Source organism: Semicossyphus pulcher, unplaced genomic scaffold (assembly GCF_022749685.1).
Source record: "Semicossyphus pulcher isolate SPU_LCO1_2020_fin unplaced genomic scaffold, fSemPul1.0.p SCAF_5, whole genome shotgun sequence".
Classification (NCBI taxonomy): domain Eukaryota; kingdom Metazoa; phylum Chordata; class Actinopteri; order Labriformes; family Labridae; genus Semicossyphus; species Semicossyphus pulcher.
This window is the reverse complement of record NW_027211726.1, coordinates 26,297,438-26,419,333: the sequence shown is the minus strand read 5'-3', so window position 1 is coordinate 26,419,333 and position 121,896 is coordinate 26,297,438. Positions and strand designations below refer to the sequence as shown.

Below are 121,896 nucleotides of genomic sequence, written 5' to 3'. Positions count from 1 at the left end.
GGTTAATGGCTATCTGAAGAGGGCAATTATGTTTATGTTTTTACAGGTTACGGAAGTTGACAGACACATTCTCGCCAATTCCGCCTTTAGAACTTGTGGACAAAACTCAGCCCTGAAAACCTAAATGTTTAGTAAAAGCACTGAATAAATGTTACATGTCTTTTTTTTTATCGTCCTGCAGAGACGTCCTGTGTTGCTGAATGGGTGACAAGCTCCCAGTCACCTCACATACTCTGTGAAGCTCCCTTCCATCGCATCGTGCAGGACAGGGTCCCCCAGCATAGTAGCAGGAATGTACCAGGAAGTGGCATTCCTGGCTGGCAACACTGAGCATCAGTTCACCCCATATCGCTTCAAACGTGTGGAGAACCCACAAGAGGTCAGCTCCAAGAAGGGTTTGTTCTACAAGCGGGCCCAGCTTCTTCTTCAGCCACAACCTCGCCAACAGGATGGAGATGAGATTGGCCTGGCTGATGGGGCGGCCATTATCAACGTGGGGGGGATCAAGTACCGCATCCCCTGGTCCACACTGGAGGAGTTCCCCCTGACCCGTCTGGGTAAGCTGCGCAGCTGCAGCAATGAGGCTGAGATCATGGATCTGTGCGACGACTACGACGGCAGCCGCAATGAGTATTTCTTTGACCGAAGCCCGTCTGCTTTCCGCACCATCGTCAGTTTCTTAGCAGCCGGGAAGCTGAGGCTGCTGAGGGAGATGTGTGCACTGTCCTTCCAAGAAGAGCTGCTGTACTGGGGAGTGGAGGAGAACAACCTGGACTGGTGCTGCCTCAGGAAGCTACGGCTGAGGCAGGAGGAGTACAAGGAGCAGCAGAGGCTGGAGGAGGAGGAGGCCGAGCTCACCTCTCCACAGTCCTGTGATGAGAGCCAGCAGCTTCCTGGAGTGTTGGCGCCGGAGGAGACCCGTACGGGGGGCTGCATGCGAAGACTGAGGGACATGGTGGAGAACCCCCACTCAGGCCTGCCAGGGAAGATCTTCGCCTGTTTGTCAGTGATATTTGTAGCAATCACAGCTGTGACGCTGTGTGTCAGCACCATGCCAGACCTCAGAGAGGAGGAGGAGAGGGTGAGTTCACTCCGTCTCTTCTCTAATCACTTTCAGTGATAACTTGTCCCTTTGCCCCATTAACAGACTCAATCAGACACAATGTCCAAACTCATCTGGTTCCGTAATTCAGTTTGAAGAAGTACCTTCTTACGGTTACAGCACATGTTTTATTCAGCAAAAGAAGCAGCATTCAGCTTTAGAATCATTTATCAACCATTGTCATTCACACAAAGGCTTCAGAACAAAACATCTTGGAATATTGTAGGTAAGACTGGAACAAATTACAAGTTTTATTTAAGTTGAAAAAGACACTAATGTAATATCTAATATTATGGCTCCTGTGGGCAAGAATGCCCTTCTGAACTGCACAACAAAGTTAAGGAACAGACTTCATGATCATGATAGGAACAGATTTTGAAGATAACCATTCCTGTTATACAACACACATACCTATAAACTGGAGGCACCCCGGTCTCAGGATTCCTTTTCTTCCCCACAGCAGCCTCGGGGATGTGAATGCTTTACAGCTGCTACAGTAGAATTCAGATTATGTTGATGCAGCAGCCCACATACAGAGTCTTCCTGGGCTTTATTGTAAATCATCGTGACAGAGGCGAAGGCTCAGGGACATCGAGGCTTCCTCTCCATTCACCTGAATGCCACATTATTATGTTGCTCCCCTCACTGTTTCTGCAGCATAAAGTCCTTCATGGCAACATGAAATCCGTGTTCTCTCAAATGTCTGCGGTAATTGACAGTGCACACACAACACCAAGATGAGAAAAAAGCCTGTTTATTTACACATGAATAATCTTTTCTGGGTTTGGGCTTCGGTTCTGTATAATCCCACAGATATTCTCCCCATGCAGTAGATTTTTCTTGACCTGCTTCCAATAATGAATATGAAAAAGGCTTGGATGAATATGAAATCATTGCTCTCATTATTGTTATATAACGATGCAATGATTATGCAAATTGTATCCATGGAGCCTCAATCCGTACAGTATGTGGCTTCTTTACCAAAACCGTATCTAGACCAGCTGACCTGTAAACAAATTGGGAGCTGCAAATGGAAAATACATTGATCCTTATTGTGTTTCTTGTTCACAGTGACGCTCCATTTAAACAGACTAATTTTAACTGCGGTACATGGCATTTTAAAATGCAGCTTTGATGTGCAATCCAAAGATTATAGTGCACACACCAACATTTCTACATAAAAACAAGACAAAACAAAAGGTATTACGCCTGAAGGGGAAGCTGTGAATAGTTCATACCAAAAAATGTGTACATTCTCATTCTTTCTGAGAGTTAGATGAGAAGATCAATGGCAATCTGATGACGGTGTGATATTGGAGCTGGGGAAGAACAGCTAGACTGGCTCTGTCTAGACTGAAAGTAAGATACCTAGCAGCAACACTAGAAAAAAAGAAAGAAAACAGTTAGCCACTGGACTAGTTTCAATCCAAAGTAGCTCTAACCTGCAGAAAGAGAAATTTCGTTATTGACCGAGTCCAACCATGTTTTTTGCATCAGTTTAAATATGTCTTTCCTTTTTCTAGTAACACTTACATTGATGAAGACACTTGCAATGTTTTATAAAAGATTTAGTATTACTGATAGGTTGTTTAAAACTCTGATATACACATTCTCAGCTCTTTCATTTTTCTGATGGCTTCTTTAGGAGCAGCCTGTATCTGCCCAAAGCGTTGTTATTTATCCTGGGCTCTCTTTTTCAAGAAAAGTTGACAAAATGGTCTTACAGTCACCCAATGGCAAGAAAATGTCTTAGTTCGCACCATCCGTCAGAATTCATGTTGTCTTTTCATCATGGTGAGGTTTTCCAGCTCTGGTACTGTTGTGCCTACAGGAAACAAAAGTAATACCTAACCTCACCTCACTGCTCTATTGGCAGGGGTGGACAGTAATGAAGTACTATACTGTACATTTTTTGAGTATCTGTACTTAAGTATTATTTTTTGGGGAAATGTTCTCATTTCTTGCTACTTTTGCTCTGAAGTCAGCTGAGGAATTTTCTTTTCTAAAATCCAAAAGACAATAAACTGTGTTCTTGTAGTTCTGCGTGTGGTTTGTCTAAGTGGTGTTAGTGTACCCATACCTATACCTTGCACGTCTCCATGGTTGAATGCAGTAGTGTGACCAAGTCTCAAGTCATTTGGTCTGAGTCTCAAGCAAGTCTCAAGTCATTTTTTCTTGGGCAAGTCAAGTCAAGTCAAGTCACAGGTTATGTCAAGTCAAGTCAAGTCGAGTCCTTAGTTAAGGCAAGTCAAGTCCCAAGTCAAGTCACTTTTTTTCCACCCAAGATGCAGCACTCTTACCTGTAGTATCGTTCTTTTTAAAGAGAAAAGACAAGGTATTAGCCCATCTAACTATGATATTATTGGGCAAATTTATATAACCTGTTCAAAAGGTATGACAATGAATTGTATCTGTATTATCTTGACACAGACGCAGCTATGATGATGGTCTGCTCTGAGACCGTATTGAGAAGTAATGAGAACGACTGATTAGGCTTCTCTTTGGGGAATAACATCAGGTAGCGGGGGGCTTTGGTGTTGTGTGTTGCCATAACGAGGAGTTTAATTGACAGCCAGCCATCCAATCATGACAATCACATACTCTGAAACTTTGTGAGTCGTCCAATCATGATTCCCAGTTTGCGCTGCTTACATACTTGATACAGAAACTTGACAACTGAATTTTATCATTTCATATTGAACAGCTAACATTCAAACTTATAAACACACTCAAGTCATCCTAGTCATCAAGCCTCAATTCAAGTCAAGTCTCAAGTCATTAACTTGCAAGTCCAAGTCAAGTCCCAAGTTATTTATTTTTTGTCAAGTCAAGTCGCAAGTCATCAAAACAGTGACTCGAGTCGATTTGAGTCCAAGTCACCAAGTCTCAAGTCCACATCTCTGGTAAAATCGTAGAGCAAACGCAGAGCAAAAGGATAGCGATTCTGACATTTTCCCTGGTCATCAGGTATTTTTGGTTGTTCCTGTTATTGTTCCTATTATTTTGGAGCTGCAAATCTGGAATCTGTAGCATTTGAGTTTCAGAATGTACACCAATGTTTTGTTGACTGCACTCATGTGTTGTGAAAACACAACCATGTTTTGAGATTTTTTTAAAAAGTAGTTTATTTTTAAAAGCAAGTACTCCAGTACTTTAACTCAAGTAATAATTTGACTGAGGAACTTTCACTGGTATTGGAGTAATATTTGACCAGGAGTATCTATACTTAGAATCAGGTAATGAAGTTGTGTACTTTCTAATAAACACCACTGTTTATTAGCAATTAGAAAAATACATTCAGGGTCTACTGTTACATTTAAAGCTAAGTTCAGTTAAATTAGCTTTTTGTAAATATCTGACAACATACCAAAGCTGCAATATTTAGGTAGAAAAAAAGATGATGCTTATACCATCAGTCTCTGGTCTCTAATTAGGGCTGAAAGTGAGAGCAGATCCCATCCACTTGTTGCTGCATTAAGCTTTCATCTTGCACCAGAGAAATATTTCTACCTCCGGCTTTTGTTCCCACTAACTACACATGTTGTCACAGGCTGTGACAAGCGGAGCAAAAAAAGCATATTAAAGCTGACGATGTCATCCTCCCGAGTCTATTCATGTCCTTCTTCGCCTTGGAGATGTTAGAAGGCCTCAGAGATCTGGCTCCATAGTGTCTTTGTGTTGCACTAATTCACCTCCTGAATGACTTCAGCAGACCAGAGTATGATTAAAGAAGAACCCTGCAGCTTCCTCTGTCAGAGATATGTCTTCATCAGCGGGGGGGAGGGGGTTGTTAGCAAAAAGTGCTTCAAAGGGAAAATCAATGAGGACAACAAAGCGAGTGAAAGCTCAAAGCAGACCAGCTGAAATATGATCTCATTTTTATCTTTAATTAAGTGTCATATGTCATTAGACGCCTGTATGACTCTGTAGCTTTGATTATTTAATTATTCAAAGAGTAACAGGTGTGATAAGGGACACGCTGTGTTTTATACTCTAGATGACAAAAACAATGTCATTTTGGCACCAATTAACCACCACACACTCCTCATAAAAGTGACTTTCTCTCCTCCTCTCCTGGAGAACTCTGGTGTGCTTCATTAGCAGTGAGAAAAAAAACAGAACCTGATGGTTACACTCAAGCACAAGGGTTAATGGGTATAATAAGGTAGCTGTGTCACTCTTGGAAATCTACATAACAAAGGGAGACAAACCACAATCTGCCACTTTTTCACACAATCTTAACTGACAAACGCTGGAGACTGAAATTAAAAGAAAGTGTCCACCACAGAAGCCAAAGTCAGTTAGTTTGAGAAGAAACATCTGTAACAAAAACTTTGCTTTGTACAAAAACTATTTGTAAGTACACTCACCGCCTCAGGCTGTCTGGAAATTGTTGCATGTGTTCTATCTCATAAAACAAATAAAGCATAAATTAGACACAAAGAAATCTCGGACACCGGTGAACGTGCCGGGCGGTAAGCAATAAACGACTTCCCGTGAAGACTTCCTTTTCCACGTGCTGCATTGTTACAGAAAGAGAAACCGTTTTCTTGTGATTTACTTGTTATTAACGGGTCTTAACTTTGCCGATATTTCAACATCATGATGCAGATTTGTAAGAAGTAAAAATTCAAGCTTTGTCAGGTCTGTCCTCAAGAGGAGAAGAAAACTTTTAAAAAACGCTTGTTTGTTGAACGGAGGTCGGATCGATCTGATGCATTCAAGGAAGTTGGGAAATCTGAATGCTAAACGGCTTTCGTGAGACAGGGTCCGGGGAATTCATCTCAAGTTAAATTTTAGATATAGAATGGATTGTTAGCTGAACTTACATGCAGATGTCTGTTTATAGAGATTAATAAGAAGCTAAATTGTCAGATCACGCTGATGGGAGCCGGGATGGCATTACGGCGGATTATGTTCCGCCTGCTTTTGCTCTCCTCACGGACAGTTTTTTTTGGATATGCTGATACGTGATTGGTCAATATTACTCGGACTACAAGCGTAGTTCAAATGGGAACCAGAACACTTGCCTTCCCGGAAATCCACGTCCCTGCGTACAGATTCTCCTATGTAGACTATTCTATTATGTGGAATCTGTAAATAGAGATCAGACACACAGTAAACTTCCTCACGATGGCTCGATAAGAAAAAGACAGGTGTGATAGTGCCTCATGATCCCCTACTGTTTCCATGCAGCAGTCATGGTATGTTCCATAGTGTCAAACAGGAATTGACTGTGGAGCGTCTCCTCTCCTTCTTACCATGTTAGGAGACGAGTTTGTCCGAGCTGATGTATGCCCTCCGTGAGCGAGCCTTGCTTCTTGTATTGTCCTTATCCGCTTATGTCAAGCACAGCATTTAAGAAGCTGAACACTTTCATGAATCCAGCTCAACTTGGTGAATTGCTGGTGCTAATTAACACATCCCTTTCACTGGAGTCCGCCCACTCATCCCCCTCTGTTACACAGCTTCCTAATATCCATTAGCTTTGATAGCCAGTCATTTACATCTGCTCAGATCTCCCTATGCTTATGAAGCTAATGAAATCAACATTTCCTTGGATACCCGTTTATATATTGTAATATATTGTTTATGTTATTATCTAAAATGTTTTGGCTTCAGTTTTGGCTCCAGTGTAGACAGTATGAATGCAGCTGCACTTCATGTTAGATAAACATAAACCCACTTGACTTCCTAGCTTTTAATTGTAACTGCGACATTTGCAATTAAAAAGCTTCTGATTTGAATTATTAAACATTGTTTATAAAATTATTTTTTTGCTTGTTTGTTTTGCAAAGAATTGGATATTTAAACATCATGCAGTGAATAATTGGTATTAGTAGTTACTTGTAGTCCCTTCCCTGCTGTTTGGATAAGTTCCATTTTCACTCTGCTTGTAACTCTAGTTTTGGTGTCCAACAACTCCTAAAAGAAAATATGGTTCTTAAGCTGCTAAATACTTTCATATTATCATAGGCTCATTGCTTACTTTTCCCATCTGCTGTTTGGTAATGTGCAGGTGTAGAGTGGCTTTCGGTGCTTTTCATTGGAGGCAGCTGCCTGCTGTCCGGGTGAAATAATACTTTGAGTTTAATGAGAGTTAATTTCCTAACTCCCAAGGGACAATATGTGTTTTTAGCTGCTAGATGCTACAACATGTTCACTAGATAGTAACTGACTTCGTCTCCCTGCTGTTTAGTGATGGGCAGGTCGCGTACCGTTGGTTACAGCTGCCTGCTGTGGGTGAAAACCATGCTTTGTTGGCTGTTAGTGAACCAAAACAATGTAGTTAGGGAACACTTTTTAGAGCTGAAGAGAACAGTAATGTCAAGTGAGTATTCTCTGTTGGTCTGTCAGCAACAGAGACCTCTTTCACATACCAAGCCATGCAAGCTGTGGGCATGTGGATTCCAACCTCAGTGAAATTGTTGTGAAACAGGAGGGCAATGCAACATAAATCCAGGATGCGGACAGCTTTATGCACTCGGTCTTTTGAGCTGGAGAAGAGTTCGGGCACAAACCAGAAGTTTTTAAAAAGCTGCCTTGAATGGAAAGCACTTAGCCTGGCTGTCTAATCTAATGTGGCTCTTAGTAAGGCATTCAGTGGCTGGGAACCCTCCCTCTTTCCACCATTTCTCTCACACACACAAGGAAAAAAACAGAAGCTATAATGCATTTCATGGCCCCTCTTCCACACTCTCTGAATGAATAGAGGATTCAACATATCAAGTGTTTTGTCGATTTCTTTCCTCAGAATTGCTGTTCCATAAGCATCTTTGAAAACTGCGTTCTTGTCCCATTTATCACCAGCACGAGCTCTGGCTATGGATCTAACCTTTCAGTGACTCTACTTGTGCCTCAGAGCTCTATACACTCCATTCTTATGTAAATCCTTGCCACTTTAAAGTACACTCCTACCCCAGTTATATATCAAGAAGAATGATAGAGCCCAGTGTGTGGATGGCTAGAAGACAAATATGTGCAAAAGCGGAATGAAAATACAGAGAATTTTTACTATGGTGAACATATGAGGTGAACATCACTCATTCCTTCTGTCTGTGTGTAAGAATACTGCTGTTCAGGAGCAAACTAATGCGCAATCCATCATGGTGCTGATGATTTATGTTTGCTGAATAATTTCTGGTGAGTCGAGGAGTGATTTATTTCTAAGTACAAATTGTAAATCACTATAGGAATATTTGCATTTATGCTAGAACTTCAAAAAACCCTGTCTGCTGTCAGTATTAATGTACAGGAATAGGAAGATTGGACAAGTACTACTATGTGGAGTGGTTCTTCAAGCCCAGCTGCAAAAACTACTATGCTTTACAAAAAAGCAGGCAATGTCAATTTTTTTGTAATATCATATTTTTTTCAACATTTATATTAAATCATATTACTTCAGATATTGTCAAAGGGAAAAGCCCTCCAAGACTCAATATCAAATCCTGCAGCTCTGCTTTTCACTGAAGTTGATTCCAGTAGCTCTAACCTTGCCTGTATAACACTGTAGCAAGCTTAGACTAAGTGAAAGTGAATATATACCATTTGGGCCAGCACCAAAAGCCGTCAAGTATCTGAGTAATTTTTTGGGGATTTTATAATTTATATTATTATAATTTTTTTATTTTACAAAAGAAAATGTTACAATTAATTATTTTAATATGCTTGCTTGAAAATCAGGCTTGATGTCTTTTGACCAAAGTAATTTAATGCAGCAACTTTATGTACATTTGTTTTTTTCTCATAATCCTTGATTTTACTTTTGAGCAGTTGTACAGTTGAATCATACTCATAAACAATCATTATCAAGTTTTGTCCTTTGCTGTAGAGACTTTTACTCAACAGTTGTGTGAGGCACTTTTGCACGCAGGACTTGTATCTGCATTTGTTTCAGACTCTTTCTGTCCCTTGTGATCATGTAATTATTGATAAAGGTGACTTGGTAGAAAAAAGTGACAAAAGTTTCTAAGTGTCTGACTACAAGAGCAAATACCAGCTTTTCTATTTTAAAAGTTTAGAAATGTAAACCACCAATAGATTGTGGAACATGACTTTACTGCTACGGCTACATTCAAGCTTTTACATCCACAGGTTTTTTTTTCACTTTCCTTCATTTGTTTCAGCAAGCTGGTGCATGACCATTATTAACCTAAGAGCCTAAAAAACAGAAAGTTAAAGAGGTTAAATAATTATTTCTTCAGCCCTTTGGTTACTTACCTTTAACAGAGAATGCTTCAGTTGAGCTCGCTCTAATTGCTCCTCTGGGCAGAGCTGCAAGCACACCCAGCTGAACAGCCTCTCAACACATGAGGAGGAACGCCATTGACTTTAAGTATTAGAAAATCCCTCTCCTGTTACCATAGAAGCATTTGCATTAGTAAACATGGCAGCAGGAGTAGTCTGTTTGTCATTAAATTAAACAATGTCCTGTAAAGCCAAATAAATCCTAAATACCTTTTCCAGTGTTGCCACAAAATACACACTTTACTGTATGAATAAGATCGTCGATAGATGTGCACAGTGGTGCTGAAATCTAATGAAAACCTTCCCTTCCTAGAACTTAATGTGAATAAAACTCTGCCTTTAATGGGTTTAAAACCATTTACTCGTTGCATAATCACAATAAACCAAAATTCAGCTCTTTCCCCTGCTGTCCGTCAGTTACAGTGTTGTATTAACACATAGGGATTTATAAGTGAGAGTATATACTGTACTTGTCAGACATCAGCCATCAATATCAGTGATACTCAGGATTAGGTTAGATCAGATGAAACTATAATGGCCCCCATGGGGAATTTGTGCTGTCAAAGCAGCAGAGAACATGATATAAATAACAGTGCATGGGCATACATTGTGAAGACACATTGGTCCTATTATTGCAGACTGAAGTGGATGGCCGGTATTCATCTAAACCATTATGGGGTGTACAGATGTGCAATGCATTAATGTGTCCAGTGCAAATGCATAGTGCAAACTAATAGCAGAGCAGTAGATGTAGGCGACATGCATGCATTAAGGTGTGTAGTTTTATGTGTGTGGTGTGTAGGTATGTAGGTTTGTATTCTAAAAGCTGCTTAACATTGCAGAATGCAGGTTGAGAGGGGATAAAATACAGGGGCCAGGGAAGAACAGAGAGCATAGGTCATAAAGCTCCTCTGCACTCCCCAAAGAAGTGACTGTAATAAATACATATTGACAAGCAACAAAACTGCTTGGGTCGGTGCCAATGTGCTGTGAGTGAGTTATACCAGTGTTTGCAGGCCATTGAAAAATAAATAAATTTTCATAATGATGAAAAAATGTGATCACTCTCTGTGGCGGCGATGGGACCTTCTCATCAAGACAATCTTTATTAAAATCTTAAGAAGTTGCAGTTATTTAATTATATAGCTGAGTTATTTGCCTGCTAAACAAGATTCTGCATCCTAATCACACATGCAAACCCCCAGAGACACCGAGGAAATTCACTGAACCTTGTGCTAACTTCACCTGGTTTATAGGGACAAAGTTTAGGAATTACTAATAAGATATTGATTGGTCATTTTTCGAAATGATTACATAGAGAGTAGGTCACTAAGCTATTAACTTAGTGGGTACATAAGTCTTATGTGTCATAATTTGTGTTAAATTACTAAAGCAAGCTCCAATTCCTCCCTGAGGCAGCTTTCTGCAGCTTTTCCTGCCCTTCAGATTTTCTGTCTTCACTTTCCCAGGCATCCTGTTTTTTTCCGATACTCTCAAACCCAACATTCAGTGTCAGAGATTTCATGTTGAATTAAAATAATTTTTAGGTCATGGGAGAAGAATGAAGATGAGGATAGGAAAGTATACTTGACTGACAGTGTATTTACTGACAGTAGATCTGCAGTGGACAGGCATGAGTCCCGGTGCTGACAGTGAAATGTAGCAGGTTAAATAAGCACTAATAGTTATTGAATCCATCGTTAACTGTTGGGGGCAGAAGCCAGTCCCAGCATGCACTGGGTGAGTGGCAGGGTACCCTGGACAGGTCGTCGGTCTTTTACAGGGGTATAAATAGACACAAATGTATTACCTCTATGGGCTGTGTAGTTTCCAATCACAGTAACTGCAACCGGAAGGGACCAGATTTCTTCCTGTGGAAATGAAACCTTGTTAGTATTTGTGTGTTTGAAAAACCATCTGTCTTTTAACTACATTTTTAGCTGTGCATATTGCCTTGCATACTGCTGTTATACAGAAAGAGAAAAAGGCACAAGCATAGCAATTTATTCCCTGGTTTTCGGCTGGTTCACCACTTTGAAATTATATTATGAACAGACAGCAAAAGTCCCTATTAGATGGCTTGTGATAACCTTTGTAATCTGTAAATACAGCTTCATCATTATGATAACATATCAGTTTGTGAGATATCAAATAAACATTTGGTGTACTTTGTGTCCAGGGCTAATTAGGAAATGCCAACATGCTAAATTAAGATGTTGATAATGGTAAACATTATCTGTCAAGCAGCTGTGCTACCTTCTGAGACGCTTCATCTCATTGCCTGCCCTTCTCTTTCACTCCTGGCTCACAGGCTAACCAGATTTAGCAAGCCCAGAAGACTTTAAGCTCTCCTCCGTCAAGAAACTTCTCAAAAAGCTTTGCTATGTAACCCGCTGATGCCACAGCTCACCCTGCCCTGCGTATGTCCTTTTTGCCGGCATGGCAGGCAGGTTGGTCTATTCCAGTCCCAGAGCTCGTTTCAAGCTAACGATAATCGGCCCACACAAACAGTTGCTCAAACAGTGTTGTTAATTTGTCCTATACTCCTCTTGGGGCTCAGAGTAAGAGTGGGCTGCTCTCCAATAGGAAGGTCGGCGGTTCAATCCCAGGCTCCTTCTCCAGTCCCAAATTGCCTCCGGAAGCATAGCCTGTGGTGTTTAAATGAAGTTTATCAGTTGCCTTGGATGGCACTAAATAACGTTTGAATGTGAGTATGAAAAGGTGAATGTGACATGTAGTGTAAAGCGCCTTGACTGGTCAAAAGACTAGAAAGGCGCTATATAAGTGCAGTCCATTTACCATTTACTCTTCTTCCCCTCACTAATGTGATTATTGGTAACTCCATAGTCCCAAACATCCGTTTCACAACTGCATGTGCTGTTACTCAGAAACTCTACCGTTAAAGTAACTGTAAAATATTATCTGTCTTTTTAATCTTCTTAACACTTAAAAAGATTTTAGTGCTTTATGGCAATACAAATGCAAATGTCTGTTTTAAAATTTACTTTATGGATGTAAAAAAGATAAATACACCTTTCCTATTAGCAGTGCCACTTCATGAAAAAGAAAATACGGATATTGCTCAATTCTTAATGACTTAACAACCATATCTAAAACCATTTATTCCCTCCTAGGCTCCTGCCATTCATTACTTACCTAAACAGTGCAGCAGTTGCCCGTCTACAGTGGTTGCAGACACAGTGCAGCAGTAAGACTTCTCACTAAGACTCCATGTAGCAAACGCATCACTCCAGTCCAGGCCGAATTACACTTACTACATATTTGTTACAGAGTTATATTTAAGCTATTGATTACTTGGTCTGGCTTTGCTTTACATTCTAGAAGTTATAACTGTTCTTCTCAGATCAGAGAATCTAATGCTGTCAAAAGTTCCATAAACCAGGCTAAAAACAAAAGGGATCATGCTATTACTCTTTTAACTGCAACGCTGTGGATCAAACTCCCACTCAATATCAGATCAGCTGAGTCAGTGCCCCAGTTTGGGAAGCCTTTAAAAACTCAGCTGCGTAGACAAGCATGCCACTATACTTTGTCTCTTCTCTGTACATGATATTCTTGGAGATATTTTTTATTGTTATTTTTATTTGGTTATATTTCTCTCAGTTTGCTTTTTTGGCTTTGTTGTAGTGATGTATTATATTCTGTAAAAGACCTTATAACTGGGTTTTGAAAGGCGCTTTAAAAATAAACTTCATAATTATTATTTAGTCCTATCTCTTTACCGTCTTTGTGGAAGATAGTATGCCGTCTGCGGTGAGAATTCCACTGAAAAAGGTGTGCAGCTTTTTTATGAGAGATGGGAAAGTTAGTCGGAGTAAGCTTGTCCTTACAGTCTTAAATATTTTTTTATATAGCGCCAAATCAAAACCAAGTTTACAAAAAGAGGTTTAGACCATACTCTATTTGTATTGTTTAGATAGAGACCCAACACGAATCCACCATGAGCAGTGCTTAGCAACATTTGGCAACAGTGGCAGAAAAACTTCCTTTTAACAGGCAGAAACCTCGAGTAGACCCAGGCTCATGTTGAACAACCTTCTGCCTCTCCTGGATGAATCCAGTCGAGGATCCTTGAAGCCTTCTCTCTTGTAAAACCACAACACACTGTCTGAAAAATTAAATGGCAACTACGCGCTCAAATTCTGCTTGGATCTTTTTCAAAACCAGCTTATTTTAAAAAGACGACAGAAGAGTGAAAGTTGTGTCCTCGTTGTGTGTGATGCTGTAGGCCACCAGACATGAGAGAGACCACAGCTCAATGAAGTATGCACAGCCATGTCTCCCAGGCACATTTTCAGTTTAACAACTGAAAAGGCTTCATTCATGTTTGCTAACCAGTTTGTTCGACACATGTGTTGACAAATGTGTTTTTCTTCTGGCACTAGGGCTATGATTTAATGTGGACAGTGCTAAGGTTAGTGGCCAGGAAGAACTACAGGCTCAGCTTGGATTTCTAGTCTCAGCAGAAGTATTTAGCAGAAGAAAGTCAGCTGAGAGAGGCTAAAGCTTTGTCTGGATAAACACTGGATAGTTTATCGTTTCAACTGACTACAATTACCACCAACACTGATTGGACATCTATGTAATATAATTCCTTCTACTTATTTATCTCCATTTAAGTCCAGTGTAGTGGCGCTCCTCCAAGCTTTCCTACAGAAAGAACAGGCTGTAGACATATAGTCAAAAACAAAGTTGTATTTATGTCTAAAACTGTAAAAACACCTCAGTGTATAGCAGTAAATAACTGTTTGCTTTATGTTTAGCTTGTTGGTGATACAGCTCTTTTCATCCTGACTGTAACTGGTTTCAATCTATTTAAATATTTATGACTGAACACACTTGCCTGGCAGCTGATCGTTTCATGTGTGAGAACATCCAATTACATCAGCTAGAGAATAAATCATAATTTCTTTAACTGTTTTTGCATCAGTATTGCATCCAAACATTCCAAACACTGGCAATGCAACCTGATGAATACAATCATAAAACAATCATCTGTTCCCATCGATGGAAAAAGCACTCGCTTGACCGTGAAATCAGGAGGATTCATGCACAATCAGGTTATTGTTCTGTAATAAGATTGTTGCATTTGAGAAGCATTTTGAGATGGTGTCTGGAAGAGAGGGAAAAGTGTTGAAACTCAATCAGGCTGGCAGAACAAACACACACACATTCAGTACACACAGCAGAGCCCAGTGAGGTGGATAAATGAGAGCAGTAAATAAATCCATTAAAAGCATGGGTGTGCCGAAGACACAACCAGCGAGGCACTTGAAGTCCGCCTGTTTATGAATCACACCCACTCCAACTTGTCTGTGGAGATCAGAGGTGAGCCGTTGCTTCCTGCATTGTTTGGTTTACATGCTTGTCTTGTAGCCGTGAAAGGGGTCAGAGTCCCCTGATCGCTGAAACGGATAATTGTGTGCTTTTAATTTGATCCTCTGCACACACATGAGATGCTTTTCAGTGAGAGGGGGTTGGGGGGGAGTGGAAAGTGCAGTCAGCCAGAAACAAAGGCAAGGGATGATATCAGTTGCAATGTGTCACAAGCGAAACAGACTCCACTGTGGACGCTGAAGAGCAGAATGACAGTGAAACATTCTGTTAAACGTGTCACTGAGTGAGCTCCTCAAGGATTTGGACAGTAGCGCTTTATGTTTTGGCTTCAGACTCATATTACTTTGGATCTGACAGGATAGCATGAGGTTGGAGGGTGGATGTCAGATCAATTTGAAATAGTGCTGCAGCAGCAGAGCTTCGAGAAGGCTGTGTTTACTCCTTCACATTTTAGGAAAACTGGTCAAAAGAAACATACTGGGGTAGTTCCCCAAAGGGTCTGCCCCAGGAGCCGAAGACTTAAAGGATTATGGATAACTAAGATGTGAAGAGTGTAATGTGTTAGAATGAGAAATAAAAAAATATTATACTGATAATCGTAGATGTAGCAGAAATATATTGCACTCCAAACTGAATAGAGAGGTAGTTTTAGCAAATCTAATTATACTGAGAAAAACAGTTGCCTCTATAATCTATCCAAATGTTTTTGGCATCAGAAATGGGGGAATTTGAACAGAAAGTGTTTTTGTTTTGAAATGTCTGGTCTAATTTGGCTTAAAATCCCCTAAACATTAAGCTGTGCTCTTAACCTCACAGGTATTTTATCATTTCAAATTTCATAATAAAAGTACAAAGGCTTGTTAGCAGCTGGCCAGGGACTGGAGCTGTGCTGAGGCAGAGCACTGAATCCCTACTGTTCATTTTAATTTAACTATGGAACTCATCCAATGGAGACTTTCTGATGTGATGCTGACTAATAGAAAATATTATTCCTCATCCCCATGCTCTGTCTTACTCTTCTGACGCAGGTTGTGTTTAATTGAGGTATTTTTTATAGAGATTGTTTCCTGTGTGGATGATGGGTTTTATCACTTTTTAATAACCATAACCATTTAATAAAATCGTGACAAAGAATTGTACTTTTTACACTTTTTGCTTTTTCTAAGACATACATCAGACCATTTTGTAAATGGTAAATACACTGTACTTCTATAGCACTTTTCTATGTCCCGACCACTCAAAACGCTTTTATACTACATGTCACATTCACCCATTCACACACTCATGGCAAGTGCCAATGTCCACTTCGACATGTGACTGTAGCAGTCAGGGATCGAACCCCCAACCTTCCAATTGACCGAGACCGACTCTACCACTGACCCACAGCCGCCTCTGTAGAATCTGTTGTGTAGTCTGAGAAATTCAATTATAATAAGATTTCAGTTTAACTAGGGTACAGCCATTCATGCTAGAAGCTATACTACTTACATCAGCATCCTAATAAGCCAACAGTTAAAATACTGGCATGCTTATTTCCTGATATCCATTAGCTATCATCCATTAGAGGAGATTATTTCCTAACGTGATCATCTGAACCATCTCTGCCTCTTTTGTCAGGGGATCAAAGAGGTTTAGTTTGACTCTGCCACCGCAGTAATGATGTAACTAATGAGCATAACACATAAAGCAGCAAATAGAGCTGTACCACTTTGATCTTGAAGATTTTATATACTCAATGTTATAACTTTTTTCTCTTACTTTGCTGTTTATCATTTGAGCCTGACTTAAGCATTGAAGCATCGCTGCTGCTTCAGTGCAAAAACTGCAACTCCAGCGCTGCAGATCAGTGATACAAGGTCCTTAATGGGTTTAGTGGTTTGATGTCTCAAGGGCAAAAAAAACTGGATATATGCAAAGCTAAATGTATTCTCTGAAAAATGCATGAGGTTCAATCTGAGAGGATTTTTTTTTTCTGGTGCGGGAACTTAATGACGTCTCTATGGAGCAAATCTGTTGACTGAGCAAATGCTAAGGGAAATGGTTTGTTATCTATTCACACTTCTGCACATTTACACCTGGAGATTGCACAGCATATGTGGATCTGTCTTTGAAATGTCATGTAATACTTTGGAAAAGCCGTTGTAATCTTTTCACAATCCCCCAGACTTGTTTGTTGTGTGTTGTGGCTCGGGTATTCATGACAAGGCTTCAGAGATTGCGTCCTTAAACATGACGACAGTAGCGAGGCCATTATGGTGATAATGGCTAAAAGATTTTAAAGTTTAAAAAGTGTGATGAAAGTTTTCACCATTGCTTGATAGTATCCATGTATTTACACATTTGAATACATCCACACATAATTAGGTGACACTAATAAAGCAAAGATTATGTTTTGTTCATTAATATAACACTTTAAGTAACTGCAGAAAAATGATCTCACACTTTCTTTTTTTCTGTTTCCCCCAGGGGCGACTTTGACCCAATAACCAAGTAATTATATTTTCAAATATTTATGAACGCTATTCCAGCAGTCTAGAAAAAAATGATTAGGGGAGAATATTTCAGCTGCGGGACTTTTACAAATCCACGTTATGACTGAATCAAAAAGTTAATTCCTTACGTTCAGTTACCCGTTAGTCTGCACCTCTTACAGCTCTCTCCTCTTCATTACTCAGTTGTGATGTTTAAGTCAGAAAGGTTTACTCGATAAGATAATCAAAGCCTTAGTTTTACACTTCATGAATCTTTTAGCAGTTTTTCTGTTATGTTTTGTTCTTTCAAAGAACAGAACACCCTGTTTGTTGTGAGATCAAATGCATCAACCTTTTCTGTCAATGACAAACCAACGCGTCAGGACGCTGGCTTTGAAATAGATTCTTAATTACTGAGTTTCATCCTGCGTTCACGTCAACCTTTATCTGAAGCACTTTCAAAGTGTTGCACACTGAATGGTGTTATTGAGGGTGTGTAATGTAACACAACTCTTAATGTCTGTTTTTATGTGCTTTTTTCTCTGCAGGGCGAGTGCTCCCAGAGGTGCTATAACATCTTTGTGCTGGAGACAGTGTGTGTTGCCTGGTTCTCGTTGGAGTTCCTGCTGCGTTTCATTCAGACGCAGAGCAAGTGTATGTTTCTGCGCACACCTCTTAATGTCATTGATGTGGTGGCCATCCTTCCCTATTACATCACCCTCATCGTGGACTCCCTGTCAGTGGGAGGGAAACCTTCAGGCTCCGGGAACAACTACCTAGAGAAGGTTGGGTTAGTTCTCCGAGTCCTGCGAGCTCTACGGATCTTTTATGTGATGAGGTTGGCTCGTCATTCTTTAGGCCTGCAGACACTTGGTCTGACAGTAAGGAGGTGTACGCGTGAGTTCGGCCTGTTGCTGCTGTTCCTCTGTGTGGCCATGGCTCTTTTCTCCCCACTGGTGTTTTTAGCTGAGAGCGAGATGGGCGCTAAGCAGGAGTTTACTAGTATCCCTGGTAGCTACTGGTGGGCCGTTATCTCCATGACGACAGTTGGATACGGAGACATGGTGCCCAGGAGCATCCCAGGCCAGGTGGTGGCGCTCAGCAGCATCCTGAGCGGCATCCTCCTCATGGCCTTTCCCGTCACCTCCATCTTTCATACCTTTTCCCGCTCGTACTTGGAGCTGAAGGAGGAACAGAACCGAGCACTGAGGCAGAAGCCGGACTCGCAGGACAGCACCAAGTCCCAAAACAGCGAAGACTCTCAGGAGACAGACAGCTATCATGGTATCACGGAGGCCACAGCCTCGACCCTGCTGCGGAGGAAGGCCATGGCTGCTCAGAGGGCAGCTGAAATGAGAGCATCCATGCGAACGTAGCTGATCTGTGTGGCAGCCTGGGAGGCTGTGACACTGAGCCAGGACTTCAAAGTTGACAAGCTGCAGGATTGTGAGCAGGGAGGAGATTTTCCTCTCCGGAGCTTGAGGTCTCTGCTTTGATCGTGTGCACCAGAGTGTATCTGAATTTGTTAAGTTTCACAGAGGACTTGCAGGAGTCTTTCTTTCTCCACAAATTTGACTTCAAAACATGGGTGACTGTACAACTTTCACGATGAAAAAACTGAATCAAATTAGGTTTAAAAAGTCACTGAGACAGTATTCTCACTGACTGCGATTCAGACTTGAGATGTCTGTGCAAAAGGAAAATCGAATTCTAAAAAATCACACTGTTATCGAGACCTCAGACTAATAGTTAATGTTCCCTATGTAGCTGCATTTGAGCGAATTGTTTGAAACAAAAGTGTTTGCTGAAATGCCAGACGTAGTTTATTATAGACGCAAATGCAACATCATCTGCATTCGAACCTAAGGCAACGGAATATAAGTAGTATAGATAAACTGACTGCTTGCTTTTTTACCAAAAGAAGAGCAACTTTTAAAAATATTTTTTGTCTTTTTGCCTAACACAATGGGTCTCATGCATGAATGTTTATTTATTTTTGTCTCATATTTGTTCTTGCACAAAGCAATAAGAATAAATAAAAAAATAAAAAATAAATAATGTCATGGGGGATTCATGAAACATGCGCTGACAGCCAAGTCTGTTCTTACCCACCCGAGACGGGTTGATGAATAACGTTTGATCTTTAATTGGTTGCGCATGCCAGGCAATTTGCATAGGGAATACCCCCTAATATAACCATTTTAGGGCAGCAGACTCAATTGCTATGTGCAAACCACAAAGCAGCAAGCCAATTACATTAGGCAGTCAACATTTGACTCAGACGTTGGCCTGCCAGTGAACAGATTCCACCACTAAGTGGTTATAGGACACCTCCTGATGGGTCTTAAGACGCGGTTTTATAAGCCATGGTAGCATGTTGAAACATACAAATGCAAACTTCTTTAATTTTAACACTAACCAATGAGTCACCCATGCCCAGCAGCATTTTAGTAAAAAACTAGTGATTCTGGGCACCACATTATTATTGAATGAAATATTTCTCCATTGAAGAAGGGAATACAATTTGGAGATGGTGCCTTGACGAACACAAGTACAGTCGATTGCTCAGTTAGTATAGGTAGTCCAGTAATGGCATTAAATCCCTTTTTATCTGGGTCTGCTGAGCAGCAGAGGAAATTGAATGTAGAGTTGTATTAACTGGAAGATACCCTGGAGAACTTAGAGTGGACTGGGTATTGCCAAAGCAGGAAAGCATGAGCCAGGAGTAATTGCAGTGAGGTGAGATGGAGTGGATAACGTAATTTTGTTAAGCTCCAGAAAGTGACCATCTTTAAAAAGAGTCAAAAAGTTTTATTTTATAAATTAAAAAATGATTTCTAACGTTGTCTTCTGTGATTTTATAAAGTACATTTCTTCTTCATCATCATAATTTATATTTCACAGTGCAAAACACAAGTTTGCTTTATTTTCTAATGTGTGGTCCAGGGCACTAAAGTTTTTGATTTTTTGTTTTTGAGGAAGTACTGCATGAGGCCCATTGTATTGTATGTATGTTTAGTATAACCCCTTACTACTAATAATAATATCCTCACTTTTTGAATCTGTAATTACTTAGCCTCCTTGATACTAAAGAAGATTGTGCAGTAGTGAGAGCTACTGTAAGAGAAATGGAGATGATGGTGCGAATTCATATACATCATACACATCCACCTCCTGTCAATAAAACAACAGACCTTATAATACTTCAGAAATTGCAAATCAATTTTAGTCTCACAGGATTTCCTCATGCTATTGCACACACAGCACCTTTTTTTCTTTGACTTGAGTGCCTTGTACTTTGAAGTAACACATGAAAAAAACATTTCCTCAGATTGTTGTCAAGTCTGAAGCCATCAAAGCAGTAAGTGCTTCAGAGTGCAAACAAGGTTCAGATATTTTTAATATGCCAACAGTTATTGTTTAGCCTGTCAGCTCTGAATCGCAGTCACTGGATTAACTGAATCATTAAGCATGGAAACATAACACAGAATACTTAAAACTATTATATCCACAATACTTAGATTTAAGGATGAGGAGTAAATGGGACAATGAGACATCATTTGAATAAAAACACTACTTTAATGGATTTGTGCTGAGCATCATGAATCCATGGAATAAAGATGATAATGAACACACCTCAATGTGAAGAGGCTTTCATTTAACAACCTACAAGGACGCTCTCAAATTTGAAGACACTGTGTGCTGCACTTAGAACATCCTAAATTGGTTTGTGCGGCTTGGTTCATGTTTTCCTCCACATCTGTTATCAATAATAAATGAATTCTGTTTCCAGAAGTGATGTTGGCTCGATGCACCGTAAGTATCATAGATAGTGACAGCTTCCATGAAGTGTTCAACTCAAAGGAGGCTGATCACTGAACTCTTCTGTTCACACAGTTAGTGCTGCGAGGCCAAGCTAAAGATCATGCTGCAATATGAGAAATATAGACCCTGGAGCTTCATCTCATGGCCATGAGCTCAAGCAGTTTGTTGATGACAATGACACTTCAGAGTACTTCTTCAAAACCATGTGTGAATAACAAGTCAGTGAGAGCAAATTTTGAAGGTTTTATAGACACAGACGAGACGACAGGTTCTAGTTTGAAGGCTATTCTCCAAAGATACTGGGCTTAGCATTGATGTATAAGCCGATAAACGGTTTCTTACACATCCAGCAGAAATGGAACGTTTTTACTTAGAGAGGAATTATCTGCCAAGGTCTCCCCCTTTCTAAAACAATGGACCTGGTAAACAAAATCAGTAAAAACACTGTACAAGCAGTTTCATGATAGAAATCAGTGTCTCTTTAACACTGTCAAGCTGCCAGCTAAGCTGCTGCTCACTGTAGCTCATTACTGACTACAATCATTTGTCCCTATAAATGCTTTTGTTAAAACTGACAGTGACATGATTTAAATACTAAAAGTATATAGTCAGTTGTAAATGTCCCACCGTGTCCCACCTGGCGTACAGCCAGCTTGAATAGTAAAGGTAAGACACTAGACTAATGTTGGTTGATACAGGAGTTTGGTGTGGTGCTAGCTGGGAAAAAAAAGGAATGATGGTCAAATATATATAGATATATATTCTGTATATTTAGCAGCCAATTCTGATTAACCTGGATCCGGTAAATCCCTCATAAAGAGATAGGACTGTGCCTTCTTTTACCATTTTTAAAACCAATAAGACATGAGTAAAAATGTAAGAAATAAAGCTTACTACCAGCAAGCTTATTATTGTGCTGGGTTACTGGACTAGAAAAAGAGCCACAGCTGGTATATCTACACTTTAGTATTCCTTCACTGTGCAGGATCATGTGCTGAATGCTTCTACTGTCTATCAGGGATTACTACGACATTAGCAGCCCTATTGTTTATTAAATTGGATTTGGGAAAGTTTTTCTTTAGCAACTACAGTTGCTACAATGACTCATATTCCCCAGGTACTGAGCAAGGTCCAGAACTCAATTTAGAGGGTTGTGTTAGTGAATCCCTGACCTTAAGTTTGAGTTAGAATTTAAGTTTAAATTCATTTCAGTCAGTGAAATCCAGTGTGGATACTGTCTGGTCTTTAAACTGCATATTTTGCCATTATTAATTGTGATTTCTAGAAATATCTTACAATTATGAAAAACCAATTTGTAAATGTCGTAAAAAAACATCTTTTATCTGTGGACTGTCTCCTCTTTGTACCAGTGGAGAGCTTGATGTGAAAGCCCAGCACATTACAATTTCTATGCTTATTATTTAGATATGCTCAAAGCCCAAAGAAGGACCACGGCTGGTGGGCTCATTCTTCCTTTGACAATTGATGTCTGCCAGAGATGCACTGCTGATGGGAGCAACGGTGGATGTCTGCAACGCATCTCCATCAAACAAAACATGACGCATGAGTTTCTCCGTGTCCTCTTTATTGGGAGATGGTGCCACATCATATTCTCAACAATACTTTTAAGTTTAAACAGTCTCAAGTGTTGATAGATGTCATATGTTGAGGTGGACAATTGGCAGTTTAACAGAAAAATGAAATACAAGCTAACTGATGTGACAAAAGGAAAATACACGAAATAATGTTTTTGGTTCATTACCAAACCAGGTGTGGGTCTCAGGGATAAGAAAAACGAAAACTTGGCAGTTTCTATGAAAAATATTTTGACATGATAAAATGCAATGACTAAATAATACAAAACACAAACTAAAAAAAGTAAAATTTAGAAACATGGAATGTAACTCTGAGGTCATTTTGATCCAATTGAGCAAAACAAGAAACTGTCAGGTATCTCACATTATCCATATAACACATTCACCCTCACCGCTGATTAAATAACAGACAGACACTTTTTTACACTGGCATTTTAAGATTATAAAAAATGAGAAAACAAACAGGGTGACTAAGCAGGTGTAAACACAGAAAATGCACATACATCGCTAAGAAACCAATGAGTCAGTCCGTCATATCTTTTTTTGTATATTTCAGAACAAGGAAAGAAATACTCATTGGCAACTTCTGCCACGTCCCACTGGAAAAAAAGCGACGTTTCTGTTTCTTGAGGCTTAAAAAGAGAAGGACAGAATCAGGTCTGCTGTGGTACACAGTTCAGTGAAGGGCTGACAGTCGTACACCTCATGGTTTGGCATTTCTTCCCTCCTCAGAGGAAAATTACAAAAACAACAACAATAAAAAATCTTCCCTGTGTCGTGCGGCTGCTTCTCTCTCTGAACAGGAAATTAATTTTCTTATGACCAAATGGTGATGAGTTCAACCTGCAGGATGCAGCACGACTCAGTGATGTCGACTCATGAGTATGGATATCAGGGGATATTATTGGATTTGCAATATAAATAATAAACTGGTCAGTCAGTGTAACCAACGGTCAATATGATGGCAAGTGAAGATGGGTTTTACTGAGCATCAGTGTGTAAAACCTAAAGTGAACCTCTCGAATAATAATTCTGGTTCATCATGACTTGGCTGTCATGTTGTAGCTTTGGCTGTAATTTCTATTGGTAAAAATAACTACTCTACTGACAATAATCACCTTTGAGATCAGCTGACCTTTCTTTATTAGCTGCCATCCTTAACCATCGCCATTGCTTGGTACATGTTATGTCACTATTGGTCATAGGAAATGAAATTGAAAAATAATGCCGCATCAATTTCATATTTTAAGGCCAAATTAAGAGATGCCATTCAGGAAAAAAAGTTCCCGTGAAATTACTGGTTGTAGTTCGGTCTCAGAGGTATAATGATAGCAATGACATCAGCTTCCCACTGAAGTCAACAATTTGAATCATCAGTCGAGAAGACCATGAGTCAACTCGCAGTTTGTCAGTCAAAATCTCTGCACTTTTGTTTAGCTGCCTCGATGTAAACAGAGCAATGCAGAAGCAACAGCAGAGCAGACAGTAAACTTTACAACCGATTGTCCAAATGACCCTTCAGTGTTCACCGTTCACATGACGCCCTAAAACATGGAGGACATCCTGGCGGAGGAAGGGGTGCAATGCACCTGCCCCTAGCTTATTTCTAGGTCCCCAGCTTTTTTAAGGTTAGGATTTCTTCAGTGTTTCTTGTTTACAAGGTTGTTCAAGTTCTTCTTCTTTCTATAACAAACTGACGTTGCCATAAATAAATCAGTGTTTCTCTGATACTCTTCTACTAGGGGGATCTGGCAGCAAAGCTGCAATTGACTTAAGCTCGGCTTGTTTTTCTGATAAGTTAAGGTCCACAAGTCCAGTTAAATCATATGGTAAAAAAATGCTGTGACTTTCAAGTAGTCAGCTGGAACTGTCTATAGCCGACATGTGCCATTGGTGTGGCACTTTACTGGGAAAAAAAAGGGACCAAAAGTTGACAAGCTGGTGGCAAAATGGCTGCAGAACCATCACAGCCGCCAAATGCATCTTAATAAAAGCCAATATCAAGACAGCCAACCATAAAAGTAGCAAATTTTTTTAAATGCTCGGGCCACACGACTATTGATTGGTAACCAACCTAAAATCCTCCAATCCCAGGTTACAAAATAGTAGGTTTTTCTGTTCTTCCAGTACTGCCAACATTGCCCCGAAAGAAACATCAAGATGTAGCAAAGCGAAAAGATATTTTAAGGAGCTGCTAGCCATGCTAATTTTAAAGCGATGATATTCTTTTTTGCATCCTAAAGCTGTGCTCAGAGGGAATGTCGGACATTTTTTGCAGGGGACTATTTTTGCAGCTGCAGCTAGCTAGCTAGAAATGTATGCACCGACTGAGTCTATGCAGAGTGTGTCAAACCTCTGACTCATCTCAGAATGCAGCAGGAACTCCATTTCTTTCTCTTATTTACTCAACTCCCTCTTCGTATTTCTATGGTAACGTAACCTGTATGAAGTTGTGCCACGTCTGAAATATGTTTTGTGTTCAGCCTAAATGGACCTTGGAGTAACACCTGACTCCTGTGTGGTTGGGTGTCTGTGGAATGAAAGTGATCAAAATTATATACACACTGTCATTAACAGCTTCAGTACAAAAATCTCTTCAACAACCCCTACAGCCTGAACATGATCATTTATGTTTAAGACAAATGCCAATGCATTGCATCTGCAAGCCTTTGGGATTTTTCTTCGTTTAGTAAAGACTGATTGCCCCGAGTTTCCTTCAGCTCGATTCCTCTGTTTTCCCAAAGACAAGCCTGTGTGTCACAGCACATAGCAACCATCTGTCCAACAAGCGGCAGACTGACCAGCATTTCTTCACTGTTTTTGGGAAAACAACAAAACTAATAACAAATGCCATTTTGTACATTCATGTTCAATTTTGTACAATAAGATTTTTTGATTGATTCATACATTTATATTGCTGTTAATGCAGCAAGCTATGTTTGAATGTGTGTGTTTTAAGGCAAAGGGTCCATGCTACAATCATCAGCTAACGTGGACCACAGAAGCTGGTCCACATTTCCTTGAGCGCAGATTTCAGTGCATTCATCTGCAGTGTATATACTGTATATATCATGTATGTGCATAATATTCTCCACATGCACAGGTTGATTGACGGAGATATTCTTTGAGGAGTCTGCATTCCAAGACACAAGCATACTGTTGCATTGAGAAGAAATCAGTAGGATAAATAAAACAAAAAGGGTTGTTTGTAACAAAGTCCTCCAGGTATCGCTGTAGACACCAGCACTACAAAGTGTCTGTGTATGTTCATGCCTTATTTATGGGTGTGCGTGTGTCTTTTTGTATACTTGGAGGTGTGGGTGAGCAGCCTGCATCATATCAAGGTGCTTTGGTACTCATGTATGTTTATACATGTCCACAGCGCCTCTGAAAGTGCTTCCACACTGGTGTTTGACATGTCCTTTAGGAGTTGGCAGAGGCTTTCAGAGGGCTTTGGCACTGGTGGTGTGGGAGACGGTGTGGGACACTGGCTTCTGTGGGTAGCGGCTGTAGTAGTAAACCTGGAACAGGATGGCGAAATCAACAAAGACCTGCAGCAGGCCACATGTCCAGAACTGCACAGGAGCCTGGGTGAGCAGGAAGTAGCCTGTTTTAAAGGTGTCCCCGCTGGTCCACATCAGCACCATCTTGATACTGGGAGAAAAGAGAAGACTGGATGAATGGACTAATGCAATTTTATTCAAACTCATTATTGAAACAGAAATGATAAAAACTCAAGTCATTATCACAGTTTGCTAAAGTACATTTTTGTCAGGACACAATATTTATATTTAAAATACCCCTTTTCAAACATCTATTATTTCATCATGTCATTTTTCCTGATGACACTTTAAATCTAAATTGTCAAATTGTTTCATGACAGTGGTGTTCTCAACAGTCTACAACGCATGTTTCCATTCTTGCTATTGTTAGCGCTTCACTAACATTTGTTTTCGGCATTTGATTGTTTCTGACTTTTTATAGTTTAATGCATTTGTTTTGGTTTTCTGCAGCACAGATCTGTAATTTGCAGCATGTTTTTTGGGGGGGAGGATTTTGGTATGTGTTTTTGAATTTGCATCCTACTTCTCCTTATGGAAATCTTTCACAGTGAGTTAACCCTTTTTAGGCACATTACACCACTCCGTAACTTCACACGCTCAACAATTTTAACCAAAATTAACAATAATTCAATATTAGCAATTTTACTCCTTTTAGCCAGAGCAAAATTCATTTTTTCATTTTTTTAGGTTTCAGCTAAAACATGAAAATGTATCATCTCAACATTTAAATAATGTTATTAAATGTAAATTATATCTGAACTTGTGGTCATTAAAGTAATAATCTCGAAGATTTTTATTTAAAATCTGTTAAGTCACTCTCGCTGACCGAGGTAATACAATGGTGATTGAGCCTATGGCCCACTGAGGAAAGCCTCTGCAGTATTACGGACTGAGTGTCTGGTGCGACATTTGCGGAACAAATCACAAGCGGCACCCAGTTAGTGGCCTGGTTTCAGCTAACGCGGCTGCTTTTCCGGTCTCTGCAAGTGTTGCGAGTGAACAGTAATCTACTATGGCTGAACAAACAAAGAAAAGATTGATGTCTACAGACACAACTTCAAAAGTAAGTGTAAATCCACCATCGAAGCAACCGTCTGCGAGGAAATCAGGAGTTACAACCGGAGCCAACCGTGGACGTCACACATGCAACACTGTCTGGATATCTGGTTACCGTTTATTGGCAAAGGTGCTGCCAAAGAGAACAAAACTGAGATCTTTGAGATTATAACTTTAAGAGATTTCAAGTTATGTTCAGCCAGCTTATGTGATGTCTCAAGGCCTTTAATGCACCTGAAACACATTTCCACCTGGTTCTAATATATCTTTATATATTTTTGTTCAGTCTAAATTAAGCTTGATCACCAAGTGCACATGTTGATGGAGGGAAAAGGGTCAAAGAAATGAACTATCAGATTGGGCAAGAAGGAAATAGCAAACTTCACAATTAAAGTTGCAATTAAAAGTATCAGTAATTAAAATAATGGAACTTCTCAGGGTGCAGGTTTGTCTACAACTCATCCCACTGTGACAGGCTACATACTATAAAATTATGAAGATTTTTGCCTGTACACTCACTGTTCAGGGGATGCTCATGAGAGGATCCAAGGGTTTCATTACAACAAAATTTAAGACTTCTTGTTTTATTAAAATGACTACAGAAAAGTACCCTTGTGATTTGAGAAGGCAGTTTTTTTTTTTCAGGAGGCAGAGTTTTTTTCAGAATAAACTTTGTCCTCTCGCTGGCACTGGGAAGCACTGAGAACTCAGATAATGAGGTGGCAAAGGAAGATAAAAGTAGAAGAAACAAGAACAAAGCTCCTGAATCAAAACACACAACTTTATTTACAAAATGTAGAAAAGACAAAGAACATGTGGGGACATTGCCTCCAGAAGTCCTTTAAGGAAACATTAAAAGCGCTGCTTGTTATAAACACCAGTTTCTAACAATAAAAAGACACCTATCAACTTTTTCACTTTTTTTCCCCGCTCCAGGCAGGGATACGTGTAGGCAATGCTGGCAAAGAAATGCCTGAGCCAGCACTGTGTCTACAATGCACCCGTGTTCACACATACTCACACAGCACTTTTCAGATGTGCCTCCTAAAGCAACCTGCCTACAACAATACGAACACACACCGAGACATTTCAAATCCTTTCACTCAAGCGTGTTGTTTGGTTGGTCAGCACTATTTCAATAAACATTGCAGGAGTGTTTTTCTGTCACTTAGTAAAGTGCTACTGACTTTAAAAGGGGTTGCTGGCTTATTTCCAGCTGTTTTAAGCCATGCACGATAGATCACCTTTTATTCGTTTTTAGATATCCGTCTAAGATTTTCTGCCGACACCAGAATAAAATGCATAATAGGTAGCAGAGAAAGTGAGTGGCCTTAATTTTTCAGCCTGATGCAGATGGATGAAGTTGTGCTTGGGAAAATTTACACATTGGTAAAATCTTGCTACCTATATGATCTGCACGTGGCAACTAAAAATCATCATGGCAAATAGTAAATTCCATGTCTGCGATGGGAGGCACGCTCCAGTTTCCTAGAAGTCAGATATGCTACACACACCTAGCCACATTTGTAAGCCCTGCTACATATAGGACACACTACATACATGACTGTAAATGGGTATTTTAAAAGTTTCCTTGCTTTGCAATTTGAGGGAACTGACTCTAAAAAATGAATCACAAGAATTTATAGTTGATCGATCAAGACCAACGTTTTTATGTTCATGACATATTTCACCACAGTGAATAAGTTTTACATTTTAGAATCCACTGGTGTAAAAAATAATTCACTCACAGCTGGTGGGGTCAAGTATTGTCTGTTAACATGCCACCGTGCCTGTGGATCCTCTGATGGAGCATCATGAAATAAACACGTCACGGAACAAAGCTTTGGTTCGTGCAGCATCAAACACGGAGGTATGACCTCAAAGAAAACAGGATGTCTCTTAGTGTTAGCAGATTTCTTCCTTTCTATAAGCCTCTTAACAGATGTAAAAGATGGAAGAAAAGTAATCTAGTGTTTATCCCCCCCAGCAGAGCTCTGTTCATCTGTCTGTGTGTCTTTATTCTGTTAGTCAAATCTTTGCTGCCAAATCTCCTCTTACATTATTCATGCCTCCAGCCTCACCTTAGCCCTTTTCATTTGTCAGGCCAATTTGTGCAAACCTTGCCATTTTTCACATAGTCCCTTATTCCTTACTTTTTAACCAGCTCTTTCCTTGCAGAATTTTGGAATGCCCCTTCGTGCTTCCATTTTCACACTCTTTTTCTTTTTTCTGAAGCCCACTCTCTACAGCCCTTCTCTCGTCCTCCTTGTCCATTTATCTTCCCACCACCACCAGTCGCCTTCGCCTTTCTATACCTGTTTGTCAGGAGGGTGGGCTGGGGGGAGGCAAATACACTTCTTTCTCAGTAAGAAGCTTGTTAGCTCTGTGAAGAGAGAGCTTCACTCCACACTGCTCTCTCCCTTTCTTTCCCCCTTCCCCCTTTTCTTCACAGCAGCAGTCCACATAATGACGATATGTACCTGCAGGTATTAATGAGGGAGGCAGAAATCATGTTTGATCAATCCCTCTGCTGGTTCTCTAATAGGAGGTAACATGAGGAGGGCCGGGGAACAAGGGGCGAGCATGTCTGTCTTTCTATTTATTACTTTCTCCCAGATACATATAGAGGGAGGAATAGAGAAAGCATGCTCAGCTCTGACTCAAACAACACTTAAGAAAAGCTGCACTGGACCAGACAATCTCCACAGTGGGCTGCAGATACATTGCTTTGTATTTGAATTGCTCTTAATAAAAAAGAGCCATTGAAGGTAATACCAGATTTTTTTTAATTTCTAGGGTTAGTTTAATCCAAGATGTATGATTTGCCAAAGAATGGTCTTTTGGATCTGATTCAGGGTTTAATCGAGTCTCTTGGATATGTCAGATATTCTCCAATTAAAAGCAATCAAATAAATATTGTAGCATCCCAAGCTGTAAGAAATGAAATACTGTGGAACAGTTTTTCCTATACTGTTAACCTTTATAAAGTTATTGTGGGTCTATTTAAGTATGAGTATAAGTGATTTTTTTTTCCAGATCATCTTGTCATTGCTGTCTCCTAGTTTGTTGATGTAAATAAGTTCTTTAAAGAAAATATAAAAACAAAAAAACCTGCCCATCTTTTGTAAATGTGTGTCTTCATTTTGTAAGAGATTACCCAGGAGAAATACTGTTAAACGATATGTTTTATGGGTTTGTAAGTTTTCCAAAAGGTTGTAGATGAGTAAACAGCATCCAGCTACGCTTATCAGATTTTAGATTTAATGCAACAGAACTAAAGACGATTTGCCTTATATTTTTGTTGAGCTAATATAATATATAAATACTTACTTTTTCATAGACAGACTGAATTCTGCAAAGGTTTCTGCTGTGATTATGCTCACTTCTTAACTACCAGCTTCAGAGGTAAGAAAATTGTGGTGAAAAGTAGAGTTCAGATATGAATTACCTACCAGAATGTTTTAAGGGAACCTATTATGCTCCTTTCCAGTTTCACATTTTTATTCTTGGAGTCTACTAGGGTAGCTTTGTGTGATTCACAGTTCAAGAAATTCCATAAATATCTCATTCTGTCTCTTTATGCAGCCCATACGTTCATCCTCTGACTGAAACAGCCTGGTTTAGCTCCTGGCTACATCTACTTTATAGCATTTTTGTTTTAAAACACAACTTTTGATATGATTACATGTAGCATCTACACTACTCTAGCACATTAAAGCCCCTAAAACAGACACATATGGAACTGCTGAAGACTAAGCTTCATTTCACTTTAGTCTTCTTACATCCACTACACACAGTGTACAAGTATTTCAAGGAGTTTTAGTATTAAGGAGAGCATTGCTGAAGCTGTGCTAAAATATCCGTACAAACAAGATAGTTTACTGAGATAAAGTTGTACTGGTGTGGACGGAGACCTTGTCTTTTTAAGGCCTTCCTCCCTAAAAGACCACTTTTCCTACCAATTACCAGCTTAGTGGAAGCCTACTGATGAGCCACAGCGACTGCACCCAGCCCTGAAACTTGAAACTTCAATAGCTGTCCTGAGCACAGCAGTCCAAAAACTTTTGAGACGGACTCAGCGGTTGGATGGGTGCGTACCTGTCCTTTGGCTGCCTGCTTTCACTGGAGCAGCTGCTTATAGACAATATGCAATTACTTAAGCTGACAGCCTTTCAGAAAGTGGAACAAAACTATTTGAAACCTTGCATTCACAGCAACCTGAAGGTTTTCTATGACAGGGATTCCTCTTTTACATACCTTTACTTTGACTTCAAATAATATGAACAGCTGACATTGAAATATGTGAATGACAGGAAAGAGCTCAGAGATAAATTATTTGGAAAAAAGTTTCTCTCTCCACTTTTTTTAAATTACGTATTTTTTAATGATCGATCAAGCTCAACGTACGTAAAGGCATGCTAGTTTCCTTTTTCCAGATCCTTTAAAACAAGTTGAAACTATTCTTTAAGACAAAAGTATGATGGAAAACAAATGAACTAAATAAAATTGTAACATTGTAACATCTGTGGATAATCGGACAGATATTTTAAAAAAACAGAGGTTTGAAACTCTCATTTTCCCCTCACTAAAACTTATAAAATTTCCTTCAACTTTAAATGGCCTGGGCTGGAAAAGCATTTAAATATTATTTTGTGCATGTATATTAAGTATTGTCTTTTGCCTTTGCTAACTTATGTATAATTTACTTAATGAAAAAAAGACACGGCACAAAATGCAGCAACACTTCCCACACAAAATAAGACTCACTTACATTGTTAAATATCAACAGGATTTTCACCCTGAAGGAATAGAAACAAATTGATTCATTTACATCTCAGAAAGCTCCCTGAGTGATGTGAGCATATGGGGGTGGAAGGGTTGGACCGATGATGTTAAGGTTTTCAAGCTGCGGTGATCCGCTGCAGGGAGCTAGAGCTGCTCTTTTCTACAGCCATGCTAAACACCAAAGCACCATGCAACTGGCCACAGGGGTGGCTGCCCAGTCAATACAGATCCATCCCAGCACGTGGCTGTGTGTGGCTGTGTGTGTGTGTGTGTGTGTGTGTGTGTGTGTGTGTGTGTGTGTGTGTATGTGTGTGTGTGTGTGTGTGTGTGTGTGTGTGTGAGAGTGTGTGTGTGTGTGTGTGTGTGCGCGCGCGTGTGTGAACAGCAGCATGCAGGCTAAATAAGGCTCTGGCACTCTTATCTAGTACACTGGGATGCAGCTCATGACCACAAGCCTTATAAGGTTGCAGTTGGCTGTCTGGACGTCCTTTCCCCATGTTTTGTGTTTGTCTGTCTGTGTTTTATTTTATTTGTTTTATGGCAGGCTGGTCAGTATCAGCCTGTACCTCTGGCTCTCCAAGCTTGGGACTATCTAATAATAGCAGGAGCCTGAAAAGTATCAACACTAAAACCCTCTCATCTCCCACGTACAGCTCGACACACACACACACACACACACACACACACGCACACGCACGCTCTAATGTTCCCCATAAAACATCTGTCTTCAAGTATTTACAGTCGCACAGTTGCTGAGATTGTTTCACTACGTTTGAATCCAGTTTGAACTAGTTCAAAAGATTCAAGACAATTTCTGACATGTCAATTTACACAGAAAAAAAAAAAAAATCGTCAAAATTAAAAACCCTGACTCGTTTCATTTTCTGATTTAATGCAGGGAAGCTTATTAAAAAATAAAATTAATGTCTGAAAGAAATTACCGCAACTAATTATTAGAAGCAAAAAAGCCTATTCCCAGAAGCCTTTGCCACCTTGCAGGACCATTTTATATGATTCCATAAATGATGACAGTTGAATATCTCTGTTTAAATAATGACCCATGTCTCTTTTTAGGTCCCACTGTGCCCATTTCTCTATTTCTCGAGGGTTCGGAGCTGTAAAATGAGGGCTTTGGGCTGCCAGTCACAGTATGTGAGCTGTTTGGGTTTGATAACTGCCTATGGGAGCCGTGTGATATCCAGAGTCTGCAAGCAGGGCAAGCCTCCTTGGTAAATGAGCAAAACAAGAGAGCTGGATTGCTTTATGGCACAAAGTAGGAAGAGGCTCAGTTTTGTCAGCTGAAGTATGGGTTTAATTTGACTTGCATTTGTGTATGATAGAAACGAAAGAGGAGTAAAAAAAAAAAAAAGTTTAATATCAAATTATCCAGATCCAAAGAAAACACACACACACTGACTGAGGAGGAGGACTTGTACATTCACAACACCCTTTATGCATATTAACGGTGTGAAAACAAAAGTACCAGTGATACTGACAATGGTGTAATTTGATGGACACTTTGGAAATATTATATACAATTTCACCATATGCTATTATTGTACGGTGCATATAGCTGATACTTTTGGAGTAAAGCAAGTGCTAAATTTCACGTTATCTTAAACTCACAGCCACATATTTTTCTCCTGTCATTCTATTTATTTCTCTACATGCTATATTTCTCTACATGCTATAGTAAGAGAAATACTCGCTCTTTTTTAAGCCGTTTGAAACTAAAATACACAAGAGCAGTCCAAACACTCATTAAACAGAGTTTATCTAATTCATTGTAGATTTCAAATGTTAGTATGTCACTCTAACTAGCTTGTTAAATGACAATAAGAACTACTTCAAAGAGTAATCTAACGCTTAATATGATTTAATACTTTAATACTTTAAAACTCTGTATGGTTATAGGTTTATGTCGGAAAAAAATCCTTTTAGAACCGACCCATCCACAATACAGTATTTCCCCACAGCTGGAGCTGGGTCTTGATGATACAACAGAGTTTAAGCTGTCATTAAAGGCTATGTCCTGCTCTTTATTGGATTCAAAGTGGTTTGCACTTCAGGAAAACCAGTCGAAGTTACCAATGACTAGTGATATATCTTGTACAGTTTTGACCAGAACTCTAAACAACATAGGTAATAAAATAGAAAAATTAGACGATGACACTGGGGGACAAAAACTACAGAGTTGGATGGGACATAGAAAAGTGCTCATCACATACACGCCCTATGGTTGGCAATAAGGAAAGTCTCTCCCATTATGGTACCAGAGCAGTTCCACAGAGGTTAACAGAGAGCCTGGGAGCAAAATTATCATCAGACCAAATGCTTTCAGCTATGTCCTCATGGGACATGCACCTCCAACACAAGACTCATCACCCTCCCTCTTGACTCAATCCATATTTCATTATTGAAAACCGCTTTGCTACTGCCTGTCAAACAGTGTGTCATGGTGCAGTACTGGCGTGCATACACACTGTGGACATCCAATATGATTCATTCTACTGCTAACTCTTACTTTGATCTGGCTCCATCCCATGTCTTCCTGTGTGTATAGGTGATGAAGCTCCCTACTGCATGCCCAGGGACGCAAGTACTGGAAGAAGTCTGACACTTGCTACAATTTTAGTATTAGTATGGGCATTTTGGCTGAGCCATTAGCTGGGAGGAATTCAGTGTGATATTTTTCTGTGCAGACAAACATACTGCATAGGATCTGTTTGTATTTTTTTTTATGTTTCACACATCTACAGGAAAGGGCTTTCTGGTTGTTTACGTCTCTGCAAATAGCATGTGTTTACTAAGTAATTCACATAAACTTACTTTCATTTATTCCTTAATCCTTACTTCTGCATGCCTAAACACAGTGTTACCAAAAAGCATGCCCTAATCCTGCACCTAAGGTTGAGGAGAAGGTCTTCTAAAAGCAAAAATATTTGCTTTTAAATATTGGACTTGGGAAAACGTCCTCAGTTTACAGGATTTTGCTTCCTGTCCCTGCACACACGCATACATATACACTCACTGAAACCTTGAACGGAGAGCTGAGGTAAAGTAACCTAGCAACAGCCTTCCAGACTCAACAGGTTTTGCAAGAGAGGGAGGAGAGGACACAAACAATAAACAGAACTGGAAATGACAATGTCCTCAGCCTTCAATGGCAGCTTTATTTGCAATGTTTGATGGCTGGCAGAATCTGTTGCAGCATAGGATAAAAGAACTGACAAGCAAACTGACATGTTTCATATTGTCTGGGTAATTTGATTTCATAAAAGAGTCTCAATTTGATATTCATTTGATTTTGAATGAAATGCCAGTATCACATTAGGTATTAGTACTGCAGCACCCACCCCATATTAAGGCATTGTAACATTGTATCAGAGAATTTGAGTCATTGAAGCATTCTCAAATGCAAACGTTTAAACCAAATAATGCCATCAACCACTAATTCTCTTCAAAACAGAGTACGCAAAAATCACGCTGCTAAGATGATACAAATATTGATTGTGCCATTAATGCAGGTTTGTTTCTAGTAAGATTATTGTAAGACTTGAAAAAAAAAGTCAGTGTATTTGCTGATAATACTGATCAAACTGATCAGCTGATACAACTTTAAAATACAGTAAATCCTGCATTTGCACAAAGCAAATCATGAAAGTGACTGTAATTTTCTGGATCGGTTTTAATGGAAAACCTTACATAAAAAACTAAACTGTGTGTTTATCCACAAAAACTGCTGTTCATGGTTAAAAGCGTGTGTATTAGCCAATGTGCTGTAAATATCTGCATCATTGAGCCATTTCTGGTTGTGAATTTTATCCCTATGAATAATTCATCAAATCAAGACCACTATATTTCCTGCTTTCCGTCGCTTGAAAGCAAATTATTTTAAATGTTTTTTTCTAAAGGCTTCAGCAATCATACAGGCAGAAATCCATGATGGAAGGGACATATGCATCAGTTTATGCCTTATAAGTAGCTAAAAAGACCAGAATGCATTGCAACCACAATGAATGTTTCAGTATAGAGTACAGCCATTTTGATAAACATTGTCCCACTAAGCTGCTTTCTATATTTATAGATACCCATATGTCCACAATGACTGAAAGCATGTTTAGAAACCATTGTCTGGGGCTTTGTTGGAGTGCATTCTGGGAAACAATAAAAAAACAACTGACTGAAGTCATCATGGAAACTGTGGACCACCGAAAACATTCACTAGTTAATAAAAAAAATTGAAGAACACACCAGACTTAGCATAATTGAGGGTGGATTCTTCTTGTAAGCATGTACTGTAGGCAGCTTGGTGGAAAATGGGGGTGATAAACAAAGTGTTGGACGGGTAGGAAGCACACACACAAACAAATCAAAAATAAATAAGGCATGGGACAGTGAGCGTATGGAAAAGCCCAGCGTGGGAGCTGTCATGGCCGGTTAAGTGGACAGGCAGCCCTGCTGGAGCTCTGTTATCTGTCTGCTGCAGAAAGTCAACCAGCAGGGTGGGGCTTTGTGGTTGGTGGGGGTTGCAGTTTGTGTAGTGCATGCCTTTAACTATTTGACAATCATGATCTATTTTATCATGTTATTTTATTGTTTACAACTCGAACAATTCTCAATATGATATCTGTGTATTTACTTACATTTTAAATGTGCTATACAATAAAGTTTGTGTACACTATTTTGAAAAGCCGTTTCCAGGGCTTGGCTACATCTAAGAAAGCTAGTAGAATTTATTTTTTAAACTGTACATGCTTTCAGAAATCAATTTATGCCAAAGCCTCTAATTACAGACTTAATGCAAATCAACAATAATGAACCAAAATGATACATTGGAAACAGATACAGCGAGACAGATTACCTCATTATCATATTGATTTCCATCAGACAAGCTCTCATGTTCGCATGATAAATACTTGTCCTTACCTCCTGCCCGACAGGTGCCAGAAATATTTAATAAGCATGTGTCAGTGTTAATGATCATATGTGAGACAACATAACATGGCGCCATTACTCACAAATGTGAGCTACAGGACAAGAGCCCCTCAGAGCCTTTGATGAAGTGGCACTCATTTTAATAAAACAGTACTCATCTGGAAAAAGATATTATCATTAATTAAGAATGCAACAAGCATTTGATGGCCATCTGACTGACTCTATTAAAATTATACAAGGCCCAAATAGTTGTGAGAGAAACCTAGTGAATGCAAAATCGGAGGTCTGGTGACCAAAGACTTCTGCAGCTAAATTTTTACAGAGTCAGAACAACACTAAAAACCTACAACAGCCTACAAAAGTCTCATGTTCTACCTCTAAGACTTTAGTTTAGGTGCTTTGGCTCTTATCTGTTATGTGATTTTTCACACAGTCAGAGCAATAAAAATAGTGCATCCAGCTCATGGTTTAGTGCACCAGCGAGTCCCTCCTGCCAGGGTGCTGACAGTCAGGCACACTGGACAGCAGCAGAAGAGACTGTACCAGCCTCTGGTTCAGGAGTATTTTAGCAGAGTGCACTAAAATTCAGCACTGGAGCTTGGAGTGTCAGAGCAGAGGACATAAACCAGTGGCCTGGATTTTTTCATTCAACCCTTACTTGTTCCATCACAGATATCTATGTGGTTTAGTCATTTTAAGACAAGACGTGTATGAAACACCTGTGACAGCAGCTGTTAACATAAATTGGGTTTACAGGTTTGGGTTAACCTGTTTGACATCCTGTTGTTGAGTTTAATGAGTACAGAACTAAAAATCAAAACCACTTTCCTCTTTGTAAGGTTGTTTGATTATTTCTGATACGTGTCAAGAAGAGATCTTTTCTGCCTTTTTAAAATCAAAATATTCCCACAGGCGTTCAAGTCTAAATTTAAACACGATTATGAATCAAATATGAAACATTTTCTTCCTGCCTTTGTGACATGATTAACATGGGAGTAAAACAGAAGGTTCAACTGCATAACCTTCGTGCCAGGTTACTGCAAAATTGAAATATCTTCCCATGTCCTGATACAAAGCCACGTATATTAACGTTAAAAACAAAAATGTGTATTACAGAATCTGTACCTCATGCCCTCTGTGGACTTGTTCTGATAGTTGCAGTGCAGCTGTGGTGTGCCCAGCATTGCCTCAGTGAAGACGGCCAAGAAGCCCAGGCTCTCCACAAACAATGCAGAGTCCAGGAGGAGGTAGGTGATGTAGGCTGCCACTAGCGTGAAGGCGACCACGCACTGCAGATAGTCAACGAAGTGACTCCACGACCAGAAGTGGCTCCATTCAAAGTCTGAATGTGCACAAAACAGCGACATAGAGAAAACACAAATTAGTCCACAGAAATTAAAATATTTTAAATAACTCCCCACTCAAGGGAGTACAGCTCTCAACCAGCTGGCCAATGTTGGATCAGCAACAGACACATAAAGACAGGTAAGTAGAGCAGTCCTAAAAAAGAGGCAAAAGGAACTTTGTCTGACGCATCACAGGGGAAGAGTTTCATTCCAAAATGCAATTTTTGAAAAACAAAGGATGCAATATTCTTTAATTTCAAAAATATAGAAGTGTGTTGCTGCCCAAAAGACATACGACATGGCAATGACATTGCTTTTTTTAAAGAAGCAGTGCATCATTACACACACAAAGCTGTATAATCAGGTTTGTAAAATTCGGGTACTTATGAAAGCTGACAGATATGGGATTTTTTAAAACCAAAACAGACTTTGATTTTGGACAGAACAAATCCCCCAATTATTGATCACACCCTCACTGCTTCAATTTCAACCTGTCTGTCTATAAGCTGCCTCTTATGAGTTCTCAACTTTCTGGAAGTGAGATATTGATTTTCTTTTAGTCTTTTTCAAAAGCCTTAGCACTAGTTTTGTTTGAAAGTAATAAAACATTTCCCCATTAAATCAATAAAGATTTATCCTCTAAGGAGCATAAAGGGACTCATAGTTAAGAAAATACATATATATTAAAAAGATCAATAGTGCAAAAATCGAATGTTTGTCATTAAAAATGTTATTCTGTGAGAAAAGGTCATTCAAACTAGATTACAGCCATTTAGTTATGACTTGAAATGCTGGAGCTGAATCTTACAATTGTTTATTAGTGTATTAAATTTCCATAACATATACGATTTCAATTTCAGGTTTGTCCGTTGTGAAAGACAGTCTGTTGTATTTGCAATCTAATTTCAAGCTCTTTTCATGTCTCGTTTTCCAGCACTGGAGGAAATCATTATCTACTAATCCTGTCTGTTCTTTTCTGGGCTTTATCTAGTCAGCATGAGGAAGCAAAAACTCTATTATTATGAAAAACTTCACACGTGAGCTGTGAATTTTCACATGACTCCCACAATCCCCTTCTCGCATTCACAATATGTCACTGCCACATATAGGCCGTCTGAACCGCACAAAGTTTGGACTTGTTTCTTATTCAGATCCTTGCAAACACAGAAGCTTTTAACTTCAAGGTCTTGAGGGAGGAGGCTTTGTGAGAAAGAAGTGCTGGTGGTGATAAGCCCTGAGGGAAGGTGAGAGTCATCCCAGATTATAGTATTTTCCACATGGTGGTAATGGGCTTGTTGGCAATCTGGACACCGCTGAATGATTTAAACCCTGTTTTCTGCCCTAGCACCTCTTGTGTGTCTTCTTTCTCCAAATAAATGATTAAATTAAGATTCTGAGCACAATAACACTGGATACCTGTAATAAGCCACACAGCCAATACTAACCACACTAAGATAATAGACGGCAAAGCAAAGTGTTTTTGCCTCGGGTACTACTGTAACCACAGCAGATGAGGAAACAGGTACATTAAGCACTGGAAGACATCTTTTCTAATTTCTTAAATGCATTCAACATTTTTTTCCAGTGTGAGGGATGTGAAAAGAGCACACATGTAGCTGCTGGGTAAATGTCTGAGCAGAGGACATTGAAAGATTTTATCATAAAAATCTAATTATGGCTGAAAGCGAAAGATGTTTCTGCGTTGCTGTATCTTAAATGGGATTTCTACAAGCCTCAAATGCAATAGAGCTGATTCGTTTAATCATAGTTAAATAAGGCTCTCTTTATCTAAGAGGCAGATCTAAGCGCTCAAAGGAGGCCCACTGTATAGGCCTGCACAGGCCTCCAGAGAAGGGCCTCTACAGTACATAAAGCTAAAAAAGAAAAAAAGAATAAATATCAAAGCATTGTTTAGACTAACTTTAACACTTAGCTCTTTGGCTAAATTGAACACAGCTGCTGTTTTCCAAGACTATCAAATCAGAGGAGAAAGAATACAAGCGTGACTTTTAAGGTAATGATGTTATAAAATCCTGTTTCATCAGAGAATAAACGGTGACTGATTCTGACATTTGGATGGCATTTAAACAATAATATGAATGGCAAGCTCATATGTGTGCTGTCAAACCTGCCTTTGCAAAATCGAGCCAATCCAATTGTTACTTTCTGCAAATCTTAAGCAAATCCAAAAAATTCAAATGATTAAATGTCAAAGAGCAAATAAAACCAGGTCACAGCCTTCTGTCAACCCTCCACACACTTCTTACACCAAGATTAACCATGGTTCAATGTTACAACTATGTAGGATGGCAACACAAAACAGTGTTTAACAAAAGATAAAGAAACTGTTCTTTAAAGGTATAACAGGGCATGTATTTTTGTTGTGAGTATAATGAACACTAAGAATATCCTTTAAGAGCTCTTATGTTTACTGTATCTCAGTGTTTACTCTGTAGGTGTTGTGGCTGCAGATGCCTTGTGTGGTTTTGAAGCCCTGTTGGCAGCAGAGCCAGAGGACTGTGAATCTGAGCCAACTAGCACCAGACTGGTGCTGCTTGATAACAGCCAAACACAGAGGGAAACAGTCAGTGGCAAGAGAGCAGCATTTAACACCTACCTGGATGCTAGCTTGTAAGGCTTTACACTAAACACGAAACTGAACATATGATGTAACACAAGGCTCCAAAGAGATGATATGACTTGGCCTCAACCTGGTAAGTAAAAACAGACACACATAAGATAGTAGATTGAAGGATTTGTGAAAACATTGTCGATGTTTTGCTTTGCTGGCCTGCGGACTAATAAGCTAGCTACAGAGGGGACTTAGGCTTGAAGCACACAGGTATCACACGTGTTAACACTAGACAACAGTGTAAACTAGACTAGGTCAAAACCTAGTATGTGGCTGACCACATCAAGTCAATGTGCGCTTTTGTGGGCAATGTGTTACAAGGACTGTCCTTATAAGGCCGATGACGTCTTTGAAAGCAGGTGTGCACGTAGATGAGGACAGCGGAGGAGCAGTGGAGGAGCAGCCCCGCCTACTACCCGGACAAAGTATCCAGAGCCATATAGACAGAGAGTTGTGTCAGTGGAGGTCCAATATGCTCTTACTTTTTTATATGACATTTTTCTCTCCTCAAACTTATCGAGATATGCCTGTTTATTCTTTTTAATTAATTGATATTGAGGAATGGCAGACTGCTACCTCAAAATAATTGCAAAATCTGCACTCCTTTTCAGTTTTTAAAATTAAAATGAACTTTTTATGTACTCTCTTTGGCTCTGTTGTCAGGGAGTGGTGCCTAGAGGAGAGATAGCGCATTAAATTTCAGCCATGATGAAATTAAAGACATTTTTTCTGTCACGCAACTTAATTTGGTGGCCAGGGACTCTGCAAAGAACAGGCAACCTTTCTTATGAACATTGTGAATACAATTTGCTTTTCAATTATTCGTGCAGTCCTCGTCTCAGCCTCATGTTTTAATAATTACACTCCTTCATGCCAGTGCTGTACTGTCATCATCTCTTAATCCTGTATGTGCACACTTTCAAGATATACGCAAATCTGCCTCTAATTCCGAGGAGCAGCTGTGTTAAACTTTTCTCAATGACCACTAAAGGAGGTTGATCGTAGTACTGTACCGCAGCCATACCCTGCCATACACCCTCCATTGTGTACCCTGGGGGCATTCTCCTCCTCCTCCTCCTCCTCCTCCTCTTTAATCCGTGTGCTGTGTGGCAGCCGTGGTAGCCCTGTGTGGGAAAAGACTGGAGCTGTATACTATAGACTGCCTGTGGTGGCCAAATGTCTTGTGCACAGCTCAGTTTGAAGTCCCACAGAGTTGTGGTACATGTGTAGGAAGACTCAGGTCATAGTCAAAGATTTAAATCCCTGTTTACTAACTGTTCCGTGCCAGCTACAGTCAGGTCTTGGAAAAGTCTATGCGGGTAGTTGAAATACTCGCCTGCTGTCATTTAAAAGCATGCTGTGTGAGAAGCAGGAATATTATTATAAAAGACAGCTATGACAGCCCGCAAAACAGAACCTCAGATTTCAACAAGATATTTTTTCATTTGAACATGGATTTTTTTTTTTACAATTAATATTTGGCTTTTACTGCCAAGCCATAGCACAGCAACCTTACTATACTGCCATAAGGCTAAATACTGTGGCTCCACCATTAAGGGACTGAAGCAAAAAGTTGCTCCTGCCCTTAGGGAGGGGATAACTGCACCTACACGATAAAGGGATTCATTTTAAGCTGACAAACACACTGAAGCTATAGGTACAGACCCCCATTGGACCAGAATGAGTAATGAGCCACAACAAAACATTAGAAAGAAATGGAAATCTCTTGTACTGCTATGTACCAGTGCAACGTTATAAGACCAACATCTCTGAGGAGGTGGATCACGGCATCATTGTGATAGGATCAAGACAGATGCCGATTTTATTAAATTCCTCCTGATTCATTTTTAAGGATTCCCACACAGGTGCAGGGGTGAAGTTTAAGGTAAAGTAATAAAAGTAGCTTTTTTTCTTTTAAAATAACCCAATTGTTATTTTGCTTTGTTCAGTTGTTTAAATTGTGATTTTCTATCTCAAGTGTAGTTAGTTTTTTTATTGGGAGTAATAATTAGTAGTAATTAATGAGAAATGTAGGGAAAAGGCCATGTAATGTTTGCATTATTTTATTTTTTGCTTGACATCTAGCTGGATGGAGAATAAAGGTAGTCGAGCAAAAACAAAACACAAAACATAAAATAATTTAGATTTAGAAAGCATCTAACCAGAGATATGTGAAAGCCATTGAGCCCAAACGAGTCCAAAGAATCCAAGAGAAAGTATTGGAATGAGGAACGCATCTATCTTTCTCTGCCATTAGTAGCTCATTAGCTTTAGCTTGTCGAAGACTGTTCATGTGTAATGAGTGCATGCTATGGGCACGCAGATAGGCAAGTACACAAGCAGGTACTCAATCCAAAGAATTCAGTCATTCTGAATATAATGACTAGACGGAATTACTACAGTCGTGCAATGGCCAAGTAATGTTAAAGTAGCTACATACTATCTATACCGCTTATGGCTTTTGAGCATACAGCCCAGAAGAAAAATCAGTCCTAGTGGTGTTATATAGAGTAAAACTTGGGTGTGTCTGCTACATTGTGGTTCTTTCCCTGCTAGGCAAGTGACTCTTAAGTACACTTTCCTGTCATAGACCAATTTAGTTTATGCTAAAATATCAAAAACTTGTTTTAAGATTAAACTGAGCTGAAAGGGATTGAAAATGTGATGGGACAGACAGAGCTGCAGCATCTGGAGAACAAACAGGCACACTAATCCAAAGTCTGAAACCACAGACGCTTTTAAAGTTTGCATACAGAATTTTTAATCATGGAGCGGAGCCCTGTTTGATGGTTTGCTTGCTGACACATTTTCATTTATATGCTGCTGGAGATTTAGAAAAATGCAGTCTGAGTTTCCTTTTTCAGGTCTTCCAAAAAACTTAAGTTTGACTCAGGCAGGCATTACATAGTGAAACATTCCCCGCAGTCACCGTCAGAACTACAAATATTTCATCCTACTTTTTCCTTTCAAACCCCTTTACCTCCACCTGAGTGATCACCAACATTTCAAATTCTGACACAGCCAAATTATTTGATCTTTTAATCTCCTTTAAGGATTGCACTACGCAGTCTTCCATATAAATAACACTGAGCTGCAATTACACCAGGATTTCTCCTGTTTGGAAAATAAAACTACACAGCCTGCAACAAAGGACAAACTGTACGAGCACAGATGTAGCCACTTATGTGGTAGTGCCCTGGGCAGTTTTTGATCTTATGTGTGTTCTCAGATGTTTTTTCTCGGCTACTAAATTACACATTGTGAAGCACAATGTCTAGTGTTCACAGCCAGTCGTACCTATTATAATAGAGCCTTATGTGGGCATCCTAGGAAGTTCTATCAAATGTCAGCCACCCTGTGTTTTTCATTCTGAGTAAAATATGTCCAGCTGTTTGATGGAAGTGGCTGATGTGATAATGATGCTGTGCTTCTAGGAGAAAAAAATCTGTGCTATGCTGAAGGCTTAGAGGGACACAAAGGGAACAAAATGAACAATCAGAGACACGTACAGGTTGACAGTTAGTCCTGCTTACTCAACACTACTGTGAGTCACTGCAAAAAAAGCCACATGTGAAGCTGTTCCACCTGACAGCTGTGCACTCAACACCAGTATGGTTCTCTGACTATTAGCTCTCTATAAATTGCATTTTCATTGCTGTATCAGCCCGGACACTGACCACTGTGCGCAGGCCTTTAAATGTTGCTGTGTCTTACCACTCCTCAGCATTTCCTCCCTCTCTACCTGGGTGTTTTAATGCTTCTACCCAAGCAGACTAGAACATGCTAACACTTGATATTTCCATTAATAGATCAATGAGCAAGCACAGACCAGCATAGCTGCGATCAAAGAACATGGTTTCCTGTCAGCTCTAATGATGCTTGGCAGAGCTCATTGATCGATGACCATTCGTAGAGGCTAGAGCCTCTGGCCAGCTTCAACATGTGGGCAAAGACAGTTGATGCCAGAAACAACAAACAGGCTAAACCACAAAAGCCATTGATGAAAACTGCTCCTGCTTTTCTTTAAATTATTGAAAACATTAAAGGGCACTAAGACGTTTAAAACAACACTTTAATACCAGTTCATCTAGAGTACCAAGAAGGGAATTTGTAATATACTGTATTATACCTCACTGAGCCAAGTGTACTCTGTGCCTTTTCACATCATACAATTGATTATTGTTGTTCTTCTGCCATCTAGTGTCGATACCTGGAATAGCAACTATTTTTATGTGGAAAAGAAGATCCTGCTTAGTCAATTAATTGAATCTACAAAAACGTGTGTTTGGGCCGACACATCATCATAGGCATAGTTTGGACCTGGTTTATGCCTACAGTGTGAGTACTGGCCCTGTTTGTACATAACTGATCACTAATGTATTTTATTTGAAGATAGTGACGTAGTACAAAGGACTGAAACAACACACTGATTCACCTCATGAGGAAGAGAAAACATTTTTTTCTACTTTTCCCGACCACTTTCCAACATTCTCAGACACAGACAAGCCAATTAATGACTAATGAGTCTAATGAATGTACATCCAGTTATACTCTCTTTTGACTTGTAAGACACCAATAGAACATAGTACAGGATTGGCTTCAAGATGAATACTAACATTAGCATTTGCATGAAAGAATGTTAAGGGATGAATAGAGGTGGAGGAAGATGAAGCTTCAATTACCAAAAGATGAGTTAAAGATTTCTCTCAAGAAGAGAAAAGGAATGATAAGGACATCTATTTTTCTGTTTTCATTCAAACTAATAAGCACAGTCAGAGGGCTCTTTTTAACACTTAGGACCATCTTTTGAATCCTGTACCTTTTAATACATGTATGTCTTCTAGTGAGGAATGACTTCCTTTTGTTTGGTGAGGGGAATTTGGCTTGAAATAGTAAAAATTGATTTATGATATCAATGTTAAGCATCTCATTTTTCCTCCACAAAAATGTTTTTAAAAACCTAGTTCCTAAAACAACTTATTTTGCTTTTTAGCAATCTCCCTGGCTGCGAACACAGAAATGGCTCAACAGACGATCAATGTACTCTAGCCCTTTATGTTCTAGCAAATTGACTAAGAGTCAGAGGAGGAAGCAGAGGCATGCAAGCTTAATATATTTCATCATCAGTAATGAAATGTTTTGTTACCCATATTACTACAGAGTAGAATAGTTTCCCTTTCAATAAAAAATAAGCTATTGATGCCCCAATTTGTTCTAGAAGCTATGAATGTGACATGATGGCTCTGAAGTGTTAGATGATGCTTTGTAAGCTCAACACCTAACGTAAAAATAGAATATCAACAGCATACGCTAAACTCCCACAGCCTAAAGTGGACAGCCATGGTCAACACAGAACAACTGCGGCTGTCAATAGCCACCTGCAGACGCAGAGACCTAATTGTGTATTTTTTGTAATAAATATTCAAGTAATATCAAGAATCTTCACAGAATTTAAAAAGGAAAATACTTCAAATTTGCATTGAGACAATTTTTTTTTCTCGTGCTTTCCATTATGTACATGAGGCAATGAACTACTCACAAGGCTCTTGTGGATTTGAGTTTTGAGTCACTTTAACAATTTTTTTAAGATACAACCAGTAAGACAAAATCAAAAATTGTGGCTCCTGACTCCTATAATTATGTCGCCTGCTTCAACTGAGCTTTTTTCACATGCTTTATGCCTCTTTAAATGAGCTTATGATGACTAAGACGCACCTCAAACGCCCCACCAACCCTTAAAATGTAATGCCGTCAAAATAGCTCTGTGGAGTAATAGATGTGACTTCACCTGGGTTACTCTCAATCATTAACAATTTTCTTTCCACTGGCTGTGTCCAAGAATATTTATAGACTGCCTGTGTGCACGCACTAATAAAAAAAAAAGGCTTTGATCCAGCAGAATCCAGTAATTACAAACCAATTTCAATTTTATCTTGTATTTTCCTTGAGAAAACTGTCTTGACTACAATCCCTGAAAGTTTCAAGACAAAACAACATTCAGGAAAAATGTCAGTAGGTTTTTAGACAGCAACACAGTTCAGATATTGTGCTTATTAGAGTGACAGGTGATCCTTTCAGAATGGCTTATAATAGTGAATGCTCCATCCTTGCACTGCTACACTTAAATGCAGCTTTTGATACATTTACAAACATTTTTTCTATTGGTGACCTGCCCTCAGTCTTTGGTAAATTGTGAAGTCCCTCAGGGTTCTATAAAGGGACCAATTTTATTGTTGCTACATTTGTCCTCTCTTTGTCCCTTATTAAGTCATGTTGAACAAAATGTCATGAACCCAGGTGTAACCTTTGACACTGTAACACTTATAAACTACACCCACATCAACACACACACAGAAAAACTGACGGCAACAATCAGCTTTAGCAGACACTAGCAGCTTTCCTCTTTCTTAAACAGATTTCTTGGCAAATCCATCATAAAGGGGGACATGTGCTGAAACCAAGTGTAGTTCAAAGACCAAGTTTAAAATGCCACTTAGAAGACAACATCAATTACAAGTCATTAGAAGTAGAGGTTGCATATATCCATTCACAAGATGCTCCACATTAACAGGACATTGCAGGGGGATAAAATCAGCATGCAACAGTTTAAAAGTAATTAAACATGAAAACACATCTGCTTTGAGAGCTAATTTCAACCGCAAAAACTAATCCAGCAAGTTGTCAGTAAGTTGCTCCAATATACTTTAACAGGTTAGTCTTGTAAATCACTGATATTTAACAACTAGTCTATGTCAGTTCAGAATACATACGCTGTTAATGTCCTCCTTAACCTACATTTTATATGAAAGAAACAATAATAATACATGCAAAATGACATCAACACTTTTCTTAACGTTTACACTTTACACCCTCATTTGTACTTAGGGTGTGCAGTGTAACATGCATTGAAAGCATCACATCAGGGAACACAATGGACAGACATGTTTCATGAATCAAACATGGGTTCAACAACAAGACTACATGCGAGTGAAATGGGCTCATGCATCATCCAAACATGTGATATTTGATGTTAGTCATCAGTTAGTGCCGGCTGGGCGAGAGGGAGAGTCACACTGGGTCAGCATGCACAAGACAAAGAGATGGGGTGGTAGTGGCAGATGAACTACAACTGATGTTTCATGGCAGACACAGTAAGTTCTGTACATACCCAGAAAGAGCCTCTTAGGGATTCTGATCTCCTCGTCCTTACTGTCTGTTGCTACAGACAAAAAAATAAGTAAAAAGAGGAAGAGAAAGAAAAAAGGCTTGTTTTTCTTAATGTTGTCAAAAAAGACAGAGGTGACCCATGATGTGTCAGGTTACTGAGCTTGGGCATGACTTTGTCATAAAGGAGTAGAATTTCCTGATTTGTTACACCACTAATTAAAGAGCATTTTGTGCGAAACACCAGAGTTTCCCAGCATTTATGTGTTCCTATGATGCGCCTGTTTGGTGTGATCATGAGCCTACATTTTTAATGTGAAAAAATCTTGGACCCAACAAAGAAGATGTGTTGTATCACATTTCTCAGAACTAATATGGTCCTCTGCATGGACAGCATCTAACGTTTTGAGCATGTTAGAGACCTTATACAAAAATTTGACCATCAAGCAAACAGTTCCTTTTGTTCGCCATGTGTCTGCTTAATTCTACGTATAGTTTGTCAAATAGGCAACTCTTTTCAATTTGTTGTCCCAACTTCAGAGAGGCCTAATTTAAATTGTCCTTGTCACAAACCAATATTTCAGATTATTCCAAGACCACATTAATAAAGGCTGATGAAAACATGTTCTCAAACAGCTTCTATGGGGGATGTGGTCCTCCATGAAGACAAAGCTGGAAAATTTTCTTTTCATTTTTTTTTTTTAATGGTTTGAAGTGAGCAGAGGTCAAGATGGAAAAAGGTGATATCACGTCACCTATTACTGTTAACCAGCAAAGTAAGACACACTGTTGGATCTGTTGACTAGGTCAACTAATGAAAGCACACTCCCACTCACTCTCAGGATTATCTTTTTAAACTTTAACTTTGGTTGTTGCATAATAAGTCATTAGTGTGAGAAAATATGTGAAATGTGATATTTTTGGGGGGAAATGGCAGTAGTTTGACATTTCGGAAATAGAATAACTCGCATACTCTTTTTGCCCGGGAAACCTCATATTGACTTCAAAAAGAAATATTTTTTTTTCACATATTTTGAGACTACAACTTGTTTTTGCACTCAGAATTTGACGGAACAGATCAACATTTACAAAAGGTAGATCCTCAGCTGCATACCTGTAGGCTAATGGGAAAATGAATAATGGACATTTTTCTGACTCACAGAATAGCTCCAGTTTTTACTCTTCAGTTTCTCTGTATTTTGTCAACTGACATTGAGCCTTACAAAATTAGCACTCATTATTTCACGTGTTCCCCCTTTATCTTTAGACTTCAACAGGGAGACATCACTGAGGCATCCAGTCCTGGAGCACCAGAATATACTGTAGTATTGTTTGTTGGTAATCTGAAGCACTAAATGCAACATGTGATACAGGCTTTAAACACATGACTTTTAGAACCACAGGGGGCTGTTCCATTTTTGAGCTAAAGTAAATACATTTAAAAACACAGGAACCCACATGTGTTTAGTGTTGAATAACCTTAAAAAGGTGGATAACAAAGACTCTCTTAATCACCCATTTAGAGGAACAGAGACATCTCAGTTTCAGTTTTACACATGGCAGCAGGCTGTGATGTATATCAGATTCATTAAGGATATATAGAGATAGATTTGCATCAGTTATTAATACGCTATAGTAACTAAATTTTAGTATGACCTGTCCCACTTCCATTATATATTTTGTAATCTATATTACCTGAGCTACTACCTCAACTATAAGAAGATATTCTATGAATAATATATTTTCACTTATAATGAATGTTTTAAGTCTGAGGCCCAAGAGGTAAAGCATTCTGTACACTAATTGGAAGATCAGCCATCAGTCCCTGGCTCCTTTATCCAGGTTTTAAAGTGTCCTTGGGCAAGACACTGAAGCCAGATTGGATGTGCCTCACTGCGTGTGTGTATGATTGTGTAATACAGTTAGAACCTGATGAACTGCTGCCATCAGTGTAAATTCAAGACAGCTACCCGTCTGGAAATAATTAAAATAATAGCTTGTGCAAATCTTTGCATAACCTCAGTCGTCAGTAGTATACAATCATTTCCATGAGCTAGTTACCGGTATATTTACAAGTAATGAGGTGCAGCATGAAACCAGTGTTTTCCCTTGATCAGAATGCTGAATTGTTTTGGATCAAATATTATCAAACGCATCCCACGGATCAGATCCTGTTACAGGCACACATTTGTGTAGTTATGAGGTAAAGTTCATTTATAGTTCTAGTTTGCAACATTATTCAAACATTACAAAATGCCAACTCAAGGAGTAGACCTGTGATTACTCAAACTGAGAGGGAAGGATATATTCGTACCAACCTCTCACAAACTCATGCACGTTCATTCACACACTCGTCACATTTCTCTCAAACACTCACACATGCACCTGCCTACACACACTCAATCCCACTTGAGATATTTTTATACTCTCACACAATTACATCTCGGTATAACACGTATCACAAGATCCCTCCCACAGGCACACTCACTCTTTCATGCACACAGCAATTGTATCTACACTTAAAAGCTAAGCTGTGCTTTATCTGTACTGTAAAGAGGCCCTCCAGAGGGTTTCTGACCTATGAAGGAGCGTCTTTTGGTGTTGAGTTCAGTGGCCATGCGGACATTGGTGCACAGGTTCAGCATGACGAGCATGGTGGCAATCATGATTATGCTCTGCCACAGCAGCAGCGTCTCGAAGTAGCGGCCAAATCTGATGGACAAAAACAAAAGAATGTGTGAAGAAATGCAGTGGAAGCTCTAATACTACACATGCTTACTTTAATAGTTATCTTTGCTGTGGCAATGACAGCCTCATAAAGGAATAGTACTGAGCAGCAGCAAATTGCAAAAGAAAAGTAACTTCCAATAAGATATAATAGAGGGAAAAATTGTTTACCCCTGTAAAAATCATCTCAGTTGTGTCTCATTGTGCTTCTTCTCTGTCTCAAAAACCCAACGGTCAATGTCACATTACATAAGTTGGCCAAACCATGGTCTAGTGAAAGTTGCTCAGTGTAGTGTCTTAAATATGTACTAGAATGCAGTTTAGTAAAAGAAACAAAACCAAAATGTCATGCAGCATACATCCAATCAACCAGAGGCTGTTCACTGAATGTGTGTTAGTGATTAATTGTTCATATACTCATTTGTTGGTCATAATGTTTCCACCACTTCAGTAGATTCAGCAACAAATGTAAACCAGCCCTAAGCCTATCCCTAACAAGCTATTGATTCTGGAGACATCCTGATTCTCGTTCCAAAACCAATATTTCTAGACTTATACGCAAAAGAGTATTCAATTGGAAGATTTTTTAAATGCAGTTTCATCCCCACACAACAAAAGCTGGTGTGGTGTGAGATAACGCACAAGAAATAAATTGTTACCTGAAAAGTATCCGTAGGATGTTTGCAACCAGTAGTACCAGGCACACGTAGGTGGAGAACCCCTCTGCATTCTGGGACCTGCGGATGTCTCTGTACTGAGGGATGTAGGGCACCACCCCACCAAACACCATAGCACCAGCAGCGACCCACGACACCAGCTTGTTAAACACGAACACAAACTGATCAAACACTTCATCTTCCATGTTCAGCTGCTCACCAGTCCGAAGCCTTGGCAAGACGTTGTGAAGTGATGTCAGCTGAGTGACACCAGCTCAGCAGAGACTAATTTAGAGTGGTTATCCTCTTCTGTTTCCTTGTAACGACTTTGTAACATCCGGATTGTCCATGCGTAACGTTAGTTCTTACACGGATTTCACGGACAAAGAAGCAGCTACTGCCACGCCATCACAGTAAGCCGAGAAGTGAATCAGGAACGACGAGTCCGAGGGCTAGCGTTACAGTAACAGCAGAAAACAACTGTCTCAACAGTGAGAACATCGATGTTATTGTACTGACAGAACAACAACAGTCAAAAAGAAGCGCATATATTTGCAGTGGAAGAGACGGCAGTAGCTTGTTATCTACTAATACGCCTCACTCACTATTCCGATTCAACACTTCTGAAGATGCTAGCTGGCGTTTGAAACGTTACACTTAACTCAGAAGCTCGCAATGATCCCGAATCTTATAAAATGCCCTTATTATTCGCGGAAAACAAAACAAAACTTTTGTTGTTGTGTTTTTTAACAGGGGACCCTATACTACTTCAGTTTCACCACTGAGGAGCTCATATTCCGTGTATTTCAATCCTACGATCCAGCCCACACTTCCGGGAACGTCACACGTCACGAGTTATGACAAGTAGATGTACGACTCGGTCAAGATAGTTCACTTACTAGCTAATACTGTCGGGCAAGGACTTCTTAACTAGAAGCTTGACTCTGGACAGTATGGACATTGATGGCTGTTATTTAGCTTTCCTTTTAAAGTATTAAAACAGACGAATATGTGCTTAAATATTGTTAGGCAGCTGTCTAGTTCGTAAGCATCTCCTAATTGACCCAAATCCTAGAGTACGACAAATAACTTGGCTACTAATTTGCCCAATAGACAATTTTAATGGAAGACGTTTTGATATGACACACTGTAATTGATCGGCAAGTTGCAAATACAAGAGTGAATGATGGCTAGATTCCATTTAGCAGCTTTTGTTTCAGGGTCCTTTTTATGTTGCATCACCATCATGATTATGGCACTAAATAGAATTATGATAATAAATGATTATTGCCCTATTACCAAAACAACAACTACAGTACTATAATTGTTATGCACTGACAAAGGCCTAGCTCTTTATGGATTAAAACATTTTTTACGTAGTTAAAATCATTACACACTTTGCTAAAAAAAATAGTAAAGGTAATACTTCTCCCCAGAGCCCCTTTACTGAGGTTTTTTCCTGCCCTACTGCAGTCACTAGAGTGACTTTTATTTGGTCAGAGGAGGGACCTAAAAGGAAGTGAAGAATCTCACTTTGCCCTGATGGTTGAGCCACATCCTCTTTAATATTTCATAGAACTTGGTTAATGTTAGTTGACTCAGTATAGGCCTAAAGCACCTCAAATCAGTGCATTTATATGCACCATATTCAGCAGGACCCAATCAGACAGTCACTGACACAAATCCAGATTATGAAGATTTATAAGATTTAATGAAAATTATATAACCTTCATGGCAGACAAGCTCCCATCTGTCATCTGTCACTATGATCCAGGATAATCTCTTATATAAAAGCTTCAGGATGGGGAGAGGGAATGGTTCCCACTCATTCACATCACCCTAAACACACAGTGACCCACCCGACAGGATAGACCAGTCTACAAAGGGTTAAGAAAAATGCTCTGCCCATATGCAACCATGCATACATATCACTGCGGATTTCAAAGTCAAGCTAATCAAAGTGAATCACCATGACACCGGGAAATCAAAAATATTTACCTTCATAATAAAACCATAAAGCATATTGGAAACGTTGCGGCGTTGCAGAGGACGTTAGTTAGTGCCATGGCATAACTAGTGACAGACAACAGGCATATTTAGGAACTATACAATCCATCACCTCCACGAATGTCACTTATCCTCTTAACTATGATGTTGTGAGATGATATAATTTTATGCTTGTCAATGACAGATAGTTATCTGAATAAAATACGATTAATATATATCATGTATGAAAGTACCATACTCACATCTGTTTATGACTGCTACACAGAACACTTTTAATGTTAATTCCCAGATTCTCTCTTTGAGAAATGTGAAAATTAGTTTTTTAAGTGACCTTTATTTTGAAATTCTGAACCAATATAAGCGGAAGTCATGTTCTCTTCATTCTGTTGACTCAGCTTGCCGCAAAGTTATGGGAGTCACAGCTAACACTGTGGAAGGGAAACTGAGTTGGGGTTCTTATGATCGATGTCACAACCCAGTTTAACGAAAAACAACCTCAGTTAAACTGTCTGGCCAAGATTTAGTTTCATTTCATGGAATGATTTGTTTGTTGCTGAAAAAACGATGTCACACACAGACAGCAAAGCAGCTAAAGACATGACAGAGGCGGTAAGTTTGTCAGATATGACCTCGATGTCTTTTGAATTACGTTTTCTGACTTGTGACTTTACATTTAGATGGATAAAACGATGCAGCGACTTCAAGGAAGATTCCAGGCAGTTTCTGAACAACTGGAGTGCAAAAATATCCTTTTTTGTAACCTGTCACTACTGTATCTATTCACACCCAAACTTTCAAATTCACTTATCTCAGGCTTTGCTAACTTGACGTTGATGCAGCATTGGGCTACAATATTTTAGGATGAAGTAAGCTAAGTGTGTCAAGTAGAACACACATTGTTAATCAAATGTCTTCTTTGCCTAACAGATAGGCTACATGTGGTTAAATATATGGCCACTTGGGGGCATTCAAACTTTGTATAATGGGAGCCGACTGGCAAATACGCCACGAATAGAAGGGGATATTCATTTTGTAAATGCATATTTCGTATATTAGACTAACAGTTGTCAAATGCTGCTTGAAAAAAATGGATTAACCGAGTGTAAAAAAGGCAAAAGAAAATACCTATACAAAGATCATTGTTAATTCACTGGACTGCTAAGCTGAAAACATAAAATGTTTACGTTTTAGCCCAGTCCAATTCCCCATTTTAATCTTTGTGTTTACAATACACTTGCACACACAAAAAATGTAAAAGTTTTGTAAGTCATGAGAATGCACCTCAAAATGAAAATTGGTTTCTGTATTTTGTTGTTTCTCTCTGATTCCTGCTGGACTAAATGTTCATGTCCTGGTAGATTTGTCCTTCATTTTCACACTAGATGAGATGGGAACCCGCATTGATGAACTTGAGAAGAATGTATCTGAGCTCATGACACAGGCTGGCATGGAGGAGCAAGCAAGTTCAAAGTAACAGCAGGCCCACAGTCATCTGTTGGACAAGCTCTTGCCATGTATTTGCCAAAAACTTAAAGTTTCCTGTTTCGCACAACAATGATCTTACTTTAGTGGTGACTTCAAAGCACCACACATGAAAAACCTTAGAATACCATGTTCACAATTGATTTATTTTTGTAGTAACCTTTTTAAATGTTGCCACAAAAAAATTTGGAGTTGGAGTTTTCAAGGCATATCCAATCAGATTACAGCTAACTTGGGTGTTAAGGGTAACATGTCTATATAGTATAAACAAACATGGATTCCTGAAAAAGTTATATTTTCCAACTAAATAGATCTCGTTTTTCCTGAAGACTTAACAAACACCTTTAGTTTACTACCTCATACAGTGTCTTCAAAGCCTTTTTTTCAATATCTTAAAACCTGTGTTGTGCACGTGTTCTCCATTTACTGCCACTCACCATGTACGTACAGCGTGCACAGGTGCATGTTATGTAGATGTGTATCCTCCTCCACACATTGTGGGGAACATTGTCAATTTGCTGCACCTCTAGTGGTCAAACACAACAAAACAAAAAGTTTGGTGTGTTGTCTTTGCAGGCTGCCAAGCCATTGACAGCAAAGCTAAGAAGACAGTTGAGCTGCATTGTTACTTCAACTGTTGTACAGCAGCACAAGAAGCATATCTTACATTTATATTTGTATTTGTATTGTTGTTATTTTTAGTATAATTGGAGATGACATTGAAAGAAAATCTTGTGTTCATATTGTTCTAACATAAACAATTTCACACACTGAGACACAGCCAGTCCATACTATGTTATTCAAATTGTCCAGAGACAAAACCACCAAAGCCCCTTGAATGCTGCCACAATGTTGGAAATGAGTTGTTTTTAGCTTCATCATTGCACCAACATAATCTAAATAATGATTACACTTTTACTATTTCCCCATTAAGCGGTTTAAAAATGCAGTATAAGGTAAGCTATCCATTGGCTGTAAAACTGCATTATGGAGGTGGGAACTATTGACTACTGAGATACTGCTAACAAGACAATATGCATAATACAAGATCTGGTATGTTATTATTATAGAAAGAATTTACTGTTAATTACATCTATGCAAGTTGTTTCTGAAAATAGCAATATTATTTAAAATACAATTACATTTCTCTGTCCTCTGACCTGTGTAACCACTGTTTGTTACAACTGGTGCTGCTCTCACATTAGCAACTAGGCCAACATAATGATCAGTAGATGATAATCTGTGAGTGTTTATTACTGTGTCAATTAAAGAATAATAAATATATTACAATTTAACACAGAAGTTGTTTTTTTCTCACCCAAATTATTTACTTGTAGTTGTATCCATTTCTCAGCATGCAAGTTTTCCCAATTTCTATAATAAACAGTTTTGTATTTCTTTTGCTTGTTTGTTTTTTTCTTGTTTCTTTTGTTTTTATTAAAAAGAAAAGTTGAGCACAACATTATTTTAGCTTAACTAACTAACAAGTCTGCATGTTGCTGACCATGGTGCTGTATTGTCTCTTTCTTTCCGTTCTTACATGGATATTTGTGGATTAGGATTTATTAAATAGTAGGGTCTGCCCTTATACTTTAATGTTATACTTTTGGTCTGGATCTGTTTTTCACAGTTCAGACTTCATTTATATATCGCATTGCACACAATGCAATTGTGAGAAAGAAGAAGAAAATACAAACAAAAAGAAGAATTAATAATAAGTTAATTGCACGTGTGTGAACACTTAAACATCTTCCTGTGGTTCAGCAAGCACAAAAAGAACTCACTACTGTCTTTTAATTCACTTTAAAAATGACTGTAATCACATAATGAACTGTTGCTGATACTTTTAGAGGAACTTTATTCTGGAACTTCAACAGTATTAGTACTAAACAAAATATAGATTTGGTCCTAAAAATTACTTTCTTGTCAGAAAATCAGTGTTTTGGCTGTAAAATCTGCAAACGTCTTCACACAGTATTGCAATTGCACCTGCAAGGTCAGGAAGGAAGTGGTCATACACGAAATTGATCATATGACTCTTAGGTCATCCCTAATTGGTAAAAGTGGTGCTGCTCCTTTCAGATCCCCATGAAGGATGCTTAGAATAAGATGCGCAACATTCCCATATTACAGAGGTTTGGGTGTCCACATACTTTTGGTCATAAAATGTCCACCTTAGATGATTGTTGATGCAACTGCAGTGTTTGTACTGTAGATGTCAGTGTTTGTAAATGTTGAGACTGCTGCTCTGTTATAATATTAAAACAGTCACCTTAAAACCCAGAAACACAAGAAATGTACCAACTATCATTAAAATACCCCTCTTCTGTGCAAAAGAATACATTTTTAGTTCACAGGATATTTATGAATGGAACATGCACGCTGTATGAATGTGAACGCATGTGCACATATGTGATTGCACTTTAAATACTGACTATCCTCACTGTCATGCTCGGCGAAGCCAAAGAGCAAGAACGCTGCTGACCGTGTTGCTAAGGCAACCTGTGCTGAAGCAGACACTTATCAGCTTGTGTAAGTCTATTTGCTTGTTAGTGTGTATATTTGTGTGTTTACCCATGTGTGTGGCACTGTGTTCTTGGAAGACAGCCAAGACAGGGGAGGGAGGAGAATATACAATAAAAATCTGTTACGTTGCTGTATTCTGTTCTTTGCACAGTCTGAGAGACAGAGACACTGTTAACATTGCACAATACCACTGCGGCAGTTTGGCCGATAAATGGAGTTCACACACTCTTCTCCCTGCGGTGGAGTGCTGAGTGGGTGTTTGGAGAGCCGGGGCCAGTAGAGATGGGGAGGCTGAGAGGTTCAACCCTGTGGCCCATGCCGGGTGCTCTCTGCTGGGAGGGAGGGGCTGTAATGGCTGTCTGCATGGTTAGCACCCTGGGATGGATAGAGGGAAGCACTTCAGGCTGTGTGTGTGTGTGTGTGTTTGCATGTGGGTGTGTACACTTGTCCTCCCTATTTCTCCCTCTCCCTAATGCCACTTTAGCACACTTCACTTACGAGGTGAAACACAAAGTAAATGTCAATAGTCTAAAGTGGTTGGGATCTATCTATTTGTCTATCTGTCTGTCTGTCTGTCTGTCAGTCTGTCTATCTATCTATCTATCTATCTATCTATCTATACCCTATTTATTCCTTTACATGACCCTTTTCCTGTATTATCCTCCTCTCTCCTTAAATCCCCTGTTTCTTTCCTTGTACGTTAAATCTGCTGAGCATTGCTCACCCAGCCTAATGGGAGAAAGTGGCTGACCCGGCTGTGTTGGAGTTCTCCTAGAAGTTGCCTCTTGAATGCAAGTCATAGAGAGGAAGGCTAAGGCTACTGTTTGTGAATTTGTACCAAACAGCACTTCAGAGTACATGGAGAATATAGGCAGAGTCCTGAAAAGGGAACCGCCTGCCCTATCTAAACCCAAGTGGTGTTTTGTTATTGGATCTATGTGCTAGTTATGGATTGGTCATAATAAACGCAATGATCAAGAATAGGGTGGTACCAGCACACCGTAGGCCGAAAATAGATTATCACCTTTATCGTTGTATCATCAGGTCTTTGACCATAGGTCTTGGGCAGTCAGGTAAAGTGGAGAGTAGACCGAGACCTGGAGGGATTATATCCTATCTTGCCTGGGAACGCTTTAGGATCCGCCAGGAGGAGCTGGAAAATTATAAGTTAGCCTAGAGGGATACCTAGGCTAACTTACCTAGCCTGCTGAATGCCTTGTGAATTTTGAATCTTCCGATCAATTTTTCCTTGTATTAACATAACACTTGTTACTCTGATTGTGTCAATGTGGTATATATTCATATTGGAAGCCAGTAAAAGACAGTGAGAAGCAAGTTAGTGGAAAAATTGTTTTTAAAGTTTGATGTATATTTTGCTGATTTTTACGTTAATGACTCTTGCAATTCTAATCCAGTACAATAAGTAAACCTGGATCTATAAATGGAAAACAAACAAAGTGGCTTGGAGTGAGCCACACAACACAGTTCAAGAGCAACCGGAAGCATTGGCTCACTACTCTCTGAGTGGACTAAAACACGAGCAATGGAGCTACACCTTGATTGGCTGCAGATATCAACTATATCTTTGTTGCATACCTGAAAAATAAGGGGGGTCATTTCAAATTGTTGGATTTTTTTTTTACTTAAAGGTGCTATATGTAACAATATGTAAAATCCTTATTCCTCGTGACACGGTCAGCCGTTGAGGGAACTGCAGTCAACCTTCTTGTATGCGTTCAAGAGCTATACCAGCAGTCTGTATTTTCACTTTTTCAACAATCTTTTGAAACATATGGTCAATTAGCACTTTAAACCCTTAATTGTCCTTGTAATTAATGACATTTCTGCACTGCATGTAGAGCTGCATAAATATGAAATTAGCAGTGGTTATAATGGTAGGAGGTGCAAAAACAGATTTATGATAGAAAGCCTTGTATGATAATCTGGCCTGCAAGTGAAATTTAAGATGCGTGCATCATGGAAAAAGAAGGATCCAGTATTTTTTTTAAGATGTACCAATCAGAAATAATATCACTTAAAGGACAGGGCTTGTGATTTTGGAGTTTTGTTCTTTTGATATCAATAAATCCCTTGAAAAAGACCCAAAACCAACAATGAGTTCAATAATCTCTCACTACTTTCTAACTTCAGCCTGTCTGTGGATCTCAGCCTTAAGCCCCTTTTAGAAGTTTTTGTCCGATAACATCTGGGCACTGTAGCTTTAAGAAAACATCTCAAACTGGAGTTAATAGTGTGTTTGTTTGGAACCTTTTTGTAGCTGCTCATTTAATTGCCAACAGTATCTGATAACATTTTTATTATTACATTTTTTAAGCTTATTTATTTAGCTTTGGCCTTTAATTAGATAAGTTGCGTAAGAGAGACAGGAAATGTGGCAACTGTAGCTTTTGTATATGGGGCACTAAACCAGCACCCCTCTGATAAGATTTTAAAGCCAAACTTAAAACTTAAAGCTGCTCTTTCGTTATTTTGAATCACACTCCCATAAACTTCTTTAGATAAAAGTAAAGGGTAAAGGGGAAGAAAAAAAAATACAGCTGATGCCTTTTTTGGAATTTTTACATAGAACATGAAATCCCCAAGTCACTTTTTCACATACCTTCAAACTTGCAGCTTTTCTTCCAAACATTTCCCTGCCTGCCTCCAAATAAAGATATTTAAATTTAGGAGATTTAGTCAACCAAACTGGTGTTAAGATATAAAAGGAACTGTACTCACAAGGACATGCAATTGATAACAGAATACATTGACCTTTGACCCTTATCCCTTGTCTCCTTATGTGAACCATCTAGGACTGTCATTTCATTATCGTTCTTCTTTTTCACAAGTGCCAATATTTCCTTGTAAAAGTGGAAATAAAGTAACATAACCTGACAATTTTTTGACCTATTGACCTTATTTTAACCACTGGAATACAACACACAACAACTTGTTTTAAGGGAAGGTAAACATATGTCCAAATGTGATTGACAACTTGGCATGCTAAATATTTAATTGCAAAACATAACTCAAGCGATTAAATATGACTATAAATCACAAAAAGTAAAATAGGAGCTTAATTTTATGCAGATTATTTGGTTCTAGCACTAAAACACCATTTTTAAAAAAGTGTGTAACTTCCCTTTAAACCCCCTTGAGTGAGTATTTTTTTTAAACAATATGTTTATTTCCTTTTAACAACATAGTTATAAGACATATCCTATACATAATATATACCTTACACAAACTTAATATCAACAGCGTAAATAATAGGCATAGAAAGGACAAAACAACAAATAAGAATAAAAATAACGACAAAAACATAAAAACTGGAAATGAAGATGAAGAAACAAACAAACAGACAGACAAAAATAAATCAAATTAAATTACATTAAAAACCAAAAAAACAACAATTTTGGGGCAGGGACAACAATTTCCCAGACAACGCACATAATCACATCACTAGAGGTACTTTAAAACGGACCACAGACGATCACCGGCAGAATGGATCTGTTCCAGTTATTCATTTTTAAATGTAAATTTATTTGCTTATTGTTCATTGTTTATCAAAAATTCAAAATCTTTGCCATATCTGGGGGAGAGCATAGGGAACGAAAAGTCAATGATCATGTGTCCTGTGATCATAGTCCCCCACAGCTGTTGACCAGATCTCTCATGGATTCACAGTGACATCCCTTTGTAGCAGACCTGAGACACTAACATTCCCCAGTAGATGGGTGAAAGGGCCCCAAATTTTTTCAAAGGTTTCACCTTTCCTTTTCAGGATATAAGTTATCTTCTCCATAGCATAACAATGACTCATTTCTCTAAGCCACTGGCCCACCTGTGGCCTTTGAGTATTCTTCCAGGATAAGGCAATTGAACGTTTTGCTTGGAGTAAACACATATTCATAAGAATTAGTTTATTTCTTGAAATGACTAGGGTGGGAGGATATAACCCTAAAATAAACATTTTAGGATCAAGGGGTAACTTTACAGCTAACATTTTATGTATTATTTGTGAAATCTCCCACCAAAAAGTTGCAATCTCTTTGCAATCCCACATGCAGTGAAATAGTGTGCCTTTAAACTGTTCGCATTTAACACAAATATCTGGAATATTATTATTGAACTGATGTAATTTGGCAGGAGTTAGGTAGGATCGCATCAGCCAATTATATTGTAGTAATCTTAATCTTGTGTTTGCCGTTTGTCTATGTGCGTTAGTACATATCACACCCCAGTCATCCAAGGAGATATCCTCCTGAATATCTTTCTTCCAGGCTTCAAGCCGGTCAGTAGAGGATTCAGGTGAGTTAGAAACCAACATATCATACAACACTGAAATACGCCCTTTGCTGACAATTCCCAGAGATCAAACATTCCATTTCAGAAAGAGGTGGAGGAGTTAATAACTGATTACGGGAAGTGGTTATAAAGCTTCTTACCTGCAAATATTTGAAAAAGTGGTTATTCAGAAGGTCATATTTAGTGCGTAGCTGTTCAAATGACATCAAATTTTCGTCTTGAAACATATCTCCTATTTTAGTAAGACCTTTTGTGGCCCAAAGACGAAAGCCTTGGTCCGCTTTACCCGGTTTAAATTGGTCATTACCCCAAATTGGACTAAAATGGGATATTAAGGAGTTTTCTCCAAGGAGATCTCTAACATTGTACCATACATTGATCATATTCAACACAAATGGGTTAGTTGTTTGTTCCCTAAGCTTTTTAATGCTTGCAGAGTACATGTACGCGTTAAGTGTTAGTTTAGGTGTAAGTGAAAATGATTCGATGTCTACCCATGCTGGGGCTGACTCTGAGGAGAAGTAATAAATTATAGTGTGCAACTGCGCGGCCCAATAATACCACTGGAAGTTTGGAAGTTTGAGTCCCCCCCTGTCATATGGCAAATATAATAATGTCAAACGTAGCCGGTGTCGTCTGTTATTCCAAATAAAATTCAGACATGTTTTCCTTAATTTAGAGAAGTAGGATACTGGCAGGGGTAGAGGTATATTTTGAAACAGGTACAATAGTTTTGGTAGAACATTCATTTTAAGTATGTTTATTCGTGAGTGAGTATTAACCTTTAATACAGCCTTTTACTCTCTTAAGTAACGAAAACATGAATAAAATATCACGTTGCATAGAAAACCATAGTCGTTGTGTTATATTATGAAGACCTGAATACAAACTCTGATATCTACACTGTCCTGAGGATGCAGCAAGACTGTTCAAATATAAATGCTGTCTGCTATTTGACCACCAGAGGGAGCCAAATTTAGTTCTTGTCATCTGTTGTTGTTTTTTTAACACTGTGTCATCGTATTCTTGGTGATGATCAGTTTACAATAGGTTATATTTGTTGCCCGGACTGACAGCTGCACTGAACCACTTTTGAAGTAAGTTTTTAATGTATTTATTGTATTTTTTCTATTAAAAAGAAATTGTTTTATATCAAGAATAAAGTCTTTATAGCCCTTTCAGAAGACCACATACCCCAAAGCTGAGGTCAGTTTGACCTTGACATTCAGCTGCCAGATAAAAGAAAACCTAAACTTCATGAATACATTCAAACTGACATTTTTTTTAAGATAAAAATGCAGAGAACAACAAGACAATACAAATAACAGAGACCAGACGAAAACAAACAAAAAACCAACCATCCAACCAAAGCAGGTGGTGCTTGGGCTTAATGTCTTTTTCGTCTGAAGGTCTAAATCTTTCTCCGAAACAGTCGACAGAGCCAAGAGCTCCACCTGTTCTTCTTGGTTTTCTCTCTGGCTGCTGCCTGCTGCTCCTGTAGACAAATCGATAGCTGGGTCAGCCCTCTCTCCGGCTCTGGCTCCTCTCTTCTGATGGGGATGTTTACGCTGTATGGAGTCTCATCTCCAGGCTTGGTGTTGGCTTCAAAGCTCACAGTACGCCTGAGGTGGTTGATGATCTCTGTGGCTATGAGGCTGCAGGCCAACAAGGCCACCTGAGCATCCTCCATTAGGTCCTTTCTGATCAGGCGGCTCTTTTGCAGAGCCTTGCACAGCCGGGCGTTGATTGGACGGCGCAATTCCTGGCTTCGGGTCTTCAAAGAGTTTAAGTTGTTTCAGGAAGACTCGTTTTTTCTTGTACTTTGTAGCCTCCTTCTTAAGCAATATGTGGATGTACTCCACCATCTCTTCATCAAAGTCCTGGCTGTTCTGGCTCTGAGGTGTGCAGAAGTTCTGAGCTACAGCTTCACCAGGACACTTCCTATGGTGGATTCCTGCACTAAAGCTCTGTCTGTCTGCACATTTTGTTCTTCATTATGACACTCGTCAGCGATGAGCTGGTCAGGACAAAGCCGAGGTGGATGGAGGCTTTCAGCTTCACATTCAGGATGTAGTTCCTCAGTGCTGGAGACTTGTTCTTGGTCTTCACTCTGACAGGTAGGAGGTTCCTGCAGCATCAGGCTGATATCAGCGTCAGGTGTCACCTCCTCATTAGAATCAGCCACAAAGTCCTCTTTGTCCACCAACTCATCCTGGTTGGACAGAAGAGGCTGGCTCAGATGTTCTTGGTTTTACAGGATCTCCTTGCCCGATATGTTCGGGAAAGCCTTCTGGAAGATCTTATTGTGTCTTATCCAGGATCCATGCTGCTCAATGGGGAGGAGTCCACACACCTTCTGCCTTGTCCTTGTACACTTTAAGGGCGGCCTCGATGACTTGTTGTGGGATGAAGCTTAGGAGTGCCGGGTATCTGCTCACCAGCAGCTTCCTCACCTTGTATGACGTCCCAAACTCGCAGGAAGGAGAAGGGAGGTATTTATCCACAGAGACACTGGGGACTTTGCTCAGGGTCTCTAGAGTTGCTGCAGTTGGGGAAGTTCTCATTTTTTCAGTTACTCATTACCAATACAAATTGGCAATAAAAATGATATTCGATTGATGTATACATGTAAAATCTTACATATAGCCCCTTTAAGAAGATGTCTAAACATAAACAGACACACTCATACAGAGGGCATCTCTTGTCTGTGGGAGATTTCCCTTCATCTCTGACAATGCATCTATGCTGAAAGTCCTGAATGGCACAAACAAACCAAGGAGAGCAAGAACCAAGAAAGGTGCTGAGAGAGATAACAGGTATAAATAGATGGGCTCTCTCCATCACAACACACACAAAAACACACATCCACACAGGGGACACCTGTGTGTTGCCTACCACCTGAGGCCTCTTTGATTCCTGGTGTGCTTTAATCTGTGCTGTGCTCTTGCCTGCCTTTGAAGTGAAAATCCCTGTCACCTTCGCCTCTCACTCTCCCTCATTCACTCTCTCTACGCACACACACACACACAAACAAACCGCAAATGACCACCACCTGCTATCTTTGTCATAGCTCATCCAGGAGCCCGACGCTCATTCATATATTCTATTCTACTGTGCTGCAGGCGAGCTGAGCCTAAATTTACCCCGACAGTTATTTTTGGGCCGAGTAACATTCATCATTGTCCGTCTACTGTAATATATTTATATGTACAGGAATAGAAATTTCTAACTTTGTTCCGCCACAGAAGTCTTTTCATGGCGCGAGGAAAGAGCAGATGGAAGTTAAAGTCAAGAGTTCAGAAAAGGTCTGAAAGGGAAGAGGGAGAAATAACTTGTATTTTCATCTAGTATGGATTTATTCATCAATATTTTTGGGAATTGCTTACAGGATGGCAATATGATTAATTTGTTATAAAACTTTAGAAAGAGAAACCTACGTAAAAAGTGCAGCATTCCTTTCTTATCCCTCCATCTCTTTTATCTCTTCGCCCTTCTTTGGCCCTCTGCATTTGATTTTCTTCAACTCTTCCATCACTTCATTCCTCTGTCTGCATCTTTTCTGTCTCACTTTCTGTCTTCGTATTAGTGAAATATGGGAGTGTCCTGGGGATCAGCAGCCAGCAACCGACCCTGTCCCCGTCACCATGGAAACTGGGTCAGCTTCACGGTAGCCATGGCAGGGAAATGTGTGTGTGCTCTTCCTGTGACAGGTGTGTGTGCATCTATGCTTGTGTCTGTGCGTGATTATGCGTGTGCCAGTCATGTGATGTGTGTGTCTGTGTGTGTGTGTGTGTGTGTGTGTTTGTGTGTGTTTGTGCAGGTTGGGGGCTTTGTGGAAATAGACAGGAGATGGGGAGACAGGGAGATGACAGCAAGTGTGTCAAAAGGTGTGTGTGTAAAATTCTTTGCGTACATGAGTAAATCTGTGTTAAGGGTGCTTATTGCCTTAGAGCCACTGCTGTAAGTGACGTAGTATAAACACAGATAAAGTATGTTTGGGGTGGTGATCGCAGCCAATGGATGAGTCAAACAAGGCAGGACTATATCCCAGGAGGCCAAGGTCATAAAGGTTATTCTTCTAACCCGCACCATGATTTGCCGACAATCTGCTTGTTTTTTGTTTTTTTTGTCCCTGCTTTAGAGCATGGCTACCTGTGATTGACAAGACGCTGCATCCTGAAAGTGCTGTGCTCAGTTTACTAAAAACGGCTGTTATGGGTCCATTCCTTTCCGAGAGCCGTTCTTTCGAAAAGCTTCTTTCTCTGTATGACTACAGAGATGTCAACAAAAAAACAACAAACTTGGCGAAGGGTTATAATGTTGCTCACTGTCAGCACTATATTTTGGAATCATGATTCTGCTGCACGTGACCTAGTATAGCGGAGTTGCAGTTGAAAAAAGCTGCCTATGGTAATTCAGCATAAAGGCAATGGATCTAGGGCGGGCAGTGAAATTTGGGGCACAACTGTGAAAAGAACGGCTCTCATCTACAACTTCCCGTCGTTCGCACCAAAGAGCCGTTCAAAAGAATTGGATCGTTCGCCAACGTCACAACGTCACAGCACTAGTGGCTTGCCAAAATTAGTATCACAATTAATATCACAGTCACTGTCAATTATGGATGAATCTTGATAATCAAGCTAGCGCCAGCATGACTTCATGGCTTAGAGTTTGCAAAACCCTTGCTCCTCTCTAGCTCCAACCTCTAAATATGGCCACTTCTTGCTCCAAATAACCAAGATGGTGAAGGCTTGATGCCAAACCGGGGCCTCAAAACAGAAGTCCAATGGTTGGATGGTGATGCCCTCTTCTTCTTTACAGTCTATGCTTGAGAGTCATGGCAACCAAATGGAGCAAATGGTAAATGGACTGTATTTTTTTTTTGCGCTTTTTTAGTCTTGCGACCACTCACAGCGCCATTACACTACATGTCACATTCACCCATTCACATACCGATGGCAATGGCTATGCCACCGGGAGTAATTTGGGGTTCTTGCCCAAGGATACTTCGACATCTAGACTGAGGGAGCTGGGGATCAAACCACCAACCTTTTGATTGAAAGATGACCGACTCTACCACTGAGCCTCAGACGCCCCAAGCTGTTCTGCTTGAATTTATATGGATGCATTAAGGTATATAGAATGTTAACCCCCACACACATACTTCTGTCTAACTCATCACCACAGCTAATTACGGATGTGTCAGACCACATCTTTCTCCTCCCCTTCCCCCCTTTTTTTTCTTATCATCCCCCCTGCTCTTCTTTTCTTTCCATGTGAAGTCACTGGAGTGGAATCATTGTCTGATTCGAGGTGATCGTCATGGTTGCCAACCCCCCCAATTTTCCCTCACTTCATCTTTCCCTGCCTGGTCTCTTTTCGGTCCCCTTATGATTAAGCGGTTCAGTGCCCAAGGTGGTACATCCATTGGTCCGCTAAAAGACAGGGTTATTAACACCAGAGAACTCCATCTACAGAGACTTGAGAGCCATTAGTTGTCTGGAAAAATTGCAAGGAAAAAAGTTCTCAGTGTGTTATGAATTATCAATAAAGGATGTAATATTGGAATTTTAAGGCTAGTGCTTATGTGAGCTGGATTGATGGGGCATGTTGCCAGTAGTTTAGAATCATTCTATACAATAATAATAATATGGAGATGTTAAAACTGCAGCATTGTAGAGGATTTCATAACAAAAATGACAAGCATTTTCAACTGGGACAGGCAAATCAATAAAATAAGGAGATACAACAAATTAATGTCCAGTTGTATGTTGTTTTTTTCTATTGATACAGTCGAATCTACACACAATTATGCCGAATAACAACAAACATGCCAGCAGAAGGCTGGTGCTGCTTTGTGCAGTGTGATTGATTGAATAGATGATGAGAAACAAGGAAACGCTCAAATCCAGTAGTCAAAAACATATTATGATCTTGCATATTTGAGTTTATATAAAGGGAAATCCCCACCAAATGTCGGGTTTTGCTTGTTTTGAGCTAGTTAACGTTGTCTGCAGAGCTGCGTCTGGTTGACTTCAATGACATGCAACGCTCTGTACCGCTGAATTCTTTGTACTCCTTTCTCCATGGACAGTCATACTGAGAGAGGGCCAGCTCGTCACTGCTTAAAAATCCAAATGTCAAGAAACTCATTTACTAAATAAATTTAAGAGCTCAAAAAAGATGGTCAGGGCCAAATTACAGTGCAGAAGAATCTCTGCATATGGAGGAGAAAGAGGCCGCAACAGCTGAGAGCTGAGGCTGAAGTACATTCAACAGTTCAAAAGCAATATATATGAATCAAAAATGGTGTACAGACTCCACCTATTGATGCACCGCAGGTGTACACTGCTGTTGTAATGGTGAACAACATATGGACAACTCACAGTGGTCTTAGAGGGCAATGTCCCTGTGTATTTTTGTTGTAGTTTTTTTCTACCATTTGACCTTTTGAGCAAAAAGAAAATCCACAATCCTCTGTTTCTGTTTTCTCTGATCATGGAGCAACATTTTCTGAAACATTTACATGTTTGCACTGCACAGACAGCCCAGATTTATATATATATTCAGAATTCTAGTTCCCTTCCTTTCTCCAAATTCCACCATGGAAGCTCAGTGACATCAATTTTACATTTTAGATGTCTCGCACACCGTATATCATTTCCGAAAGTCATTTAAAACATATCCTTGTCTGTAACATCTACTGAGGGATGGTCTTCTATATTATACTATATACTACATACTCCATACTACATAAATTAAAGATATGAAGAAATAAGGTAATGAAAGAACATTCAGCCATGCACTGCATCACAAATTGGCAAGATAACTGTTTTGCTACTTGAGCACCAAACAGTCCTGATTACTTCTCTGGAGCTTTAGCACATAAGGGGCTCCTATAGGCAGGTTTTACTGCAAATTGTATACAGTGACAGAGTTAAAAACATGGCCAGTAGGCCACAGCAGCTTCTTGAGCTTGCAGACATGAATATGCAAAAGAAATATTAGGCTGATTGGTCCAGTAGTATGTGATATTGACTGTGGACAGACTGGACAGACACACACACAATCATGCACTCACACATATGCCTGAACACATCCCGGCTTATATCCACCTCAAATAATAATAAGATCAACCTTAATAAACACCTGTATACATGATGCATATTCACTGTTCTTCTGCTCTGCTTTCACAGTGGTTGCATTGCCTAAGGCAGCCTGACTCCCAGCTTCTAGCTGCACCATCAAACAAAATGGCAGATGTTGACCTGTTATGGAGAGGTCATCATGAGACATTTTCCTTAATCTCATTACATCACAACAGACAGGAGAGAAGGGGGGAAATAAAAAGAAGAAAGGCTGAAGGAAAGAAAGGAAGGGTCATTAAAAGAAGAGATGAGTGGAATCTCATAGGTCTTCTCTGAAAGGTCACTGGACTCTGTTTCAGACACGTTGGCAGGTTTGAAATCTGAAAAGCTATGGTAAAAAACATTTTAGCCACATTGATCAACAAAACTGTCCGTGCAGTATATTTAAACAGCAGCGCTCATAATTAGCTGCCAGAACACATTCCTATGTTCTTCGTCACTTAAGAGCCAATGGGAAGAAGAAAAGAGGGAAGAAAGGTAGGGAGGAAGAAAGGACAAGATGAGTTAGGATGATGGAGTCTGAGGGCAGACACAGGGCCTCAAAGAACCAAAAATAGTCTGGAGGCCTGACTTTTGCCTTTGGTGACCACCCTCTGGGTCTTCCATAGCTTGATCTCTTGTAAGGAGGGTCTGGACTGCTTTAACAATGTCATGCTATTCTGCATGGTTTCACAAATTTTCGCACAGCCACAAGAGGACTGTGTTAGGGAATAAAAAAATAGTTGTTTCAAGTGTGTTCTGGAGAGGACATTTCTGTGCTGATCTGAAATAAATATGTCATGTTTTAAAAATGTTCAGCCTTCAGTCTGCATTTGAACGATTTTTAGGGACAAAAGCTATTTGGGAAAAGTAAAAGTCTAAGAGACTTTAATAGAGCTGATCATTATTTATTATATCTTAACAACACAGATGTATGCCATCAAAATAATTAGATCTATTTTTTAAAACTGATCAGTGGACCAATGAAGATGTGAATGACTTAAAGAGCCCGCTTTACATAATTTTTGAAATGCAACACTTGATGATCTGGTGCATCATACTCTCAAACTGCATAAAAATCAGATATAAACTTTCTAACAAACAACAGATTCCCCTGTGCAATACTTACAGTGGCAACATTTTCAAACTTCAGAGGCAATCAGCAATGTCAGACATATTGTATGATTCAAAAACAGAATAAATGACAGGTAAAAATGGAGAGGAGGTAATAGAGGACAGGAGGAACGGAAGTGTCAAGGGAGAATGGGAAAGGAGGATGAGAGAAAGAGGAGAAGGGAGGGAACAGCAGCCGGAAGGAGGCGGGCGGGCGGGTGGAGGAGCCGTCCTTTGTGGACTTTGGAAAGGTCAATTAGACAGTTTACAGGCCGCCATCACACAGAATTACACACCACACACACGCAACCGAGGCATGAATGGGGGTTTGAATTTCATTATCGGCCTTCCAACTTGCCCATCAATTAGCATGAATAAGATTGTATCACCTCTTGCTGAGGGAATAGGTCTGAAATCACAGCTCCGTGCTGTGATCTGTGCACACGCCAGCTTCAGGGTCTGCCCATATTTTTATAACAGCACACTAAAGGAAAAAAATCATGTTAACAAATAGTTTTCCCCACTCTTGCCAAGTGGAAGAATACATTATTTATTTGAATTTTAAAATCAAATCAGAAAGGCAGCAACAACAACAACAACAAAAAACATATCAAAGTAAGTGGAAGGAAGGTCCAGAAAAGTAGAACACTCTCTGAGTGTTGAGATAGATCGAGTAGTACGGTGACAGAGGACAGGAGAGATGAAAGAGAGAAAAGAGAGATGAGAGGGGTTGAGGACAGGCTCAGTAGGTTGTCTCCCGTGGCAACCCTCTGTTGTCGATGGACACACACACACACACACACACACACACATGAATATTCATAGAAGTAAAAAGTAGAGAGCTTCATACTATATTCATGTCATTCTCAATAAAGCATATTGCAATTACAGAGCCAGAGATTCATTTTATATCAATTAATGAGGTTTGAATTATACATATTTGAATTAGAGGGGGAGAAGGGAAAGAGAGGAAGAGAGACAAATCGAGGAAAGAAGAGATTTTGCTATGATACTTAGGAAGGAATAGTTTGACATTTCAGAAAATACATTTATTTGCTTTTTTGGCGAGAGTTACATGAGGAAGTTGGTCCTACTCTTGTACAGTAAATTTAAAGCCTCAGCCAGCAGCCGGTAAGCTCAGCCAAGCATAAAGACATGAATCATGGGAAAATCTAATCTGGAAGCATCCAAAGGTAACACAAGACGTTTACATAACCCCCTGTAAAATAAATACTGACATGACAGAGCTGACAACGTTCAGATCTATCTCTGCATTCACGTGGATTCAGGTAGAAGGTCAAAGGCAACCTGGATATCACTTTAATGGACGAGATATGTTTTGTATAATATTCATTTTAACTTTGCAATTGAAAGAAAAAAGTGTTTAAAGTTACTTGCATTATTAAAATAATAACATTAAATATAAGAATAATTCAATTTCATATATTGTATTCCATAGTAAACCGTACGACATCACTAAAGCAACATTTTGCCATGCACGTTTTGTTTTGCCATCCTGTCAGTTTGTCAGACGATTGTTTTTTCTATGTCATTCAGAAGGTGTTCGTCTGCCGTCAACCCTCCACTGTCTTCCTGATGTGAATTCAACATAAGTCCTGCTGACTGTAGTGTATACCCCAGCTCTTTACCTCCCATAATGCTGCGTAGTTCTAGAAGTTCAGGCTGAAACTGGTTATTTTATGTTTTCATCTGAGTCTCTGCTCTGAGTGGACGATGCTTACCTTGGATTGAAGGACACACACATGCAGACACACACATGCAGACACACACACACACACACGCACACACACGCACACACACGCACACACACACACACACACACACACACACACCAAAGAATCAAATGAGTGCGAGTTGCAGTGGTCCTGCAGGGTGATGGACATTTACCTTGTGCTACAGATTATGTCACTCCCACCGAGAGGCCCAGGCTGACCTTGGCTAATCAGCCTGTAACACATTTTTCCTCCATTTCAGTATAACACAGCCTCTGTAGGCGGTAGGATAGGGATGTCATAGAATTTCTTGATTTTCTATCTAATCAAAATGAGACAATTTGTGTATCATCACTAATTAGATAAATTACTAAATAAAAACAATAAAACATCCTGTTTTCGCAGTGCTTATTGAGCATGAATGGTAAATTGTCAGCACAGGAAAACAGAAACAATGCAACTGTCAAATAAATCATAAATGTGCATGCACCCCCCTCACGCACTAAGTTCATTATGAAAAGTAAAATGATAACCATCTGCGATTGTGTCAACAGTCATGCGCACATTGACACTAATCATAGTGGTGGTACACTAATCATAGTTTATTAATTTGTGCATTTGTTAAGTAACAGGGCAGGGTTACTTGTTAATCTGAGTTCTATTACATTTAGTGAATAAAATCTGTTTTATTATTACTGGTATCTTATATAAACTCTACAAAATAATGATGGCCGCGAAAGTCAATGGATTTTCCAAATAACAACGATAGAGTGTAAAACCATGTCAGCACAAAATAAATCAATAATGCACTACAGTTGAATCATTGTATAACTATGGAAGACATGATCAGAGGCTCTGCTCTCATTGGAGAAGTTTTCCTTAAAATTAAATTTTTGCCATAAAGAGAAGAGGAAGAGACAGACTCGTCTTTCATACCACCTGCGCTTTTCTCTGTCAGTTAGAATAAATATTATAAACCAAAATAGATGTTTGATTGATTTGTATTCTTTGCAAGACAGCAGCAAGTGAGTCTGTGTCAGTTTACTTACATACCTTAATAATTGTAGTGTTTTTTTATTGAGGGACAAACTTCACTCTATCTGGCAGAAGCCACTAAAAGAACCAGGCACATGGGTGGACAGCCACTGAAGTTGTCTTCTACTTCACAGAGAAGTTTCCTAACACACCTGTATAGTTTGGATTTTTGACTATTGGCTTCCAAACGACAATTATGTCACAAAATCCCTCTCAACACACATGTAAAACTTTGAACATTCCTCATCCTGCAAAATGATTAAGTAAAGAAAAACAGCAAGTGTGTGTTAAACCTGGTTTCATATTGCTTAATTTACCAGGTTAACATAGGACAAGAAAGTAATTTTCCCAGAGGAACCTTGCAGTAGATACACCATACATCTTGGTGTCTTCTTACTTAAACTGTATTTCAGTGATAGTGTTACTGCTCTGGTAAAATAATTATTGTTTCCCTGTTGATTTATAAGGTCAATAAGCCTGCCAGTTCTGCTCAGCCAAAAACTGAACTCACATGTTCATAATACTACTAATCTTTTGAAGGCTAGAAATCAGGTGAATGTGAAGGAAAGGTAATTGGCAACGAGAGATATTACTGTAACTGAGCAATTATCATGTTTATGTTTCGTGATTTGCCCGCTGTTGTTTGATTTTCCTTTATAGCTTTCACAATATTGCCACCCTCCCTCTCTGTGCGCGTGCACGCGGACGGCGGCGCTACAGAAAGGACGCGAGGGCACAGGCGCGCGCAGCCACAGCTTGTTATTGACAGGCCGCCCCCTCGAATCAGATGACAAGCATCCACCCTGGAACGGCGTCCTGGCTAATCGTTGCGCGGGGGAGGCGGCCCTTATGCAAATGTGTTGGCAAGGGAGACGCAGCGGTTCATTCATCTTCTTCCAGAGAGAGAGGTGAGTTAAGACGAAGGTTATTTTACATGAGGGAGGAACTGTTTTGGACAGAAACACTGCCGTGAGAGTAACTGAAAAGCAAAGAAGAGGCTTTTGTTTCAAAGCTGTAAGGAGCTAGCAAATTCTTCTTTCAAACATTACAGGGTAAGTGGAGGACATTTTTATTTATACATGGTCTCTTGGTACCATCATGTTAATGTGTATAAGAGTGGGTCTACATGTGTCACATATTCATTTGTGTACCTTTAATTCCTAACTAAGAGAAGCAATAAGTGAAGAGAAAGGAAGTCATGGACATTATTTTACTGGTCTAATATTAAAGTTGTCTCATCAGGAGGGTGAACTGAACCCATAACCCTAGCATTGGTGCATTACATCTATCCAACACTAAAAAGGGTTTTAATTAAACTGGACTGTATTATTGAGCTGGTGGGTGTTCAGTGGCTTGTTCAAGGACACTTAGGGCTGTAGAGTCAATTGAACAGTTTTACAGAATATTGGCACTTTGTTGGCCATGTGTGCCTTGGTGCAGCAAACATTAATCGTGTTTTAATTTTTTTAGCTGGTTTGTTTTACCTTTAAAGAGTATGCTCTCCTGGTGTGATGCATTAACTGCTTGCTTGAGCACGGATCTGGAAATGCAGCCAGGGAAGTCAGTTCTAAAATGTCCTTCATGCTTTAGAAGCAATCAATGGATGAACAAAATAAGACTACCTGTGTCGCACCACTGAAACTGAACTCAGACTCTCTGTTCTGCAAATGAAGAACATAACTATGCATGATGTAAGCATGTCATTACAGTCAAGTATGTGATTTTTTTGGGCACCAGTCTGTTCATGAAGAATGCAGTTGTAGGGAATCTGTGCCCTGGTGCTACTTGCACTAACTGTATTGTATTGTAAGTGCAAATATATCAGGAGTTAACAGGGATGTTTGCAAAAGAAGAAGTCATTTTCAGTTTATGTGAGTCAAGAGAAGAAGAGACAAACAGGGACATGCAGCAGGCTGAACAAGTTCAGATCTATCTGCATAATCCAGTCCTCTGTGAATGCCACCAGGTCCTGCACAATCAATAGGACCAGTTTCCAATGTGTGCTGTGTATGAGCTTGTTCCCATTACTGCTGGCCTTCATGGCACTTTGCCAGAAAGGGTCATATCAGATGAGTTATTGCATCATAGACACTGACCGTGTGCATCTGCATATTTGTGTGCCCTGCTAGGTCTATACATAATATAGTTTTCATTGACTGTTGTTTGTATACAATACAAAGCAGCAGAGCAATGTAGCATGTAAATGGAAAGACATAAACACAGTGATGGGCACATAAAGGACAGACTGCTGGTGGCAGTGACAGCTCACTTTAGTTCTGTAGCCTTTTGGCTGCAGCCTTTAAATGAACAGGAGCAGAACTGCTCTGTTGTTATTGAAACTAAGATAAACTTTATAGGATTTAGTTTATACAGTAGCAGTATGATATTTTGTTGTATTTAGAGGCATTTCCAATACCATTTTTTGTTATATGCAGATAATTGGCTGATACAGATTTCTCCTCTTATACCAGTGTGATTAAAAGATACAGATAATTATTATTCATGAACAGCTTTATTCTACTAAATCTGTTTGGTTGTGAGATGATTTATGTCACTGCTGTATCGCCTGGCTTTGTATACTAAAATAAATTCTAACCTTAAAACAAGCTGAGCACCTACAAATAAGCTGAGCTAATGTTAGAGGCAGCATGGCTCACTGCCGGTCCTTACATCCTGTTCCTACAGAGGGACCCTGAAAAAACATAACATAACATAAAACTATATTTTATATGTTTTCACCTGCTTTGATTATGTAATCTTTCAGGCGGAATTGGTGGCATTTCTGAAAAGGTATCTGTACCAGAAAAAACTATAGTTGCCTTTGCTTTTTTAATCAACCTAGGAAATACAGCACGTTCTCTTGTTGCTTTATTTCAACTTCCACTTTTACACTCTCCCCAGTGTATATTCTCAAGAGTTAGGAATTCTCAAGTGGTTCTAAGTATCCCATGAGGGAGCTATTATAGTGCCACAATTCCGATCTTATTCAGTACCCCCCTCCAAAGTATCCTTACAAATAATCACAATCTGATCTGCTATTTTATTATCCTCCCAGACCTTTAAAGGCCCAATCAGTGATTGGTTTCTGAATATAATTGATGGATTTATCTAATAAGATTGAATTTTACATTAGATTTAAAAAATGATGTGCGCTTCTCAGCATTGGAAATACAAATAACTGGTTGTTGATGTTAAGAATTTGTCTGTGATTTATTGTAAACCCTTGTCTATCGCTTTGGAAGTTATACCATCTTCCAGTTCAACATTTATAATATTGGTGATGGAGCTACCTGTCATAATCTCAATAAAGCTTACACAACAGCTATACTTTTTTTGTATACTTTTTAAAGCTTCTAAAGCCATGATAACATTCTGTTGTCTCATTCAATAATACTAAAGCTGCACTAACTTAACTGCTTGGCATTTGCAGTGATGTTAGACAAAGTCATAGCTCCCTAATGTTTACAGCTGCAGGTGGAAAGAAGCTGCAGTTACACATAACTGCTGACTGACAGGTCGCTGGATGGGGAAACACATGATTATAGATACTTCCTCTTCTCTGGAAACACCTATTGATCCATATTCTGTAGAGTACAATAATATCAGCTTGGAGCCACATGTGACACTACATTTTCCTTCCTGTGTCTGTTCATGTGTGTGTTTTTCCAGTCTCTTCTCTTTTCCTTTTTTTCCTGTTAACAGCAAGAGATGAATGATGCTTTGACACACACAACTGCCCCCACTTTTGATATTTCTGTCTTTGCCTGCCTTCTTTTGTATCACTTTCATTTTGTCGCAAGCCTGTGGCCAGGTGTACTACGCATCCGTCTCATGCATCACTGCCTCACTGTGTCTGTACATGAATGTGTGTTTCTTGACTGATTGATTCATCCATACCTGTCACATGCTATATTACCCAGGGAGACAGATGTTGGAAAATAAAGATGGGTGTGTGTGGTTGTGTATTCGACACACACTGCAGCATGGACCAGCTGATAGTGGTTGAGCAACAACAAAGAAATGTTGAGTGATGGAGTTTGGCATCATGAGTGGATAACTAATGAACACCCACAGTTATCAGTAAACGCCACTGACAGAGTGTCTTCACATGGCTTGTCAGATAGTACAACGAAGAGGTAATGTACACCGGGGTGAAGAAGTAAGACTTCCTTAGGTACTAATTAGGTGACATAAGGGCTAGATTCAAAGGAAAAACCTATCAAGCTGAATAGTTCGGCATATTTTTACTGTGACAAAATGAAATAACACAATGTTTTAGCTGTTTTCTTACAGCTAGAATGTCATGTCTCAAATCTGAGTGGGTTTCCTCTGAGTGCTCCAGTTTCCTTCCTGTGAAATTGTCCACAGGTGTGAATGTGAGTGTGAACGTGTTAGTCTATATACTGTATATGTCAGACTGACAACCTGTCAGGGTTCTCCCTGCGTCTATCCCAATGCATGCTGGGATAGACACCATCTCCCCTGAGCAGGATAAGCAGTTTAGAGGAATGGGTGGATGACTGTACGACATGATGCTTTCATGTGTTACAGTTGCACAGATATTCAATCGGAAACAAAGTATGAATGGTCATGCTTGTCTGGTGAGATCATGTGCAATTCATTCAATAGATGTGTCTCTATACTGGGGTTTTCTTTTTTATCAAATCTGAGGTGACAGTTGACAGAAAGCAGGCATCTATCTAATGTCATGTTTACAATGCGAACTAGGGATGGGCATTTTCAGTAATCTCAATATTCAAGTAAACTAATTACCTTATAAACGAGTAATCGGGTACTTGCAAATTATATATTTTTTACCGTTAAAAAAACATACGTTGGACACGGACCTCCAAGCCCGGAAATAGTAGGCTATATGCCTGCAAGAGAACCTTATCCTTACTTTTACATTAATGTAAATAAATTGCCAACATTGCAAAGTGCAATTTCAAATGCATTTTTTGAACAACCTTAACAGCCCCTTCAGTTAACGTTGTGTACCATTCCGTTGTCAAACGTCACTGTAAGGACTTCTGTTCTGTGTTGCTTAACACGTAACTCTAAATCAACAGCACACATTCCAAGTTAAAATAAATATGACATTAATTTAATTCACGGCAGTTTTAGCCCGCAGTTTCCCATGAAAAATAAAAGAAATAACATCACATCATCATACATTCATCTTAATGATATCTTGATGACAATAATAAAAATAGACGTATTGAGCAAACTAAAGTTTTCCCCATACATTTTTTCCACTCTCGTAGCTGTTGTCCTTCGTCTTCCGGCTCAACAAACACCATCAGCTCACGGAAGCCTTCTACTTCAACAAAACCTATTGGGAGCATATCTCCAGTCACCATTTTTGTTATTAGCTGGCTAATCTTCTCCGCTCTGGTATCATCACAACAACGTGTGCTTATAGGGCTAGCAAATGATGTGATGCGAGACTGCCTGTTGTCTGTCACCACTGGCTTCTCCTTGTGCTTTAAGCGCATGTGGTTAAGCATGGAACTAGTATTTCTATAGTTTAACACCACATATCTTGCACGGCACTTAATCGTCGTCTTTTTTTGTCTCAGTACTTCCACTTTTCCTGGTCACAACATACTGCATGTAAGTTAACTGAGTTAAACTACTTTTACTGAAAACAACGCATGCGCAGGTGTAATGTTACTCGAATAACGAGGTTAACGAGTACTCGAGTATTCGTCCCAATCCCTAATGCAAACGCAACACTTTTTGCTGCAGCTTTACAGTAAAAGCTTTCTAGCAAACACAACTTGAATGGTCTTCAAAATAAAATAATCGCAAGAAGTTTTTAAATATCTTCACTGGGGATACCTTTACTTGTTGTGGTTGTTAACATTCCAGTGTTACCCACAGTATTTTGTGAGGTTTGGTCCCCCAGTAGTAAAATGCATCTGTTGCACTTTTAGAGCACAATTAAGAGGCTAGATTTATAAAGAACTTTGTGTCAAAAAAGTCATCTAAGCAAAGAGACTGACAGCAGCGCACTGCTCCACAATGAAAAGGGAATTAAAGTTAGTATTATTCATATTAAGCCATTTTTCACATAACACGCAATCTATCTTTTCACACTTTCATCTTTGGCATGAAGATCCTGTAGCAAAAGTTTAAAGCTAACAGTTACACTTGTGTGCCCGGGCTGTCTTCATGTTTTTATCAATATCGTGATTTAAATAACCTTAACCAAAGACTATGTTTGGCATCATCAGGTCAACCAAAGAATATCTTCTTCCTTACCCTCTCAAACTCACTTGTGACGTCTTGATCGGCTCTAACATTAGACTCTCAAAGTATGATTCACTCTCCTAATACGGCCTCATAAAGGCCCCTATCACGTTGTTTTGCCTTACTGGAGACCAGTCATATAAGTAATTTTGTAGTGTTCGTATTTGCTGTTTTTGGGAACTATCATACAACGATCCGATATATTACGGTGTACAATGTTTTGCAGAAAGGTCAAATATAATGGTTTACGAGTTAAAATCAGCCTATTCTGTCTTTTCGGTATGGGACGTCCTCCGGTGCGCTCTTTGTGTATGACAGCACAGTCGTGTTCACTGCAGCTACATTACACACAAATAATATACCAGTACATACATACCAGTAATTTACATACAGTGCTAGGTTTATCAGTATTACATTTAAAGCGAACTAAAAATGACATAAAGCAGCTTTGAAAACAGAGTTCTGAAAATTATTTAAGTTGTAAGATGTTGGTTTGCCACTCGCTTTTTTCAGAAGACATTTAATGTTCATGTGAAGAATAGAGATGAGAGGATAGTGTTGAGTACAGGAGCAGGGCTAAGTGCTGCAGGCATTGTCCCTTGATCCTTTACATTGAACACAATTCATAATAAACACTAATGAACACACAACTACTGTATGTGTGTGTTTGCTTCCAGGACATGGGTATGTTTGGTCCTAGAGATTGTTATTGTCTGGAAACACCTGAGGAGAAAGCAACTCTCTACAGGTGCTTATGTAATTTACACAAGTGTGTTTTGTGCATTTGAGCATGTGTGTTTGTTTGCAGTCTGACATCTTTATAAAGGAGTATAAAGGTGTCGCTGGAATATAATTAGACACATTTGACGAGGCTGTGCAGGTTGGATAGGACTCAGACAGAAACAATAGATGACGATTAAGGGACTCAGACATGAGTCACCCAGACTTCAGTTGATATGTATTAATAGTGGCAATAAATAAATACTGGTGAATAAATGACGTTTTGGAGATATGGGAGATAAAGGTTAGCCGAGAGTCTGACTCATAAGGGGACACGCACGCAGTCGTTTTGTCCCCCGCGTTCTTCCCCAGGCTCAACATGCTGCACGGTCTTAAATTAGAGTTTGAACTGCACAGAGGTGAGCTGCGTTTCTATAGCAATGCATCCATCTTCACCAGAGAGATTTATGTAGATTATAATGTCCAGATTTGATTGATATTCAGCTCTAACACTTGCTGTCATAACTGTATTTACTTAAATTACCATCCATTGTCCTTTAATATGAACAAGATAAGAGACACATTTTTGCCTGGCGCGACTCGAACAAGTTTGACTGCCGCACAAATTTGTTTATGTGCATTGGACAAACTCTACAGGCAAGTATCGGTGCTGTCAGAAAACCAAATACTGTCATTTCTGGGTTCATAACATCACCCGGAAGTTCACATCACTCGATCAGTTTCACTTTTCAATTACTACTCCTTCCAGCTACTTACGGCTGACCATTGCCCAGTTGGATGTCTTGTTAGCTTGATCAGGTTCAGCTCAGCTGAGTATGGAAGCCAACTTCAGTGTTTCTGTATCAAGTGCCTGTCCACCTGCATCCGGTGAGTGCATAAAAAAAAAGATGGTTATCAAAAAGTTTGGACAATTTCTGATGGAACTTAAGAAAAGACTTAAGAAAAACTCTAATAGGTTTTTGCAGCAAATTTGCATGTCTTTTTACTGGCTATACCTGTAGCGCACATACAGTGTCGGGATGTGCAAGTCACAGGCAAAACGAGAGGGTGAGCTTACGTTTTGGGTTAGGGAAAGATTCATTGGTAGAGTCATCCAATGGTCTGATCGCTCTTTGTGTTACTTTGTATACTCAATAAATCCCACTTAGAAGGTACTATCAAAAGCACAGGAGACAGGGAACACAAACACTAAAGAAATAAAGAAAAGAGGTATTTTTATGTTTGCTCAGATATGCATCTCACAGCTGAGGCTGCAAGAGTCTCTCTTAATGTGTTAACATTAATGTGTTCAATGTAGCCAAAGACTTGTCAACATACAAACAATAATACACATTTGAATATTATTTTCAGGATATGATTCATCTGTGTTTTTTAACTGTTGAAATTAAATTAGACTCCAGAAATTAATTCTGACAACCCTCATAAAAAATCATCACTATATGTATTAATACAAAATTATATTATACATGTTTGAGCATGTATACGTTTTTTGTGCACAAATACAGACATATTTGTTCATGTATTGCATTAATAATCACACACAAGGCATCATGTATGATGTGGGAGACACTGGCCAATAATTTTATTTTCAATGAAATCCCTCACATCAAGCCTGAATCTCGAAAGTTGGCAGAGGTACTGCATATTGAAAGCCTCATCCGCAGCCGAATGGATGTTTGGCAGTGAGCTGGACAACCGTTGTCAAGACAAAGTATTGTTCTATTCCACTTTTGATGGTTTGGTGAGCTGCCATTAAAGACCATTCAGGGTGTGGTTTATCATTCACATATCAGTACCCTGGAAGTCTACCTCTCATCACATTTGTATTCTCTATTCTCTCTCTCTCTCTCTCTCTCTCTCTCTCTCTCTCTCTCTCTCTCTCGTACATGCACTCTCATTTTCTCTCTCTCTTTCTTACACAGATGCACGTACACGCACGCACACACACACACACACACACACACACACACACACACACACACACATACACTTCACAGTGTAGTTTATGGCAGGGCCTGGTATTGGACTGGTATTCTATTGATCGCTCCCCCTATTGCTGCAGCAGTCCATTGTACTTTTTCCATTCTCGCAGAGGTTATTGCCATTACAAACACACATAACCCCACACGCACACACACACACACACACACAGACACACAGAAATTGAATACTACTAAGAGGCCTAGCTTCCTCTTTTTGCTCTGTTTCCAGCTCAATTACAGGTTTTACCAGCTAATCATTTTTCAGTCATTGGGACACCAACACAGTTTGGCCTCTGGGCTACAGTCAAACCAGATTTGCTGAACCTCATAATAACGACAGTGTAAGCCCTTTTTTAAACCTAGTTTTTTTAATGTAATTTGCCAATTCCTGTGTAAATGTTTTTTCTAAATAAAAGGCAAATTCTAGTGTGATTCTATCTGTCATATCAAGAATCCCCTATCATTCAACTAGGCTGTTTAACGCTTCTTTTCATATTTGTCAAGTTAAGTTTTCGAGTTTAGAACAATCGGACATTTTGAACTGTCAGTAGGAAAGCACAGGTGTATATAATGCTTCCGTTTTAGTCCTGGGATGTAATTTATGGAACATTGCACAGAATCTATACTTAAATACGAACAAAACCAGAATGATTGCGGTACCAAAACCAAAAAAAAGTTAACTGTTAACAATGACCACTGCATGGAGAAAGAAAGTGGCTGGACAGCTGGTTTCACCGGAAGCTGTCTCTGCCAGAGGTGATATCGTCAGATGTCAGCTGATGAGTTCTGAGATTGCATAGTGATAAACCACACCCAAGAAACACTCATATATTACATGAAACTGCTGCATTCAGTTTTTGCACTAGTATGTCAGTTTGTTTTGGAGAGGAGGGCATGTGGATAATTTGGCTCCCGTTTAAAACCTTGTCAAAGGAGCAATTCGCCCCTGGAAAAAGCCACTGTCAGTCAAAGCTGGTGTTCTCTGTAATCGATAGAAGCAATAATATTTAAAATTGGCACCTTAGCTGTGGAGAAAGTTGTACAAACAGCCCTTTCTAGATTTCTACAACACCCAGAGTGCATTGCGCCCCTCCCTCTGAAAGGAACAGCCCACTGAGAGACGCTGGAGTGAAATACTACTGTTTCCAGTCAAGGACATTGATCGTTGTATGCAATGGCTCGGAGCGGTACAGAATACTGAGAATATACCGGTGGATGGTCTAAAAAATCTGCAGGTCTGCAGTCTACATTTCCGGGGCCCATTGGAGAAGCGGATAGCATCCTCCAGAGGCACAGAGCATTTTTTTCCCTACCATAATGGCATTAGCTCCCCATAATAGCACAATAGGAATGAGGTTGAAAATCGCCGAACTAGCCCTTTAACGATGAACACTGAAGGATAGGGATGGGTATCTTAAACCAGTATTTGTTGGTACAGGTATGTGATTGTTCATTGCCGAAAGTACCCGATAAGGTCATGGACAAATGGTGCTCCTATCGGTATTTAACGTTAATATTCTGACTTATTTAATGTTATTTCCTTTCAATTGCTTCATGACAATGTATCTGGCACCCTTGCCCTAGTGATGACGAAGCTGCCGGCGTCAGGGAATGACGTTGCATTGTTTTGGCCTCCTGCTGGAGAAAGTCCAGTACGTTTATATGGCGGACAGAGCAAAGCATTCGATAGTTTGGGCTCACTTTACAAAATGTAACTCTGGTGCATCTTCCTGCAACTTATATATAACGGTAGCTGCGTTTTTAAGGGGTAACACCAGCAACCTCACGAAAGACACACAAGTTCAACATTCTACAGATCTGAAGCAGTGCAGCGTGTTTGACTGCTTTGGCAGAGGGCCAAAGCCAACGCTGCAACCTCTCAGTCCCAGTGGCTCCAATGTCGATGCAGCAGTTGGGATAAGCCAAACTAAAAATGCTGTTAAAAGGCATGGTTCTCATTTTAAAAAAGCCTGTGGTGATTCAGTCACTGTTGTTAGCATTTCTAATTTATGAAAAAAAACGTGTCGAACGAATGTCACAGAGCTGTCATCAAGTTTATTGTAAAAGACTTCCCTTCACAGTGGAGTCCAGTTGGTTTAGGTACGCTAATAAGTGATAGCTTGTGTAAATTTTGAGTTGCCATGACAGCCAGAAAACTACTTTTGTATTGCTTTTGATGATAACTGTTACTACATTTGCTGTTAATGTTAAAAGTTGTTACTGTAGGAAGATGACCACAGCCCTTAACCCTACTACAACCCCCTTCCAGATACACATTATCAGACACACTAATAAAGACATTGATTTATTTTTTGCACCAAATAATAGAAAGTAGTATCACTAAAAATCGATAAGCAGTATTGGTATCAGTACAATCCTAACGATACCCATCCCTACAGAAGGAAACCTAACTGAAAAAAGCTGAGCTCGTAGAAACAAGCTGTGCTGGTTTGTGTTCACCATTTCACCGTACCATAGTTTGATAGCTGAACACAAGCTTTTGTTGCAAATATATATAATATATATAATATGGCAAATTTAAGATTGGAATAGTATAGTATCAATGCTTATGCTAATGTGGATATAAGTTTTAGAATTATAGGGGAAATTGTGTCATTAGTGTCGTCAATTTCCCCTGCCTCATAAATTTCCTATGCATGGGTCAGAGTTTGCTTACATGCCTGCACACTCTCCTGCCAAATCACAACGTTTTAGACCTTATTTTTTTAATAAAACAATGAAAACAGCTGTAAATGAGACCCCTGATATAGTGTGTTGTGTTATTAGGACACTTAAATAGAACAGACTCACCTATGATGTGATTTCATTTAAAGACTTACAACAAGGACTGCTTGGTTATGGCAAGAATAAGTGTATCTATTTGGAAAAAATGACCACATCATACACATCCTTCTAATTTCAATGGAGAAAATGCTTCCATTTTGAGCCTTTTAGATCTGGTATTGGTTAGTGTTCAGATGCCACGCGCCTGTACAGTGCTACTGCCGAACCGAAGTGTCTTGAGTTGAGAAGACTGCCCTCAAAATGTAAGCTTTATTATTACTCACTCAAACACGCACACGTTTAACTAGCTCATCTAATCAGCTAGATTACTGTCAAGCTGGGCTCGACACATACTCACAGTGTTCCACTCATTTACAACTCAGATTAGACTCTGTGTTTACTATCAGTCTGACAGCTGGAAAGAAGATGTGTTACAGCCCCTCAGACTAAATGAGCCTCATGTCTTTCTCTTTTAAACGCCTGTTGGGACAATTTGCCTCAAGCTCTGATTATCTGCCTGCAACTTCCCATCGTTCTCCTTCCTTCCTTCTTCATCACCTTTCACTCCCTGTCTCTCTCTCTCTCTATCTGTTTGTCTTGCCCCTCAAAGATGTGAATCCAGATTGAGTCATCCACCCACCCCAATTCGTTTTTCAAGCACAAACTCTTCTCTTGCTGTGTCCATCCTCCTCCTTGTTATATTTTTTCTAATTATTTATGTCGGTGTATGAGTGTCTGTATGAGAATTGTCTGAGTTGTGCCTACTTTAATCTGGCATGTTTGTGTGTATGCTTTTTTATGAATGTGTTTGGGCCTCTCCAGCATGTCGACGTGAACAGACTGTCAAAGACGTCATTGTGCACAATAACAGCATGTTGCCAGGCCAATTGATCCCATTTGGCTTGCATGGCAGGCCACAGGGCTGAAATTTAAGCATTCAGGGAAATAAAGCTATTCATATTAGCTCCAGTGGGAGTGACTTTCAATCACTCTCACTGGTGCTGTTCACGCTTAATCAAAGGCAAACCTTTGATTGGTAATTTTGTTCTTCAGCTGAATTGCATACTTTTCTCTGTGGAATATTTAGAAAGCAGGTCCCTTCACACAAAAGGGTTGGCATATTGATGATGTTTCATGTCATTGTCTATGATTAATGATCATCAATATCGTGTTAATAATATTGTGTTGTAAGATTAAGCCTCGTTTGGAGTTTAGTCAAATAATCTTAATTTGACTCTAATATCTATTTTTGTAGGATCGGTATCAATGGGCATGCTTTATTGGTACAGGTTCCTGATTGGTTGGTATCAATGTATTGGTAAGCTCATGAATAAGATGACTTCATTTAAACAAAGCCCAAAGCTTGTCCTTTTTATCCCTTAATGTTGACAAAGCTCCCAGCGTCTGTGGGTTGTAGTTGCAAAACTGCATGCTTACATTCTGAACTTCATGGCTGACAAGAACAAACTCAACTCAAAATGTGGGATCACTTTACTAGATTGTATGATTATGCACCTAATACAATATATGTAGCTGCATGTAAAGGATGCAAGATCATACAACACTTCTATAAAGCTGAAGCAGCTGCAGCAAATACATCCTCTGTGCATTTTTTTCTGTTCATCGCAACACAAAATTCCTATATCAGAATGCATGAGTCTCATGTTGTGCATGACACACACATCATCCACAGTCAGAGAAAGTAAAGGTGGGCGTCTCGTATTCAGTTACAAAATCCCAGCCTTCCTTGGAGCTTCTCTCCAGCTGGGCTGCTGACAGTGCTGACAGCTGAAGTGTCAATCACCGTGAACAGCAGCAGAGTTCATCAGAGATAAATAAAATGTAACTTCCAACACTGGAGGAGAGAGCGTCTGAGCAGCCTACAGACTGGAGTCACTGCACGATACTGTCTCACTTTATGTTCCCCCGTGTTTCTATCACCCTTCTCCTCTTCCATCACAGTTAGTTTTATGGTTTGTGGTCATTTTGAAAATAGGTTTGTAACGTTGACAGTCTATAACGCTGTTGCTCCTGCATTGTTCTGTGTACAATTATGCAGTTAAATAAAGTGCATTGATTTGACTGCTCGGGAAAAAGCACTTTAATTCTAAAGACATCAGTCAAGCAGCAACTTTTGGGGGATTTTTTTTTTTTTGCTTTTTGCTGCCTCAGATATGCCTGTTCTTAATCCTGCCCACGAGGCTCTGACTGTCTGGTTGTTTGGCAGCTAATAGTTAGCACATCAGAAGACCTTTTAAAATCATTTAACAACTTGTGGAAGTGAAACCAGGCTATAAACAGGAACCTGAGAGTCTATATTTACATTATTTTGTTACATTAGGAAGCACCTAATCCAAGAAAATGAAACAGCCAGGGTTATCCCCAGCTAACCTTCTACTGAGGAAAAGTCCTGCACAATAGCCTCAGAAAGAAGAGCTGGCAGAGATCGGAGCACCTAGTTGGTAGGCAGTGTCTGATCAGGGAACCATACCTACGGGTTGCCAGTTTTGCTGGCATGAGCAGTGCTCATTGTGATTCTCTAAGATGGGATAAGTTTCCAGTGTGTTTGCTTGGCTAGTCACGCCTCTCACTGTCCTCCACAGGAAACTGTATTATCCGCTACGTTTGCTTCCCTAACAGAGGGATAAATCTCATCTGCCTCAGTAACAGGCAAGAAAAAACATTGCAGCTCTGTGGAGTGTGTGTGTATGTGTGTGTGTGTGTGTGTGTGTGTGTGTGTGTGTGTGTGTGTGTGTGTGTGTGTGTGTGTGTGTGTGTGTGTGTGCGTGTGTGTAAATATATGTCCAGGAGAGTACGACCCAAAAGAAATGCACTGCTAGTTTGTGCTTGTGGTGTGTCAATACAGTCAGTGATTTACAGAAGTACCTGAGTGGAAACTGTCAATGACTTTGTTTAAGTTAAACAGTCATTCTAAATGTCTGCTGCTTAAGGCAGAGAATCACACATGTCTAAGAGGGATTTGATTTAATAATTGAAAACCTCTTATTGAATGATGGTCCTTCCAACTGAACTTGTGCCTCTTGGGGGTAAACAGCAAAGGCATTGCTGCCACAACATGGACCCCCGTATGTGATACTTATTCACGCGGCTGCCCCTAACATCTGTCTACATCCATCCTGCAGCAGTTAACCCCGAGAATCTGTGCCTGCACCTCAGATGCATCATGCCCATTCAAGCTTGGTGGGCAGATGCCCCACCTTTATTTTCATCTGTTTATCTGTTGTTCTACATTTTTGTTTTGTGTTTTATTTTTATGTCGTTATGATCATCTTATAAGATTAGTGCAGTGTATTCTTCTAATTAAGTCATAAGAAGAATTGGTTTCTGCTAAACGTTGCAGGATAGATTCACTGCTGCACACAGCATTAACAGTGTGATGATTATAGATGGCTAGTACTAGCTAAAGTTAGTATCCATCCCCAATGTAGTTGTTTAGCCTTCTAGCTAGATGCTAGATGCTAAAAGCTAGATGTGACTTGTGATAGCTTTTTCAACACTGGTAAAGGGGAGCCAGCAGCCAGCACTGCTTTCTATGCATTGTGTTTGAAAAAACATATATATAATATATTATATATAATATTGCCTTGCTGTTATTTGTCTGTACAAATAAGGCATTCAATTTGGCTTGTTCCAAAATTGCAAAAATCATAATCCAGATTTTTCCAGTATGCCAGAAGGTAATATCATGTATTTATTTAACTATAAAAAACTGCATAACACACCTGGTTTTGAAAAGTCTATAATGTTTGACACGTACAGGACTATTCATAAGTGTTTGACTCATTGTCTGCACCTGCTTTTATCTGTCATCCAGTTTACAGGCCAATTTCTTTTCATTTGTTTACTGAGCAGCAAACTCTCTTTTGTCTTCAGCAGCTTTTGGAGGATTTTGTTAGCAGAGAAAAAACATTCATTTTTGTGTCTCGACTTGATAAGATTGCAGGTGACCTTTTCACAACAAGTTAATGTTGGAATGGCCTGACTCCATTTATTGCTCTTCCTTTAAGCTATTTGCTCTCCTTCAGTGCCTCCCAGTTGTCACGGGAATACAAAGTCCAAAATATTTGTGCACTTTGCAGTGACTTGGGGTTTTGTTGCATCTTTCTAGATGACTCACTCGCCATAAAGCATGGCAGGATGATATTTCAGCCTCTCAACCAACCCCGCACTCCCTCTGCAATTATGAAGAGGATTTGTGGCCGCTTGACACAGCTGTGTCGGCTGTGTCCAGGTGACCAAGTGTGAAAGAGGTCAGACAGGAATATGACTCAGGGATGGCGTCATGAAGGCACTGCAGTGGTCCTCAGACATGTGAATATGTGTGTGGTGAGGAGCCAGTTTAATGGGCCATTTTATGGCAGGGCTTATACTCACACAAGGTGATAATGGAGGAAGAATGACACAAGTCAACATAGAAAAGGAAATAACTTTTGTGGCATGGACATTTCTATTTCGTATGTTATCTGCTTTAACTTTATATCCGAGTAAATAATGTATTAAATGTTTTCCAAATGGATGTAGTTGTACCTTATCCATTATTGGAGAACTGTTTTGAGTTTTGATTTAATAACAAACATTTTTGGACCACACCATTAACACAAACCATGTTGCTTTCGCACAACATGCAGTCAATTTACATCCTTCTAAAATATCCAAACTTTCTTTACTTACAAGATTACCCAAAATGACACATCTTTCAGGCCTTTCTTAATACAAACCTTGAGTACAGTATAAAGCCTCGGCTCCTGTAACAACAGCAGCTGGAAAGCTTGACTGGAACAGATGAACATTTTGATGGAACAGCTGATTGAAAAGTTGATAAATAACTGATTAAAGCTGACATAATGGCTGTTCACACCTAAAACAATCCCTATAGTTATAACAATGAAAGCATCCACACTGATGAACGATAATGTTCTGTAAACAGCAGCAACCAGCTTGCTCTGTGTGGTGATGTGATGCCCTGTAAATTTGGACCCCTCCCCCCTGCACTTGATTTCAAGCGATTGTTAAAACAATATATTATCATGTCGATATAGTTATTATTCTTTGTGTCCACAGCTGCATAGCAGCGTGTTGAAGTTCTTTCAATTATATAGACATAAAGCCGACACTAAAACTTGACTTTTGGATTTATTTTTTTAAATGCAGTCACCACCAGAGGAGCCAAGAGAAATAATAAAATGTCTAGACCAGGAAGCAATTCTGTCACATTTTTTTTTGCCAACGTACATGCTATAAAGTTAAGATGACTTTCACTTTTAGATGTTTTAGTATGTCAACCAAAAAAAGGGGAGGACTGTGGCTCAGAGGTAGAGCGAGTTGTCTTTTTATCTCTAGATTGGCTAGAAAAGTGTGTTTAGTCCATTGACTATTTACCAAAAGTAAAGCATGAAAAGAAACACTTAACAATTGATGGTATTTTAATAGTTGTTGTGTAATATTTTACTATATGGTCCTCCTGGATAGATTGTGTTTTGACAGAAAAGTTTGCAATTGAGTCAGATTTGTAATCTTATGGTAGGTTTTTTGCATCTTCAGTATAGGTATGTTAGCAGCTGTAAATATAAACATATAACTACATAAAGACAGTGCAGCTTTCCGATGTGTGTGTCTCCATGAAGGTAATTCCTTGTTTGCATCCATCCTCAGAGATCGGTGTTGTTGCAACAACACAGGGGAATTACTGCCGTTGCTGTTGTTTGTCTAACAACTCCTCCTATGGTGTTAACCCCCCCACCTCTCTCTGTGTCTCCACCCCTAGAGAGGTGAAGCATCATGGGGAAACACAACAGCAAGCTGGCTCCAGAGGTCCTGGATGACCTGACCAAGAACACGGAATTCAACGAGGCAGAGCTGAAGCAATGGTACAAAGGCTTCCTGAAAGACTGTCCCTCTGGCATCCTCAACCTGGAGGAGTTTCAGCAGCTCTATGTTAAGGTGAGGGCAGGGGAGAGGCATGAAATAGGACGTGTGGCAGAGGAAGGGAAATCATAGCAGTTGAATTTGCAGTGGAAGCAGGGCTGGAGCCTTTACAAAATGTTTTTCATTGCTATTTCCAGCATTGCCTACAGTTAAAATTGTGCTCATTGTTTTTTTTGATAGTGGAATAGAAAAAAGTTTTTCGCTGAATGGACATCAATTTATAGAAAGCTGTTATGTTACTCTGGCAGTCTAATCGCCCAGTGTTTGGGGCTTATAGAGGAAGCAGAGCCTCTCGTCCTGCCACTGACTCTGCTGCTGCATAAAACTCTGATAGAACATTCTGGAGCCTTTAAGATGGCACGATGCCGGAGAGATTCTTCATGCTTGCACAGGTGTTAAAGATATTTTTAGATCACTTTTGCATAGCTTCTCATTTACTCCCATTCAATAGAGCATAGAAAACAGCTATGCCTTGTACTGAAGGAATTTATCTATCATGTGAACAAGCTAACTGCTGCAGTTGTATCCAACAGATAAGCAGCAGAAAATTAAAGGGTGAATTGAAGTTCCTTCTGCATTCAGACTTCAGTTTCATATTGTTAACATTCCTACCTCATTCATGTCTTTAGAGAAAAGCTGTTTATATACCAGATCCGAACACATAGCACTAATAAACCCCCATAATTAGTCTTTGCCATTTTCTGTCTTCAATGTCAACAAACTGTTTATTTATGGCTTTAAAATCTATAACAATCTGTATTTACGTATATATTGTATTTTCTAAATTATAGATTAGAGTTACTGCTCACCAAATGCACTTGTTAGTACCATAGTCCCCCACAATCACAGTCACTGTGTTATTTTCCTGTTGTTGTATGCATTGCACACAGCGATCCGTGATTTGACTAATAAGCAGAGGTCTTCATCTTTTAGTCAACACAGAGTCATAGTGAGAAAAGTGGATTCAAGGGAAAAACTATCACAGCATAGAACACACTACTTTATGTAGAAAACCTGATAAAAAAAAGTTGATAATTAATTATGAAATCAGTGCAGTGTGATCTGCACTGTATTTGTCAGGATAACATCCAACATGATAACACTTTCAGTTGCAATCTGTGCCAAGTAATAGGCCTATACAACTGTTAAAGATAAAGTCTGTTCATTAAAGAATATTAATTAAGAATTGATACTCCATGTTTTAGAATCAACAAAGTATCAACAAGATAATATTACCCATTATTCAGGTTATAATTAGCACAATTCAAACACAAACAACACTGGATCTTACATTGCTCATTATGCACTTATTTTGAAGTGATGCACAATGCAACAAATTAGTCAGTCATGTTGCCTTCTTTTCCTCTCTCAGTTTTTCCCTTACGGTGACGCTTCCAAATTTGCCCAGCATGCGTTTCGGACATTTGACAAGAATGGTGACGGGACCATCGACTTCAGGGAGTTCATCTGCGCCCTCTCCATCACCTCAAGGGGCAGCTTTGAGCAGAAACTCAACTGGGCTTTCAACATGTATGATCTGGACGGGGATGGTAAAATCACCCGCATGGAGATGCTGGAGATCATTGAGGTATGTGTTATTTAAGATGAAGCGGGGCTGAGTAGAGAGAAATCCTCCCTCTTATCGATTCATTTGAAGAAAAAATTTACAGTTTTTCTCTTCCTACCTTTGTAGGCCATCTATAAGATGGTGGGCACTGTGATCATGATGCGTATGAACGAGGATGGGCTGACCCCACAGCAGCGTGTGGACAAGATCTTCTCAAAGATGGACAAGGACCACAATGATGAGATTACCCTGGAAGAGTTTAAAGAAGCCGCCAAGTCTGACCCCTCCATTGTCCTACTGCTGCAGTGTGACATGCAGAAGTAGAAAGACAGATGGGTGGAGAATCAGAGGGAGGGAGGGTAGGGGAGGGGAGGGAAAGTTAAACTGAAGTAAGAGAAGGATGGAGGATGGGAGAGCAGAAGGGTTGAAGAAAAAAGGGAGGGATGCAGTTAGAGGAAGAGGAGGAGGCAGGGAAGCTTTTCTCCATTATTTTAGACAGTGCTGACTGGGAATGAGGCATGTTGGGAACACAGTTCAGCCTCTGATTGATGCCATTCTTTTTCTCCAGGCCGTCCTACTGTGAAGTACACTCCTGCGGGGCTTCTGCTTCACTGTAGCTGAGTGTCTTTACAAACCCAATCTGATTATAAACAATAATGGAAACGGAAATATGTGAAAGTGTCACCACCACTTGGACACTGTTCATTTTTGTGTCTCACAAGTGAGATTCACAAACAGTTTTTCCCAGAGTTTTTAGCTGGTTATGAAACGGGCTGAAATTAATACTGATGCCTCTATATGCGCTACAAAAGCAAGCGAGACCATCAGCAACAAGACTGATTATATCTTTATAGTTATTTTTACGGCCTATAACCACTGGTAGGTATCAGATGAGGGAATTAACATTGCACTGCTAAATCAGCCTTTTTTCTTTATTTTCAACCACAAAGATTGAAGAGGGAGTGATACATTTCAATGTCAAAAGAAAGTAGGATGAGATTCTTTGTTAAACACTACTTAGACATGTACATGACAAGAGCAACAAAGAGGTAAGAGGTACCACATTGTCCACAGGGGGCACCAAAATCAACACAACCCCAAAGTCCCTCATAGGATCTTCAAGAGAATTTTAACAATCTGCTAATTGTTAGATTTTTTTGATAAATCTGCTTATTAACTTGAGATTTTCTTTAATCTTTGGACAGAGCTTGGCCAGCTGTTTCCCCATGTCTCCAGACATTATGCTGAGATACGCTACCTTGCTCCAGCTTCATATATGCCATAAAGATATGAGTGTTGTTCCAGACTTTTCCTTTAATGTCTCACTCTAGTGTAAATTCAGGTACCCAGAATGTCAATTTTGCTATCGGATTCTGTGCACCATGGGATAGCTTGAAGAAAGGAATGGCATTAAACCAACAAATGGCCTGTTGTTTGGTCCATATGGTCCATAGAGCGCTGAGAGAGAAAACGCTGATAGAGAGAAAATTATGTAAATATACAAAACCATGAGCTGTGTGTGAGTTAGTTTTATGATGTCCTTATGTGTTGAGTATGAATGCGAAAATGTGTGTGTGGACATTTCCCGAGAAAAATACACTTTATGAATCAAGATCAAACTGCCCATTCCGCATGTGTATGTAAGTGCGCAGTTGCAACCATTAGTTCCTCAATAGCCTAATCCATGGCCAGTTTATGGCACTTAAAGAGAGCATTCTTGATAGATTACAGCACAGTGTGTCCGAGCTCCGAGTGTGAGGCAGGCAGGTGATGAAAGTCTCAGACGGCTGCCTCCAGCAGCATGGTGAAGCATACTGATGGGCTGCTCAGTGTCTTCTGGCTGCACTGAAAGCTTTTCCACACATGTTAACAAATCAATATCCCATCCAAATAATTACATGTGTTTAATAAAAGGACAAGTAATTAGATTAGAATAAGCTTTGTCCTCGACATAACGAAACCTTCTCTGCATGTCTCTTGTTGGCTGAAAATAGACATTTGACGTTTAACTTCACATAGCTGATTAGTATGATGATTATTAGAAGAATCGCAGTATATCACTACATTAGCTTGTCATAATTAAACGCCCCAAGTATAAAAATGTTATGTCATGATAGTATCTACAAACTCTTCTCCTAGCATAAGTTTTAAAAAACAACAGTTTAAAACCAGCACATTATGTTCTGTTTTCAGCTGCAAATATCCATTTAAAATCTTTTCTATTTATATTTTGGGACAACAAAGTCTTAATATATCACTGGAAATCATTTAAAAAATACTATATTTTTCATTCATCAACAGGTTCCATTATAAAGGAGAGAAACAAAAAAAATGTTGTTGTTTGATATTACATTTTTACAGTATTACAGATGGTTTATGTGCATTGTTCCCAGCACCAAAATAAATAAATAAAACCAGCTCTGTGTTCATTGTGAAGTAAAACCCTGAGTTACGGCAGCAAAACTGAATTAACTCTGGAAATTGGGTCAACAGTCCGACATGTGATTTAAGCCTAATTAGAAAAAAGAGAAACACACAGGATATTGTGAAACATGCCAGCAGAAGGAGCCACTAGACCAGTGTGGAGTGGGGGTAATCAGGACAGTAATTACAGGCCATATGACAGAAACGGTATTTCTCGGAAAGGCCAGACCTGCCTCCATGATTCATTGTTGCTTCACATAGAAAGCTGAAATAGCTGTATCTCCTCTTCCTCTCCCACTGTCCTGCTCTCCCCCCTTTTCGTCTTCTTCCTCCCTAAATGTTAGAGAGGAAGCGCTTTGATAATGAAGGGAGAGGAGCTTTGCTGAACTCAGCTCAGATCTAAAATCAATTCGAAAAAGAGCAAAAGGTTGAAGGGGAAGCCATGGTGGTGTGTACGTGTGCTCACCTGCTTGTGAATATGAATGATGGCAGATAACTGTCTAAGTAAGTTGAAACAGAATTTAAAATAGTCAGTAATTTCCAGCGGTTAGCTTCACTAAACTGTGTATTTCAAGGGATCAGCAAACAAGTGGTTAGCCACAGGTTCTTTTTTTTTTAGAACAGATTAAATATTCTCCTTTGATTGACATCTAATTTTAAGTCAATTATATAGAGTCAGATGAGAAGACTGATATAACTCCTGTGTCCGTCTGTTAAATATGAAGCTGCAGCCAAGAGACTGTTATCTTGAAAGCTGGGAAGAATTGCCAGCAAATAACATTTTGTATCAAATGTGTTATTTGGAGGTGCAGGTAGACAGATTTCCAACCTTTGGACAGCGCCAAGCTAGGAAACCTGTTCTCACTGCATTCAGTCTTTGTTAGCAAGCTTAGCTAGCAGTCTCCTGGCTGTAGCTTCATACGTGGCGTCAATCCAATCAAGTAAACCTCAGTAAGAAAGAGAATTTTTGTTTAACTAGTATTAACACTACTAGTTATGGACCTCTGTACTAAAGAACAAGTATTTATAAAAGGATGCATAAATCTTTTTTTTGTGATTTGGTTTTTATCATCTCTGTTCGCATTTTAAAATCCTTATATGTTGCTAGGACCTCAAAGTCAATTATACCCCAAAACTCTAAAAAGACCTTTTACTGTATCCCCCAAAGTCCTGCAGAAGTAATTCTGACTCATTGGATCAGACCAAAACATTTTTTCCCCTTTGAATAAAAAAATGTTTTTCTATATTCTCAAAAAAGTAATAATTCACTTCTCTTCTTACAGCGATTTAGATTAATTTGCTACTTGTTCACCCAACCAGTGAGCATGCTCCCTCCCTTAAGAACAAGAATGAGCCTTTCCTGTGTGATAATGTAATGATAAAGCTACATGTATATTATGATACGACTGTAATCGTATTTATGAATATAAACAAATATAATATGTAAATGTAAATGTACCACTATCTTAGACATAATTTCATAAGATGACACAGCTACTGTGTGCGTGTGTGTGTGTGTGTGTGTGTGTGTGTGTAAGAGAGAGTATGTATGTGTTGTGTGAGAGAGAGTGAGTGCTTGTGAAAGCTCAGTATGTGCTGTATTTCGGGACACTTTTGCAAGTGTTTTGTACGTGTTTTATGTTACTTGTGTTTTGTATTGTATCATTTGTGTAACAAGAAATGCCTCAGTCTAGTTTAAGTTTGTACCCTCACACAGAACCATTAAGTATTATTACCCACACCTACACTTGCTTTTGTGGTCCGCTGGTGTACAGTAGCCTATGTACTGTCTCCAATATGGGACGTGTTGTTTTGTTTGCTGTAGCCTACTGTTGCAGTTCTACAAATACTACTCACACATTGTAATGTTTCACCAAATGACATAGTTACGGTTCAGTAAGAAGGCGGGGGGGGTCTTTCTGAAATGGAGGTTGCTGAGGCGCAGGTGTGAGGAGAGGGGTATCAGTGATAAGAAATGAAACAGTCCTGTGTCACAGTGTCACCCAGTGGATGGAGGTATAATGTCAAGCCTCACAACAACCCAACAACTGTACAGCTCTCCTTTATTTATTATGTAATGATGAAGCCTCAAGATCAACACAAGCAATGTTATCTGATGTTAACAACTTGATAATTATCCGTCAGTCTTAAGAGTCTTTGTTCTTGAAGTGCAGAAATCTGAAAGTGGAGTGAGGTTAATTCGACGAATACACAGCTACATTTTTAATGCAGGTTTTTTTTTTATTGCTATACGGTGAACTATTGGAATGATTAACAATATTTAAAGCTGCAGCAATTATTTTTATTCTAACAATTAAAAAAACACAAACCTGCAGACAATTTTTGAGCAACTGCTGTCGAGCATTTAGCCTCTTAAGAGTTAGCTAAACTAAAGTGAAGATGTTACAATAAAAATCAAATAAAGTGTAGGCCTGTGTGTAAACCCCTCCACAATAAGTAGGCTAGAGCATTCATTATCTTTTTAGCCAATCCCAGTAAAAGTATAAAGATAGGACCAAAAAAATGATTTTTTTATTGGATTTGTCAACCAGCATATGGGATAATTTCACTCCACTGGCAGATTATTTTGCTCCTATTTAAGGAATAACAGAGACATAAGATTAAGATTGATATTACCAGAATGAATGTCTTGTAAATTTGTTGGAGTGTACAAATAGTCACCCAGACAGCTCAATGTATTTTATTGCCTCATGTTGTGACTCAATGTATTATCATGACAGCCTTGGTTTAACATCCTACTTAACATAAAACAGTATGCAGTAAAACAGTTTGTAAAGTAAAACACATTGGCTCACATAGTGGCTTCACAGCGTGTTGGTCTGAGGACTCCTCTGCTTATTCGATTCTGTCAATCCTAATAAGCACAGGTTCAGAGTGAGGGAGCCACTTTGGCTTTCCAAGATAACAGACTCAAATGGTTTTTGTTTTATTGTTTCTAATTGCTTTCTCATTGGATGATTTTTTTTTCATGCAGTTTTCAATTCAAAATGACATGGACAAAATTAAACATTTACTCTGTAGAATTTGTGTGCCAAAGATGAGATTGTGTCATGAGGGGAAAGTGAACTATAATCGCTGTGTTTGTATCAGATGGAGTAAAAAAAATAAAGTGATACTGTATTGATGACATGTGATGCAGTTCATCTGCTGCCAGTCTTCAGAAACTCTGGACTGACACACTGAGCTTTGTCACATGAATACCAACATGGATAGTCAAATTTCTTTGAAAGGGGATCATTTGTGCTCAGTGGTGCAATACAATTCTATTCTTCAACATTTCTCTATGATGTTCATGTAAATGTCTAATGTCCCATCTGATTATTTCGCCCTTTTTGTTTTTGATTTCAATATTAGGATCCTAGAACAAAGACGATGTAATTATTTTTGTTACATAGAATAAAACACATGGATGTCCAGAGTAACTGTTGTTGTCGTCTTGCCTGGCCAATGTGCTCCAATAGCATCTTCACACATTAAAGCACCCCCACACACACACAGAACAGTGAGCCAAGAGTATGAGTCACCGTCTAGCAGTGATGTCACACTACTGCAGTGAGGTCACCATTCATGCTGTTCTCATGGTAACCACGCTGAGGCCACAAGGCATGAAGACAAGTACATAAACACACACAAAAAACACACACACACACACCTATGTTGCTGCACACACACGCACACACACACACACACCCACACACACACACACACACACACACACACACATAACCAGAGCTGTAACTCACTGTAAAATGTAATGACTGCGGAAATTAATTTTGCTTCTGGTATCTGCAGTCTCTCGTTTACTTAGCTGGACATCACTGGAGAAAAAATGTCCACAATGAAATGACTCATGCAGATTAAGCTTTCACTTTATGAATCAATATGCAAATGTACTTCCCATAAGAGCCAGATACACTTACAGACCATGTATGCTGAAAAATAAAACACATTTCCTGTTTTTTAAATGCTGTATTAAAGGACAATACAGCTTAATTTCACTTATTTTTCCAGTATGACAAAAGTCTAGTCCAATAGTCGGAAAAAAAGATATTTATATATCAATTCAGATTTCTTCACAATATCAGATCTTTGCTTTCTTGTTTCACTTCAGCCCTCAGTTTAAAGCGTGTGAGCTGAACCTTTGTTTTCCATTGTCCCTCCCCCGCCATCCATCAAGGATCAATAAAAACCTATTCTGAGCTTCATCAGTATCAGGCTTCAGCTCAGTGGAAAACCAAACATCACAAATGCGCACACAGAGGCTGAGCAGCTGAGAAACAGTGAATCACACTGCAGCAATAGAGGTCATGCTCAACTGGTGCAGTTTGCAGAGTGGCCACAGGATGGAGCTGTAACCTCACTCACTCAATGTCCGAAAAGTATGTCTTACAAAGGTCAGTTGTTAAGTTTACTAACAACAGGCTCATGTCCATGTTAAAACCAAATTACACTCAACAGAGAGAGAGCAAAGTAGAGACATTCATGAAAAATCTTAAATGACTATTTAGTGAAAATCAAGTAATAGAAAATAGTATTAAACTAAAAAACAGAAGGAAACTCCACTGTAGCTCCAAAAAGTAGACAAACAAAATTAGCAACTAGCTAGTAAACATGCTAATGAACCAAATATTTCTTTACAATAACCTTATAAAGTGAAATGTTTGTCATGTCATTTGTGAAATGGTTTAAGTGAGCAATGTTAAATGTTTATGAAAATGAAACATGTAGCAGATCTTTCCAATATGGCAGCTACAAATACTGGTATAACTTCTGGTGCTTAGTCTGTTGACTTTTAGATCTGGACCTCCTCAATATGGTGGCCACAGAGACCCATACCTGTAGCATACAGCAGACAGTGTCAAGTGTGAAATTGCTTAGATGAATTTCAGTGTGGGACTGAAGGAATTGCACAAAATTTAGACGCAGTTCAAGGACTAATAATTTCAGGAGATGTTCTGACACATTTGTCTTAAATGTTGTCTTATGTCACAAAGCAACGTTTGCACCTTTGTGTAGGCCTACGTCAAATTTTGACAGTTTGGATCTGGACTCTGCATGAGCTCACTCTCTCCCTCTCTCTATCAACATTTTGCTTAAGCTGCAGTGCTGGAAGCTTCTACCTGACAAACTTCCACTGCACCCAACTTAGGTGCAAGTACTACCTTCATGGTGTGTGATCAGCCAGAAAACATGGCCTATTGAGTTAAGTTAGGTAAACAACACAGGAGGCAATAATGTCTTATTGTGTGTTTTTGAAATCTAAAGAAGGTGGACTTTAAATCCAAGCTGGAGAAAACACACTCTTTGTTAAGCTTTTTCATTCAAGCTGCTCAGTGGCTGTATTGAGCTGTAGGATAATTCACCAGCTATAATGCTAATGGTAACTTTTATTGTAGTTACTTGCACATGTCGTTGTGGGTTCTTGCCAATGACTGTATGTATATACGTTGACGACGCGTCTCATCTGCTCTCATTGTACAGAATTGATGCCAAAATAGCCCCCATGACGGCCGCTGCCATCTTGCGATGGTGACGTCATATGGAACCAGAGTCTGCACAGTAGAAATCGGCAGGTGACGCTGCTGTAGCCACTTCCGCTAACCAAATCACACACTTAAATTAGTGAAAATTCAGCAAAGATCCTGCACGCCGGCGTATTTAACAATAGAACAGCTTCTTTGTGGTGGTCTGAGGTTAACGTTCACAGGTATGGGAACTTCACTGATTGTTTTAGTTACGTTTCCTCTCGCCGTTCGTCCTCTACTCTGCTAATCCGAAATAGATCGCCTGCAGGAGCAGCATTTGTCAACAGATCTGTCAATCATCCTTTTGATAGCATCAAATAACTAATTTGAACTAAACTTCAAAAGAAATTTGTCAGAAAAATGACCACTTGGACGTAAATCAGCTTGATAATAACTGACTATAATGACAGAAACCATGTTTGAGAAAAATGTATTTGGCGTGTATTTTGATTTTATACTTTGACTCATGTCCCACCTGTTAACATGGAGAAGGCGGGCTTTATGAACTATACTGCAGCCAGTCAGCAGGGGGCGCTCTAAATTTAGTTTCACTTTTGTCATCCATCTTTTTCCTCAGTCTATGGTTCTTGCCCATTGGAAGTTTCTTGCAAAAATCAAGTTTAGTTTATATAAGTCCTGTACAGTGTTTGGTTTGAGTCCAACTTTTATAACAACAATTTTTTTATAAGAAACAGGCAGCAGGCTGAACAAGTGATGTGACGTCCATGGTTTGTTGTGGAACCACTGTTTGCCACATAGTGAGCACACAAAATAGAACATTGATATAGAACTTTGGTTGCATCCTCGTCCAAAACTTGTGAATTGACTTTTGAAGTAAGAAGCTTCGAAAAAATGTTCAGCCCTGACTGATCAGAGTTAGTGTTACAATAAATCCAAATGTACTGCAGAGATTATGTATTATATTCAATTTAGAAATGAATCCTTCATTTTGATAGGCAGTGAATTACAACAAACAAACAGTACAGTGTCACAACCACAGTATGGAACAATTGTACTGCAGTTATCAGAGATTAACACTTGCCATGAATGCACAAAGCCACCATAGGAACATAAAATTAATTCAAGGAGTCATTTGCCTTTTGGCAGGCCTACCGCTGTGCTGTGCTTAACATGCATGAGTAAGGACACAAATGTCCCTGTGTTTCACTTGGTGTACAACCTTGGTTTTAATGAAGGTTACATCCATTATCTGCTACCTTTAGGCTAATTTAAGTCCCTATTCTCTGACCAACCTCTCCCTTACTCTCTCTCAGCCTGCCATCTGTCTGTACGGACACTTACTCTATTCTTTTCTATGCCTGGTACTTTCATTCCAAACCTTACAGATGGTTCCTGAAAATTGCTATAGTTTGTTTAAATTTTACCACATTCATTTTGTGTTCACATATTTATAACTCTCAACCCAGTATGTCAAAGCGATTTAAACTATATCGAATGCAAGGTTTAAAAACGAAAAACATTTGTTTCTTAAAGGGGTAAAATTAAACAAAACTCTTCTCCATCTGAGAAAATGATGTCAGCACATTTAAAAGGAAAAAAAAAACAGCTTTGATTTGCCTCCACATTAAATGGCTCATCATTATTGCTATTTGTTTGCTGTGTTCTCAGCGCCTGCCTGAATGTCCCATGTGCCTCCTGGGCAAACTGCACTGTCAACAAGGGGCAGCAGAGGGGCGGAGCCATGCTGAATAAGGAAGCAGGTCTTTGATTGGTCAGCGGGAGGACTGAGGGGAACGAACGAAGCCAGGGAGCAAGAGAGTGATTGAATGAGACAGGGGGGGCAGTGAGTGTGGAAAAGAGAGAGGCACAGGGATAGCAGCAGATGGACTGCTGCACAGCCTGCAACACACTTACAAAGGACAGACTGTATATTTGACAGTATGTGTGTAAGCATGCACAACAGAAGCGGTGTGTAGGAGAATGGTTGTGTGTTAGTGAGCGTCTTTCATGTCCTCTGGAAGTGGGCGCAGTGAGCAGTAATCCTCCTGAGATAAAAAGGATACAGACAAGTGAACAGGAGACGGAAGAGGGAGCACTTTTGCTCTCACACTTGGCCTGCTTTCACAGGCAGGTGCAAGCCTAGCAAACTACCATTGTAGCCTGTTATCAATGCACTTGTTAGGAGTATCTGGGTAAATGCTACGGACTGCAGCAGGACATTTAAGTGGTTTGATTTTGATGAAGAAGAGAATTTAGTCCTTCTCAGAGGGAGATAGGTGAGGGTAGGTTTGAAGCCACCTAAGGAAGCACAGAGAGGGGAAGTCTCTATGGTGAAGATGAGTCTGGACCCTGTACAGGTGATGAGCGGACAGGTCAAGGACCTCAAAGTTGCCCCTTCATCCAATGGGGACAGCAGAGGATCATGGGAAGAGAAAGCGGAGTTTGATCAAGACAACTTGGGCCTCACCACCAAGCCAAAACCAGTAAGTGTAACTTTCCATTCAGAAATGACAGAACATCTGTTTCTGTCTGTCAGTGTGTCGTTGTTTCTTAGCAATAATTTCTAGATCATTGGGGTGCACACTTAGTGCACTACAAATCTGTTCCCAAGATCTCTCCTCCTCCTCTTCCTCTTCTCTTTCTTGCCCTGTTGCTTCTCTCCCAAGCTAAGGCTAAGCTAAAAGGCTAACCTAATTGAAATGTTAGCCTAGATAATATTTTGACATTAAATTATTAAACGTTTTTTAATTTCTCACTGCTGTTTGTTCTAAAGGCTCAGTTACAGCCTTTTTCCATTTGTTTCTAACTAATTTTAGTCTTTGACAGTACCGTGTGTTATTATTTATGATATTTCAAAATATCAGCACAAAAATAAACTGAAAAATTACAATATTTCCCATGCTAATGACGTAATGCCTCAACAGTGTGGAAGAACCTTCAGTAAAGAACTGGTTACTTTTACTGAAGGCAATGTAGCAGAGCTAAAAGTAGCTAGAAGCTGAGTAATCTTTGCTTAGTGGAGGAGGATTAGTGTGGTCACAGTGGTGTATTTTTAAACTGTCAACATCCATCCTGCTCAACTACCAACCCCAATATTACTGCTTTACATTACTGTGATATATAACACTGTCTGCCTTCATCAGAAACACTTTACACAGGAGGATTTAACTGTGCTCACGTTAAATACCATATTCATAATTTCTAGACACATAACAGCATAATGTATACTGCGTGTGATTATTCAACAATGGTAATAGATCACAGAGATTTTAAGCCTTTTGTTGATCTGAATGGAAGGTTACATGGTTGTTACGCCTGAAGAGAATAAAGTTGTAGACGTGGTGATAGCATTTGTGTTCTTGTTATCATAGTACAGGTATCACTACATTTATCTTGATCTTTCTCAGCATGATTCATAGTGTGTTTTTAACTTTCCAAGCTTTATACAATGTCCATGTGTTAATTGTTCCGTTATCTCTTGCTAGATATATTATTTCATCTTAATGCTTTGATATTTCAACACCAAACCCCTCGGTTTTCTCTTCTTAGGAACACACATGTAGTTTCTTGTAACCTGATGGTAGAAACAGATATGTGGAACTGTACGTGTTAACTTGCTGCTTTATATTTCAAGCAAAAACATATGGTAAATGGACTGTACTTATGTAGCTCTTTTCTAGTCTTTTGCGACCACTCAAAGCCAAATTGGGGTTCAGTGTCTTGCCCAAGGACGCTTCGACATGTAGCCTGAGGGAACTGGGATCCAACATCCAACCTTCCGATTGACGACCGACTCTACCACTGAGCCACAGCTGCCCGGCTTAATCATGGCTTTTTATTAACCCCTTAAAAATGCATAAAGCATCTTATTATCTCTGAATTACTTGTATTTCAAATCTGTCTTTATAATCAAGTAACTTTTAATCGCTTAATACTGTTCCCAAGTGATAGGTTTTTATTAATCAAAGCTCTGTTGTGTTATTGTTATTGATTACCCAAGACAATGAATACAAAAGATAATGCAGGATTATCATGGAAGGTATTACATTGTTTTTATTACTGGGGACCAAAAAATGTCTTACTTCCTACAGCAGTGATTTAACCCAGACAGGAGTTCAGTATTAGCTAACTTGATAGTTTGTCTTTTGGGGCTTCAGTAACTGCTAGTGAGAGTTGTCACTTAAGGGTTTGGCTAAAACTGTTGTTTTCAGTGTTTGAACAAAACCATGTATGCTGTATGTTTTGTTTTTTTGTGATTAAATAACAGTTAAAAAAGAACAATTCATCCTATTTTACATGGAGGGTTATACAGCAGGTCATTACTTTAGGAGGCCTCCTGTACAGCATACAGGAAGGATTACGAAAACTTTGGCTCTTTTTTCAAAAAAGGGCCAGCCAAATCAGGACGTAAATAAAGCTGTTACACAGCACTCAGTCGTACTCCAAGGCTTGAACAGACTACATCATCACTGGCCTTTTACTTATCTATAAATATCAGCCCTCCTACTGTTACTCAGCCCCCCGGCCTGTCGCTTTCTCCTTTCATTCTCACCTCTTTTATCATCACCTCCCCCCCAACTATTCTTTCTCTCTCTGACGGTTTTCTGGGAACCTCTTCCATACTCCTCCTTTTATTCTCAGATGGATGGAAGGGAAGTCTCACAGCCTCAGAGATGTAAATAACATATGACTCACAGATCTGGGTTAGGCACAGATACCAGTCCTGCTAATCTGGCAGAGCTCTGACCGGATTAATATATAGAGCAATGAATGGAGGGGGAAGGTGCAACAACAATTCCCTTTATAATCTTTACAAGGAAAAAATGGTGCTCTAATTCCTGTGAATGAATGAGTGTGACATAAAATAGCACACATGCATATTAAGCATTTCCCAATTCCCAACAGGTTTACTTATATTGACTTGCCTGTCGTCATCTAAATCAATAGGTGGGGGATTTCTGTTACTGTGGGTTCCTGTGCAGAGGAGCCTTGTGATTGATGCATTCCCTGTAAGAGGGCAGGCTGTAAACACGACAAGTATCATATCACAGCAGAGAACTGGACTTGTTCTGGGATCATACCCAGACAGTGTGACATGTTATTCATAGTAAACTGACTCTGGATAAGCTTCACTAAAGGTCTTGAATATACAGCGCTGTCTCTTACCAGCATTTAAAAAGGGAATGTTTTCCGCAACACACTGTGTGATTGTTGTCTATGTCACTGTCTTCAAGTGTGAAAATTGAATTGCATTATGCATCTGGAAAATGCATCTGCATAATTTTTTATTGTTCATGCAACACTAGATCCAAGATTTTTGACAAGAAAAAAATAAGATAAAACGATAAGATATTTCGGGTTGTATTTTTGATTAAGGTCATAATAACCCCATGAATAAAACAAACTGTCATTTTGCTAAGGTAACCGGGAGAAGAGCCCGGAAAGTGGAGGGAGGCGTGTTCTTCGTGAGTATGTTCCATCATGATGTGAGGTCAAAGGTTGTGTCCTTTACTGAATGACCATCACTATTGCCCTTTCACCGTCTTTAACCCTCCACTGTGCAGCTTTTGGTTGCGCCTGCATGATCACACAAACCCGTTCCACTAACCAGAAACCTGACCTGATGTATCATCACATGTGCTGTCATGTTGATTCATACTGTTCTTGATAGTCATCGGCTGCTCGACGCAGCCACAGACAGCGACAGCTCTCTGATTAGTAAACTCGTGCTCCTGTGGTTTTTGAATTTTTAATGTTAGTTGACAGATTATATGGTCTTGTATAGGCTGAAAATAAACAAAGTAAAAAAACATTTCCCTGAATGGTGGATATAGGCCAACACAAAAAAGTAGTGACCATCTGAAACTCTCAGTTTGAGTTAATATTTGTGTACATTTCAAATTTTTTTCAAAAGAGCAGAAAACACTTTTTTTGATAGTTTCCGAAAACTGTTCATTTCTGTGGTATTTGTGTGTGTGTGTGTGTGTGTGTGTGTGTGTTGTTCCGTGAAGCCAACAAACTGATATCATAACTGATATTTGTTTTTCCCTCCGTTTTGAACCCCTTACCTGGTACGGTGTTGGTTATATATCCTACCATTTCCTTTTTAACTGGTGCATTCAGACTTAAAGCGGAGCACATTTTCAAGCAGCGTGATTACATACATAAATATAGAAGCAAATCTGTGCATGCACAGACACGTTTTCACTTATTATTTGAAAAGGTATTTGCCTCAGAATTGTTTAATCCAAACGCCATTTAAAAAAACAACTATCTTAGAAGTTGCTTGTCTAGTCTTGCTAACAGACCTCACAAAGCCTGCGTTTTTTTCCAAATCTGCATGATGAAGTTATTTTCTGTATCCTTTGAACCCTTTTGTTGTGACTTGCTGGGTGTAGATGGGTGGGTGCCGCACATCTGATATTTACGACATTTGTTTGTTGGCATCTGAAAAATCTTGGTATTGAGCCGAGCCGAACCTAGCCGGTTCTAGCTAACAGGTAATCAAAGTGGACATTGATAGCCTCATGTAGCTGGAGGAGGATGTCCATACAGCTAAGGTGGTGAAATTGACCAAGCTGTGTGATGTTAATGGTTGAACCCCAACAGTGATGGTTTTCCCACTTATGAAAAGCAATTATTTGTGGGAAGAGTTTAACCATCGCAAATTAACAAAGAATACCTCGGTCGCACCTGCATAAGTAACATTCACTTTTGGTCGGAACACAGCTAAAGACTTGTTTCTTTATAACTCTGAACATTTGGGGAAATTGAGAGCTCTTAGTTGAACACTTGTACAGTGGAAGCTAGTTAAACTTGACTAAGCTTCCATTCAGAAAACGAAAACTAGGTCACAGTTTGCCATCAACTGAAACGTCTCATTCAAACATCACTGAGAGACTATGCATTCATCAAATGCATACATAAACCAAATCCTCATAATCACATAGCAGAGGCAGTTGGAAACAAACACCCACTTAAGCTTGGATGCTTTTAAAGCAGAGAGATATAATACATTTTACTTCTTTTTGGTAATCAAAATTTGACAAAGTGCACAAGTTTGTTTCCTTAGCAAAAGTTAATTTCAACTCCCGTCTGAGCAGAAAAAGCAGTTTGTCTTACTTTCTGCAGTTTAATTCTTGTGAATATGTTATGCATATGTATTATATGATGAAAAAGAAGGGCAGTGCCCAAATTTTGTTTTACCTTTGCCCCACCTTTACACTTTGAAGGTCCTGTGTTGATTCTGTTTTGTCCTTACAAATAGCAACCTTCACATGCACCCTGGGGATAAACTGTCCCTCCTTCTCTGGTGACATAATAATGCTGCTTATCAGTGTGCGGTACAAACACTTCTTCTACATTTGCCTGTGTTTCTATACCCTGACATATATGTACAAAACCTGAAGGTGATATGTGTCTCTGTGTGTGTCAATAGTTTGGTGTCATATATCTCTTTTGAACATTTTTCAACTTAGGGAATTTTGTGTTTCTTTTAAAAACATAAGAATGTGTAACAGAGGACAACACTACACACTGTACAATATGCATACAGTATATGCATGTATACAACATGGCTTGTGTGTGTGTGTGTGTGTGTGTGTGTCTTTATAGGTAAGTAGGTGATATGTCAGCAGGCAGTGTCGTTGTGATGGAATAAGTCTAAATAGAGGGCCAAAGGCTCAGTGCCCCTGTCAGCCTGTGGCCTATTTACCAGCACATAGCCACCGGTGCATGGAAACAAACTTGCATGCAGATTACTTCTCACACTGCAGATACACATAATGGATGTAGATATATATTGACTCAGAAGCAGGCAATATTATCATTATGTTTGTGCCTTTTTGATTTGTATACAGCTTTATTTACATTGTACTGCAAAATAGTTAAAATGATCTCTGATATCGTCAAGAGTAACTACACTGATTATATCATTCAATAATTAGAGGCAACATTCATGATTTAGATCATTTATTGAACGTTAAAAAAGCTGCATTTACATGTGGTACACTGTACAGCAAATTCAGCCACACATTTAGGCCAAGTCTTGTGACCTGATACAACCCTCATACAGCCCCCTGCCGCCTTCACCCCTCCTCCCACCATCCAGGCATCACCTGAGTTTAGCCGCCTGCTGTGGTCACTAAAGCCGGCTGCCCCCACAGGAATGTCTCCCTCCCCCTTCAAACATGAGCACTGCGTGCTCCAACACACACGTTAGGCAATTTGATTGCAACATGAGGCCAGTGAGCCATCTAGTACCTTTCATATGAGCCGTCTGAGATCATTTTGTCCACTCAATCAGTTTTAATAACCAGACCTTGAAAAAGGTGAGTCTGCAAATAAAGCTGTTCCTTATTTTACAAGCAGAGCTGGAAATTGCAAATTGGAAGTAACTCTGCTTTTCTCATGTGACATTTAGAAAGATACCATAACAGATATCATGTTCCATAAACAAGGTGGATTTCACCTTTGCCAGGACTGTAAAGACTTTTGAACTAGACCAATATGATTAGTTCTGTCAGTGCTTTAAAACCCACCTGGTTTTAGTTTGTTCAGATTGTAAAAAATCTTATCTGTTAAGGTATTAAATGTTTACTATTCTAAAGTTAGTTGAAATAATGTTGGAAAATAAAAAATTAGATGATAAATGGTAAATGGACTGTACTTATATAGCACTTTTCTAGTATTTGCGACCACTCAAAGCTGCTTTTACACTACTTCACATTCACCCATTTACACACACATTCACACATGCCCAACTGTCAATCAGTTATCACATTCATACCCGTTGGCTATGCCACCAGAAGCAATTTTGGGTTCAGTCTTGCCCAAGGACACGCCCAAGGATTGAAAGACCACCGACTCTACCACTGAGCCACAGCCGCCCCAGATATTGGGTCCAAAGAAATTCATTTCATAACACAGAGGAAGTTCTAACTTGTTAAAATGTGAAAACATAAACTTCACCCCGCTCCTCAACCCATTAGTTGTTGTATAGTCCTTTGGACTGCATTGCAATGAAGCATTGGTAACATAATGTGTCTTATGATTGATCTCCATTCATGCAGTTGCAGCTAAAATATAATGTGATGACATTAAAGTAGCTCACAGGCATGACAACACGCTAAATGTACCACGTGTTTTTGCATGTAACTAAGCATACTATGTATGTCTTGAAATCTCATAAAGTTTTATGATGTTGCCCTTGGGGTTTCTTGTATAGTAATAGCAGCACATGTACACGCATGCACATGTTGAAAGGAAACATTAAAAGTATTATTAGCAGGGTTTAGTTTAAGGGTCAATTGTGCACCATGGGTAATATTGGGCTCATCTATTCCTGTGACACCTCTCACATCTCCTCCCCCTCTGTTCTCCAATCATTATGAAAAATTTTCGCTCATCTTCCCTGAACTTCTGTTCCTCTCCATCATCCCATTTTGTCTGTTTCCTTTTTTTTCTGCAGCCAAAACCAGAGAACGCAGTGACCATCGCTGTTTCCACTCGGGTCTTGTTCCGGACCGATCGGGAGCAGAAGGTGTTTGAGCAGAAAGGAGTCGAGGAGTATCTGAGATACCAGATCGAACATGAGAACGAACCCTTCGCCCCAGGGCCTGCGTTCCCCTTTGTCAAGGTCAAAGTCACAGACATACGCTCACAGACAAAGCATATGCAGAACAGCCTATAATTTGCAAACCTGAACATTAGACTTTATTTCCCCCCTGACTGTTGCTGTACCCTGACAGGCTCTGGAGGCTGTGAACGCTCGTCTGCGGGAGCTGTACCCACAGAGTGAAGAACTGTTTGACATTGTTCTGGTGACGTACAACCACGCACACGTAGGAGTCCGGCTCATCAACACCATCAACCATCACAGTAAGCTCTTACAGAAAATGAATTATGAAATAGATGCGCAAAGTGCTTCATACCGAGTAGCACTATCAGAGTAAGACAAGAGTAAGTAATAGCTTTACCACATCAGGTTTAAGCCTCTTTGTGTAGCATTGAAAATTCACAACCTCGGTAACACTCAGTGGCAAAAAACAAGACACATTGTGGCAGACAGAATAGTGGCTTTAGATATCTTCCTCAAATAAGTGAAGCTATCCTCACACAGAATGAGGTTTCATTATTGAAGACAAATTTCCAGTAGCAAAATACAATCAGGAGAGTTGGGCCGCATCTTAATCATGTGGTGTAAGGTTTTCATAAAACACTGTCTCGACAGAGTCGTCTTTTGTCATTCTTTTCCTTGTCAATGTGTTCCCTAAGGCCTTCAGAGTTATGGATATTGTTTACAAAGTATTCCATTTTGTTTGCAAAGGTCACCTTTTTCTCACCCTCTTATAGGAATAGTAAATACCATAATTATAATAACCCATAAAATGTAAATGTTTTATGTGTGTAACATTAAAAGTCAGTGAATTGGGGTGCCGGAGGCTATAGTCCTCGGTGCGGCGTCCCCGGGTTCAACTCGGGTTCAACTCCTACCCTCGGCCCTTTCTCTTCAATCATTTCCGCCACTATCCACTGTCCTCTCTCCTCTCTCTAAAAAATAAAGGCATAAAAAGCAAAAAATGTTTTAAAAAGTGAATTGCTTTACACTGTTGACAAGGGGATGTTCATCCCACAGCAGCTGTCACAGAATAAATTAAGTCCTTTGTTCTAGCTAACTTTGGCTTGTTGCCTCAGAATGGGAAAGTGTTGTCTAACCTGAAGTGCTCCTTCAACCCGGCTACACAGCCCTGGTAACTTTTGCTGCACCGTTACTGCTACAGATGCCGCCCTTTCACTTAATCTTTTCCTGATGATACTCTCTATGATCTCCAGTATGCAGTAGATTCTAAGCTGAGGAAATACACAAACTTGTTAAAAAGGTTAGTAGAAAAGCCACAATAAGCTGTGCAGTTACAGCTGCACAAACTGTAGGCAATACATTGCATTATTTTGCAAGAGGAACCTACATAGATTTAGTTGGTAAGGTTGAAAATGTAAGTCCCATCCCAACTTTCTGGCACCATTCACTGCAGATAATGCAAACTGCTGCACGCACGAGTGCAGGCTTAGCCAAAAGCTGCTTCTTAATGTGAATTTACAGTAGGAACTAGAGGGAAATGATCTTAACACGATCTACTTGTAGCTTTACAAATAGTGACCCTGCATTTGAGCCTTAGCAGAGTTGGTCAATAGCTTGTAGAAATTTAAATCCGTAAAGAATAACGTGGGTTCTCTAATTTCAGCACTATCAGATGTCTGGAAAGCCACTAATGCTTAAACATTGGGGAAATGGCTTCTGTAGATGATAGGATTCCAAAGACTGTGCACAGTATAAAGAATATCTCCAAAGTATGCAACAGTTCCAGAGCAGGTCTATATCTCTGGATACAGTTTATACTTCCAATGAGCCCCATGGTGTACTTTTGGCATCCTTTTTTGTGACCGTGTTTTTGTTTCCTTATGCAACTTCAAAATAACAGGACTTTAAGAAGAGATACTAGATTAGTTGCTGACATCAATATAATGAGTTAATCCAAGTTGTTTAGGACACTTAATCTGACGCAAGCTCAGCTGAGAGCCAGACAACAAAGTGTATTGACAGCTGACTGTCAGGACCCTTCCCAGGGAAATCTCCCACCCTGTGATGACGTCTTCCTCACAGACCACTTCCTGTTCAGCTCCTCAGATGTTTTCATATCCTTAGAACTTCAGGCCTGGGTGAGTTCAAGATTAATTCCTTTGGGATGTAAGAATAATCCAAGAGGCCCAAAACAAAAACAGGTCTGAGTGGAGCCAGCAAAGAAACACGCCACGTTCTAGATGCTTCCATGTTAGATCTCTCGGGTGGCTCTCTGTATGAGGGGCCCAGTACTTTCAAACATACGCCTGACCTTTGACCTTACAATCGAACTAAAGGAAAACATGGCTTCTCTGATGCCACAGGGATAAGAGTTTGTTGTTCATCATCCCTGCAGTGTCGGCCAGAAATGGGGCTCTGCAACAGAAACATTTACTTGATGCTTTGCTTTTGATATTTGAAACTGGATATGGGAGCCTCAGAGAAACATTTAAATACTCATTTATCCCTCAGCAGCTGCTTACTGTTGCTATTTCTAACAGCTGCAGATTGAAGTCTAACATTTCTCACTCTTTATTTGGATGACCAGTAGTTTTTGGGGGTGGAGGACAAGCACTGTCAGCAATTTCATGCACCTATCACGCATGTATACATCATAGGACATAGATGACTGGCAGGTCCTATAACGGGCTCTGTGTGCAGTAAATTGAGTCGTGATGTCATGTGATTGCATTTTGTTCTCTACAGAACACTGAAGCCACAGCATATCCTCATATATGCATGCAATAAGCATAATAACCACGGACACACAGCGAGCTGCTGTGCATGATGAAGCTGCTCATTCTTTGATGTGACAGCAGTCCTGCTGATTTCCTGCTTTCCTATTAGAATCTTTTAGATCTTCTGAACAAGCAAATACCTCTAACAAAGATAAATGATATGAAAACACTGTTGCAGGAAAAAAACAAAAACATACAAAGACAGCAATGTTGAGGATATTTTCCATCAAGTGATTCCCACACTCTGGCATCTGTCTTAAAGGAAGGGGACGTGTGGGGGGTTGGATATGATGAAGCGCTGCATAATGCTGGGTCAAACTCACCAGGGCCTTTCTTGAAAGCTAAATAAACCACTTAGGGAATATATAAAGGACAGTTGGTTCTTTGAATGATGATGAGATCACTCAGGGGGTTAATAGAATACTGTCTCTCTGTTTTTTTAGTGTCCATCTCCATCCGCTTTCAGCCTGTTTGTAATATATATTATCTTTGGGTCTTTGTTTCCGTAAGTGTGACTTCTTTTAAAAATGTATTACACGAATTCAAACTTAAAGTTGTAATCTTGAAGATCTCGGTTTCGTCCTCTTCTCTCTTTATCTGTCAAATTTGTTTCTTTTTCTTTTCTTTTCTTTTTTTTGAAGTTGTATCTATAGAAATCAATCTTTTCTTTGTTTGTTCAGCCATAGCCACAGATTACTGTTTACTCGCAACACTTGCGGAGACCGGAAGTATGTTTGTCGCATTAGCTCCGCCTACCCTGTGTGGCAGGCCAACCACTGCTGGCTGATGGAAAACTCGTCACAAACTGGGCCCCGCTTGTGTTTTTTTCCACGAAAGTCACTCCAGACACCCAGTCCGTAATTCTGCGAATGCAATGGCTTTCATCAGTGGGTCATAGGCTCAATCACCATGTGTTACCTCATTCAGCGATAGATAGTGACTAAACAGACATTTGTTTAAATAAAAATCTTTGATATTATCGCTTTAAGAAAACATGAAAATGAGATAAATAAATACAGATAGAGTTTGACATTAGGGGTTTACAGCTGTTGAGTTCAGTCCATCAGGTTAAGTTTGTTGATCTTTTTTGTGTGTAATTGGTGGCAAATACTAAATCCTACAAGTCCTTTTGTGTATGGTGGGTCATGCTACAACACAATGATTTTGTTTCATTAAATGTATGCTCAGTACATCTCATCACACTGAGCTGCTATACATAACAAGTTTAACACATGTATTTTGTGATTAATAGATTTCCATGAGTGAAAAAGACTGCAAAAAAAGATTAACTGATTTCAGCTGACTTAAAGGAGCAGTGAAATCTTTCCACATAAACAGGAAATTGTATCTCCTAAAGCACTACAGAGTGCAATAAAGGGTGCAGGGTTGGGGCAAAAAACTAAAAACAAAAGATAAAATCTGCCAAGAGACCACACCAGAAAGCCAGTCTTTAACCTTTAAACTTTTACCTTTGAGGAAACCCAGTCTAACTGGGCAGGTATTAGCAGATGACCCTCTGAGCCCCACCTACCATCTAAGTCCTGCTATCTGCAAAACAAGCTGCTGAGCTACAAGCCGGCATCGCTTCAGAGTCTGCAACAAAAAATGTGTAATGAAGTCTCCAGCTGCAAGTCAAATATATTACTCACATCTATCCCAAGAGTCCCTCATCTTTATGGAAAGGCATCTCTAAATTGCTAGAAATCCCCTTTAATGTGCAGAAGGTCTAAGATAAGACGCCTTGCATAGCTTAAAATAAATGCCATGACCGTGCTGACTTTCTTTTCAAAATCAGCACACTAATCTTCCTCCCACACTAACCTTCTCTGTTATAACTGTATACCCCCTATCTTGGCTATCACCCACATATTCTATTTCTATTATAACCTTCACGTCTCTCTCAAACTCATTTAATCATATCTCCATCCCAACGTTAGTCAATTACTTTACTCTTGTGCCCTTTCAAACAGTCTTCTGTATCTCTGACCCTCATACATATTGTCTCATTTTACCCGAACAGCTCTGCAGGATCTAATTACCTGACATGAGTCTCCTCTAGTTCCCAACGTACCATCTCACTGCTGCTCTTTGGATCAGCCCACAGCAGTGAAATTAAGAGCCTCCCTAAGCCAAAATGCAAACAGACACTCTCCTTCCAGTCTTAATTCCTTTTGCCTCTCATCTGCACAGCCCTGCCCCACCTACCGTCCCCTCTCCCCCGTTTTAGTTAACCTCCTCCTTGGACCCTCTCCACCATTTAAGTGTTTGTAAGGGTATCCTCTCACCCTGTCCTTACCCCCATCTCTCCTCCACTTCACCTCCCATGACCCCTGGAATTGCATTCCACGACACATTCAATCCCACAGAATATTTTTTCTCTCTCACTCTTTGAAACATGCGATGTCAGCTTTGTCACGGTCTGTCAAGATAGCATTGAGTACATGTAACAGTATTGTAATGGATCTGTAATGTCGCTGATTTGCTGTATGTTGACATTTAACACTGGGTGACGAACTGAAACTAAAAACCTTTCTACTGTTTGTTTCCAGACTTGTTCATCGAGAGGTTTTGTATGACAGGGGGAAGCAGTCCCACTGGCTACCTGAAGGCCTGGCACACTAACCTCTACCTGTCTGCTGACTCTGAAAAGGTCAGGGAGGCCCTGGCTGAAGGTAAGTACACATATGCATGCACACAGATGAGGAAGATAAAGGCTAAATGTATAAGGTTAAAAAAAGACTCAGTGATCATAATAAATTACATGTTAAAAACAAGATATACAAACAGACATACTGTATACAGTATATTCATATATCATGAATCTCTTTAAACTACCGGTATTTCTTTAAGCCAACTCTAAAAAAGGAGCTTATATAGCAATTCCTCTTTTGCAGACAATTGTATAAAGTCGAAATGAAATCGAGAAAGTTTTTTGGAGTTGAGACCAATTACATGATGTTGTTGTTTTGGTATAAGCTGGTTATAAATCTTGGCCTGATCTGTCTTGCACATTGTCAACAACAAATAAGTGTGCTGTAAACATGGAGGGAACTCCAGGGAGGCACCAGCAGGGATTGTCATTATGGTGTGCTAACTGAATGTGATAGTTGGACTTCTGCTCACTGTTGGGACATGATGTTAGTGTGGAAGCTGTTAGCTCTGATAAACAAGCCCATAGTATGGATGGTTCAAGTTCACATTAGTAAACCCTAACTTTAGACAGCCTGATAAAAAGGAATTGCAATAATCTCAAATGCATCTTTTGCAATTTGCTGAGGTAGGATGTGTCTGATTTTTGAAAAAGGCAGCCCTTGAAATGTGTTTTATGTTTGAGTTAAACGGCATATCCGATTAAGGATTACTTCAAGATTCCCTGGTGGTGCTGGAGAACAGGGTTATGCAATGAATGATATTTTTATGTGTTTCAGAAATGTTTTGATCCAAGCTCAATTGATTTTTAGGTCCGTAAGGTATGCTATGATCTTCACTTATTTTTGAAGTTGTATCCGTAGTCATCGATCTTTTCTTTGTTTCTTCAGCCATAGTAGATTAGCCTACTGTTTACTCTTAACATTTACAGAAACCAGAAATGCATCCGCTTAGCTCTGCCTATCCTTTCTAGCAGACCAACCGCTGCTGGCTGATGGAAAACGCGTCACTAACTGGGCACCACTTGTGATTTTTCCGCAAATGTCGCCTCAGACACCCCATCTGTATTTCTGCTACGTACTGCAAATTCAAAGGCTTTCATCAGTGGGCCATAGGTTCAATCACCATTGTGACTTAACAGACATTTATTTACATGATAATAGTTACAATGTTAATAGAGTCTTTCCAAATATTACTGCCAGAAAACACGTATGAGTTGAATATAATTGGTCAGGGCACAGAACCTTGTGGAACTCTGTGCCTCGGCATGCATGGAGGATTCGTCATTGATATGTCTATACTGAGTTCGATTTGATAAACAGGGCTTGAACTCTTTAATAAGATGTGATGGCCGATGGTGTTGAATGCATAATTAACATCTAACCAAACATATACAGAGACATATTCTTTCTCTGATGCATGTGGTCATCTACAACTCAGTGCTGTCCCTGCGCTATGTTGCATAATCACACGACTGATTAGCGACTGCATTCCCAAGGATCTTAGAGAAAAAGAGAAGGATAAAGTTCTATTTAACCCCTCTGACTTTTTTAAAAAATTTTTATTACAGCAACCTAAGAGGTCTTTAATACATTTGTTGTTAATAACGACAGATTGATCATAAGTTGTAAAAATAGAAAAAGGCAGAACTTCCATATAAAGGGATAGGTAGGTTGGATTGGATACTAATCAATAGTGAGTATATTACTCCTAAAAAAAATAATAGCCTTAAGGTGGATTTTGTGTAAATGTTAATATTCCTTTCAGCAGTCTTCTTCGGATAGGGTTCAAGAGAAACTACTTCCTAAAACTAAGAAGTCTTTGAAGTTACATCGTGAAAGTTGCCAGGAAAGCTTTTTCTTTTAATTATAGGTAAAGAGTTGATTGCTATCATTCCCAGTACCATTGTGAAAATTAGAGCTTCCCGGTCTTTCTTGCAATAACAGAGCCAGAGGTTGGTCTGTGGTGTCAGTGGCCACCCTTGGTAAAAGTCAGGCAAATACTTGCCACACCACCAGGACCCATTTTTTGTTCACTCATCATCAACAGTTGTTATGAGTCAGTAACAGAAAGCTATAGTAAATGGACTGTACTCATATAGCGCTTTTCTAGTCTCCTGACCACTGCTTTTACACTACATGTCACATTAACCCAGTCACACTCACTTTACACACAGATGGCAAAGGCCTAAGTCTCCAATCAGATCTATGCCCATTCATACCCGATGGCTATGCCTTCGGGAGCAATTTGGGGTTCAGTGTCTTGCCCAAGGACACTTCGACATGTGACTGTAGCAATCAAGGATTGAACCACCAACCTTCCGATTGAGAGCCGACCGACTCTACCACTGAGCCGTCGCCAGAAAATAACTTTGAATAAATATCATGAATCTTTCACGAGAATCATTCTGCAAAATGTCCATCAAGAGGCCATTAATCATGTCTCTCTAATTTCACTGTCATAATGTGATATAAAGTGTGATGCTTCAAATTCTGGCACATAGAGTTGGCAGATAAGCTACAAATATACATTAAGAATTATAGCTGCAGTAACAAAACCATAAACCAGCATATTAGAGCTCTGCTTGTGGTTCTAAATATAAATGAATACTTGAAAACATCAGCCACATCCTGCCAAAGAAGTACACAATGTTTAAATGCTCTGCTGACCAGCAGGTGGAAACTAAATATACTGACGAGAAATTTGTGGGCACAGAGATGAGACCTACTTACGATGGTTTCATTTGTTCAGAGCAGCACAATGCACTCTGTGAGTAGAAGGACTGTAGAAGGGAAAATGAATAGGGGTGCTGATTGTGTGACAGTCACCTACCCACAGTGTGACCACCTACCTCTCAAGGTGACTTCAGGGACATTTTTCATGTGACTTACACGGTAATGCAGTGACTCTGTGGGAAGCACACACCCACTAGCAAGTCATGCAAAGGAAGTGTCCTTGACATTTTATTTGAAAGGTCCTAATTTGCTGTAAATCCCTTTGTTAATACTTCCTGTGAGCTGATGGCTTACAACTGTCTCTTCTGAGACTATAATCTTAATAGCACTCAGCTGTGACAACACTGATGGAAACATTCTTGATTTGTTTCTTGCAGGAAATGAAGTGATAACTGTAGTGATGGTTTTACTTTAGTAAATAATGTTTCTGTTCACTGGACTCTGATATAACAGGAAATAGTTTTCTCTAGTTTATTCTGATGTAGGACATATTATGGTCTGCAGAATTCAAGGTATCTATAGGTTCAATATACAGTGGTGTAGAAGTAAAGTGCAGTAAAGTGAAATGAAGAAATAAAGTAATTTGAAGTAAAGACATGAAGTGCTGTAAAGTGATCAAATTGTAAAACAACTTCTTCCCTTTAACTGCCTTCGTCTAGTTGACCCTATTCTCGTTGATATCTCTGTCTGTATTTGTGTTCAGGCATCGCAGCAGCCACCATGTTCTTACCAGAGAAACAGACAGAGGTATCGGAGTCCCAACTGAGGGTAGCATTTGATGGTGATGCTGTCCTCTTCTCTGATGAATCTGAGCGCATCTTCAAGGCCCACGGGCTGGACAAGTTCTTTGAGCATGAGAGGGACAACGAGGACACGTTACTCGATCATGTATGTAGTTCTCTGTAGGAATGTTTGGACATATTCTCTTGCACCATAGTCAATGCTCTGACCTATAAAACTATATGTATATATTACCTTTTGTGAAATGATCATAGATTTAATTATTTCCCTTCATCCCAGAATATGTGAGCTTTTTTTGTCATTTGTGATTAATAAGAACAAAAAGCCTCAAACAGAAACTGAGGAATCTAAATATAGACCAGTTTTAAACCTTAATCTCCTTCAAAGCATTGCATTGCCATTTCCATGCAGCTCTAATCACCTGTAAATGATTATGCAGATGTTCTTAATATATTAAATCCATTTAATTATCTGATTATTCTGTGAATATATTATGCAAAATGACATGATAAATAGTTTTAAATGGCTGTGGGATTCACACCGTCAGTGTGTTCTGTCAGACAGCCAGCAATTTATGAAATTAGCATTAATCTGTGCAGGCTTTAAAATCGATTAAAATAGAATGGTGCTAATTCAATGGAATTATTCTTGTGCTTCATCCACATGCAGATGTGGCATTACTTAGAAACAACCTATGATGCATGTTGTGAATACACCACAAAGTCACTGAAACAGGAGGAAAAAACATAATTTCACCATCTCTGTTTTATTTCGCAGGGTCCGCTGAAGGGCTTCCTGGAGGCACTCGGGAAGCTCCAGAAAAAGTTTTATGCTAAAGGCCAGCGCTTGGACTGTCCCATCCGAACATACTTGGTCACAGCACGCAGCGCAGCCAGCTCTGGGATCCGGGCACTGAAGACACTCAGGGCCTGGGGCTTGGAGATCGATGAGGCCTTGTTCCTGGCAGGAGCACCAAAGGGCCCGATGCTGGAGAAGATCAGGCCTCACATCTACTTTGACGATCAGATGTTTCATGTGGAGGGAGCGGCTGAGATGGGCACAATCGCTGCTCATGTGCCCTACGGTATTGCACAGAAACATAATGCGAAAAAGACCACCAGTGTGGGCAAGTAGACAGCAGGACTTGGATGGTTGAGTCTAAGAGGAAGGGAAAAACAAAGGGAAGTTGAGAGCTTGGAAAGAAAAACTTGTCCTGAATTGTTGTGGAATTGCATCATTTCCACACAGTAGCAAATATATTGTAATTTTTTTTTTTATCACGATGTAAACTGTCTAGGCTTAATGCTGATATGTTGGGAGTTAGATTCAGGTCTGAGTAGAGGTCAAGTAGAGGTCTGGAACCTGTGATGACCTGGATCCCAAGTGTTCCTCAGCTTTACATTTCAAAGCTACAAACTACTCTAGTGCTTTTTTGGTTAAATATTGCTTTGTGCAGGAATTATGAAAGTGTTTGATTCTCATAATGACCTGCTATTTCTCTATTTATGACTTGTTTTCAAAATAAGACACCACTTCAGTAAAGACTGGAGGATATTGAATGAATGGTTTCATTGATACTGACATAAGTAAAGCACAGCGACTTCACTGTATGTTGTCGATAAATGAGCCATAAATATAATGTAGAGATATTCTGAAGTTATAAATAGGCTAATAGTGATGTTCTGTAGCACAATGTTTTTATCTTTAATCATTTAACATAGTTTGACTTCACATGAATGTTAAATAGATTGTTGTATATGACAGAATATTTACTTAATATTCTATTTACTATTGTGTTAATCCCAAACAAGAAAGCCATAAGTTTCAGTTGGTACCTTAGTATCAATAAAGACACTATTTTTAGCCACAAAATTAAACTTAAACTCCATGTTTAATCCATCCAACAGGTAAGCTTTCCAGTGTTTATACAGAGTTTTACAGCCTTATTGGTCTTCTGTGGCAGTTCATGTTTAAACGTCACCCCAGTTGCTGCCGTAAGAGCAGTAGAGGCTGTAGAGGCTGAACTATCAGCGTAACAGATGTTCACAAAGCAGCAAGCTTGGTTTTACTGCCCTCTCCTGTACATCAAGGCTAGTACAAAGTCCCACTCAGGATTTACAACTGATATAAAACTTAAACAATTTAACTACACCTGGCAATAAAGACTCAACTGGTTATTCATACCTTTTTTTTGTTACAGAGTGTTACGTTTGAAAAAATTAGTTTGTTCAGCATTGACAAAAAGGCTGCAATGGCCTTTTAAATTTGAATCCACGTCACATCACTCTGTCACTGCTGGCGAGTCCTCTGAATTCTTGCAACTAGTGTTACATTTAGTGATGCTTCATTACACCTCATCAGCCTTATAAAGATCTTGGAGCTCAGGACAGCGACAAGCACCACCAGTTTGATTTAACAGCCAAAACAAATGACTGAACCGATGTGTTGCTTGGCTGACATTTTCCCGTAAATGATGGCTGACTTTTCAGAGAGTTAATGCAAAAAAAATCAGAGCAGTTCAGGGTTACATTCAGGACTAGATCAATGCACGGAGAGTAATGTTTCAACTTTTCAGCAACAGGATGTGATTATTAGAAAAACGTGATAAGAAGATGCACATGAACAAAGAATAAAGATGTAAATTAATGTATTTGCTTTTCTTCTTCATGACAATAGCCTCAGATTACATCTTTTGTAAGATGAACACATACAGTAACTCCTGCATCGGGAGACTTTTCTGTGCACTCCTCCAGTCCACCATGGAGTGGCAGCACTGGCATGATAAATTACCTGCTGCAGTAACTTGTCTTCATTCAACAAATGTTTTTATTTTGGATGAAATATGTTGGGAGATTATCACTTGGGATTGATTATACAACTCCATGCACACATAAAAGTTATCTTACATCATGTAAAATGTTGTCTTTATGTCTTTTGTTCTTCTTTCATGGTCCCAATTTTTCCCAGTTTACTCTATTCTTTCGATCCTCACATCGAGCAGAATCATATTACTACCCACACTTTCCCTACAAAAATCTGTGATAAATGTGTTAATATTCTCAATCATTCTCAGCTGAATTGGATCTTCCCAGCAGAGCCTGGGTAATAAAAGCCAGAAAGCGCCAACATCCAGGGCAGGTCTATCCGAAGCTGTATTGCTAACAACACCACAGGGACAGGCCCTGCTGGTAAACGCTGATGGATTGACATTCATGTGGATTTTATAAGCTCCAGCCCATAGGGCTGATGCTACTGGCACATACAGTAGAGGGCAGGGGCAGATAGATAAGATATGGCCAGCTGGCGAACTCTGCAAAGCCTTGCACAGTTCATAATGACCCACATGCACCGGCTGCCAGCTGTATCCATAAACTGACAATACTCATCAGCATGAATGGAGAATGGTGAGAGAGGA

The 121,896-nt window shown here is 39.5% G+C and overlaps 5 protein-coding genes across 7 annotated transcripts; 4 read left to right on the top strand and 1 right to left on the bottom strand.

Moving 5' to 3' along the window:
* Positions 1-292: 292 nt before the first annotated feature.
* On the top strand, positions 293-18,761 carry kcng2 (potassium voltage-gated channel, subfamily G, member 2). Its single transcript, XM_069681849.1, has 2 exons — positions 293-1,081; positions 17,727-18,761. The coding sequence occupies exons 1-2, from the start codon at positions 293-295 to the stop codon at positions 18,552-18,554; spliced, it is 1,617 nt and encodes a 538-aa protein (XP_069537950.1). The 3' UTR covers positions 18,555-18,761.
* A 3,819-nt stretch (positions 18,762-22,580) lies between these two features.
* LOC138608970 (solute carrier family 66 member 2) lies at positions 22,581-51,928 on the bottom strand. 2 transcript variants are annotated; one of them, XM_069681573.1, is made up of 5 exons: positions 51,469-51,928; positions 50,661-50,794; positions 48,087-48,137; positions 38,066-38,282; positions 22,581-26,252 (listed from the first exon to the last, which is right to left on the bottom strand). In XM_069681573.1, exons 1-5 carry the CDS (start codon positions 51,669-51,671, stop codon positions 26,042-26,044), a joined length of 816 nt encoding a protein of 271 aa, XP_069537674.1. In that variant the 5' UTR covers positions 51,672-51,928; the 3' UTR covers positions 22,581-26,041. The 2 variants fall into 2 exon arrangements, with proteins under 2 accessions (XP_069537674.1, XP_069537673.1); XM_069681572.1 differs by lacking the exon at positions 48,087-48,137.
* Positions 51,929-53,888: 1,960 nt separating this feature from the next.
* LOC138608968 (heat shock factor-binding protein 1-like protein 1) lies at positions 53,889-55,489 on the top strand. The gene is made up of 3 exons (XM_069681571.1): positions 53,889-54,081; positions 54,150-54,216; positions 54,852-55,489. The coding sequence occupies exons 1-3, from the start codon at positions 54,037-54,039 to the stop codon at positions 54,944-54,946; spliced, it is 207 nt and encodes a 68-aa protein (XP_069537672.1). The 5' UTR covers positions 53,889-54,036; the 3' UTR covers positions 54,947-55,489.
* Positions 55,490-73,663: 18,174 nt separating this feature from the next.
* On the top strand, positions 73,664-92,401 carry LOC138608792 (hippocalcin-like protein 4). 2 transcript variants are annotated; one of them, XM_069681367.1, is made up of 4 exons: positions 73,664-73,704; positions 90,343-90,516; positions 91,874-92,089; positions 92,195-92,401. In XM_069681367.1, exons 2-4 carry the CDS (start codon positions 90,355-90,357, stop codon positions 92,390-92,392), a joined length of 576 nt encoding a protein of 191 aa, XP_069537468.1. In that variant the 5' UTR covers positions 73,664-73,704; positions 90,343-90,354; the 3' UTR covers positions 92,393-92,401. The 2 variants fall into 2 exon arrangements, with proteins under 2 accessions (XP_069537468.1, XP_069537467.1); XM_069681366.1 differs by lacking the exon at positions 73,664-73,704 and adding an exon at positions 73,720-73,848 and having other exon boundaries at positions 90,341-90,516.
* Positions 92,402-101,928: 9,527 nt separating this feature from the next.
* Positions 101,929-121,377, top strand: nt5c1aa (5'-nucleotidase, cytosolic IAa). Its single transcript, XM_069681427.1, has 7 exons — positions 101,929-102,482; positions 105,420-105,464; positions 109,469-109,636; positions 109,749-109,878; positions 114,906-115,028; positions 118,444-118,628; positions 119,259-121,377. The coding sequence occupies exons 1-7, from the start codon at positions 102,327-102,329 to the stop codon at positions 119,613-119,615; spliced, it is 1,164 nt and encodes a 387-aa protein (XP_069537528.1). The 5' UTR covers positions 101,929-102,326; the 3' UTR covers positions 119,616-121,377.
* The last annotated feature ends 519 nt before the right edge of the window (positions 121,378-121,896 follow it).

Coding starts and splice junctions, on each gene's coding strand:
- kcng2 (XM_069681849.1), top strand. CDS start 293: ATGTACCAGGAAGTGGCATTCCTGGCTGGCAACACTGAGCATCAGTTC. Junction 1,082..17,726: donor TCAGAGAGGAGGAGGAGAGG/GTGAGTTCACTC, acceptor TTTTCTCTGCAG/GGCGAGTGCTCCCAGAGGTG.
- LOC138608970 (XM_069681573.1), bottom strand. CDS start 51,671: ATGGAAGATGAAGTGTTTGATCAGTTTGTGTTCGTGTTTAACAAGCTG. Junction 50,795..51,468: donor ATCCTACGGATACTTTTCAG/GTAACAATTTAT, acceptor TTTGTCCATCAG/ATTTGGCCGCTACTTCGAGA. Junction 38,283..48,086: donor CCCTAAGAGGCTCTTTCTGG/GTATGTACAGAA, acceptor GTGCACATTCAG/ACTTTGAATGGAGCCACTTC.
- LOC138608968 (XM_069681571.1), top strand. CDS start 54,037: ATGTCACACACAGACAGCAAAGCAGCTAAAGACATGACAGAGGCG. Junction 54,082..54,149: donor CTAAAGACATGACAGAGGCG/GTAAGTTTGTCA, acceptor CTTTACATTTAG/ATGGATAAAACGATGCAGCG. Junction 54,217..54,851: donor TGAACAACTGGAGTGCAAAA/ATATCCTTTTTT, acceptor TCATTTTCACAC/TAGATGAGATGGGAACCCGC.
- LOC138608792 (XM_069681367.1), top strand. CDS start 90,355: ATGGGGAAACACAACAGCAAGCTGGCTCCAGAGGTCCTGGATGACCTG. Junction 90,517..91,873: donor TTCAGCAGCTCTATGTTAAG/GTGAGGGCAGGG, acceptor TTCCTCTCTCAG/TTTTTCCCTTACGGTGACGC. Junction 92,090..92,194: donor AGATGCTGGAGATCATTGAG/GTATGTGTTATT, acceptor CTACCTTTGTAG/GCCATCTATAAGATGGTGGG.
- nt5c1aa (XM_069681427.1), top strand. CDS start 102,327: ATGGTGAAGATGAGTCTGGACCCTGTACAGGTGATGAGCGGACAGGTC. Junction 105,465..109,468: donor TGGAGGGAGGCGTGTTCTTC/GTGAGTATGTTC, acceptor TTTTTTCTGCAG/CCAAAACCAGAGAACGCAGT. Junction 109,879..114,905: donor CAACACCATCAACCATCACA/GTAAGCTCTTAC, acceptor GTTTGTTTCCAG/ACTTGTTCATCGAGAGGTTT.